This window comes from Pipistrellus kuhlii, unplaced genomic scaffold (assembly GCF_014108245.1).
Source record: "Pipistrellus kuhlii isolate mPipKuh1 unplaced genomic scaffold, mPipKuh1.p scaffold_m20_p_5, whole genome shotgun sequence".
Classification (NCBI taxonomy): domain Eukaryota; kingdom Metazoa; phylum Chordata; class Mammalia; order Chiroptera; family Vespertilionidae; genus Pipistrellus; species Pipistrellus kuhlii.
In genome coordinates, this window is record NW_023425551.1 from 5,610,773 (window position 1) to 5,754,951 (window position 144,179).

General features: G+C 45.7%; 2 protein-coding genes and 2 pseudogenes across 2 annotated transcripts in view; 2 read left to right on the forward strand and 2 right to left on the reverse strand.

Annotated features, from left to right (window-relative positions):
* IYD (iodotyrosine deiodinase) overlaps nucleotides 1-1,544 on the reverse strand; it is an 11,989-nt gene extending 10,445 nt beyond the window's left edge. The window contains exon 1 of the mRNA XM_036414950.2: nucleotides 1,315-1,544. Within this exon, the coding sequence (XP_036270843.1) occupies nucleotides 1,315-1,492 (178 nt within the window). The 5' untranslated portion in view covers nucleotides 1,493-1,544. The remainder of the gene's footprint in view (nucleotides 1-1,314) is intronic.
* A 49,483-nt stretch (nucleotides 1,545-51,027) lies between these two features.
* Nucleotides 51,028-113,837, reverse strand: PPP1R14C (protein phosphatase 1 regulatory inhibitor subunit 14C). Its single transcript, XM_036414203.2, has 4 exons — nucleotides 113,523-113,837; nucleotides 70,076-70,159; nucleotides 68,547-68,579; nucleotides 51,028-52,617 (listed from the first exon to the last, which is right to left on the reverse strand). The coding sequence occupies exons 1-4, from the start codon at nucleotides 113,796-113,798 to the stop codon at nucleotides 52,543-52,545; spliced, it is 468 nt and encodes a 155-aa protein (XP_036270096.1). The 5' UTR covers nucleotides 113,799-113,837; the 3' UTR covers nucleotides 51,028-52,542.
* LOC118706171 lies at nucleotides 72,453-85,949 on the forward strand (annotated as a pseudogene).
* On the forward strand, nucleotides 81,362-81,507 carry LOC118706252 (annotated as a pseudogene).
* Nucleotides 113,838-144,179: the final 30,342 nt, after the last annotated feature.

The window sequence follows — 144,179 nt, forward strand, 5'->3', positions numbered from 1 at the left end:
GCCCTCTCGCAGTCTGGGACCCCTCAGGGGATGTCCACCTGCCATCTAACCCACAGTCAGACATCCTTAGTGCTGCCAGAGGCAGGAAAGGCTCCTGCCACCACCACTGCACTCGCAGCCTCAGCTCGGCTTGTGACTGAGCGGAGCTCCCGCTGTGGGAGCGCACTGACCACCAGGGGCAGCTCCTGTGTCGTTTAAGGGGAGCACTTCTCCATTGGGCACAATTGGCACTCCAGGGAGGGCCACAGCCTTCAACATAGGAGAGTGAGAGGACGCAGTGCTCCTGAGAGGCTTGAAGCCTGTGTGATAATTTGGCAGCGATAACTCATAGCACTGCCTGCCAGCGGTGCACCTCACTCCGATCCTGAGATTAGGCCACCTCAGAACACACACACACACACACACACACACACACACACATGCCCACACATGCATACTTCCCGGAGGCCTCTGTTGGAGGATGGGAGCATTGCTAGCCCAGCTGAGAATCACTGAGCCTCTTCCAAATTGAATCCGTCCCACAGGCCAACCTCAGACAAGATTCAAACACAGACTACCCAGGGCTCCTCAAGAACCTCTTCCTTCTCAGGTCAGCCATGACCTGACCCTCCCACCCCACCCCCCACTACCCCACTTCATTTCACTCTTCCTGGATCAGCGCCGTCCTCCCATCTTCTCGGCATCTTTCCCGGGGCTTGCTCTTTCTGCTCCTCTTACATAAGATGCCGCCTAACCCTTGCTAGTCATGCCCTCCTAATTCGACAAGCCTGGTTCATCCTCATGCTAACGCCTCATCACACCCCCAGGCCTTCTCCCAACAGTTTGTGATCAGTTCCACCTGGTTTGTCTCTTTGTTCCACTCTGCTGCCTGTTTATTGCTGTGTCTGCTGAATAAGACATTCAGCTCCGAGGACAGCTGCCACTCCTGTCTCTAAGCCACAGGGCCTGGCACAGTCAAAGGTAGCAAGTCTCTACATGGAGGCCACTTTTTAAATTTCAAAGTCCTTGACCAACACCCGACCACCCACCCCACAGCCGCCCCAGCCTGTGAGGTGCCCTCTCAGGAAGGTTTCACCTGCCACAGCAGGCGGGAGCCAGGAACACGTCAGCCCTCCTGGCTTTTTACTGAGAATCCGGGAATAAAGGAGGGTGGGTGCCAGCAGGCGAAGGCTGGCCACCGAGCAGAACGACCTGTCCCTGTCACCCACGAGCCTGGTAGTAATAGAGGTGGACGAGGAAGCCTACCTGCCATCAGCTAGCACCCATCCCCAAAACGCCCAAGATGTCAGCACACAGCATGGCCCACGGCTTTACCTTCTTCCACCTGCTGGAGGTCAGTGCTGTCCTTCAGGTCTTCATCCACCCAGGGCCGAGCCTGGGACCCGGCTCTCGCCTCCGCCTTCCTTCTCTCCATGCTTCTATCCGCATTTTTAAAGATCCACACAATCAAAACGCAGACAACTGCTATCAAGACCGGAGTGAGGGAAAACATGCTCACAAGTCGGAGAATGGAGTGCTCACCTCCCAGTTAAATGACTCTCTGATATTTAAGTCAACAGAGGGAGGGCAGAATGCCAGGAGAGGGAAAGAAGGGCAGAGGGCGTGCCTGGGGGAACCAAGTGAGCTCCAGCTCTGAGGGCTTGCCAAGGAGCAAAGGTCACAGCTGAGTGGGCTGGGGTTGTTATGGGTTTGGTAATGCCCGGGTGCATTCATCTTTTTGAGTTGTGTACTCAACCAATGCATTCTTAGGCAATGATTGCCAGGATCACACTGATCTCGCCAGTCAGTGTAGAAGGCATTCATTTCCCTCCCGGATGTTTTCTCTGAGAGCCGAGACCTGTGTTCAATGTGCCCGAAACTAGGAATCGCCTGGATAATTCCTTTGTAATAGAACAGATGTCCAGGCACCAGCTCAGGTCTGCTGAGAGAAAATTCCGGGAAGAGGGGCGATCATCTGCATAGCCAAGACGGTAAATTGTATGTTGTATGTATTTTACCACAATTTTTTGTTGAAAATTAAAAAATAAAAGAAATTCCTCTGATCTGAAGAGAAGAGAAAATGAAGAGTTTGTACAGTTGTTTTATTTTAATTTTTTTACCACAGCAGCTGAGTTAGAACAAAGTCCTCAAAGTCACACTCACAGGTTCCAGGTGGACATGCACATATCTTTTGGGGGGACACATTTCAACCCCTAACCCTTAATTTTTCCTATGAGGATACGTTAATTGTGAAACACTAATCAAATCATATATTGTATCCAGGGTTTTGGTCTTCCTGATTGTGAAGTGAGGTGAATAAGAGAAATTCCACGTATTTCTCTCTCTCTCTCCTTGAAGACAATGTGCTCACCCAACCAACTTGTCTGTCATCAGTGTGGAAGGGGAGGGCCTGTCAGTGCTGACCTGTCACCTGGGACTGTGTAATTGCTCAATACAAATGTGTGTCTAGATCCAGCCTTGGAAAGGCCATAGGTTCAAAGGTTACATATTTAATGGTGTTAATTCTACCAATCCATGAACATATATATTCTTCCACTTGTTTATATAATATCTTCCTCTAACTCTCTTTTCAATGTCCTAAAGTTTTCTGAGTATAGGTCTTTTACCTCTGTGGTTAAATTTATTCCTAAGTATCTTAATTTTTTGTTGTTGTTGTTGCAATGATAAATGTGTTTTGGTGCTTGTTGGTTTTTAAGTTTCTCTTTCTGGGGAATCATTATTGGTGTGTAAGACTGCCATCCATTTCTGGGTGTTAATTTTGTATCCTGCTACATTGCCAAATTCATTTATTAAATCTGGTACTTTTGGGTGGAGTCTTTCGGGTTCTCTTTGTACACTATGTCATCTGCAAATAATCACAGTTTTACTTCCTCCTGGCCACTTTGGATGCCTTTTATCCTAGTGCAGGGGTCTGCAACCTTTAAGACATAAAGAGCCACTTGGACCCATTTCCAAAAAAAAAAAAAAACCTGGGAGCCGCAAAACCATTGCGACATTTAAAACAAATATAACACTGCATATATTGTTTCTTACCTTAATGCTATATACCGGATCGTGCAGTTAGCTGTCAATCTGAAGAAAAAAAGGACTTTTTCACTTAACAATGTAAAATATATTTTTGCAAATTAATAGCTAATTAAAATATTTAACTTACCTGGTTAATGGGATTTTTGCTCCTGAACCTCAGTGCACAATGTCTGCACATCAGGGCTGTAAGACGTTACCTTCATTTTCACACAGGCTTGCAAGTTGTCATCTGTGAGGCGTGACCGATGTTTGTTTTTAATATAGTTCATGTTGGAGAAGACCTGCTCACATACATACGTGGAGCCGAAGATTGACAGGACTCCAAATGCATACTTTTTCATGTTTATATAAGTGTTGGGGTTGGCATTCCATGTTTCGAATACAAGTTTGTCCTGATTGGGAAGGTTTTCAATATCACTCTATTTATGATTCTGAGCCAGAATGGCCTTCTGACAGGCAACATCCTCAATAGTAGCGGTCAAATAGTACTGGAAGTACTAGCCATTGCAATTAGACAAGAGGAGGAAATAAAAGGCATCCAAATTGGAAAAGAAGTAGTTATCCTTATTTGCAGATGACATGATATTGTACATAAAAAACCCAAAAGACTCCATTAAAAAACTAATTGACTTAATAAATGAATTTGGCAATGTAGCAGGATACAAAATTAATGCCAAGAAACCCATGGCATTTCTATACACCAACAGCGAAACTACAGAAACAGAGACTAAAAAAGCAATTCCATTTACCATCGCACCAAAAAAATTAAGATACCTAGGAATAAATTTAACTAAGGAAGTAAAGGACCTATATGCAGAAACTACACGACACTGAAAAAAGAGATAGAGGAAGATGTATGGAGATGGAAGAACATACCATGTTCATGGATTGGTAGAATCAACATCATCAAAATGTCCATGCTTCCTAAAGCAATCTATAAGTTCAATGCACTCCCCATTAAAATACCAATGGCATATTTCACTGACCTAGAAAGAACTCTCCAAAAGTTCATTTGGAACAATAAACGACCCCGAATAGCCACAGCAGTCCTGAGAAAGAAGGGTAAAGTAGGAGGGATCTCAATACCAGACTTCAAACTGTATTACAAAGCCACTGTTCTCAAAACAGCCTGGTACTGGCACAAGAACAGACATATAGATCAATGGAATAGAATTGAGAACCCAGATATCAACCCAAATCACTATGCTCAATTAATATTTGACAAAGGAGGCACAAATATACAATGGAGTCAAGACAGTTTCTTCAATAAGTGGTGCTGGGAAAATTGGGCAGACACATGCAAAAGAATGAAACTAGATCACCAACTTACACCATACACAAAAATAAACTCAAAATGGATGCAGGACTTAAACATCAGACGGGAAACCATAAAAATACTAGAAGCAGCCACAGGCAGCAAAATCTCAGACGTATGCCAAAAGAACTTCTTCACTGATACTGCCCCTAGGGCAATGGAAGCTAAAGAGAAAATAAACAAATGGGACTACATCAAAATAAAAAGCTTTTTTACAGCAAAAGAAACTATCAACAAAACAACAAGAAAGCCCACGGTGTGGGAGAATATATTTGCAAATAACACCACTGATAAAGGTTTAATCTCCAACATCTATAGACAGCTGATACAACTAAATAAAAGGAAGGTGAATGATCCAATTAAGAAATGGGCAATGAACCTAAATAGAATATTTTCAAAAGAAGACAGAAGGAAGGCCAAAAGCCACATGAAAACATGCTCAAAGTCACTAATTATCTGAGAGATGCAAATCAAAACAACAATGCGGTACCATCTCACACCTGTCAGAATGGCCAACATCAACAAATCAACAAACGACAAGTGTTGGTGAGGTTGCGAAGAAAAAGGAACCCTCGTGCACTGCTGGTGGGAATGCAGACTGGTGCAACCACTGTGGAGAATAGTGTGGAATTTCCTCAAAAAACTGAAAATGGAACTCCCATTTGATCCAGTAATCCCACTCCTAGGAATATATCCCAAGAAACTAGAAACACCAATCAGAAAGGATATATGCACCCCTTTGTTCATAGCAGCACAATCTACAATAGCTAGAATTTGGAAACAGCCTAGGTGCCCGTCAGCAGATGATTGGATCCAAAAACTATGGTACATCTACACAATGGAATACTATGCTGCCATAAAAAAAGAAGGAATTCTCATCATTTGCAGCAACCTGGATGGAATTGGAGAACATCATGCTGAGTGAAATAAGCCAATCAATGAAAGAGAAACACCACATGACCTCACTCATTTGTGGATAATAAAGATCATTATAAACTGATGAACTAAAAGATAGATATAGAGACAGTAAAGCAACAAGCAGATTGTCAAATTTCAGCGGGGAGGGGAGGAGGATCTGGGGGAGATAATACATCAACCAAAGGACTTGTATACATTCATATAAGTACAACCAATGGACACAAAACTCTGGGGAGGGAGGGGATGTGTGGGCGGGAGGGAGGGGGGCAAAAAAAATCAATAAAATATGTAATAAATAAATAAATAAATGGTTTTAAAAAATAAATAGTGATAGAAATAAAATAAAATAAAATAAATAAAAATACAAATAAGAATTCTAAAAAAAAATAAAAATAAAAAATAAAGAGTAGCGGTCAAGCATTTGAACTTGGACACCCATATATCTTTGTCGGCTATATCAGACAGTTCCATCCAAGATCAGGTTGACTTACACCTGCAAATGCAGTCATATTCAATAGGGATGGATCGATCACCAGGGGAGTGACAGGGAAGGATAATGTGATTTTTTTCCTCTCTGAACTCACAGAATCGTTTCCCAAACGAACTTTGCATTGTGGTAATTACAAACTTCAAATATTCCAAATTTATCGTATCATGACTTTGTTTGGACTCTCTCTAAGAGGGAAAGTGAGACAGTGTACCTCTCTGTAAATCTTTGACAAACACTGTCAACTTGTGCTCGAATGCCAAAACCTCCTCCAGCATGTGCAGAGCTGTGCCTCCTTTCCCCTGAAGGGTTGTATTTAGTGTGTTTAGATGGGTTGTCATGTCTACCATAAAATGTAATTTTTCCAGTCACTCTGGTTGTTCCAGCTCAGCAAAGGTGAGCTCTTTGCTGGCCAGAAAAGTTTTTACTTCTTCCAAACATGCGACAAAGCGTTTTAGCACCTCGCCTCTGGACAGCCACCGGACCTTGTTGTGGAGCAGGAGATCAGAATATATGCTTTCCACCTCATCCAATAGCAAACGGAACTGGCAGTGGTTTAAACCCTCTGCCATTATCTTATTAACAATCTGAATGGCCACATCCATCACTTTTGTGCATTCCGGGGGAAATGTTTGAGCACACAATGCCTCTTGGTGCAGGGTGCAATGAAATGAGAGCAGCGTTCTACCCAGAGCCTTCTGCAGTAGAGCCACAAAGCCCTTCTGTGCACCTCTCATGCTCGGTGCCCCATCAGTAGCCACTGAGACCAGATGGTTGGTGTTTATTTTTTCAGCACTTAAATAGTCCAGGACAGCCTTACAGATATCCTCACCCCTTGTGTGGTCTTTTAGTGGTATCAACTCAATCAATTCTTCCTGTGGCCCAAAAGAGTTCACATATCAGCAGAACAGTGCTATTTGTACAATATCACCTTTATCTTTGGACTCATCACAGTTGATGGAGTATGCCACAGCTGAATTGATGTCTTGAATTTGCTGTTTGTTAATGTTTTCTGCCATTTTTAGGGTTCTGTCTGTGACAGTCTTTGCAGAGAGAGGCATGTCTTTAATTTTCTGCACAATTTCATTCTTGTTTTTGAAGTCCTTGTATAGATGTTCTGAAACCTTAATGAATGCTTCTTTTGTATATTCTCCATCTATGAATGGATTCCCATGCTTGACTATTTCCTGAGCGGCCACAAAACTAGCATATGTTGTGGAATTTGCAGACTTCACCCACTTCTTGAAATTATTTTTGCTCCTATCAACCTTCCTCATAAGTTCTGCAACGGCTTTTCATCTCTCATCTCCATCTGGATATTTTTCAGCAAAGGCTGTGGGTTTATTCTGGAAATGTCTTGCAACATTCAACTTTTTGTTGTTTGCAAATTTCTCACCACATATTAAGCATACTGGTAAACCAGTCTCGTCAGTAGAGAATGCAAATGATTCAGTCCATGTATCATTAAACACTCTGTTTTCTTCAGAAATTTTTCTCTTCTTGCCTTTATCCATGGCTGGCCTACCGGGGGGTTGAAAACAAGGACGTAATAAGAAATCACAAAATTAATCAGGGCCCCAGGGTACCATAAATCATAATTAGTGCCTGATGTAAATAATAATTAATAATGAGGACCCAATGTCATCCTCGTCATTATAAAAATAACTTTTTTGTCTCTTTTTGGTAATAATTTCTTTTCCTGACCCCCTCAAGAAGCCCTCCTCATCATAAAAATATTTTTTCTCACTTTTTTATTATTATTTCTTTTCCAAACCCCTCAGAATTACTCTTCCTCATCATAAAAATGATTTTTGCAACTTTTTATTATTATTATTTCTTTGTTTGACCCCCTCAGAATTACTCCTCCTCATAGAAATAAACGTTAAATTAACAAGTCACCTTTTTAAAAAAAACAAAACACAATTCATCAGGCCCCCAATATTTTGTAAATTAATTAGTGAGCCATGCACGCCATAAAAATAATTCATCAGGCCTCCCAATATTCCGTAAATTAAATAAAATAAATTAAATAAAAAATGTAAATAATAATTTTATTTATTTATTTACTTAAAAAATAATTTTTTTATATAATAGCCACAAATTTCCTACAATGTACACCTTACAAAAGGACCTGTCTCCCATGCTTAACCAACAACAAAAATTAGTATCTGTTAATTTTTTTTTTTTACCTGGCTGCTGTTTTTTCTCTTTCAGGCTCTTGTTCTCCACTTACTATACAGGCCCGACTCCCAGTGACAGTCACACTGCAAGCCCTCTCTTTCTCTTTCTCCAGTCTTCTCTGTCCTCTCAGTCTTCTTTTTCCTCCTCCCTTTTTTCTCTTTATTGCTTTTTTAAAAATTATTTTTCAGTGCCTCCTCTGTCAGCACCTCTCCCATCGCAGCAGTCTCCTCCTCCCCAGCGCAGAGGTGCAAGCTCAGCGTGCCCTCAGTGACATCACATGCTGTGATGTGAGGGAGGAGACTGGGCCAGGACAGGGACGCTGTGGTTGCCTAGCGATGCTAAGTCGCCGGCAACCTGCCACACAGAGTGCTGGGAGCGCCGGAGGTAAGTGATACAGCTCCCCGCCCCCCTCCCTTTGCTATCGGCCCTGCTGTGGGAGCAGCAGCAAAGCTTCAAAAGAGCTGCATGCGGCTCTGGAGCCGTAGAGTGCCGACACCTGTCCTAGTGGAAGACAGAAAGCAAACAAGCAAGCAACCCTACAGTAGCCTCAGGAGCTACTAAGTACCAGGAGGAATATGAAATAGGGGAAGTTGGTAAGCAGGAATGGGGCAGATTCCTGTGGTCAGGGTAGGCCTCTGAGGAGATTTCTTAGAAACTGAGAAAAGAAGCACCAAAGAGGTCAAAGGTCAGGATTAGTAAGTGTTTGGAAAACAGCAAGAAAGCCACTGAGCTGCAGAGCCGTGAGCCAGGGCCAGTGTGGAACGAGTTTAAAGGCCCTGAGAAGGAGTCTGGGTTTCATGTATGTGGGTGAGAAGAAAAGACCCTGGAGGTCTTTGAGCGTGTACTTGAGAGACCTGATCTAATTTCGGCTTTTAAAAGATTATCCTTGCTGCTGGGTGGAAAACAAACTGAAGAGAAATGAGGGTAGATGCAGGGAGGCTGTTCAGAAGATGTCTGCCTTCATCTGGTCGCTTTGCTCAAAATGTGAGTTGCAGCCTCTTGATGGCACGGGTGGTGAAATCAATGGCTGTGAACCACACCCAAAAGTGCAACAGCCGAGGCTAGCCTTGAAAAGAATAAAACAGAATAGGAAGTGGAGTGTGTGACGTTCTGTAGAAGTAAATGTTGTTTCATGATACCTCACGGAGTTAAAAATATTTCTCTATGGGTGTACTGGTTCAAGATCAAAAGCAAACTCCCTGCCGACCTTGGTCAATGAAGTTAGAAAGCCACTGAGCTCATTGATTGACAGTTACAGGTTGGGTCTATTAACCGAGACCAGAAAAGGTGACTTACAAAGGAACTAAGTATAGGCCAGAGCACCCATGGAGTGTGGTGTCCCAGGGTCATCCGTGAGGTCAGAGACACCTGTGAGAGGAGACAGACTGGGCCAAACAGCACTGGTCTAGCCTGATGAAGACCAGGGCAAAGGCGGGATTTCCTACCGGTTTCAGAGGAGCCCGGCCCTGCTGGGGAGGGCACCGAGCAGCTGGAGCGGCTGCTTCCCTTGGGCTTTGAAGGGAATAAATATTGTTTTCCTTTAAGAAACTGAAAGTAAACAAAACTCCTGAGTGTTTCAGTTTCCGCCACAAGATGGCAGGCATGTACTTAGAAAGGGTCAGAGTTTCCCTTTGAGAGAGAAATAGAAGTGTCACACACACACACACACACACACACACACACACACACACCCAGCAGGGGCCTTCCTCACCCCTCACTGAGGAGGCAAGTCCCTTGGTTCTTCAGGAAACTGAAATGGGAAGCAGAGGAGTGAGAGCCTGAAAGACCCGGGAGCCTCGTGGAAGGTAACCTTCCAGGCACCCTGACGGGCTCCGCGGAGGAGAGCATGGGGGACGGGAGGGGGGGCCACAGGCATCATCTTCCATCTAGGTCCCACCGGTCACCAGCTCCCCGTGTTCGCTGCCCAAGCTCTCTGCCCACACACACTGGAGAAAGCTTGGACCCTGTGTCCGTGTCCCTCCCCTGGTGAGGGGGAAATGGTGCCTGCCAAGAAGGTGTGGTGCCGGCCTAACCCTGGGACCTCAGGGTGTGATCTTAGGTTGAAATGGAGCCAGGGTGGATGTAATTAGGTACATTAAAACCACGTCATACCCCTGGTGTCCTTATAAGGCAAGAGATGCTGGCACGGGGATACAGAAAGACAGTCCCGGGCCCTGGGAGGCGGAGGTCAGAGGGAGGGGCCTGCATGCCAGGGCATGCCAGGGCGTGCCAGCACACACGGGGAGCCGGCGGAGGCAGGCAGGCCTCTCCTACAGGTGTCAGAGGGCGCACGGCCCTGCCGACCCCTGGACGCCAGCCTCCAGGCCTCAGACACAGCACCTGCCGCTATGAAGCCCCTGGTTGCGATGCTCTGTTAAAGCGGCCCCTGGGAGCTAAGCCATCACACATCTCCGTCCGTGCCTTCGGAAAACGACACCCCGCTCCTGAGTCCCAGGGGACACAAGCCACCCTGAAGGGCCAAGAAGCCCACGTGTGGTGATGCACTGACCCAGAATATTACTTAAAAGAAACGGTTCTAAAAAAAAAAAATACCTTCTTGTTCCTCTTTATCTTCTCTTCTCAGCCTGGATACTTCACTGGGGCATCATTACTATCCCTGCAGCGGAGACCTCACAGGAGAGGACCCCCCCCCCCCACACACACACACAAAGGGATGGGGCTTATGTCTCCACCTCACGCCCTGAATCTGGGGGAGGGGGCCAGAGAGAGAGAGGTCTAGACCAGAGAGCGTGGCGGAGTGAACAGCTGAGCGAGAACCCAGAGCCGCCGCCCGCCCGGTCCCAGGAGAATAAAATTAAATCAGCGTTAAGTGGTTCAGCAAGCCCCATGGACTCAAACTGTCTTTTAACTAAGAGGCGGCTGGCTCATCGCCCGCTCACTTACTGGAACATCCACATCAATTACCCCGCCCTGCGGGAAGCAAGGCCGGCCAGGGATGCTGATGGCGGGGTTGTCCCCGGAGGAGTGCTGCTGAGCGGAAGGGCAGTAGTGGGGGAGGTGGGGAGGGCAGATCCATTTCCCCACGTGGATTTGAGATGGATTTTCTATGATGTGAAATTATCTCTTTGTTTCTCCCGTGGGGGTTACCATAGAAATTAAGGCGATATTCAGAAAACCACATTTCATTGCTGAGAAAGAAAATGTCCGTTTTGAAGATTAGAAACACTAGCAGAAAAGTCACTGGGGGAAAGAAAAAGAAGAAGAAGAAGAAGAAGAAGAAGAAGAAGAAGAAGAAGAAGAAGAAGAAGAAGAAGAAGAAGAAGAAGAAGAAGAAGAAAAAGTTACTGAAGAGAGACAGGAGTAAAACCCACAACATCCTCCGAGGCTCTCCCACTTCCTCACCCGGCCAATTGGCTCGGTTGGTTGGGGGCAGGGCACTGATCGATATTTCTCTCTTCCATTGATGTCTCTCTCCCCCTCTTTCTCTCTTCCTCTTTCCAAAGTCAGTTCAAAACAAACAAACATATCCTTAGAGGAGGGTTTGAAGAATGGGTTTTCCTAAGGCAGAATTGCGGATAAAGGTTCATTGTTGTTCTGTGAGCCGTAACAGATTCCTGCTTGTAATCAGATGGGCAGCTTGCCAGCTGCTCCCACACGCCTGCCTTGGCATTCAGGCGGCACCCGTTACTTAGATTTGTAACATGTCGAGGGCTTTTGCTGATTCCCCGGCGATTTTTCTTTATCTTTACTTATCGGAAAGAAATGGAACCTCACTGGACAGCGCCCCCCTGTACCCCTCATTTCCAAGCCAGAGAATTACTCTCCAGGGGTCTGTGGGCGAGAATAGTGGATCGCCCACCTCCCACAGCACAGAGAATCACGGAGCTTTGGGGATTCCCACCCCCACCCCCACCCCCGCCCAGTAACCGCAGCTTCTCCCTTCTCAGTTGAGCAGTGGCTTACAAGGGTCACCACTAGTCAGTCCTGAAATACCCACCAGCTCTCCTGAATATCCTCCCAGCCAGCCCTCGGTCCCCCTCAACCACTTACAGGCTGTTTGCTCTTGGGCAAGTCTCTTACCCTCTCTGATCCCTTTTCTTATCTGCAAAACGAGGCCCACAAAGCCTTTTGCCTCTTCCTACTTCGCAGGTGGCTGCTCAAGTGAGACGGGCGAGAAAGGGGTCCTACTGGGCAGGCAACTGTACAAAAGGGAGACTATCGTTCTGACTCCCCCTCCGAGGGCAGGACCTCCCTCCGCTGATGTGAGTGATGACTGGCTGGTAGGGTCCTGGATCCTGACAGGAAGAGGCTAGCCCAAACGCACGGAACTGTAGACGCCTTGGTGTGCAGAGGTAGGCCTGGGCTGGGCAGGGCAGGCTGCTGGGACAACAGGCACATCCGAATTGCTTCCAGAAGGTTTGTACCCAAACCTCCTGCCACAAGATGTGTCATAACCTTCCCTCTCCTATTTCCTCAAGGCCCGGAGGGAAACTCGCAGGCACCCCAGCCCTCACTAGCACCTGCCAAGAGAGAAAGCCGGAAGCAGGAAAGGAGGGCATTTCCGGCATCACTGTTGTTCTGCTGTTTATTCTTCCAGCCAGACTCCCACCTTAACCTGAAAAGGGAAACAAGAATTACTGTAAGGCCAAAAGAGGTTTGGCTCAGGCAAGAGTGTCAGTCTACAGACTGAAGGGTCCCAGGTTTGATTCCGGTCAAGGGCATGTAACTTGGTTTCGGGCACATCCCCAGTGGGTGGTATGCAGGAGGCAGCTGACCGATCGATGATTCTCTCTCATTGATGTTTCTAACTCTCTATCCCTCTCTCTTCCTCTCTGTTAAAAAAAAAAAAATCAATAAAATAAATTTAAAAATAAAGAATTACTGTAAGATCTTAACCACCTTCTTCGGTTTCAGTTTCTGTAATAGTCTCAGTAGTACTTTCCACTTTCAGTTATGCAGTCATAAGGAGGTGCTATTATATCTCCCTCAATCTGAGATTAAATAGACTTAAAAAGGGACGTTGGTGGTGGGCTAGGCTCACCCATCAGCTGAGAGATTTGTTCTACACACGAGCTCTCGGCACACCCCGTTCCTAGCCTCAGCCAGCCTGGAAGTTGCTACACACAGGGGCTTTCAGATCCCTTGCAGATCATTGGGACTCTGAAGGTTACATCGGAGATACAGGTATCTAAAAAATTCATAGTACAGACTACTAGGGTTTCGGTTTCAAAATGAGCCAGAATATATGTACCTGGGATTCCCCTTCCAACCACTAAGAATGTGAGGTAAATTCTGACATAAAATGAGAAATCACTGTCGTGGTTGGAGCCCATACAATCCTCCAACATCCCCATCATTACCAGGAATATAAATGCATTCACTTATCTAGAACGATTCAGGAATCTTCTCCTAGGGAAAATGTAAACAGCCCAAGTAATGTTCTTTGGCCACGTGTTATACTGAAAGGATTTGAGGCAGCTTAAAAAATCAAGATAAGAACAAAGATACAAGATGTTAGCCACTGGGAGAGAAAAAAGACAAGACTGAACCTAAAGTAGTCTGCACTCACTCCCCAGAGCAAAGCAACCTGGCGCCCCTTAGGGAAAAACACTGGGTTGCAGGTTTTCTTATCTGCTTAAGCCATTGGCAAACTCCTTCGTCCACAGAGCCAAATACCAACAGGACAACGATTGAAATTTCTTCTGGGAGCCACATTTTTTAAACTTAATCTTCTTCTAACGCCACTTCTTCAAAATAGACTCGCCCAGGCCGTGGTATTTTGTGGAAGAGCCACACTCAAGGGGCCAAAGAGCTGCATGTGGCTCGAGAGCCGCAGTTTGCCGACCATGGGCTGACGCCAATAGGAAAGCCCACAGAGAAAACGCAAATCTATTTCTAGAGGTCTAGTGTGCACATCCATCACGTTTTTGAGAAGAGGTAGGAGGTGCACGTGACAAAACGTCAAAAAGACAAAAGGTCAGTGAGGAGGGTCCCCTCCCCAAAGACAACCACAGCCAACTGGGTAGCCCAGGGCTCCAGAGGTAGTCCATGGCCACATGAGCACATAAATATAGTGTCCTCCTCGCCCACGTCCTTTTCTCTCTATTTTTTTTTTTTGGGGGGGGGGTGGGAGGGGGTAGCATTTGCAGCCACTGAATCCCAATTAATTTGCAGATTTCACAAACCCTGCTCTGCCTTCCTTGGAACTGGGTCAGTCCAGGGGTCTCCCTGAGGCCAAACCATCGATCCAGCCACTGGTCTCCAAGGCCACACTGAGCCATCCCTCATCTTGCCCACCTGGGACCATGGATCAGCTGGGCCCGAAGCCTCCTTTGACAGCCCCCCAGCCTTTCTGGGACGCAGTCCAAGGCCCAACGGGCTGCTGCTTCCCAGCTGGGAGACTGTCCGAGACCTGACCTGCCTGGCTTCCCAAGGCACTCCCTGGGCTCTGCAGGGAAGCCGGACCCCTCTAGGCAGAGCCCTTAACACCCATCACCCCGCCCTTTTCTCTCATCTCTCTTCCTTTCTAGTTGAAGGAAAGGGGCCTTTCTTTGTCTCGTGACATCTCTCTAAACATTTGGCCTGAGCTCAGAGTCCCCTGCATTCCTCTAAAGTCTTCATAGAAAGCAATCGAAGCCTGGAAGAGTCTTGCCAGGCATTTTCTGCTTTCTGCCTTGTCACATCCCTCTCCTGAGCAATGAGAAGAGATCTCCTAGGCATTTGAAAGGTGTTGGTGACAAGATGTAAGCTGACATGGTCCTTGCATCTGAGGGGGGTAGCAGGGCTGGCCCCCTACCCAAACAGTTTTCCCTGATAATAGTGATTATCAGTAGAATGAAAGTAATTTATGTAGTATGAGAGCAACATTTCATGTCTTGCCAAGAAGTCTGTATTTATCTACTGAAGATTTATTGTACTAAAAATTTGTCCTTTGGCTCTATCTTTCCTTTAGAGCACATGTGTCAAACACAAGGCCCGCGGGCCAAATCCGTCCCGCCAGGCCTTGCAATGTGGCCCGCACTGCGCTGTCATCACTGCACTCCGCTGCGTTTCCATCACAATGACAGTTTATGACTGTTCAGTAAACCATTCGGCCCGCGATTTAGGCTGGATTTTAGATTTTGGCCCCTTCTCTGATTGAGTTCGACACCCCTGCTTTAGAGGTTAAGAGGAACAAAGAAAAACACTCCTCTTAGTGTTAGTGACAGACCTCCTAATTAGTGTCTTATGTATAAAAAGCATCGCACAGTTAATAAACTTGCTACAGTTCCTCGATGACTTGTAGTCTTCCGACCCCGCTTTCCTGTCTTTCTTTCTTTTCTCAATTCCCACCTCCCTACCTCAGCCTGGTTCAACCTGCCAGGCTGGCCCTGGCAGAAAGGGGACAGGAGAGCCCAGTACACTGTCCATTCACTCCCAGCATGTCTCTGAGAGCCCTGCATCCTCCAGCTCTTAACTGCCTCCACTGGTGGGCGGGCATCACCTGCCCCTCCCTGTACGGAAGCCTCACTGATCCTTCCACAGTCCGTGGTACTCAAACCACAGGGTCTTCGCACATGTTGTTTGCTCTGTCTGGAAGACTCTTACCCTCTTCTCTAGTCATTGACCCCATTCACCTTAAATGTCACTTCCTCCGGAGTCTTTCTGGACCTGTATGTCCCTTTTTTAAATATAGTCTTCCTTCCTTCCTTTTCTTTCTTTCCTTCCTTCCTTCCTTCCTTCCTTCCTTCCTTCCTTCCTTCCTTCCTTCCTTCCTTCCTTCCTCTTTCTTTCTTTCTTTCTTTCTTTCTTTCTTTCTTTCTTTCTTTCTTTCTTTCTTTCTTTCTCTTTCTTTCTTTCTTTCTTTCTTCTTTCTTTCTTTCTTTCTTTCTTTCTTTCTTCCTTCCTTCCTTCCTTCCTTCCTTCCTTCCTTCCTTCCTTCCTTCCTTCCTTTCTTTCTTTCTTTTAAATTGATTTCAGAGAGGAAGGGTGAGGAAGAGAAAGATAGAAACATCAATGATGAGAGAATCATTGATTGGCTGCCTCCTGCACACCCCCTACTGGGGATCAAGCCTACAACCTGGGCATGTGCCCTTAATTGGAGTTGAACCCAGGACCCTTCAGGCCATAGGCCAACACTCTATCCACTGAGCCAAACCAGCTAGGTTGGTAGGCACTTTTTAACTGGATCCTTCATATTCATGTACCTACTTCCCCCTCTAGGTTTGTAAGCTCCATAAGCCCAGAGGCAGCCTGGCTTTGATATACTCTTCCCTAAAAGAGAATCTGGCACGCAAATGCTGAAGTGAATGAGCAAATAAATAAATCTAGGAAGGAGCTCAATAAACTCAATAAATAAATGTTGAGTAAATAAATGAGCTACACGACCTCTTTACCACAGCTCTGCTCTTCTCCCCGTTCACTCCTATGATTTAGTTTTTATACCCATCAGCTATCAATGGCACACATCATTTCTACAAAATGCTAAAATAACCTGGATCACATATCTTTAAACCTCCCATCTCAACTTCTCTTCGGTAGTTACACTAGAGGCTTTGTGCTAAATTTTGGCTGTTACCATTGAATTTATTTATGGATGCTGTTACAATTAGCCAACCCCTTTCAAACAACTTCTTTCTTTTCATCACGCTTTTATTTCAAGTATGAATTATGTATCCTCGCCTGAAATCTTGAACACTTTTTGACCTTGCCATCTTAAGGGTCATGGGAATGAGAAATGTGAATTACAAGCAATTTCTCAGCAGAAGAAAACTAACTTGTGAGTTGAGCCTCACAGATCAGGCAGTTAAATGCAATAAATGGCTTCCTTTGTTTCATGACTGGCAGGCCTCTGAGTCACACGAGTGAAATCCACTAGTTCACTTGCCCAACGGGGTGTGCACCTTGTCAAAGTGGTAACCATAGCCACCGGCCAGAAAGTTCTTCAGTCCTTCAACCAGATGTCTCATCCATAAATGCCAGCCCTGTTCAGAGACCAAATTTAACATCAGTGAACTAGAATTTAAGACCTTTGGCTTTACTTCTGGAAGTGGCATTGGGCTGGATATTATAGAGATGGTGGCCTTGCAATTTATATAAGAGTGAGTTAGGGGCAGCAGTAGGGTTGGAGGATGAAGCTTAAAGCTTCTTTTTGATGTCGGGTGTGTGCATTATGCCACGGTGAAGTGGGCTGGTGAAGATTATGAGATGGGAAGCTATGTACTAGTATAGATCCGCCATTCCCCACCTCTGGGCGCCAAGTGGCATGTGACTTCCCGTTGTCTTACTGTTTTTTTCTGTTCTTCACCCCTTCCCTTCCTAGCGGTAACTTCTAAAAATAGTATTGCTGTTTTGAACCTTCAGTGGTAAAATAATCTGCTTAGCCTACTCTACAATTCCTCGCACCAGAACAAAAGGTGCTTAGTAACTATATCTCCATCTTAGAGATATATAGTAATGTACAGTGGTTTTAAGTGAGGTACTATACTTTTTTTTTTCAGATGTATTGCAACAATGCATTACTTTGGGTGCTATTGAATGTTTATTCCTTTCAGAAATAATTATCTTTTTACTAAAAATAGTTTATATTTTATTATGTTTAATAATCCCCTCTCATTCTCACTCTTTCCCTCCCTCTCCCTCTTCTCTCTCTCTCTCTCTCTCTCTCTCTCTCTCTCTCTCTTTCTCTCTCTCTCTTTCTCTCTCTCTCCCTTCCCACCTGCTCCCTCTTTCTCATTATCTTGGTACACCAAACATTTTTCAAACACTCTCCTTTTCAGAAATCAACCCACTAAAATCTTTTAAGCCAAAAGGTAATACTTTTCACAAATTCCAAGTAGCTGAGGGCACAACAGTGATAAGTTGTCAGGGTTCCAAAGTGGGGAGGATATTCCATCCAACAGCAAAGAGAAAACATCTACTAATATTTCATGTTTGCAGATTCAATTTAAAGGAGGTGAGAGGAACTGAGCCTCATATGGCCACTAGGTGGCAGGAGCGGAACAATCAGCAGGGAACCAAGGTCATGGGGTTGCCAGGAAAAGTTGAAATGCACTTTTTATTTTTCCATTCTAGAACTTCTATAAGACAGTTGATTCTATCTGGCCTGATTAGATGCTACTGAACAATGACACTTCATAGCCCTAAGTTTTACAAGAGTCCCAGTTTTACCAAGTGGGACTCTTGTCAGGCTTCCAAACATGAAGCTTGGGAGCCTGACAGAGTGTCCCACTTGGCCCAGTTGGTGGCCTCTCCTCCCAGTTAGACAGGAAACCCTGGGGCAGAACTGTCTTTCTCATCCTGTGTGCCCAATGGCATTGCACCGATGGCACTGAGAGGACTGTGTCTGCCCAGAAAGATGGTCTTTGTCATCACAAGGAACCTTCAAACTCTGACTTGGTCACACCTGACCTCTCCAACATTTCGCTTGGATCTTTCTGAATGGACTGGAGTGGGGGAACCCCTCTAGGCCTTGGAAACGAGGGGGCTCTGGCAGCCTAGGGGAAGCACAGGAACTTGACAGTCAGAGGCCCTGTGAGACGGAAGAGCAGTGTAAGCCGGACCCAATCCCAGTTTCTCTGACTCTCCTACCACTTGCAGCAAGTGCTTCACTAGTTCTGTGGTCTCCCAGGTGAGAAGAAATGCATTCGACCCAACACAAGTCGGTGACTCAGGGCCACACTCCGGTGTCCACAAAGTATAAGAGACCCACACGTTCCTCATTTTATTGGGGCTGGCACCGAGCTTGAGTTCCCACTGCTGACGGCACCTCACTTCCTCACATTGGGGCCATGAGCAAGCACAGCATATCCTCTCACAGGGATGTGGGGAGATTTCCTGCAATCATGAGGTTTTACTACTTATAGACCGTCAACCGCCGAAAAAGTGGAACCACTTTGGCTCTTATAGTTTAGAAAGCAGTTTTGCATTTTGCATCTCATTTGCTCTTTACAGCCATCTTCTGAGCTGGGTAGAACAAGTATAGTCTATTCTCATTATTCCTAGCAATTACGTCCCTATAGTGTCTCAGCAAACGCTGGATTGGTGAAGACTGAAGGCTGCTCCTGGAGGAAACAGTGGCCTGGGCCCTGCCCACTTCTGTTCATGTCATGTACACTCGCCCATTGTCACCTAAACCTGCTTTGTGCACGCTTCTGTTCAAACACTTTACTTCATCTGCACTCTTGGCCAACAGCTCTGACTCTTGCCTGGATGAAGCTTACCTAGGACATATTTTCCTCACAAGCCACACCTAGTTTCTTGCCTTAGGAACACCGAACAGCACCTCGGCACTAGATGTGAGCCATTTAAGTCACCAAAGAACTCACCAAGTTTCACACGCAAAGACGGAGCACAAAGCAAACAGGGAAAGCGTCACCTGTTTCCACCAGGGCAGCAGGAGTGTGTGCATCGGGACTCCAGCTTTTCGCTGCTTTGCATAAGCCCTTCCATGACAACAAGCATGCTGAAGGGATGGTTTGGGGGACACAGATACATGTTAGCAAGTGGGCAAACTCCTAAACGCTGAGCCCGTGAGGAAGGAGGACTGGCTGTGCTGTTACCCCCCTCTCACAGGAGTAAGAACCCACCTGCTTAGTGACTTGCCCAAGGTCGTGTCACAAGTGAGTGGGAAGCCCAGGGTTTGCACTAAGCTTTCCTGTCTCCTGTGCTCCTCTTCTCTGCCCGGGTCAGCGATTTAACTCGAGGAGGTGCCTGAGGAACCACAAATTCAAGCCCCTGACCCAAGCCTCCAGGAACAGACCTCTGCAGTCATCTAAACTCTGTCCATGAGAGATGAGATAAGCCAGAGGGAGCCTCAGATACCACGGCTGGTTTATCTGCTTCCTCTTGGGCTGCCACATAAAATGAAGTTATTACCCATAATCCTGCAAAAAAAAAAAAAAAAAAAAAAAAAGCAGCAATCTGATTTTGTGCTGCTTCTTCTGCTCTTGTGTCCTCTTCACCCAGTTCCTAACACTGCCAGCCGGACAGCAGGAATACTGAATTACTGTATTTTCTGGCGTATAAGACGACCCCCTAATTTTACAGTTAAAACATAGGTTTAGGCCTATATTCGCTGAATAAGACTACCCCCCACTTCCGAGGCAACACCAGTTCTTTTTTTAATAGACCGCCTCTCTGACTCTGGCCAATCTGAGCAGGCTTTTTACTAGAACACAGTGTCATCTTATATGCTGAAAAATACGGTAGATAAAAGAGTTTAAAACAGAAGGAGGGGGACCTCAGAGGGGAGTTCTCCCTCACACTCAGGTTCCATGTGTGTCTGCCCTCAGGTTTTCTCTCTGCCATTTACAAACATTATCCCACGCACATTTAAAATGGGAACAAGCGATTGCCGTGCCCTCTGGCTTACGTCCCACTGCTTGCTTGCTGGCCACACTCAGTCTTGGCTGCAACTCCGGACTTGTCAGCCAGGGCCCTGACCTCTCCACCTCTGACCACCTCTGTGCTTCTCTCCCAGGCCTGCGCTTGCTGTGGTCTCCCCCGGGAGGACTTGATTTAAGTCCTTCTCCTCAGGGAATCGCCTCCTAAGTGTTCTTCCTTCTTCCGCCCTTGTCCTAAATGCAATTAAGAAAGTGCTTATAAGCCGAAACCAGTTTGGCTCAGTGGATAGAGCGTCGGCCTGCGGACTGAAAGGTCCCGGGTTCAATCCCGGTCCAGGGCATGGACCTTGGTTGTGGGCACATCCCCAGTAGGAGGTGTGCAGGAGACAGCTGATCGATGACTCTCTCATCGATGTTTCTAACTATCCATCTCTCTTCCTCTGTAAAAAAAAAATCAATAAGATATATTTAAAAAAAAAAAAAAGAAAAGAAAGAAAGCACTTATAAAAAACAAATCAGCAATGTGAAATACATCTTTTAAAATAAATAAATAAATAAATAAATAAAACAACTGGGGTGTACGCAGACATTGCAAAGGCCCCTCATCAGATGGAACACATAAGTGGAGTAGGTGGTGACCTTGAGACCTCCAGGTGGGGCCTCGGCCAGGGCCTCCTTCCCAGTACCAGGGTCACACAGAGCTTCCTGTCCTTGCCACCACATCTCCCGACGCATCAAGAAGGTGGCAAGAGCAACAGAAAACAAAAACAAAAACAGGTTTCCCTTTCGGGATCAGCCATCACCTCCTGGCCGGACTTGTCAGGGTCTGGGAGATTTCACAAAGCCTGCTGCAGGGTCAGGCAGGGGGGGAGTGGGCCCCCAGGGCCCCCAAGTCAGCCACTTGTCCCTGAGCTTGTCCGCAGGAGGTGTCCACGGGCGGCTTGGGTTTCTGTTGAAAGGGCTGACGCTGCCTTGCTCAGAGCTCCTACCTCTTTCCTTTGATCCTTCTCAGCTGCCTTTCCAGGCCCACACCCATGAGGCTTGTTACATAAGGCACCTGACCAGCTCCGGCCTCATGTTTTACAGAGATGGCTGGCCCAGGAAGTGTCTCATGGCCAGACACGTGTGTCTTTCATCTGTGGATCTCTGACACTGTGCCTGGCCCACGGCAGTGCCAATTCGTGGGTGTTCAATGAAATAACGGCTTAGCACCGAGGAGCCGTGGAGCCTGTAGAGCTGGGCCCTGCCTGCGTGCTACCCACAGGGGCAAGAAAGCTGAGTGGGCAACCCTCAGGAGGCAGAAGAGAGGACATGAGGAGAAATGTTAGAGCAACTTCCTTCTCCCTCTCTGTCTTGTCCCCACGGTTCCCACACAGCAGGGCAACCCCCACCCCCACCCCCACGGGAGACATGGCCAGTGAACCTGACCAAAGAGCCTGTGTTCCCAGTGGCCTGTGCACCGCCGCTGAGTCCCTCAGCTCACAGGAAGCAGAGGCAGTGCCTTCTGTCCCGACGACGCAGGCGCATTGCTTCTGTGCAGCTACATCTGAAACCGGTTTGGCTCAGTGGATAGAGCGTAGGTCTGTGGACTGCAAGGTCCCAGGTTCGATTCCAGTCAAGGGCATGTACCTTGGTTGCGGACACATCCCCAGTGGGGAATGTGCAGGAGGCAACTGATGGATGTTTCTCTCTCACAGATGTTTCTAGCTCTCTATCCCTCTCCCATCCTCTCTGTAAAAACTCAATAAAATATATTTTTAAAAATAAAATAAAATAAAAAAGGTCCCCCATATTTTAAATGATGTGACACATCCCAGGGGCTTGTGACAAAGAGGAACACTTGCGTAAACAGAAGATGCTCCATGTCATGCTGCTGGCCAGGGGCAGGAAGCCCGCAGTGGTCTCGCTTCACGGGGGTTCGCTCTGCAGCCCCCCCGCTGTGCCTAACCGTTCACCAGGCCCAGAGCCCAGTGTGGACGCCGCCAAGGACAGAGGCCACTGTCCCAGGCAGCAGCGTGAGCTGGTGTCAGGCACAGACGTCTGCACTCCCTGCCACACCACGCTGCTGGAAATGTGCACTGACTCTCAGTGTTTGTAGAAAGATGGGCTCCATTCTCACCTAAGGACTCAGTACAATGCAGCAAACTGTCTTAAAACAGAACTGTCTCAAGCACTGACAGAAAGGGGTTTGGTAAAGAATAGGAAGTCCTGGATGCAGACTTTCACTAGCAACACCTTACAGAGATCTGAACCCTTTTACTCTCAGAATTCCACCACCGCGCAGGCCTTCCCCTGGAGCCAGACTCAGTCCGGAGCCCGGGCGGGTTCCGATGAAGACGAGCTGGCTCCGGGCCTGCGGACGCAGATGGCCTCCATCAGTGTTTGACGTGTTTACAGGCTGCCAGGCCCCACGGTCCCTAAAAGGGGTAGCTGTGGACAAGGCACCTGCCCTGTGGTATTTATATCCCAAGGATCGGAGAGACACGTGAGCGAGCATATGGAGCTGTGACAGGGGGTGCGACTCAGATGGGGCAGCCTGGCAGCGAGGCCCAGGGGAGAAAAATTAGCTGACTGGCACAGGAAAGCACCCAGAGCAAAGCTCACCCGGAGAAGCGGCAGCTGGTGATCAGGGCCCTGGGGGCTGGTGCAGGCCCAGCCAGGCAGCGGGGCGAGCCCACCCTGGTCCGCGGGAGGCCTAGGCGCCTGGGTGGGAGCCTGACTGCGTTCTAGAGGGATGGGCGGCCGTGGAGAGAGCTCAGCAGGGAGTTAACAGCCCTGGATTACAGCTTTTAAAGATCATTCTCTTAATCATGGTGTTACACAAACAACACATGCCCTATGGTTGTGCACGTATACACACACACACACACACATACACACACACACAGGCTTGTAAAGCTGATGAAATCCACTCTGTGCATTGCACTCGGGGTACTTCCTGCTTTGCTGTGTCACCACTGGGGGAAACTGGGTGATGAGTCATGGAATCTCCCTGTACGTTGTTTTTTGCAACTTCTATGGATCTAAGTTATTTCAAAGTAAAGAGTTTTAAAGAGAGAGAGAGAAGATCACGTGGCTGCAGAGAGGAGAATGGGTGTCTTCTCAAAGACCACCTTTCCTGGGCTTCAGAAGATTTACACGGGAAGGCAACACGTGCAGTGTGATCAATGCAATACAGCCATCGAATCAGGCTCAAAATGCAGTCCCCGGTGTAGAGTGTGTTTTACCATCACCCCCACGTGGGTGGTGAGATCTTGCAAAGGCGCTGATTTGACTCCCCATAACCCCCTCTCTGCATCCACAGCTTTGCAGTGGATGCAGTGAGGGGGTTGGGGGGACTTGGGCAGAAGAGGAGGAGGAAGGACTGGAAATGTCAGGAGAGGAGCAAGCAGGGCTCCTCAGCAGGTTAGGTGTTGCCAGGGCCGGGAAAGGTGGGCGGGTCAAGTTTAACTCAGAGTTTTCTGGCTTCCACTCCTGGTAATGCTGCTAATACGCTCTCTTTTTTTTCGGGGGGGGGGAGGAGGGGGGACAGGGGTGGGTGTGAACATTGGGGACAAAAGTTCCAACTGGCTTTCGTGCTGTGAAACATGGCCTATTCATATAAAAACGGGGTCTCTTTTTTAGGAAAGGTCAATAGCACAAGAGTATGGGTTCTTCCTAGACACCGACTCTCAGAACGAAGGCTGCTTTCATGTTGTGCCTGGGCTCACTCTGCCTTCCAGGAAGGGCCCATGTGGCTCCCAGTCCTGGAGGAATCAGCGCCTTTGCAAGATCTCACCACCCACGTGGGGGTGATAGTAAAACACACTCTACGCCGGGGACTGCATTTTGAGCCTGATTCGATGGCTGCATTGCATTGATCACACTGCACGTGTTGCCTTCCCGTGTAAATCTTCTGAAGCCCAGGAAAGGTGGTCTTTGAGAAGACACGGCCTCGCAGGGCCCCAGCATGAAATCAACACTCTGTCCAGAGACAGGATGACCCACTTCAGGCCTCCCTCTCCCCCTTCTCAAGGCCTCGCAGGGCCCCAGCATGAAATCAACACTCTGTCCAGAGACAGGATGACCCACTTCAGGCCTCCCTCTCCCCCGTGGAGGGCCTACTGGGTGACGGCATGTGCTTAGGGACTGGGGGTCTTGTGGAGGCCACCTGTCCTGGACAGAGACACCCAGAGAAACCTGGGCCCCGGAGCCCCTTCGCCAGTGAGCAAATCACTTTCAAGGCTCCACATAATGAGATTTTTCCAGGCCTAAGTCTGCGAATGACACCAACAGCTCAGCACGGCCCTCTGGGTGGGAGGCGTCTCTCTCACGCCTGGGAGAAAGGAAACCAGAGCACGTGAAAGAAGCAAACCGGATTCGCACAGCCCAAACTGCACACACACACACACACACACACACACCCGCCACCCCGCCGCCCACACACAAGTTCCCACCCGTCTGTCTCCAGAGCGTCTCAGCTATTCCCCACATGTAACACTTGTCTCCGGCACAAGAGCCTCGGGCACAAGAGCCTCATTCCAGCCAGCCCTCACCACAATCCTATGAGCGAGGGCACATCCTTATCCCCAGGAGGAAATAGAGAGTTGAAGTCACCTGCCCACAGCTAGGAGGCAGCAGAGTACACTCCGGGCTCCAGTCGCTGTGCCTCACCATTGGGCAGCACTGCCCCTCTCCCACAGGGTTGGTGAGCCATGGAGACACAGCCCCCACCTCCAACCGCAACCCAGGAATTGCCCCTTCATACCTCCCTTCCCTCCAACCTTCCTTTCTTCCTCTCCTGCAGGAAGCCACCCATTTCTTTCACTAGCAGAGAGGTGTGGACAAGGAGTCCGGAAGGCTGGTCAACCTTGCGGCTCTGGCAAGGGTCAGAGCCGTACACCCACTGTCTGGTGGAAACAAAGGAAGCTGAAGCAACTTCCACCTTGTAGTCTCCTGTAAATCCTTGTAGTCTCCTGTAAATCCTTGCTGAGAGGCTGTCACTAAGCTATTATTGGAAATGCCTGCCTACAGGCTATGGGTGCGTCCTAAACCTGAATAGAAGGATGGCAAGGCCGGAGCAAAGCAGAGTTCCTCTTTGGGCTTCCACTTGGCCTCCAATTTCCAAATTATCATTTGTCTCGTCTTTTTCATTTGCACTGTGGCCTCCTCCAGAGCCCAAACCCGAACCCTGAGCCACCCCGGACGTGGGTCACTCGCACCCTCCCCCACCTCCACGCCTGGCTTCAGATTAAAACCCCTGCCCACATCCACTGGCCTGGGATGTGTGATCAATGCAATGCAGCCATTTCCAGTTCCTGAAAATGCCTTACTCATTTGCCCCGAGAAGACCATTCTGCAGAAATCCTTTTTATTTAATCATGAATTATGGCTTCCACTCTCACAAACTATTTACTTTACTCCAGACACTCTTCCAGTATTTACAAATGAGCATATGTTTTATGGAGCTTGAGTCAATGTGTTCATGCTTATTTTGAGCTGTAGGTTCTGAGGGTTTTTTGGTGTGTGTTGTTTTAAACTTACATTATTTCAAGTGCCGTATCCACGCTAATCAACATTCTCACACCGCATCCTACTAGCTAGCTCCCATTCCATTATGCTCGGGTGCCATGGTTGGCTAAGTTGACAAGTACTTTTTAATATATATTCTCAGCACGCTTGCTGCATGGTGGGGTGCCTGGGCAGTGACCTGGGGCCGGCCCCGCCAGGCAGCCAACCCTGACATTTCATTTCTCTTGTGTAGTTACTGCCACAGATCTTTTCACAGTAGCTGCCTGCAGCTAAATGCCAGATTGTACTTCAAGAATTCGGAAAAGCTAATTTCCACTCCTGCCACTCACTCATCTCTTTCTGGTAGAGATCAGAGGAGGCGGTATTAGCCCTGGGAAAAGGAAGTCAGGATGCTGGTTGGTGTTTTGTTTTGTGGTTTTTCTATATATATATATATATATATATATATATATATATATATATATATATATTTTTATTGATTTCTTAGAGAGAGGAAGGAAGAGAGATAGAGAGTTAGAAACATTAATGAAAGAGAAACATCAATCAGCTGCCTCCTGCACACCCCCCACTGGAGATGTGCCTGCAACCAAGGCACATGCCCTTGCCAGAATCGAACCCGGGACCTTTCAGTCCACAGGCTGACGCTCTACCCACTGAGCCAAACCAGTTTCGGCGGTGTTTTATTTTTATCCCCACCGGTGTCCTTTTGGGGTAAATGCCGTCTCCAGACCTAAATGTGGGAGGTCATTAAACTCCCAGGATGCTGGAACTCGCCAGCGCTCCGCCACGGTGAATGGATGGAGGCCCCACACACTTACCTTGGCCAGGAAGAGCCATCACCAAAGACCCAGGCCACCGCCATTCCTCACTGACCTCCTCTCAACCCCACTGCGCCATCCAGACCGGGAGCCAGTGCTCCTGGGAGCAGCTAGAGGCACCTCTGAGAGCAGAGACCGCAGAGGCATCGCAGGAAACCTCTACCCCACAATGTCACAGGTTGAGAGCCGCTGCTGTAGAGCCTAAGACCATCGGAAAACACAGATATTTACATTACGATTCACAACAGAAGCAGAATTACAGTTATGAAGTAGCAACGAAAATAATGTTATGGTTGGGGATCACCACAACACGAGGAACTGCATTAAAGGGTCTCGGCGTTAGGAAGGTTGAGAACCACTGGTGTAGAGCAAGCAGCGGCGAGTGCTGTAGTGCAGGTGCTCCTCAGGTGTGAAGGGAACTCTAGCATCTGCCCCTGCCTCTCTTGGCGCCTGGGGACCTGAGTGTTCGTGGCCTCCCTGTCCCCAGCCAGGCAGGTGGGTGAGCTGCCCGGAGGCAGGGAAGCCTGAGTAACCTTTGCTAATTATTGGTATTTCGCATCATCCCGTTGGCCTTAGTGATTGGTTCAAAGATTAGACACATGACCTAAACAGTTAACAAAACAGGAGATGTGCAGGGGCTCCTGGGAAAAATAAAGTCTCTTTTCCTCTTGGAACCACGGGAAGTGACGGAGGGTGGGCGTAATCGCAGGATGCTGGCAGCTGTCTCGTGTCCACTTGTGAACGGGGCCAACATCTAGGGAGGAGAGAGACTGGGAGGAGAGATTTGCCAGCCTGAATCTGGCCAGGCCTACCACTAACTGCACTGCTTGGCTGCATGAGTCAATAAAGGATTATCCAAGTTGGCTCGGTTTGAAACTTCTCTCACTTGTAACGCGGAAATGGAACGTGATCACTGTCTGGCTGGGAGACACAGACAAACAGCCAGCTCTCACATGGTGTGATGGGTGCCAGCCCCACGTGGTTAGAGCCCAGCAGGAGGAAAGATGAGCTGACAGCTCTGACTCACAGGGAGGGGCTCTTCGGGGCCAGTGGCAGGAGGAAGAGCTGGGACACTGTTCCGGGTCAGTAGCTTTTAAGATTATTATTGTAGATTCAAAGAAGAGTTTGTTATCTTTAAATGATCATTATCATAGTCCTTGGTTAAGTCCTAAATCGAGCTTTTCTCTTTATCTAGACTCATTTTCTTTTGTTAAATCACTGATGGAGCCAAAACCGGACTGGCTCTGTGGATAGAGCATCCGCCTGCGGACTGAAAGGTCCCAGGTTCGATTCCGGTCAGGGGCATGTACCTTGGTTGCGGGCATATCCCTAGTAGGGGATGTGCAAGAGGCAGCTGATTGATGACTCTCTCTCATAGATGTTTCTAACTCTCTATCCCTCTCTCTTCTTCTCTGTAAAAAATCAATAAAATGCATTTTAAATAAATAAATAAATAAATAAATCACAGATGGGGCGCCTGGAGACCCCGTCTGGGGAGCAGGTTCGGAGGATCTCATCATACCTCTGGCGGTGCAGCTGAGCCAAGATCTCCGCCACGGGCAGACTCTGAACCAAACACCCTGGATGCTGTCTTCAGGGACAGTCCCAGGGACTTACAGATTCCTAAAAAAGAAAACAAATCTGTAGCTTCATTCATAAATTCCGTGCAGAAGTAGCCAAGCCTTTGGAAGGAGAGGTACGCTTTTCCAATGCTCATGTCACTTTCCATGTAGAGAAGACTCTAATGAGGCTACTTGACATAAAACAAACGTGGAGACAAGCTGGCTCTGACTGCCAGCAGCCCCTGCCTCGCTGGCCCATCCCACCACGTGGAGAGCCTTGTTGCTGGTTCTGGTTCCTCGCACACTGGCTTTGTGTGACGAAGAAAATGAAAACTCTGCCCGCATGCCATTTAATGGAAACTGGCTGCAGAACTTTCATCATCTTGTCTCCAGGGAGTCTCAGAATTGGGAGCTTTCTGCCTCCAATTTCCAGCAGGTTCTGAACGAGAATTCTACTCTTTTCTGTGCTGAACTGTGTAAACAGACAAATGGAAGGGAAACGTAATTATGTTTTCTAAAACCCCTTTTAAAACCAGTATTTCCCCCCATCTTAGAACACATAGAAAGTAAATCCCACTGATGGCAGGTAAAGGCTTCAGTTTTCTAAAAAAGATAAAATGTGCCCAGCCTGCATGGCTCAGTGGTTGAGGAGGTCACAGCTCGATTCCCAATCAGGGCACATGCCCGGGTTTCTGACTCATTCCCTGGTGTGGGATGTTCAGGAGGTGGCCGATCAATGATTCTCTCTCATCATTGATGTTTCTATTTCTTTCTTCCTCTCCTTCCCTCTCTGAAATCAATACAAAATGTATATTTAAAAAAATATAAAATGTACCTTCATCCTTGGCATTCAGAAGGCAGATAATCGTTACACCCTTTCCGTAGGGTGAATTGTTCTGGAAATCTCTGACATCTCTGTAATCAATCTGGTGTGTCCTATGCTAGAAAGAGAAACCTATTTCCATTAATTAAAGTTGAAATTCACTGGGATGGGAATCTTCCAGAACTGACCTGGCTCCCTCTGTGCCATGCTGGTGATGTTATCACACAGTGAAGGGAAAAGTTGGCATCATACGGCTCCAGCTGACTTGCCACCCCCAGCTCAGGGACCTGCTTATTCACCCCCAGCTCAGAGACCTGTCACCCCCAGCTCAGAGATCTGCTTATTCACACCTGCTCTGGGCCCAGAGAGCTAGCTCACAACTCCTGCTATCTTTCCCCCTTGACCTCTGGCCACACTGCTCTTGCATCCTTGGGATACTCCTGGTCAACAATAAAGCCACATGCTAAGTCTGGCACAGCCTTGCTGACACCCAGTGACTGATTTCTGCTAATTTCCTAACCGAAATCAAGCTTTGATCTTAGCTGCTCAAGCCACTGATTTAGGCCACCCTAAACCCCCACCTCCACCACACACACACACACACACACACACACTGCGCTGAAGCAGACATCCCAGGGCTTCAACAGCTGCACACAGAAAGAGTGCAATGAATTGTTGGGCCGCAGGGTCAATAAATGCTAAGACAAATTAGGACCATAGTTTAACACAGATTATCTCAATAATTATCTTGTAAAGGATGTCAGTTTTCGGGTGAGAAGCAAATCTGTTGCCGGGATCTAGGGACAAATGCCAACATCTAAAGCCACTGCCTCGCTGAAGATACCCCCGAGGGGCCCATCAGCCTGGGGCTGCATATCTTTTCTTCTTTCCCTCCTTGTCAAACTCCCCAGGCCCTGACACAGGAACAGCGCAGAGAAGGAAGTGCCGTCATGAATGACTCACTCTTTTAAGTGCTTGGTGCTCTGCAGCCTCTGTCCTCCCAGCTCAGCCTTCAAAAAGCGAGTCACTAATTCCTATGATGCACCATCAAGACTGATTTGACGTGAACACGTCTTCATGCGTTTCTGAAAAGCTGACACTAATATGTTGGTGACGTCTGTCAACTCAGTGTCACCAGGGGATGGTCTGGAGTCCCTGCCACCCACATGAAGGCTTCGAAGACCCGGGGAAGTAAAATTGTGGGTTCTCCTGGCAGAATCAGGGTCTGCTTGGGTGGCCTCGGGTGGCCCTCGGGGAATGGAATAAAGGACACGGGTGCCCTGACCCCAGAGGCCACGGGAGGCTAGTTTCTGGAAGCCTAGTTTCTGGAAGCCCAGGACAACCACACAAAGCCCTGAGCCAGGGCTCTTTGTGCAAATCTTTTTCCTTCAGAAAAGATGTCAGTGCTAGCTGTGTCTTGTGTCACAATGCAGAAGGCACGGGTGCCAGAGGACACGCTGATGGCTTTCCTAATAAACAGTCCCTTCCCTCCTCCTCGCCCTCTGGTCTGCGGATGAAAGGGTATTTCCAGCTGTGGAGCAGCTCCGAGTGTCGAACCCTGCACCTTGCTGGGGAACTGGAATGAGGCAGGCTTTGTCTTCTAAAGCCTTGCCTGCGGCTCTCTAGTGACATAATAGAAAAGAAAAGAAAAAACAGAAAATGTCTGGGCCTCTGGGCAGACGACAGGAGGTTCAGATGTGCCACTCAACTTAGCGGCCTTGAGGATATCAGTTCAACTCTTGGGACCTAGCATTCTTGTAAGATGGTGTTGTTGGACAAGAATCATCCTTAAATTCCATAGGGAAACATTCTGCTAACATTTCAGGCATGTGAATGTTACCCCAGAGTTCACAGATGTATGTCTGATACATGAAAGTTAGAATAGGCTGGAGTTCTAGAAAATGAAAAGCAACCGTTGAATCCAGCTCTTTCCCTCATGAGTAGTTTTCAGTAAACCCTTTCTGGCGGCAGCTTACCCATGGTCCAGCCTCCACTCCACCCCATGGCTAGCTGTGATTGGTGGAGAAGCAGGTTCTTCTCGAGCTCTTATCACTGGTGCTGAAGGTCTTTGCATTATCACTCAACATCCTCTCCATCAGATGCCACACTTCTTGCCCAGGTATGCACTCATGCTTTGAAATGCCATCACTTTGTGTCTAGGAAGACAGCAGCTTTGTGAAGATGCTCTTTGGGATTGCATAACCTAAACTGATCCCATCCTTCTCCTCCCCATCCCCACCCCCCCACCTCCCCAGGCTGCCTGCACTGAACCTGCCTTTCCCTGGACCAATTCACAGCGACTTTCCTCTTCGCTCAGAGCCACCATTACACTGGCCCTTGACAAAAGCTGCAGAGGACACTTCCGTTCAGAAAGTTTTCTGTCAGTATCAAAGCCCCATGATTGCTGCCTCTGGACAACAGCCATAAGAGGAAGCCATCCTGCAACCAGATCTCCAAGCAAGCCCAGGCCAATATATTATCTGTAATCTCGTGAGAGACTGGAGCCAGAATCACCCACATAAACTACTCTTGGATTCCTGGCCTACAGAAAACGATGTGAGATAAGACATGTTTATTGTATCCAGACATTTAGTGGTAGGGTAATTTGTTAGGCAGCAATAGATAACAGATGCACTCGTTCAACGTTTAAGAGACTAGATCTTGGCTCTTGCCTGTTGCCTAAGAATAGTATTGCTAATATTCATTTCTTTAGCAGGGTACGAAATGGTGGGAACCCCTCCACAATATCTATGGATAGCGAATCATCACACTGTACGCTTCAAATATATTGTACTTTAGTTGTCAGTTGTACTTCATGAATCCTAAAACAGATAGAAATCATAATATTATGATGTGAGTATCTGAGACCAAGTTCTAGGCCAATAATATCACCTTGGTGTGCACGGGCTCCTTCAGCTGCCTGATGAAGTACCCGCTACGTCTCCCCGCACATTGGAAATGCTGCTGCTCTTCTGACAGCAAAGTCCTATGACCAGGGCTCGACGGTGGCCTTCCATGTAGTTGGTGCTTGCTCTTCTTCTCTGGAAAAGGACCTGACTGCCCTGAGGTAAGTTTAAAGAATCCATTTTAGTTTTTATAAGGAGATGAGCTGGCTCTTTATAAGCTTCAGTTTTCATACATTTAGACTTGATATTGTCAGCTATTGGAGGAAATATCAGAGAAGTAAGCTTTCCCTAAGTGTTCTTAAAGCTCAAGACTTAGAATGACCAGAGACAGCCTGAGAAAAGCCATGCCCAAACTTGGCAAAATTGACAGCCACACCACCACCACCACCACCACCATTCCTAAAGAAAATAGCACACCAAGTAAACCCCCTATTCTGTCAGAATGAACAAAGATGAGGACGGGGCTCAGTACCCTGAGGCTGGCCTGTGACCCTGGCTTTCTGGGGTGCAAGGGTCCTGGGATGACACTGATCTGCTTTGGGGAGTGAGTGGGACATTTTACTTCTCCTCTAGGTTCATGGCTCAGAAACTAGACCTGCAGATAATGCAGATAAATGCTCACTGGGGGGCGCGGGGAGCAGTGGTAGAGAGTTCAGAACTGGCAAGAGAAAGAAACTATAATTTAAAATCAGAAAAAAGAGACATCTTAAAAAGTAGCTGGGTCACACTACTAGAAATGCAAACTAGAAGGATTAAGCGAGAGCCCCACCAAAAGCGTAGGGTCTCCCATCCAGTCCTGCCATCTCACTCACACAGTTCCAAGTCCGGCGCTTCCTGCAGAGCCCCTGCCCTTTATTTGCTCCTGCGTTGTCAGGAAACGCCCAGCAGTCAGCGATGTCACTTCTCTTCCCAGTCAAGTTCTGCCCTCTCCCCAGTCCCAAAACTCAAAGCTTCAAGGACATGAAAAACGTATCTTCCCTGTAAAACAATCCGGAGAAGTTCTGACCTGACATACACCACACGGTGAACTCCCTTTCCCATGATACTCGAAATGACCAGGGGTGTTCAATCCATTTGACCCTTCCAGTATTCCACCAGCAGAACGCACTGGCTGAGGGCGTAGCCGGCTCCTTCCGTCTACACCAGTGCGCAGGTGCTATGATCCCAACCCTGCCCTTTCACAGCAATGTCTTAGAATGTAATCCCAGTGTTTACTGCTGCGGTTCCAAGCCTTTCTTCTGAGTGTCCCCCTGGCTTTCAACATCCAAACAAAATGGTGTGGTGTGACCAGAAAGGCCAGGGCCAGGCAGCCCACAGGAATATATGCATCTTCGTATTCAACAAAATGAACATTTTTTGAGAACCTGATGTGTAAAAACAAACAAACAAAAAAGGCCTTGATGCTAGTGCCTACAAGTTACATTGAGATTAAAAAGTGGAGCTCCCACCTGGCCGGCGTGGCTCAGTGGTTGAGTATTGACCTATGAACCAGGGGATCATAAGTTCAATTAGCGGTCAGGGCACATGCCTGGTTACCTTGATCCCCAGAGAGGGGCCTGCAGAAGGCAGCCAACAATGTCTCTCTCTCATCATTGAGGTTCCTCTCCCTCTCCCTCTCCCTTCCTCTCTGAAATCAATAAAATAAAATAAAAACTATATTTTTAAAACACAGTTATTAAAGTGGTGGTCCTGTCCACAAGAGCTTTTATAATTCAATGAGTTTTCTTTCACCCTCACCTAAATCTCAGAAGAGCACAATACCATGGATAGATGGGAGTTCATTTTCAGTAAAAGGTTGAGAGTGAGAGGCCTCCAGAGGCAAAGTGACTTCAGACAACCAGGAGTGAATCTTGGGCCGGAAGTCAGTGCCCGAGTCTCTAAAACATCAGGATGGGCTGCAGTAGGAAGAAGCACACAAATTAAGTATTTGCTGTTCTGCAGGCATTGGAACCATGTCACATCCCTTGTCCTAGCTGTCATCTGTCATCACATTTTGCCCAGAGGAGGAATTGGCAAGCCCATAAGTGCAACCAGACACTTCAGTGACATGAGATTTTGCTTCCCGGGACTCAGTTTCCCCATGAGGAAAGGTCCCACTAACCTATGAGGGCTCAAACAAATTACACTGGGTTCCCAATAGTTTCAGATGAAATCAAGTGGAAAATGAAAATCTAGGGAAGCGCCGAAACCGGTTTGACTCAGTGGATAGAGAGTCAGCCTGTGGACTGAAAGGCCCCAAGTTTGATTCTGGTCAAGGGCATGTACCTTGGTTGTGGGCACATCCCCAGTAGGGGGTGTGCAAGAGGCAGCTGATCGATGATTCTCTCTCATTGATGTTTCTAACTCTCTATCCCTCTCTCTTCCTCTCTGAAAAAAAAAAAAAAAGTCTAGGGAAGGAACAAAAAATAAAATGAAAAAGGATAAGGCATCTCATCATGCTCTTGACAGGGGTGCTGGAGAGACAGGAAGACTCCACTGTTGCCAGGCAACTCCCCTCCCTCTCTGAGCTTCAGTCAGTTGGGGCCCTGACTGTGGGAACAACTTCCTTTGTCCTCACGGGTGCGCCTCCCTGGCTGCCAAAATGTCCTCCGTCAGCTGCAATCACGTCCTGTGTGAGAACGGAATCTCTATCCTGATTTGTGCTACCCCGGGAAATGTTTATTTCTGAGCCTCTTTTTCCCCCAGGAACCCAAAGTCCTGTATGTCATGGATGCCATATCATCTATATGCAGACAGCATATATGAACATATTACACATGCAAACCGAGTCAGCTTCTTGAAGGTTCTCTGTTCCTTGCCAGCTGGCAGGCTTGGTAGGCCGGCTGACACCCAGCCAGGCCTTTTATTCATTATTGCACAAAACCAGAGTTTGGCTCCTCTCCTCCTAAGAATCACGGAATACAAAGGCCGGGAAGAGCGGGGAATCCCTCAGCTCAGCCTAACAGCTCTGTCCCTTTCCTGGGGCCTTTACTAGGCATTTGGCCTGGCTATTGTAAACCTGTCTTCCTTGTGATGGAGCACTTGCCACTTTATTCTTTGGGCAGCACTGAGACCGGTCTCAATAACAGCTGGGTGGTTGTGAGAAGGGGCAGTCTGAGCCTCTGGGGCGAATGTCCATCAGGTTTCTATGTAGCAGGAATGCATGTGGCATAAAGACTCAGGTAAACTGTACAGAAACAGTTTATACTCTGCTTCTTTTGGGCAAGATTACAAAACGGAGTTTTATTTTAAAAGAAGAACCTCCGTCCATCTGCTGTGTGTTGCTGGCCAATACTGTGTCCTTTCTCACATCAGTTTCTTAGACTATAAGCTCCTTAAAGAAGCAGGAAATGAAGAAAGGCAGAAAGTTGATAAAGGGAATCCATGTAGAATCAGTAGAAGTAAAATGAACTTCGAATTAGAGCCACGTAGGCCTAGGTCTTTATGGCTGTGTGATCTTGAGCAAGTTGCTTTACCTCTCTGGGTCTCTAGTCATCTGACCTTCAGGGAAGGTACAGGCAATGATCCCGCAGAGTTGTAGAGTTAAATATCACATGTATGAAACATCTAACATGGTGCTGACCACATTTGTTCAGCAATAATAACTATTATGATGATTACTAGTATATATCAGTTTCTAAAACTACACTCCTTTTTTGAGAGTTTTTTTTTTAAAGTCTCAACCAAAGGGAAGACTAATACCCAGAGAGGATGACCTTCCTCCTGCTGTTCATTCAATACCAACTACAAATACTGATGGAGTCCTTAGTCTAAATTGAACATGGGTTCTACACTCGAGTAGCATTCCAGCTGCACCAGCGAGTCAGCCCTGTCTCCTTCCCAAGGAGCTCTAAGGAGAATGAAACGGGTCCTGGGGGATGCCTTCCTTCGACCATCCCCAGGGATGGTCCCACCAAGTCTCCATCCTGGAGGTGTCAGGTCACCCTTGCTGACAGGGGAGTGGCTCTTCATTCTGTAAACATTTACAAAACAGCTTCTAAATTGCAACTAAGCAGGTGACTCTGAACGGGTTGCAGGGACATGAAGACTAACAGGCAGTGCCCTGGAGAGGGTGATGGTCCTGTGGAGGAAAAAACAGGGAGAATGGATCCTGACAGCCAACTGAGAGGTCCCTCAGGATGTAGGTTGAGGCTGTGGGGGCACATAGACTCTGCCTGGAGATCAGGGAAGGCTTCCGGGAGGCAATGCCTTAAAGGCTGAGCAATATTTTACCAGATGAACAGTAATGAATTCGTAGGGGCTCAATATATAACATCCATTTATTTTTCCCTTCCTCAAGTGTGGAATCAATAGAGAGATACGAGACAAGGGATAGACAAATGGAGGTCAAAATGTCAGCTTTGTTGTTGAGAAAGCCAACCGGGGAGCATGGTTCTTTTGTGGTTAAAAGAGCATTGTCCCCTCCCACACCCCAAATAACTTTACGTGGAGAAACTGACAGACTATGTCTTAGCCAGGTGATCAAGGTCAACAACAGTCATAAATCATGTTGACAGCAAGTGGACCCTTGTGGTCTTGCTCCCCAAAACCATAACCCCAGTCTAAACATGAAAAATTTCAGCCAAATGCCATCTGATAGACTTTCTACAAAATATGTAGTCAGTACTTCTCACAACTGTCATGTTCATCAGAATCAAGGGAAATCTGTGAAGCTGCCACAGGGAAGAGAAGCCTAAGGAGACCTGAAACAATAGGATCTGGGAGCTGAAATAGGACATTAGGTGAAAGTGAAGGCAAAGAAGAGCAGGCAAAAGCTTCCGGCACTGCTCTGACCTGAAGCTCTCCCATCTCAGCACCTTCCCCCTTTCCTGTTTTCTAAGTTCACTTCCTCCGGCCCTGACCCTGTTTCCTGGATGCGTCTGGCCTGTTAGCCATGAGAAGAAAAGCAGGGGGGAGGATCCTAGTGGAGAGAAGGAATGCGAAGGAAAGTGGACTGTCCTGGGGTGACTGTTTCGCCATCATCCTGGTACCTTTAGGTCTCTCTCATCAAAAGACCTGAGAAGGCAATTCATTTCGGAACTTTTGGGGGCCACCTACAGAGCTTGAGGAGGAAGAATGGACGTGTGGTTTTCCCCTGAAAGTATCATTTGAAAACTAATTTGCCTTGTTGAGCTACTGGAACATGACTAAAAGATATTTAACTCAAACCCAACCCAAACCCCAGCTGCTGTGATGGTTGGTTACTCAGCCCAGGCGTCTGCCAGGTTGGCCGTCTGCCCTCACCCACACAGGATCAGAGGCGGCCTGGCCTATGGGGAGCCCTCGGAAGAATGTTCCTGGGCAGCAATGCCACAGGCACTCCTTTGCCAGGGCAAGAGCTGCAGCAGGCTGGACAGACGTGGCCCGGCCTGTCACGTTCCATTGGGGACGGGGAAGGCAAAGCCATGTGCTAACTTTCTGTGGCTTCCGTGGCAGAATCAGCACCTATCAGGGAGCTCTCTAGAGACGCTGCCTGCGTAGCGCAGCTTTTGCCCACACACTTTGTTCGAAAGCAGGAAGCCCTTGTTAATTCAGTGCACCCCCTCACACCCCCAGACGCCTACCAGGCCCTTGGCAGGTCTACCAAGCAATTCCTTTGTTGTCTGAAGAAGGCTGTGGTCCTCTCACACCGGCAAGGCCGGTCTTCTCATGTACTAGGGTCTCTGACCTCACGGGCTGTGCTCATAGTAATCCTCAGACCTCGGGTGTCTGTCTTTGCCCATCAGAATCGGACTCCTCCTCTTCACTTTCTCTGAATTCCGGCAGCACTGCGGGCCACCCCCACAGTTTCATGCTCAGTCTTCCTCCTGTGGGGCCTGGATGCTTGCTGACTGTCACCCTTCTGCGAGTCCTTAGAAACCAGGGGCTGTGCACTAAGCAGGTGACAGCTGCTAGGTCAGTCACTGAGTAAATCGTGACTGGTGAATAGATTAGTAGTACACCTGCTTAGTCACCTGGCCCTCACCCTTGAAATAGGAGTTCAAGGAAGAGGCGGGGATTGTTGAATGGAGATGAGACCACCCAAGAGGCAGAGACCCCTACCCGGGAAATAACTCCAACTAGCCAATTGCGGAGTCTAATTACAAATTTTATTGCAGATTCGAATCTGGGCTGCCGCCGTGGCAATGGCGCGGCCAGAAGCAGCAGCAGCAGTTACAAAGCGGTCTCTCTCTTTTTAAGCATTCTTCAAACAAGCACATTCCAAACAAGGGGGGGTGGGGGGTGGTCTTAACCTTGTGATTGCATGCATCAGCCAGATGGCCTAATCTCCCTCCTTGGTTTGTTCTGTTCTTTTAGCCTTGACTATCCCAGACTGCTGATTTGGCCTTCAGGTCCAGGAGGGGGAGGGAGTAGTAACTTTCTACCCTCCAGGCAAGGTCAGTAATTTTCCACTCCTCAGGGATCAGTTTAAGAGTGAAGAGAAGACATGACAAGGCAGAGGAAATGGATGGCAATGAATAAGAAATTAAATGAAAAAGGAAACACTTTGTTCTCCGGCTAGACAATACATTCCAGTCTCCAGCTGGTGGCATTTCTATCCAGATGGTACCAGTTTGACTTTGGAAGGGCCCATTCAGGTGATATGAGCCACTGGATTTTTCAATGCCCACATGAATGTGTCAACAGAGTTCAAGTTTCCCAGGATGCCTCCAAATTAAAAACCCTCCCTGCACTCGCATTTCCCAGCAGCTGGGGTTGTGCAAATCACTGGATACATTTCTTATCAATCCTGAGCCTGAGTTTTCTTATCTGTAAAAGGGATAGCTTTAGTACGTAGCAGCCTCACAGGAATGTTGTGATGATTAAATGAAGTTACTCGTGGGAAGTGTGTAGAGCTGGCTCAGGGGAAGTCCTCGGAAGAAAGGAAGCTCCCACCCTCATTCACCGTTGAACTCAAGCACCCAGCACACTTTCCAAAAAATGAGAGGCTCTTGATTAGTCTGGGATGACACACTCTGACTCATTTCTAGCTGGCAGCCGTGTCTGTGCCTTACAGCCTCTCAGGGAATCCTTCTAGAACCCGGCCAGCATGAGTTCCCTCCAGGCAGGCGCAGTGGAAAGGAAAAGCATCTGATCTTGTCTGAAGGGAGGTGATGACAGGATAGATGTTTATGGAAGGCTGTGGAGTGCCTGGAGCAGAAAACAGAGAGCTATTTCCAACAGGTGGTTTCTTTAGTGACCAGCTTGACCTTCAGTTAACAGCAAGACTGTCTTCTTCAATCAGGCAATGGATTTGTGGCCAATCACTTTCAAAAGGAGGAGACCTCAGGACAACTCATTACCGAGGATTTGATTTCCACTTCAAGGATAAAGAGTACCACGTGGAATGAATGGACACTGGGCAATTTTGTCTTTTGCTATCATGAAGGGTTTTCCTGTCTTTCTGAGAGCCTTGGAACCACTGCTTTGGGTTGTCTGGGCTCGGCAGTGTACAGACATAAAAGGGTTGTATTGTTCTCCTAACAAGGTCTCTGCCTGAGCTTAGGCCCCCACTACTCTCTCTATGTCAGTTACTGCACCTAGAAGTAGGGAGCATCACCCTCCCTCTATAGATTGGGTGACAGCTTGTTACATGACATCTACAGGTATTATTTAACCATTATTGATGAGGAGATGCTAGTGAAATGCTTGGGAGAGAATGCAGCATGTCACATGTACCGGGTGGTGGGCTTACACAGAGGGATTCAGCCTGAAGATCTTGTGTAATCCAACCTAATTTTTACATAGAAATAAGTGTAACGTGGGGGAAAAATAACTTCCCACAGCATGCAAATCAACAGCCATGCAGTCATGCTTTTTAAAAATTATTTAGTGTCATCTTTAATATTTCAGCAAGCTCACTCGCTTCTGAAGTTAATAGCATGGTGCATCCTGGTGCTGGGCCTTCCTGCTAGCTTTTTATATCTCAAGTTCATCCCAACCCATCTTTCAGCACGAGCACCGCCAACTAAATGAGCGTTGATGGCGAGGTATACAATATAACAACAGTGTATGTGAAAATATAACAGCAATGCACCTTACAATAATGGCACCATGGCCCTAACTTCACCCTGGCTGGGTTCCTCTGCACATGCCACAGTGTAGTTTGGAACTGGGTATTTAGTCATCAGCTCTTTATGCGTCTGCCTCAGGGCCAGAGCATAAGCACATTTTACAATTCACTGGGCCCAGAATGAAAGCTGTCTATTATGGGTTCACCTGTTCCTTCCACCAAAAGATATTGAAATCCTAGCCCCAGTACCTGAGTATTGTACCTTGTTTGGAGATAGGGTTTTCATTAATGATCAAATTAAGATGAGGTCCTTAGGGTAGACTCCAACATACCATGACAGGTGTCCTCATAAGAAAGAGACAGACACACATGGAAAAAAGACAGTGACAACGTGAAGACACAGGGAGAAGATAGCCATCTACAAGCCAAGGAACTCCCAAGGCTCAGCTACGGAAGCAGGAGAGAGGCATGGAGCCGGTTCTCCCTTACAGTCCTCAGAAGAAACCAGCCCTGCCAACACCTCGATCTTGGACATCTAGCCTCCTGAACTCTGAGAGAATACGTTCCTATTTAAACCACCCTGCATGTGGTATTTTGCTATGGCAGCCCTAGCCAACTAATATACTAGGCCCATGGTCAGCAAATTGCAGCTCGTGAGCCACATGTGGCTCTTTGGCCCCTTGAGTGTGGCTCTTCCACAAAATACCACTGCCTGGGCGAGTCTATTTTGAAAAAGTGGCGTTAGAAGAAGTTTAAAAAATGTGGCTCTCAAAAGATATTTCAATCGTTATACTGTTGATATTTGGCTCTGTTGACTAATGAGTTTGCCGACGACTGTACTAGGCTATTCTTAATTATTTCAGCTTGGAGAGGTTCTCTTCCATAAGGTAATATTCTATCAATTACTTAACCATCGTGCTTCTGGGGTGCACATTAGCTGTAGAATAGTGGGAAATGTTTGGGAGAGAAGAATTGGTGGAACCCTGGATATCCTACAAGTGAAGAATGCAGGGCTCAAAGCAAAAGATTTTAGGACAGATGTGTAAATAATAATACAAATTGCAGCTCATGTGGATTGGGTGTCGCCATGTGCCAGGAACTGAGTTGAGCCATTTAGAGGAATTAACTCATTTAATTTGCAGAGCAACCCCAAGTAAGTGTTACAATCATCACCCCAGCTTTCAAGTGAGGAAAACGGGTCAGAGTGACCTGCCTAAGGTGGCTCAACTTGTAGGTTGTTCGATCCTTGGCAGCCAGACTTCAGAGCACTCCTCTCCTGGCTAGAAAGACCTAGAAGCCATTAGTTTTATAAGATTAATTCCAAGATCAGCATCTCTGAGATAACAAGAAGGACTTACATGTATTCCTTCCACACGTATCTACGGATGACCTATTATGGCCAGGCGTTGCTCTGGGGTCCAAAGTTGAACTCGATGCAGACCCTGCCTGCAGAGGACACGTTGTCTGTGGAATAAGAACCACTACAATGGTCTTCAGTTTCATTTTTGTTCCTCTGTGCTGGTGCTTACATCTGCCCACTAAAAAAACCGGGACTTATCCTCGGAGGATTTCTAAAATACAGTCGTGATGGTTAGTGTTGTGTGCCAACATGGCTAGGCTTCAGTAACCCAGTTAAACAGAAATCTAGATGTTGCTGAGAAGGTATTTTGCAAATGTGCATAACTTCTACAATCAGTTGGCAGTAAATAGAGAGTAACCGTGGCAATGTGGGTCAGCCTCATGCAATCCATTCCAGATCCTGCGAGAAGAGAATTCTGCCTCTAACCTGCAGCATTAGCTCTTACCCAAGTCCCCAGCCTGCTGGTCTGCGCAACACACTTTGAACATACCAACCCCTACAATCACATAGCCAATTCTACAAGACAATAGCAATTCCTTATTGATATGCATTCTTCATATAACAAACAATATATAAACATTTATATATTGTATACATATAAAGTTATGCAATTTCTTAAATAATATGTTATATATGCTTATATGCATATATGTATACATATATGTATGCACACATATGTATTTGTATAGGTATATGCATATGTGTATGTGCATGTGCATGTCCTATTGGTTCTGTTTTTCTGGAGAATCCTGACCTAAACAACAGTCTAGTTGAAAAACACAGTATTTTTGCAGAACTAAAGATTTGGGTCAAGTCCCAGATCCATCATGTACCAACTCTGAGAACTTGAGAAAATTCTGAAAGGCCAAAAATTCTCTTCAAGCTTTAAATTTCTCAAGTATAACATGGCAATAAAAACACTCTGAATGATAACATTTGCCTCACCTACTGCATAGAATTGATTTGAGTATCAAATGATATGGGTGAAAACACTTGTTAATAAAATGTCACTACTACCAGTTATTATATCCAAAGGGAATGCATTTTTATAAATAATAGGCAACTATTTCTCTCTCAGACTTTGCAACAGGACCTGCAAGTGAAACAATGAAAAGGGGGTGCTTGGTTCGGACAGAAGGAGTGAAGCCGGAGCGCTTGAGGTCACAGTGAGTGACTTCCAGGGGTAATTGATACACTGCCGAGGACTGTCCTTGCTGGGCTGGAAGAGGAGAAAGGAGGACAGCCACAGCCTACAAGCTCACTATTGCCATGGCAACAGAAGGGAGGGAGGCCTTTTCTACCAGTCCTGCGACCTCCCTAGGAGATGCATGACCAGGACAGCGGACAGGCGTGTGAGCTGCCATGCCTGTCGCGGTGTGGCTGCTCCTCAGCCCTGCGGTGGGTGGAGTTGTGTCCTGGGCCACACAGAGCTTGTGTCGGGTGTCCCTGAGCACTGAGCAAGCCTCCGTGTAACCTGAGAGGCAGGGAGGGAGCCGCCAGACCTACCGCCGGGCAGAAATGGACTTCAGGGGTACGCCTGCTGTTTTCTGCATTAGGAGGTGTCAGCTGCGAGGAGTGCCACCTCGCTGGTGTCCCTGGGTCAGCAGGCACGAAAGAAGTGAGAGAAAGATGTGGCGTACAGGATTCGGATGTAGCCACATAGAGTGTGGGCCTGGGAGCGTGACGCCCCAGGCGTGCTCTCGGGGGTGCAGGGTGGAAGGGTGTGAATAAGGCAGCTGCCAGACTGCCCACAGCCTCCCTCTCTGCGCTGACTGGGACTCGCTGCGGGTGTCTCTGTTTACATAACTCTGAGCCAAACGGCCGCTTTTGCTGAGTTTCCCTGAAGCCTTGTGGGACTGCCCACCAGGAGCTCCTCGCCCACCAGGCGCTTCAGGCAGCTGTGACCCCAGCCCATCTCTTTAGTAGCTTTAGCAGAGCCCAGTGCCACCCTGCCTGCGGGCAGGGCCACTCTCGTATTTCCCTGGGCCTCCATGGTGCCACGTGTCACCCAGGCCAGCAAACCGATTCTGAGAACAAAATGCTCTCTTCTCAGTTCCCGCAGACAGCCCACTCCTCCAGGATTATCATTTCCACTGGAAAAGTGTCCGGGGAGGCTGCTGTGAGCTTGTGCCAAGCCCTGCTGCCCAGAGTCTGGGATTGCCCTGTTTTCTTAAAGCCCCTTGTGGTATACTTTTCATGGCAAATGTGACTTCCTGCTCACCGCCCACAAAGACGTGTCATGCTTTCGTATTTTCAAGACGGTTCTGTGTTGGTATTTTCTTCGTCTTCCAGGATTCCCTCCATTTCCCATGTGTTCCCCCTGCACAGTCATAAAAATCAAAAGCCTTCATGAGCACAGTTCAGTGCTTAAACTTCATGACACATAAATAGACGATTGGCAGTTACATTTATATCGACATAGAGAAATATAGATATTTCAATATTACCCCTTAGATGATTTGTGCACCATAAACATTTTATTGTTATGATTTTAAGTTATTGCTAAGTAATCTACACTAAGTAGATGTCCCAGGAAGCAGAAATCTTTTAAAATTAGCAGAGGGATCACATGTAAGAAACTCTATACTTTCTGGTCCCTTTCGAGAGATTAAGTTATCAAGTGATGAAGATGTTAAAAACCAGCTGACTTTTTCGGATCCTGTCAGGGGGAACGTCAGCCGGTCTGAGGGCTCTTCCCCTCTCTTTCCAGAAGTCCTTTCGACGTGGGGTTTTCTGTCTGAAGCGGAAACATCGCCTCCCTAAGCTGCTTTCTGGAATCCGCAGCAGGACATGCAGGTCGTCCTCCTTAAAATACTTTAAGTGGAGACAGATTGGGAGCAGAAGCCGGAGTGGTGGCCTCGGGGTGATGACAGGCGCATGGAGATGGGCGGCCAGCCGGTGGCTTGCGGACAGAGCAGGCTGCGGCCTCAGCGGCCTCAGCAGGCTCACCACAAAGACACTGGGGGAGAGGGATGCAGCCTAAGGAGGGCAAACAAAGGAATCCAGCCAAGGAAGGAGGAATCCTGCCAAGGAAACTTCCCGAGAGAAACGAACCCATTAGAGCTGCCAGAGAACGGTGAGACCTGCAGGCAGAGCTCGGGGGCAGAGGAAGGGCCCTGCTGGGGATCCCATGAGAGGTGAGCACAGCACCAAGCGCCAGAGGGGCTGCTGCAGCTTTAATTAAAGACGCTCAGCCGTCACCTTGTCCTTGATTTAAAAACCTAGGCCCTGAGAAATGCTGGGGAAACGTGTGCCTTGTTGGATGGGTTTCTCCTTCTTTGAACCTACAATGTTGCTGGGTAGCTCAGTTGGGGGTTCGATCCTCAATCAGGGCACATATAAGGACCAACCAATGGAAAAAATAGAAAAGCACAAATAGGTAGGACAACAAATCGATCTCTTTCTCTCTCTCTTTCTCTCTGTCCCCTTCTCTATCTCAAATCAATGAATTTTAAAAATAATAATAATTTGGCCCTCTGGGATAGCTATTGGATATGGGATTTTTGCTCAACTGCGACCTTCGCCCCCAGTCAAATATGACCCCAAGAGAGAGAAATGGCAAAAACACATTCGAAATGAACAAGTAGGGAGTGTAACACAGAGACAACAAAGGCGAAAACCTAAGTGTTTCAGGTCTCCTGAGTCTAACTTGGACTTGGAGAGCGGGGGAATTCTGAGGGCGCAGGGGTCTGCCCCACAGCAGGCGCTCCAGCCTGGCTCTGGCGACACCTCCTAACCCTGGCCTCGCAGTCAGGACGCGCTGTCCCCTCCACTGAGCGTCCTGGTCTCACACGTGCGGCTGAGCAGCATCAGATGAATGATGGCGACAGACCAAGAAGGACGAGGGCGGCCTGCCTGACGGGGCACCCGGCAGCCTGACTTCCTGCCTGGAGGGCCTCTGAGTCCCAGGCCTGGCTCTGTGCCTGTCGTGGGTTGTGAGCCTTGGAGAACAGACCCGCTCCTTCCGAAATGTTCTCGCCTCTGCCGCCCTCCTGTCTCCCTCTTTCTGGCACTCTCTCCTTGGCACAGGGTCTCTCTCGGTGGCTCTGCCTGTGGTTCTGTCTCAATCTGTCCCCTCTCTCCCAGGGTTAGAGGAGGTGAGGACTCTTAAGCTGCCTGAACAGCTGAGAACCCCTGGTTTAAAGATAGAGGCAGGGAGTTCTCTGCTCTAAAAGGAGCACACATGCTTGAAACTGGAATAACATTTAAAGGGGGAAAGAGAAAAGACCACAAACTGTGCTTTTTTTTTGTAACTGCTTGACAAGTTTGACTCATCACCAGCTTCAGAGAGATGCACTTCTCGAAGGCCCTGAAAGTGACAGCAGCCTCCACGTAGTCTGAACCTTGTTCCCCTGTGTTGGGTTGATAGCCGAAAAGTGTGGTGCTGTGCTCAGTGCTATACGATAGTTTTTATTTATTTATTTATTCTTATTTATTTATTTTTTAAATGCGGGGTTAACCACAAGTGGTTTTACAATATCTAGGTGTTTTTTGTTTGTTTGGTTAGGGGTTTTTTTAATGTATTTTATTGATTTTTTTACAGAGAGGAAGGGAGAGAGATAGTTAGAAACATCGATGAGAGAGAGTCATCGATCAGCTGCCTCTTGCACACCCCCCAATGGGGATATGCCCGCAACCAAGGTACATGCCCTTGACCGGACTCGAACCCGGGACCCTTCAGTCCCCAAGCCGACGCTCTATCCATTGAGCCAAACCAGTTTTGGCTATACGATAGTTTTTAAAAGATAAATTATTTATCTCCTTCCCAGGAGCGATCAGAAGGAAGTTGGAGTTCCCCTTTCATAAACCTAATCAGCACCTGTCACCAACAATAGAAAAACCAGATGGTAAATCACTCACAGCAACTTGTAGCCCGCAGGGTATATGGGGTCACCCTTTATATAGATCACTTTTCGACCTAACAAGGACCAATCTGGTAACACCAGATATTCCATGAGCTCAGTGTCTATTCTTGGTTTCAGCTACCACTGGGGTGGACTGTGATACTGCAAATAAATTAGCCTCAAAACTGCTTTTGGAGTTTAATTTAGAAACTTCAAAATAGCAAGTGATAATGTGCCACACGTATTATTTAGGCACATATTTCAAGGGAAAAGATGTGGTGGCAAGAATTGCCATTTGCCTGTCTTCTCCACTTCCCGGGGGTGTCATTTTTCTGTAAATTCGGCGTGTCTCTCTTCTATTGCTCGTTTTCCCCGACCTCCACCAGGCAGCATTCCCTCTTTGCTGCTGACAAGGAGGAGGGGAGAAAGTAATTTCTGTCTACAGAACAACCATTTTTTAGGCACAGATCCCTTTAAAGGAAACATCTGACCCTAATAGTTGAAAATGAGTAGTCTGAGTTAGAGTATAAATATAAGGAGGTATCTCCTAGCCATAAGAATGATACAAGTCATACTTAAAAGAGACCGAGAAGATTGACCGTTGTCAAGACTTGTGCAGGCTATGAAATTGGACCCTACCACAACCTGACAGGTTTGCCTGCGACAGCATCACTGATGCTGCCTATAGAAGACCGAATGATCCTGGGTCAGAAAGAAAGGTGGTTTATTACTCTATCACAGAAATAGCAGTAGCTAGAATAGCAACGTATTTTGGCTCTGATTTATCAAGTCTCAGTTCCCACAGAGGGTTGCAAAGAAGGCTAGGTGACAGCTGCACATGCCGTGGGTTACATTACAGGAGAAAGAACTCTGAACTTAGGGAACCCTCACCTTTTATAATGGGCAGTAAGTTCCTCTGCTCTTTGCTCTAGAGCAGCGTCGCCAACCTTTCAGACCTCACCGACCATCGGTGGTCCGACTACTGCTGTCTAGAGCAATGATTTTCAACCGATATGCCACCAACACGTGCATATTTTTAAAATTATTGGGGCACACTGGTTGAAAATCACTGCTCTAGAGGGAGAAACTATATCTTCCAAGTCTATTTGCTATACTTACATAAAACAATTATTCAGAACTATGGTAGTCTCTGCCCACAAACATGCAGAAACATGAGAGACCCATATGGAATTTTCTCCCAACAATGGTAACACTGAATTAAAAATATAAATATGATCAAGTGTATAGAGTCATGTGTCAACAACAGGGATAGGTCCTGAGAAATGTGTTGTTAGGTGATTTTATAGTCATGCAAACATTATAGACTGCATCTACACAAACCTAGATGGTCTAACCTATTACACACCTAGGCTGTAAGCTATAGCCTATTGCTAGAAAGCAGTACAGCATGTTTTTGTACTGATTCTGTAGGCAATTGTAACAGTATACATATATATAATATATATATATATATAGTAACAGTATATAATATATAGTAACAGTGTGTGAATATATATGTGTGTGTGTGTGTGTGTGTGTATATATATATATATATATATATATATATATATATATAGTTTACTGGTTGCTGTGACACCAGTTCCTCCTGAGTTGAGCAGGTGCTCAACTCAGGAGGAACTGCACCCTGATACATAAACAGGGGGCAGGTGCTCAACTCAGGAGGAACTGCACCCTGGTTGTCAGTATTCTCCCACAACCAGCCTCCAGCCTCCAATGGCCAGCCAACCTCCCATGGTCCCTCCCCTGGCCAGCCAGACCTAGTCACCTCAATCGGGACTGGGCAAGAGGGCCCCAATCAGCCTGGATCTCCGGCCAGGCCCATGGACCCACCTGTGCACGAATTTGTGCACCAGGTCTCTAGTGGTAAATATTTATGTATCTACACATAGACAAGGTTCAGTACAATGTGGTTAAGGTAAAAATGGTACACTTGTACAGGGAGGGCACTTACCATGAGCACAGCTCGCAGGACTCGACTTGCTCTGGGTGAGTCAGTGAGTGAGGATGAGTGAGTGTGAAGGCCTGGAGCATACTGTACACACTGGAGACTTCAGAAACACTATATATAAAGAATTTATCGTTAAAATAACAAATTAACCTTAGCTTACTATGCCATTTTTACCTTATAAACTTATTTTTTAACTTTTAATTCTTTTGTAATAGCATTAAGCTTAAAACACAAACACTTTGTACAGCTATCCAAACATATTTTCTTTATTTATATCCTTATCCTATAAGCTTTTTTCTATTTAAAAATTTTCTATTTTTTTTTTTTAACCTTTAAAACTTTTTTTTTTTAAATGAAGATGCATAAGGAATGACAGACTCAATCCCAGGAGGCTGAGTGTGGAGCATGCCCAGTGCAGAGCTAGGCCAGAGGGCAAGTGTCTGGCTCCCCCTGGCAGCCTCTCCTGCACTGCGAAAGGGAAAGGGTCCTCTCCCACCTGCTTCTCCAGGCGGTAGGCCTAGTGCCTGGGCCGGTCTGGCTCTGTCTTCAGTCAGTGGTAGGGAAGTGGTAGTCATGGCTCAAAATGACCTCAGGTGTCCAACCAGGAAGTCATGACTCAATTCCCAGTCACGGCACATGCCAAGATTTGGGGCTCATCCCCTTTAGGGGGTATATATTATAGAAGGCAGCCAATCAATAATTCTCATTGATGTTTCTGTCTCTCCCTCTCCCTTCCTCTTTCTGAAATAATTTTTTTTTTTTTTAAATAAGACCTCATGTTTCCAACCACTGGATCATCTTGGAAGAGTGAGGTATAACCACATACTCACCTATTGTTGAGAAGCTGATTCTGCACAGTCTTTCGTGGGGACTCCAGGTGGTACAGGAAAATCAGACACCTGCCTGTTACAGGAATTGCAAAGCACTGTACCCTGTGCTTTCTCCCAATGCTGCCTTCTCAGGAGGCTGATGAAAAGACGGTCCATGCACAGCAGCCACGGCCACGTCGGGAGCCTTTTGTTAGGGGGGAAGCAGCACAGAGCTGGCTCAGGAGCAGAGAGCCCCTGGGGTGAGGAAGAAGCGGCAGGTAGCCAGGGACCCTCTCCAATCTCAGAGCACCCCAACCCCCACACATAGGCTTGGGGGCCCAGCTCACATCAGATGCAGCTCATGGCTTTCACTCATGTGAGCGAGGATGAAATTAACCCCCTGTGAGAGGCAGGAAAGCCTCGTGGTCCAGGGGTGTGGATCCAACAGGACTGGGTTTGCATTTCAGCTCTGTAACTGTATGACCTCAGGTTAGCTGCTCAACCTTTCTGAGTTCGTTTTTTCATTTGTAAAACGAGGCTCGTGCAATTTACCTGGTACCAATAATGTTGAGATTAAATGAGATAAGGTATGTAAGCCCTGAGCATAGTGATACATAAACAGGAACCGTTACTATTATTGAGGAGAACAGAGGCCACTCGGTCAAGTTTAACCTCTGATTTTTTCAGTGTTGAAGGGAGCACTGGACTAGAAGCTGGAGATTGCGGAGTCATCCCCCAGTGCTGGGCTTTCATTCCTCTCCAGCAGAAAATAAAATGAGAACTAGTCAGTGTGCTGATGTTGTAGCTGCCACCTGCTGTAACAGCACAGACATGGTGAGCTGAGGTCCAACTCACGCATCAGGCGACACAAGAATGACACAGTGGCCCAGGGGTCGCAGTCCAGGAGCTAGTAAGGACACGTGTCTAAAATCTGCTCCTACAGCTGCTGATGAAAATGGGCAGGAGGAGGGTCTAGGCTTCAGCAGTTCTGAAAGCTTCCCGCATGAAACAAATGTACATTAAGGTCTAAGAACCACTATCCCACCTGGAAAGGAAACAACTGAGTTTTCTTGAAGAACCTTTCATGCTATTTATTCCGTTGGCAAACACATATTGATCCCTTTGATGGACCGACCACAAGAGCAGGTGCTTGAGTTATAAAATCCAGTCCCATCCTCAAGGGTTCTAGTGTAACAGAAGAGACGAACAGGAGAAGTGACAGTAATAATGCTGTGGATACATGCCATGAGGGGTCAACCTGGAAGCTCTTCAGATAGAGCCTGCTGCAGAGAGGAGGCTCCAGACCAAGGCAATAGTTCCTGCAAAGCCCCAGACGAGAAAATATGTCGAACATTCCAGAGATCCCAAAGAATTCAGCTGACTAGCCATCAGTGCAAGGCCAAGAGGTGGGGCGGGAGACCCAGAGACCAATTCCTTGTAAGAAATGTAGCAATGTCTGGATTTTATGTAGGAAGTGGAATGATCAGAGCTGTCTTTCAGAAAGATTATTCTGGCTACTGGGTGGAGAGCAGATCAGAGAGAGGCAAGACTGGACATGGAGAAGCCAACTCCAACGGTGCCAGCCATGAAGGCAAGCGTTCACAAGGGACGGATCAGAGATATGAGGGGAAGACGAGCATAGTGACTGGGCATGTGTTGGGGGCAGGAATGGGAGTCAGATGAGGCCCACGCTAGGGGCTTGAGTGCCCAGGGGACATCAGGTGATGCCAGGCCCTGAGGGAAGGAAGGGGGGGGGGAGGTGGGAGTGTGTTCTGAGGCAGAATCAAAGGCCTTCGGAGGAAAAGCTCAATCTTGCTTTATTTGAAGCCCATAACTTGGGCTGGTCAAGCCTCAGGAAAATTGTACAAATCCTGCATTTTTCTGTACTTACAGGGTGCATGGCATTCTCATGGTAATTGGGATAGCTGATTGGTTTGAAATCTTCCTGAGGATTTATATCAGATGGGCAAAGGGGAGCTTTAATACACGAGGAAGGGGCACGGCCGAGGAGAGGGTTGGAACAGAAGGCAGGCGGGACCAAGTGCCCGGAACTCTCCTTCTGTTTCCTTCTCAACCCTGGAAAGTCCTCTAGCTCTGCTGCTCTCAGCAGGAGAGGCCCGGGCCCCACTGCCTGAGAAAGGACAGATAGACATGGCGGCCTGGCCCCTCCTCTGCAGAGCGCCTGACAGAGTGAAGTCAGCACGTGACCTTTTTTTTTTTTTTGACGAGGCAAATGGTGAGCAGAGTTGTAAGCAGCTCCATTTATTTGAGTAAATAGCTTGTAAAGAAATCATTGGTAAACATTACAAAATTAAATACATTTTCAAAAGCTTGCCAGTATACATAAAGTTCACAAACATAGTTCTTTTAAAAAATAAAATATGTTCAAAGCACCCTTGATAGAAAATGCCTGACCCCTGTGCTCCAACAGGGTCCCCCCAGACATAGCTCACTGCAGGTGGAGCCTCTATGGGGAGGCAGCGGGACCTCCTGGAGGGATGCAAGAGTTTCTACTCTGACCTTTTACTCCACCAGAGTCCATCTGAATTTTGAGCCTCCCCCAAGGAGCTGGTATGTAACTGAGAGGGGCAGGACAGGCGTCCCAGGCCTACCTCCAGGCAAGGGAATCGGGGTGCCTAGAGCCAGAGTCTTCACCATATGCCGCTCTGAGAAACCAGAAACGCACTCTCCACCGAGCTTCCCGACCAGCCAATGCTCCTCCTCCAACTTTCTTGAGAGAAGGAGAGGCTTCCCCACCTCTCCCTCTGCTCACCAGTGAGCGCACACACCCCTCTGGTCTGCTGCTGCCCAGGCACAGAAGTGACCAGAACCTACTTCTAAGAAGGGAGCTGCATAATTTGCTGGCTTCCTTTTGACCTGTTTTCCAAAGGAGAGGATATTACACAGTACTTGGTTTAAAGCAGAGAATTCGTTGCTACCCAGTGCTCCCATTTTCCACAGAAAACACTGCCCAGATAGCGTGGGCTGCTCTCTAGACACCCCAGTAGTTCACCCAACGAAGGATTCATAAAACTTTAGAAAATACCACAAACGAGGCAATAAGCACACGACCTGGCAAAGCATCCCAATGAATGAAATTATATAAAGTCCATAAATTAAGCCCTTGACCAACTCAACACCTTTGTAGTGTAGCTCATTCAAACAACGGGTACACTGGATTCTCTCACTTTGGTGCACGAAGCAGATGTCAGGGGTCAGCAGCACTCACATGAAGAATACCCAGTGGCCTCTGGCCAACGCACGCGCTGTGACCTCCCGTTAAAGGACAACCACACGTTCATTTCATCAATGTGAAACAAAGCGCACATCTACGCTGGAACTCTGTGTGTGTAGATATATACAAGGAGGAGAAATTCGACGTCTGAGTCAAATGCAGAACTTAATTAAAAACAATTACCCAACTAGTTGTAAAAACAACAACAACAACAACAAAACCATCATCCCTGTATAGTTAGGTCAGCAACATCAGATTTCTCGAAGAAAATACTGCCTAGCCCAGCCCATCCTTGGATGGCTGTCTGATTTGACAATCCCTGGTTAGGCTGAAACCAGAGTCATGATATCTTTGCTAATAAAATAGTTCACTAACAAAACCTTTAGAAACCAAAAACGGAACACTCTTGAATAAATGTCTAACAGATCCCCCCGGCCCTAAAGAAGTTGAAGAATAGTCTGAGTGAAGTCCAGTTCCCGGGACCCTGTCTTGGTCTCCCGGCAGCTCCATCCTGTGCAGAATCACACAGCCTTCTTCTGCGGGGGGCTCAGTTTCCTCATGCCTCTTATCCGAGAGAGCAGCTCCTTGATAAATTCCTAATAGAGAGCAGAAGACGTTAATGTGTGGTGGTCACTCTATTAAAATTGTGGGTTGAAAATCTGCTCGAAGTAACGGATGTCAATTGAAGTTAACCTCAGTTGATGAGTTTGTTTGGATGCATTAATCCCAACTGATATAAGGCAGGACATTTTTAAACACATGAAAAGTGCTTACATTTCACACCATAATGCCTTCTAATTGCTATAGAGATGCTCCTCAACCAACGTACAAGGGATTTAGGTTGAAAATGCTGTACGTTGAGCCTGACTGGTGTGGCTCAGTGGTTGAGTGTCAACCTATGAACCAAGAGGTCACGGTTCAGTTCTAGTCAGGGTACATGCCTGGGCTTCAGACTCGATCCCCAGTGGGGGGCATGCTGGAGGCAGCCAGTCAATGATATTCTTCATCATTGATGTTTCTATCTTCCTCTTTCCCTCCCTCTCCCATCCTCTCTGAAATTATAAAAATATATTTGGGGGAAATACTATAAGTTAAAAATGCATTGAATACACCTAACCTATGGAAGATCATAGCTTAGTCTAGCATCCCTTACACAGGCTCAGAACACTAACAGCACTACGATTGGGCAAAGTCATCTCACTGCCGCTGTCCAGCATCATGAGAGAATATTTTACTGCTTATTGCTAGTAGAGAGAATATCAAAATTCCAAGTATGTTTTCTTTTTTTTAATTTTTAAAAAATATGTTTTATTGATTTTACACAGAGAGGAATTGAGAAGGATAGAGAGTTAGAAACGTCGATGAGAGAGATACATCGACCAGCTGCCTCTTGCACACCTCCCACTGGGGATGTGCCTGCAACCAAGGTACATGCCCTTGACTGGAATTGAACCTGGGACCTTTCAGTCCGCAGGCCGATGCTCTATCCACTGAACCAAACCAGTTTCGGCCCAAGTATGTTTTCTACTAAACTATCACTTTTGCACCATCATGAAATAGAAAAATCATAAGCTGAACCATCATTAAGTCAGGGACGAGCTGTGATCTTTATGGAGAAGTCCAGGCTGCCTTCATTCACTGACATTGTCCACATGGCCCCTGAAGGCATATGTGGTTTAGATCAGTGCTTCCAAACCTTTGACAAACCTCTAAACGAGCATACAAATCACCCTTGAAGCCTGTAGATTCTGATTTAGTAGATCCAGGTTGGGGTTTGGGATTTTGCATTCCCAGCTAGCTGGCTGGTGATGCCAGTGTTAGACTCCGGACCACACCCAGGAAGGCAGGGCGAGACCAGCGGTTCTGAATTTGAGTGTGCATCAGAATGGCCAGGGAGCCTTGTTAACCCACAGAGTGCTGGGCCCACCCCCGGAGTGTCTGACTCAGTAGGTCTGGGTGGGCCCGAGAATCCACATCTGTAACACGCTGCCACGTGACACCTATGCTGCTGGTCCTGGGATCTTACTGAAAAGCACCGGTCTATGTCACAAGAAGACTTTTGACTTTTTTTTTTTCCGCCCCTGCAAATCATCATTTTAAAAACACACACACGTTTTCCATTTACAACCCAGGACATATAAACACACCCCTAAAATAAAAATGTAAAGAACTTATACTTACTATGCACAATGAACCCTATAGTTTCTATGTATGCTAATTTCACTTACAAAATAATGCTGGGAGACCCACTGAAGTGATTTCATGATTCATGGCTGAGAACCCAAACACTGAAGAACAATCTAGAATGGTTTCCAATTTACAGCATCAGGAATCATTCATGATTGCCTCATGTTTTAAAATATTTGGTATCAATTGACAGGAAAACTTAATGAGTTAGTAATTACACACATTTTACAATGTTTGTGGTCTCTTTAAGGGCAATTTCAGCAGTTAAAGAACTCGGATGAGAAAAAGAATGTGCACATAGGTTGCCTCGCTTGCAATGAAATAAAACTCAAAGCCTGCGTTCACACAAAAATATGTGGCCACTAAATAGATCAAATTTATTAGATAATGACTTAGCCTTCCTATTTGTGATGGTCAAAGACAAGGAGGACAGCAGTCCGACACGTTCTGGTCAGCAAGTGAGAGCCAGCAATGCAGAACTGAGCAAAAACACGAAGGAACCTTCCTCTGCATTGCACTTCTGCACTGGTTAAGCTCTTGGACTATCTCCGACCCCAATTACAGCTTTTAGTCACCAGCTCCCAGGCTAATGATGCCTGCAACCATTCTCCGGCTCTAAAGCACAATAAGCTTGAATATTTCATCTTCTATTAGACACCCTATTTCCTTTTTTAATAATCTTTTTGCTGTTATAAGAGCAGTATGAGCTTGACCTAGAAAAAGTAGAATATACAAACCAGCAACAATTACTCCTCAGAATGAACCACCATTAACATATTTTCTTCTATGGAAAGTATTTTTTACCTAATTAAGATCAGACTGCATACATATATCCTTTTTTTTCCAGTTAGCATTATGTCAGAACTTTTCCCCACAACATTAAATTGTCTTTCTAAAAAGAAAAGGTTGTATAATCACTAAAATTAATTTTTACAATCTGCTCAATTTCCCCCACCAATGGAGACTTGGTTGGTCCCTGGCTTTTCAAAATGACCAACAATGCCACAGTTAACACCTTTGTGCATCAGTCTTCGCCTACAATTTGGATTATTCCCTTTGGACAGCAATCCCAAAGTGGGTCGAAGTACAAAAACATTTTTATCGCCACCCATTTCTGAACTCGGACAGAATGAAATCCATGTGAATAAAATGAGGCCCTAATTTCAGTTTCTGAACAAAATTTCATCTAATTTTAAGAATTCTCTAGGATAAAATGATGCTCAATTCTCTCACTTATAGTCAGCTTCCATTTTGAAAAGTTAAATGCATTTCCTATTGCCCCTTTTACTGTGTGATTTAAACGATGCAGAGTATGCTGCACATACAATTTCAATTTTGTGGTGTTTTTAATCTGTTAAAAGTTCCAACATTTAAGTGAAGATTTCCTTTCTCTCTCTTTTTTTCAAGCAAAAGTCAGAATTGCAAACCCTATCATTTATCTTGTTAATAAGTCTGGTAACTTTCCTTCACAATTTTAATAATATTTTTCATAAAGATCATTATAAAATAATACTAAAATCATATAAGAAAAGACGTAACCTAAACTACAGACCTTTCTTCTTCAAGACAAGAGTAATTTGGTAATTCAAATCAATTTCAAATTTCCTTAAAACATTGGGTATGATGTATAAAAATCTGAGTGATTAAAAAGTTAAAATGCATAACTCATCTTGTATTTATGACATATTAACATGAATAAAAACCTTATTTAAATTTTATATTAACATAATTTATGTCTATAACTTAATGTACCCTATTGTGCATGTTTTAAACTGTTCATTAAATTTGCATAGTAAGATGCTCAACTCAGATATTCTCCAGATAGAAACTTGACAACACCACTTGCAAAAAAGATTTTGTTGATTAAAGATAATTCACAAAGAAAATTCAAAGATCTCTAATCAAAAATACTGATTGGTAGCTCTTGGTTTCTATTACTCAAGAATATTCTATATAAGTAATAACATATTTCATTTACTTCCAAAACAGATCACTTAGACTTGAGTTAAGGACACTCATTTGGTCACAGAATGGTTAACCCTTTGAGGAAATGACATCTGAGCAAAGCCCTGAATTAACAAAATGAAGCCAGAATGAGGGTCTAGGTCACGGCACACATACAGACGCCTTGCAGAGAAACCAGTGAGAAAGTGGGCATACCTGGCAAAGGAAAGCCAACGTCAGCTGGTAGAAATACTAGGGCCTTGTTGGCCACAGTTAGATGATGAGAGATCATTCTCGGTGCAATGTAAAGTCACCAGCCGCTTTCAAGGACAAGAGCATGATCGGGTTTGGGCTTTTAAAAAATCCCTTTGGCTGCTGTGTGGAGAATGGGTTTTATGAAGACAAGAGGGAAAGAGAGATCAGTGTGGAGCTGTTGTGTGTTCCAAGCAAGGGATGCCAGTCTCTTGGAGTTGGTTGCTGGAAACTGAAATGGAAATCAGTGGATAGATTCAGGATCCACTTCAGAGGCAGAGTCAAAAGACCTTACTGGTGGACTGAATGGGGTAGGGTGCAGGGGGGAGCAGGGACAGGAGAAAAGGAAATTAAGGGCCTCCTCAGAATCACTAGAAGAAAGCAGTGGCATTTGCGGAGACGGAATAACTGAAGGGGGGAAAAGATTTACAGATATGAGATGTCTACTAGACATCTGGGGAAAGACATCAAGAGAATAAACATGACTTTGGGTTTCAGTTCATGGCTGAATACATAAATATGGGCACCACCAGCACTAGATTAGTGGCTTTCAACAAAAAAACAAACTGAAAAACTAAAATACTATGTGTGACCCACACACTGTTATAGCAGCCTAGTAGACAGAGATAAAAGACTAAAACCAACATTTTATAAAAGACAATGCTTTCTATATGTAATACATCTTTATATTTTCATTCTATTTTATTTTGAAAAAACACAGGCCATAACCAGTTAATGGGTTATCACCCATAGTTTATAAACACAATGATTTAGACTGAGGCTATTCAATACAGTAGTCCTTAACGTGTGTCTATTTAAATTCAGATTAATGAAAATAAATAAAATTTAAAACTTAGTTCCTTAGTTACACTAGCCACATTTCAAGTACTCAATAGCCACATGTGACTAGTGGCTACTATAATGGACACTGAGATACAAATTATTTCCATCATCTCAGAAAATTCTACTGGACACAGCAGATGATAATGCTTTGAATCACAGGACTAGATGCAGTAACATTGGAGAAAAGTGTAAGTAGAGAGGAAAAGAAGACTGGAGACCAAGGCCAGAGGCCTCTAACAAGTGAGGTCTGGTAGAGAAGTTAGAGTCAGGAAAAGAGACTGGGGGGAAAAAAAGAGAGAGATGGGGAAACCCATTAGCAAGCATGTCAAACTCATGGCCAGTGGTCCACATACCTCATTTATTTGAACAAGGCATGCGGCCCTGGCCTCGAGTTTGACATGCTTGCTAAAGTATGCTATTAAGTGCTATTAAGAAGGCAAGGGAAGTGATGGCTAGAGGGTTTTCTAGTGTTTCTAGAAGGAAGAGGTGCTCAATGAAGTCAAGAGTTGATAAAGGTTGAGAAAGTCAAAGACAAACAAAGCTATTCAATTGGCAAGATAGGGGCCGTTGTGTATCAACTGGGGTGTGTGGAATTATATACAGGTATCAACTGGCAGCAGCTACTATGGGGGAAGGTTCTAGAGAGTTTCCTTTAAGCCCTGAAATACTAGCCAGCCTGAGGGAAGTTAGGGAAGATGGGAAGCATTTAGGAAAGGGCAGAGTCTAGGATGCATGTGTGTGTGTGTGTGTGTGTGTGTGTGTGTGTGTGTGTGTGTGTACACGTACAAGCGCACACACAAAGCCCTACCTGAGAGACAAAAAAAGCAATAGGAAGAAAATAAACATTTCCAGTAACCTTGGAAACCTGACTTTATATAACATGCAGCCACCCGATTTATTAATACAAGAGACTTCTAAGAAACAAAGAAGCCAAAGCAGGTTTCCAAGGGAACCTGGCAGCCACTGTGAACACAGAAGGTCCTCCGTCACTCTGGAGTTTTAGCCATGTGGTGCTGTCAGAGGGCATGAAATCACAGTGGCCACACTGTACTCTGAGCTCTCAGCCCTTGGTATCCTCCCGGGCCCTGTGGCTCTCCGCTTCGACCTCCTCCCGCCAGCTCCATCCAGTGCAGGAAGTGGCAGATGGACATCGGTTTGGTAATTGTCACAGAGCCAGGCATCTGGGAACCTCCCTAGACACTGAGTGATTCATCTGTTACTCTCATTGAGGATATTGCAATGCCTACGCGAAGATGGCTCCATTGGAAAATAGGAAAAGCAGAAACCACAGCACCAGTTGCAAGTCACTGCTTTGTGCATAATCTGCCTTTATGTCATTCTTGCAGCATTTCAAGTCATTTAAAAAGATAAAGTAAATGGATATTATGTGGTAGCCCTTTGATTAGAAGTATTTTATGAAAAAAAGAAATTTAGAAAGAAATGCTTAAACCATTTGTTGTCACCAAACACGTTAATTATATAGATCATGCCAGCTCCAATAAAATGGGCATAGCAGAACTCTGGATGCTGGACCTGCTTTTCCAAAAAAGTATTCACCCCTTACACAGAGTACAAAGTAGAGTGAGGAGAAAGAGCAGGTGAGGCTTCTGAAGGCTGAGATTCAGATTCCCTGTGTTCTGTCTTCTCTTTGTCATCCTAGTGGATGCACCAGTCATTTTCTTAAAAATGCACAGTCACAGGAACCATCTGCTCCTGGTCTGAGACTCTCTGCTGGATGACAGCAAATCAAGTCAGCTTGCACTTCTCCCCTTGCCCAACCCCAATATAATTTAGTATTAGTTTCAGGTGTACAGCATAGTGGTTAGAAATTATATACTTTACAAAGCAATCCCTGTGATATTTCCATTACCCACCTGGCACCATACATAGTTATTACTATATTATTTGACTGTATTTCCTATGTTATACTTTATATCCCCATGATTATTTTGCAACTACCAATTTGTACTTCTCAATCCCTTTTTTCACCCAGCCCCCAGCTTGCACATCTACCTGAGATTTCTTCCAAAAATCATGGCATTGAATAGATGACATGAGAGTGAGGTAAGTTGTGATCAGGTGGAGGAAGAGAAGAATATTTTTTTTTAATTTGAGACATAAATGACATATGTTATATTAGTCTCAGGAGTACAACATAATGATTCTACACACACACACACACACACACACACTATTGTTTATGTAGGTAACTAGTTAATACTAATAAAGGAAGGTCAAGATGGCAGCATAGGTAAACACAGTATTCGCTTCCTCTCACAAGCACATCAAGATAACAACTAAACTACAAAACAACCATCATTCAGAACCATCTGAAATCTGGCTGCACGGAAGTCCTACAATTAGGGAATTAAAGAAGAAACCCCATCAAGACTGGGTCAGGTCCTGTACAGCAGCTCTTCCATTGTAGTCACAGTTGGTCCTCTCAGCCAACTGGCCTAAGGGTCAATCCCTCCCAGTGCCGTCAACAGCAATCAAGGCTGAACTACAATAGGACAGTACACAGAGCCCACACAGGGGCACATCTGGACTGCCCAGCTCAGGTAAATGGAGAGGCTAAATTCCTGGGCCCTACAGAATACCTACTACACAAGGCCACTCTACCAAATCCAACAGACTTAGCAACTCTATCTAATCCATAGAAACAGACACAGAGACATAGTCAAAATGCAGGGACAAAGAAACATGTGGCAAATGAAAAAAAGAAGGAGGAGGAGGAAGAAGAGGAGGAGGAGGGGGAGGAGAAGGAGAAAAAAATCCCCAGAAAAAAAAGAACTAAATGAAATGGAAGCAAGCAAACTACCATGGTTATAAGGTTATAAGGATACTCAAGGAACTTAGAACTTCAAGGAACTTTAAGGAACATAAAAAAGGATCAGTCAGAGCCCTAGCCAGTCTGGGTCAGTGGATAGAGCATCAGCCTGCGGACTGTAGAGTCCCAGGTTCAATTCAGGTCAAAGGCACATGCCCAGGTTGTGGGCTCAATCCCCCATAAGGGGCGTGCAGGAAGCAGCCAACCAATGATTCTCTTTCATCATTGATCTCTCTCTCTCTCTCTCTCTCTCTCTCTCTCTCTCTCTCTCTCTCTCTCTCTCTCTCTTCTTTCTTCTCTGAAATCAATAAAAAAATATTTTTTAAAAGGATCAGTCAGAAATGAAGGCTACACTAACTGAAATAAAGAATAATTTATAGGAAAACAACAGTAGAGGATTCTGAGAATCAAGTCAGTGATTTGGAATGTGAGGAAGCAAAACATGCAATCAGAAAAGAAAAAAGAAAAACAAGATGAATGCAAAGAGGCCCACCTCAAGATACATAATTAAAATGCTAAAGGTTAAAGACAAAGAATCTTAAAAGTAGCAAGAGAAAGCAGTTAATTACCTACAAGGGAGCACCCATATGACAGTCAGCTGGTTTCTCAACAGAAACTTTGCAGGCCAGAAGGCAGTGCCAAGAAATATTAAAAGTAATGAAAAGTAAGGACCTAAAATCAAGATTATTGTACCCAGCAAAATTATCATTTAGAATTAAAGGTCAGATAAAGAGCTTCACATATAAGAAAAAGCTAAAGGAGTTCATCACCACCAAACCAATATTCCATGAAATGTCAAAGGATCTTCCAGGAGAAGAAGAAAAAGGAGAAGGAGAAGGAGAAAAAGGAGGAGAAGGAGGAGAAAAAGGAGGAGGAAGAGGAGAAGGAGGAGGAGGAGGAGGAGGAGGAGGAAGAGGAGGAGGAGGAAGAGGAGGAGTAGAAGGAAGAGGAGGAGGAGGAGGAGAAGGAGGAGGAGTAGAAGGAAGAGGAGGAGGAGGAGGAGGAGGAGGAGGAGGAGGAGGAGGAGGAGAGAAGGAGGAGGAGGAGAAGGAGGAGAAGAAGAAGGAGAAGGAGAAGGAGAAGAAGAAGAAGAAGAAGAAGAAGAAGAAGAAGAAGAAGAAGAAGAAGAAGAAGAAGAAGAAATATAAACAATAAAATGCAATAAATAGATAGCTGTCAACAATTGAATCTAAAAACCAAAATACATCATGAACAAGCAGAACAGACACAGACTTGTAGTCACAGAGAACATTTTGACAGTTGCCAGATGGGAGGGGGTTGGAGGATTGGGTGAAGGGATTTAGAAACACAAATTAGTAGTTACAGTGTAGTGATGGGGGTCTAAAGTACAACATAGGGAATACAAGTCAATAATATTCTAATAACTAGGTATGGTATGAGATGGGCATGAGATTTTGGGGGATGATCACTTAACAAATTTTATAATGTCTAATCATTGGAGTGTACACCTGAAACTAATGTAATATTGTGTGTCAACTGTAATTGAAAAATAAAAAGAAACAATTAAAAAATGTTAATAATGGAAGGGAGCAAAGGGAATCAGACATTAAGCATAATGAACTAGGGAACTGAATTGAACACTAAGATGCTTCACCAGGAAGCTGCAGCATTCATAGGCTGTCCACAGGATGGCTGCATCCTCTGCCTCAGCACCTAATTCTCCAAACAGGTGGAAGGATCATTGCTGGTCACTAGCCAGGAAGACTGAGGGGGAAATAACATAAAAAGGGAATCATTTCTTTGCTGGGTGCATGTGTAGCAGGAGCCTAGATGGTGACCATAAAAGGGAGGCGCCTCGCCTTGGAAAAGGGTAGGATTGGATAAAGGACAAAAACCCTGGAAGATCCAGAAAAGGGATTAGTTAGGGGGTGGACCCAGTACAAACCATAAGGAGTGGGAAAGAGATTGGTAAGCTGGAAAGCCTGAGATAATATAATAGAAGCTCAACAATGGCAAGGGCTTTCCACCATTCACTTGTGCATTCTCTTTCCATAGCAGCCATGCGGGCCTAGCAGCTGCGCAGGCCCCAAGCTCAGCCTCGATGGCAGCCAGGCAGGCTCCAAAGCAATGGCACAGAATTTCTAGACTCTGACTCTACTTCTGGGCTAGATGAAGACAAAGCTGGACTTCTTCCACAGTGGGACAGACGGAGATGGGACATCAGGAACCTGGGAACAGTCTTTTATTTCTCTTCCAATAAATCTTACCACTGCATCTCATCCTCCCATACATGGGTCCTCAAATGCTTTTCTTGCAACTCAGTGGAAGGACCTCATTCCCACCAGCAATATCATGACATACTCACAAATTTAATTAACATTCACTACTACAGAGCTATCCTAATTTTTTCTGTGATTAGATCTTTTAAGATCTACTTTCTTAGCAACTTTCAAATATACAATACAGTTTTAGTTCTAGTTATCATACTCTGCAAGATAAATTTCTAGATTTAACAAAGTTTAGGTAAGTGAGGACAATGGAAGGATAATAGGTATCTCTTTTAAAACATGATGGCAACCCTGAAAATGGTTCCAAATGGCAATATATCCTCACCAAAGGAACCAGCGAAGCATTTAAACATCACACTGTAAACTTTTGTTGGCTTAAATATTCATGTCACACAGGAAGCCAAAGGGACAGGCAGCAATTCAGCACTGAGAACACCGCTTCAGTGTCCCCGGCCCCATGTGACATTGGGATTTGCTCCCTGCAGTCACAGGCTTTCAGCACCATCATCACTACCCACTGAGATATTTAATTTCTTTCCTCTCAGAGGAGAGAGTGGATAGTGCTGTTTATCATTGGAGAGGTTCATTTGCTAGCAGGGCACACCAGAACTGATCCTATTTTTCATTATCTGAAAAGAGGCTCATGAATCTGTTATGAGTAAACGTTTGTGCCTACTGTTGTTATAATCACTTCTGCCAACAGAGATTCCTGAAGGTCTTAGGCATCCTGGATGACTCCCCCCAACACACACACACACCCCATCTCCTTTAACTTAAAAACCACTGACACTATTTTTACTATATGCCTTTAAAGATTAATTTGTTCTGCTGATAAGAGCAGTCCCCTTAATCTACTTTAGAGATTGAGACCACTGCTCTTAGGCAAATTTATTTTGTACCCAAATTCTAGCCCTTATTTGTATACAGAACAACAGTTCCTTTGCTCTTACCATATTCAACCTAAGCAGCATTTAGTTCTTCTCTCACTTACTAATAATTTTCTCAAATTCCACACACTTGGAATTCAGACAACATAAAATCCACGTAAATAATCCAACCAATGCAAATAACCAATGGAGTTAATTCAGCAAAATTATAATCTCCCATTTTATAATCACCACAAAAATAACTTCAGCAAAGATCCCATTACCAATAAGGGACATTAGTATTTCCTACAAGAACCTCAATCTCATCTAAATGAAAGAAACCCATTTCCAAACTTTGAAATTTGGTTTTGATAGCAACTCCCTTTGCTAAAAAAAAAAAAAAAAAAAAAAAAAAAAAAAAAAGGCAATCTAAATGGCATGTGTTAAATTGCTCTGAACTCATATTCCTTCTTCTGTCTAGATAAATCTAAACACAAGAAGAGGATGTGGAGCTGTTTTTAAGATAAAGTTGACCAGCTTTTAAAACTCGATCATTCATTGTGAGTTTAATGAAAAAAGGAAAGGCCACAAAATCACAATCAATCACTCAAAAATGTCAACCATTTTAAAGGTCCACTGCCCTTTAAAACCTGTACCCTCTTCCTCCTCCATCTCACTTTATTTTTTTTAAAAATATATATTTTTATTGATTTTTTTACAGAGAGGAAAGGAGAGAGATATAGAGCTAGAAACATCGATGAGAGAGAAACATCGACCAGCTGCCTCCTGCACACCCCCTACTGGGGATGTGCCCGCAACCAAGGCACATGCCCCTGACCGGAATCGAACCCGGGACCCCTAAGTCCGCAGACCGATGCTCTACCACTGAGCCAAGCCGATTTCGGCCTCCATCTCACTTTAAAAAAGCAACAACAAAACAATCATTAATTGCTGGAAGAAAAGTACCCAAAAGCAAAATACGTGTGGCTCTTTCTATCAAGGCCATCTCTTTTTACTTTCCTTATGTTACATCACAATTATTGTTATCACCATCGTTATCGCTATTCTCATGGTCAAACTGCTTCTAAGAGTGTGTATTAAAGCCCAAAAAGATGTCTGGCCTTTGCCCTCAGCTCCTAGGAGGCAAGCTCTAAGCCCTTGGAATGTTCTGCCTGATGTGAGTGTCTTTGTTCACCTGGGGCCTTGGGACATGAAAGACAGTCTAACAATGTGACATAGGGTGGGGGCTTTGGGTCACATGGTATCAGCTCAATGTCCAGAGGGGCTGGTAACTTGAGGTCACTGTGGGCAGTCAACCATGACTATGTGACCAAGTCCCAATAAAAAATATTTGGCTCAGAAGAGCTTCCCTGGATGGCAATACTCTCCACACTGCCACACATCGTAGCTGAGAGTCAATACTGTCTGTGACTCCCGTGGGAGAAGATGGCTGGAGGCTCTGCATTTAGAACTTCCCTGGACTCTGTCCCAAGCATCTCTTCCCTTGGCTGGCTTTCATCTGTAGCCTTAGACTGTGATGAGCCATGACTGTGAGCGTGACAACTTTCAGTGAGTTTGGTGGGTCCTTCTAGCAAAATAGCAAACATGAGTATGGTCTTGCACTTGCCATTGGTGTCAGAAGCGAGAATGGTGTTGTAGATGGTTCCCTAACTTGGCAGAGGATGTGGGATGAAGACCAGGAAGTAAATGCAAAGCTTTGCTCCGTGACTCCGTGTTTTTGGCAAGCTCACCTACTAGTACTGTTTCTGGCTTGATTTTCCTCAATGAAGATCATCTTAATCAGGTTTATAAATAAATATTCCAGAGTGGAGCGTGTGCTCACCCAGTAAGAATTCAGAGAAAGGAGGTGAGAAGTAGATAGAGTACAGTATGTCAACTCAAATGTGGATCCAAACGCCAGCTCCAGCAGGCCTGGCTCTTTTTCCTGGGCCCAGGAGACCTGGTGTGTAAAGAGCCCTATTGTAAGTGTGTGACCAACTGACGTACTGGGACCAATTTTTTTTTTTATTTATTTTTATTTTTTTTTTTTTGCTACTAGGTAAGGTTACTCATGTTTCTGGTTAATAAGTACCACTCTTTTATTACTTACCTGCCTAATTACAGTAAAACATAAGGCTTTTATGGCCGATGGCTACAACCACTAGAATGTTCTTTTCATCTGATCACAGTCTTTCTTTGGAAGCTCCCAGTTCTCTCACTATTCAGAAGCATTGTTCTGAAGGTGGCAGCTTTCAAAGGTTGTATTTCCACTTAATCTAGTATTCAAGCTCTATTCCTCACTCAGCCCCAAACTGCAGTCTTTTTTTTTTTTTTTTTTTTTAGGAAACCCCATGAGAAGCCACATGGAAAGGTTCCCCTGAATATAGACACTCACACCTGTCCAAGTGGAGAGAATGCCCCCTTCCTCAGTTTCTCTAGCAAGTACAGATTCCCATTAAATCATATTCTAGTAAGCAATTTGGTTCCTAACTTAGAGAACCATGGGATAAGCTGACACCCTGGAATTTCTGTCCTGTTATTCCTTCTTTAATATTCTTTCAGCATTTAAATTTTCCCCACAGTGCACTGTGGCCTTATAAGAGATTGTTTTTAAAATGAACATACAGATTCACTGCTTTATCTGAGTCCCTAGATTAGCTATAGACACATAGATGTTGGAAAAACATTTGTTGAGCAGATGAATAAAGAAAATATGGCAAAATGCCAAGCCGCATCTCCTCCGGTCACCCACGTAACCTCTCTGTGTTGTAAATATTCAGTTTATAGTTTCTCTCCCCTGCAATCGGCTCAGTGAACAGGGACTGAGCATATTCCATAAACTCAAGAATATTTCAAACAACAGGTTAAAATGCTACATAGGTAAGAATGATGTGAACAGTATGAGTTGACAATGGCCACCACCAAGGCGAGTCAGAAAAGTGAGACCAAGGCAAAAGCTGGGGATTCTGCCTTCCTGCTGCCTACACAGAAAGGGTTGAACATAAAATGGATCAAGACAGTCTCTTCAACAAATGGTGTTGGGAAAATTGGACAGATACATAAAAAGAAGAAAGAAACTAGACCACCAACTTACACCATACACAAAAATTAACTCAAAATGGATACAGGACTTAAACCTAACATGGGAAACCATAAAAATACTAGAGGAATCCACAGGCAGAGAAATCTCAGACATATGCCAAAGCAATTTCTTCACTGATACCGTTCCTAAGGCAATGGAAGCTAAAGAGAAAATAAATAAATGGACTACATCAAAATAAAAAGCTTTTGCACAGCAAAAGAAACCATCAACAAAACAACAAGAAAGCTCACCGTATTGGAGAACATATTTAATCAATCAGAAAGGATATATGCACCCCTATGTTCATAGCAGGACAATTCACCATAGCTAAGTGTCCATCAGCAGATGAGTGGATTAAAATTCTCCCCATAGTGCACTGGGGGGGGCCTGCTCCCCAAAGCAGGCCTGCTCCCCGAAGGCACTGGTCTACTTCTATTTACAACCACAGCCAGACACTCCTTTCCTGCACCTCATGTGGCCGTGACATTTCCATGACTCGGCAGGTTACTGAGGCCCAGAGATGCTTCTACCACTTACTCTTAGACTTAGTCATCTGCAAAAGCCCCTGACCATATCCACTTACAAGTTTTGATTGCCCAAGCGATGGGAAATACCACAACCTTCGTTTTATGGAAATGAAACAGAAGACATACTTGATGCAAAAAAAAAAAAAAAAAAAAAAAAAAAAAAAAAAAAAAAAAAAAGACAAATCTGTTGTTTACCCAACAACTGCACAGCCACCTTCAGCTAAAAGACGAGATATTTAAAAACCCGTTGATTGGACTGGCAACCACCTTAACAGGTGCTAAGACAGGTGCCCTCAAGCCCATATTAAATGTATTTTCTGTCCACACCCCAATACAATGGGGGTGCTCCTATGTGATCTTAAGATATGAAAATCATGCAAAGTTAGAGTGAGAAATAGAAAAAGCAAGCTCCTCCTAGTACCCCCACCCCTGATTGCTACAATGTCCACTACGCTGTTAACTACGGATTCTCCAAATCCAAGTAATAACCAAACAAAAATACTCCTTTTCTTCTTGCATTAATAAAGACAACCGTTTTCTACATTTCAATCAGCTCTATTTTAATGCCTCTTCAGAAAAAAAAAAAAGAAATGGATGTTCAAATCTCGGGCGGTGACAAATTGATTTAATAACACACTGCTATTTTTTTTTCTTTAGAAACCTAATCTTATATCTGACTTTTGAAATTATGACTATGTATTATATTGATTAAAAAATATTTTTAGCCCAGTTTGGCTCAGTGGATAGAGCATTGGCCTGTGGACTCAAGGGTCCCAGGTTAGATTCCAGTCAAGAGCATGTACCTTGGTTGCGGGCACAGCCCCAGGGGGGTGTACAGGAGGCAACTGATCTGTATTTCTCTCATCGATATTTCTAACTCTCCCTCTCCCTTCCTCTCTAAAAAAAATCAATAAAATATATATATATTTTTTTAAATATTTTTAATAACTAAAGTTAAAAATCTCTGTGACTGCAAGATAAAATCAATATAAAGAACTGGAAATTATAAGAATAATCATAAAACACCCCAACCAAATGATCATAAAACACCCCAGTCATTTAAATCTTACACATTCTTATAAAAGCATGCTTTCCCCTCACTTTGTAATTACGTCACTTCAAAAAGCAGAAATCCTACCATCAAATGGACTCAAAGCATCTGATAAATCTTCCTATTTCTCTGATTTAGCACAGAGATACAGTGAAAGTACTTCTTTTACCAATATTTTCTTAAGTGATCAAACCCCCAATTCCTACATTGTTCTTTTGGTCTTTTGTGTATACATTAAATGATTTGGTCTAACCAAACTAATACCCATAAGTACAGTAGTACTTATTCATTTGGTAAGTATCCAAACAAGTCATAAAATTGCTCCTTCCAAGAAAGGCAGCTGTTCAATTTTTAACGACAGGATTAGCTGTAAGCTTTTTAAGAATACACACCTAGACACCAATAGAATGTATTCTCCAGTTACAGCCTAAAACCCCTACTAAAATGATTCCAAACCTCTCACAATTACACTTGAAGTTTGGCTTTTATATAAAAGCAAGCAACACATGAAAATCAATTCATTTTAAGTCTTCTTTAACTAGGCATATTCAGGCTTACAAGTAATTATGGGGAATAATTGCTACTTAGTATATACTTAATCAAACCCACTTATTGTGGTTGGCTTTAAAAATAGGCAACTTGATTTAATAAAAACCAATTTAAACATAGCATTTAGGAAACATGATTTGTTTACCTCTGTTGGTTTGTAGCAGTCTACGAGAGCTTCCTAGAATGAAATACACAGAAGGTAAGTTTTATTATTTTAAAAATCAGTATTTTAAAGGTGAAATTAAAAATCATTTCTTCTTTATAGTATTATTCTAAACATGGAGAATCAACATTTCATATCGACTATCTAGAATCACACTTTATTTCAATGCCCACTGACCACCTAGAGATATAAAGAGCTGTGCGGGGCCGGTGTGGTTCAGTTGAGCTTTGACCCAGGAACCAAGAGGTCATGCGTTTGATTCTTGGTCAGAGCACAAGCCAGGATTGCAGGCTTGATCCCCAGTAGGGGGTGTGCAGGAGGCAGCCAATCGATAATGTTTCTCTCTCATCGATGGTTCTATATCTCCCTTCCTCTCTCTAAAAATCAATATAAACATATATTTTTTTTTAAATATTAAAGAGTTGTATCCTTTATATGCAGGAATGCCTTACATTTTCCAGAACACATGCACACACAGGCATACAACACATGTTTCGTCTGGGCTGCCAACTTGGATAACAATAAACAGGGTAAAGTTAAATTGAGACAGCCTATGAAAGGCGGTGACAGTCTCACTGGATAATCGCACTGGAGAATCAGGGGCCTGGCTGTGATTCGGCCACAAACCAGCTTGTCAGGGCTCTGCAGGCTTCAGTGCCCTCACCAGGGAGCCAAAGTTCAAGTTCTCAGTGTTAAGAGAACCTGATGCCATCCCATGCTGTATAAATCTGATGCCTGCTTCACTTTTTTTTTTAACTTGCATCTCCTGCTTAAATTTACCAAAAAGAAATAATCATTAAACGGAGGCTGTTCACCACTCAAGGGATGTTAGTAATGATTAACATATTATTATATTAAAATGTGCCCTTTAGTTGCCTTTAGCGGTCCTTTGCCACTGGTAATAACTAACTGCCATTAACAGTAATTATCTGTGTACATTAAAAACATTGGCAGGTCAAAAGTTGACTGGTTTTAGAAACTCCCAAATACAGGTATTTAAGTGATGGATTTGACCTCCTCTGGGAAGGGAAATAAATATTGTATTACTGTGGACCAAGGAAACATGAGACATCTCAGCATGTACCAGGATGCTATCCGGTGAGCATAGTCTAATAAAAGAAACTTCATTAAACGGAATTATGTTGTACATAATCGTATGCAGAAATGAATGTCATGAATGGCATAATCCACAACTGCAAGACCGGAGTCCTGGGTTTAGGCACCCAGGTCTAGCTCAGCCCCTTTCATACAGTTGTGGAGCATCTCTTCCTTCTCTGGCGAATGGGTCTCAGGAGGCAGAGCCAGCTCTCCCTCCTAAGAAGAGGAGGCTGGCAAAACTCACATCATAGGTGCTTCAAGAACTGACTGTTGTCCAGAACTGCTTTACCGTCAGAGAATCAGAGATGAGCTTCGTGAGGGTGATTATCTAGCATCCCACCGCTCTCCCCTCTGCAAGCTCAGGGACCCAAGCAGCGACGACCAGAAGGTTCTGGAGTTTGAAAGCTGCTTACCCGTAACTTTAAAGCTCTCTCTTCTTCACTGTCTGCATCGAGAAGATCATCGATGTCAATCTCTACATCTGGCATTTCTTCTTCCTGGAGGACAAATGAGAAAGGCATTCCATTTAGTGAGAAACTACACCGTGCTAAACCAACTTAGTTGAGTTAAATAAATGACTAGTTCACCAGTTGAAATAAAGGGGGAAGAAGAGTCTAAGAGGAAAAGGAGGGAAAGGAGGGGAAGGACAGGGAAATGGGAGAGAGAAAAAATGGGGGAAGGGAAAAAAAGAAAAAGTAGGGAGAAAAAAAGAGGGAGGGAGGGAGGAGGGGGAACAAAGGAAGGTTAAGGGTCACAAAGCAGTGAAAGGTAAATTTTCAAAAATGACTTTCTGCTCTCGAGCCAAAAACTGCAATGATAAGTACACAATAAGGATTGGTAAATTATAGAAAGAGAAGTGAGAGTTGTGGTTTCCTAGCCAACCACTATCCTTCTCTCGGTGACTACCGACCGGATCTTTGATTCTTTCCAGGGGGTTGAATAACTTTTATGATTCTGGGTCTGAGGCAAACCTGATTTTATTACAGGTTTCTGAGGCGGGGCACTTGGATGAGCCTCGCCTGAGCCCAGCCCCAGTTATGACTCAAGAGAGGACGGGGGAGTCTGGGAGTAGAAGCTCTTCCAACGGACAGGATGCATCCCTCCGCTCTCCCTCCCATCTGACGGAGGGCCGGGGAAGCTCTGCGCCTGAACCTTGGAACCCAGCGTCCTCATGGAACCGGAAGGAGTGGGGCTGACCCCACAAGGGTGGGGTCAGAGAAACAGGGAAAAGGGGCTCTGGAGTCAAACCCCCTCTAAAACCTTCACAAGTAAATCCTGGCTATCATTTCAGCCAGAAGGACCGGAGTTTAACATTCCCAAAACTCAAGACATCCAATCCGGAGAGGAGGGCAAGGAAGTCCGCTGGGATGTGTGAAAGGCCTCACTGATTTGGAACCCGTACTTCCAATCCAAATAGCTCTCTGCTGCCTCTCATTTCCTCTGTTACCTGCTCGTCCCCCATCCCTCTGAGAATGCTGATGTCAAAGCACATCTGAGAAACGCTGTCATTTTGCATTGCACCTTCCCATTAGGAGAACACCTGCACTCCAAGCCCCCACCCACAAGGATGGGCGAGAAGAGACTAAGAAACCTGTGGGGGACACCTGTCATCCCCTCAATGACAACACCACTGGCAGTCCCTGGACTCGGAGTGCTGCTGGGAAGGCACAGTGAGCACAGATCAGCCTCGGGGCCTCCCTGCCCCAGCCTATCTCAGTCTATTTCTCCTCCCCTCCCCAAACCTGTCATTTGGGTGTAGCACTTATATTTGGTTGGAGCAGCAGGTTATATTTATGTGACGGTTCATGAAATCAAGCAGAGAAAGACCGTGTAGGACTTGCTCCAGGAGTCACAGGTACAGGGGCCTCTGTGTCTGCTCTTCTTAAAGAAAATAAGAAGTAAATAAAGCTTGCCCAGAGCAGCCCAGAAGGGTTTTCCTGCAGCTGTTTTTCAGCTTTGATGACTCGCCTAATTTGGTCAAAAGGGCTTTTACTTGTGTCCCAAGATCAAGGTCGCACAGGTAGGAGGCCCGGGCAATTGGGTGTCCTCCACCCAGCTTTGCCTCAGGCCCCACATGACCCATTTTCCCCAGTCCTCAAGATCCAGGCCGTGTTTTGTGTGTTTTTCCTTCTCTGTTGAGTAAGGTATTACATATGTGTCCTTATCCTTCCATTGCCCCCCCCACCCCCCACTCATGCCCTCACCCCCCTGGTGTCTGTGTCCATTGGTTAGGCTTATATGCACACATATAAGTCCTTTGATTGATCTCTCCCCCTTACCCCCACCCTCCCCTACCTTCCCTCTGGGGTTTGATGGTCTGATCCATGCTTCTCTGTAGTGTTTAAATTTAAATTCACTGAAATGAAATCGACAGAGAATTCAATTCTCAGTCACATGAGCCACATTTCAGTGCTCAATTACCACCAGTGGTGAGTGACTACTGCCCTGGACGGTCCCCATAGAGGCTCTCATTCCTCTGGACAGCACTGCGCTGGAGCCCACCCACCCTGGACTAGAGGTGGGAAGCAAAGCTCCCTCCCTGTTCAGAGATCCTCCCTCCCTGTTCAGTAAAGAAAATGCATCACAAGGCCACCGCCATTACCCTAGGCAGGTGGCTGGGAAACCCTGGGTGTGGCTATCCCAGTGGGAAAGCTGATGCAAACTAGTCCCTGAGTCGTTACAATAACAATGAGGCATCGGCATTGGCATTGGCTACCAACCTATGCAGCTACCCACCCTCATCCACGAGACGGTAGGAGGAGCCTGAACCCAGGGGTGTTCCCACCGTCCATGATGCCAAACCAAGGCCCCGATGAGAAGGACATGAAAGCACAGGCCACAGAGGTGGGTGAGGCCTGGGAAGCAAAAGCTGATCTAGTATCAGGTATAGAACCCTGTGTCTATTGGCATTTGATATTTTTAATGAGGAGTGTGGAAACAGTCTACATTCTACTGAAGTTTTCTGTGCCTCTGCCTTCTGTATAAAGCGGTATCACTGAGTGTAACCGTAGTGATAAATCAGGTAATCTCTAAACGAGTGACATGCCATCCTCATGGCCACTTGGGCGTACCAGAGTTCGTTTGGGTGTGGGGATTTCCCCACATTAAAAACCGATCAAACGATCTCTTCAGAGTCGCTGTGGTAAATCATCAGTCACAGGCCCTCCTGTGGGGACCCACAGAACACAGCACCTGATTATTTGGTGCATCGTTCCTACCAGGAAGCCACTGTGTACGAGGCACCATGTGTCTGACGCTGTGAGGGTCTGCCTTAGAGGGGCATGCCATCTAAACTCAGGACAAAACAATGTACAATGGCACCAAAAGAGAGAGACCGCCCCAGTGCCCTGGCAATGAAGGAGAGGGACACTTCCACTGGGCCCGGCCGGGCTGGGAGGTGTCCCAGAGGGGACAGCATGTCAGCCGGCTTGTGGGGCAGCAGGATTTGGACAGGTTTAGAGGGGGAGGGGGAGCATCCACGAGAGGCAAAATGGTACAGAGGAGGCAAGAATACAGGTGTGTTCTAACTACAGAGTGCAGAGAGGCCCCTGTTCTTGAATCAGATAGCAGATATTAAAAGAGGCCACCCAGGAAACAGAGCTGAGAGCTGAGGCAGATAGGGCTTTTTAAGGAGCCTTGGGGAGTGTGGCAAACTGTTGAAAATGAATCCCAAGAAAAGACAGCAGAACGAACACGCCATTCCTGCCTCTCGCAACCTTTTTGAGATGTGCTCAATATTGTTTGTCTCTCGCAATATTAAAAAATAATGTGAGAGACAAACAAAATCCTTCAGCCTGACTGTTTGCCCTCATCCTGTAAGACCAGAGCCACTGAGGGCTCCAGAGCAAGGGAGGGAAACGCGGGGAGGGCAGCCGGCCAGCTGCAGGGCCGGGCGAAGGGAGGAAGGAGCAGGCTGCCGAGAGGCACTTCGCTCCTCAGGGCTTGGAGGCGAGAACAAACATCCCCAAACACTAGTAAAACTCAGTACTTGAAGGAAGTCGAGAACAAACATTTCAGACATGGTAAAACTCAGTGCTTGAAGGCGAGAACAAACATTCCAAACACAGGTAAACCGCAGGGCTTGAACTGCAGTGAGTTGTGGTGAGAAGATTTCAAACAAACACTGGGGGGGAGAGGGAGCAGTGGGGTGAAATGGAGCCAAGCTGAGGAGGTGCTTTCCCAAGTCTGAAGCCCATTTCCCTTCCCCACCCTCCATGAAGGGCGCTCCTTTTCCTCCCCCCATCTCTGCTCTTCTTAAAACCAACATACAGCGACTTATTGAACAAATGAATATTTCTGGAGAGATCATCGTCCTCTCCAGACAAGGATTTTAAAAAAGGACTCATAGTTGGGTAGAAATGCAATAGGGTTATGTGTCCCACCATACATAATGGTCTCAGAGGGTCATGAGGCCACTCTTTTCTGAAATAAAAGGACCTGGGGAAGGGGAGGGTCTGGGTCAACAGGGCACAGAACAGGAACCCAGGGAACAAATCCTCCCAGGCCCCGCTGGCCTGCCTCTCAGCACAGGTGAGACCCTGGGGGTGAGTGGCTCAGTGCACGGAATTCAGAGAGAGCCCGGCCCAGGTTTAACTTCCATCTCATCCCCTCACTACCAGTGTGAGCTGGGCAAGAGAGCTCATCCTCCAACCCTTGCCCCATGCATGTAAAACAGGGGGCAACTATCTAACTCCATGGTCGGCAAACTGCGGCTCTGAAGTCACATGCGGCTCTTTGGCCCCTTGAGTGTGGCTCTTCCACAAAATACTACGGCCTGGGCAAGTCCATTTTGAAGAAGTGGCATTCGAAGAAGTTTAAGTTTAAAAAATTTGGCTCTCAGAAGAAATTTCAATCGTTGTACTGTTGATACTTGGCTCTGTTGACTAAGGAGTTTGCCGACCACTGGCCTAGGCAAACAGCAGGAACTAGAAAGTCAGGGCGCCTCCCCGAGGGACGTGACAGTGCCTCTTACACTGGGCTCCCCTCCTAGCTTTCTCTTCCCCCTCAAAAACACTCCCCATCAGGAACCTCTCCAAGGCCTAAGGAAGGCACGCACGGCTGATAATCCTTGTAGCCCTCTGCGGGCCTTGGAGGACTGAGATTTGAGCCATTGCCCAAGGTCACATGTCTGGAAACCACATGGGTGAAGCAAGTAGCAGACGTTCAAGCCTTCGTCAGGGGTGGGGTGAGGCTAGGCTTGTGTGAAGGGCAGGGAGGGCAGGAAAGAGCATCCCTGCCTTCCTTCCTCAGCCCCGGCAACCCTCATGTCTTCCACAAATGTCACCCTGATTGTGACAAGTTTCACCTTTAAAATAACAGCTTGGTAGCTTAGATCCAGACAAGCAGCGTATAACCCAACTCCAATAACTCCCAAGGCCACGGTTGAGCTATTCTGACTCAGCCATCAAGGTAAGCTTCCAGTGGAAAGCAGCGTGCTGGTATCTCACCGACATCTGTGACTTCTGTTCCTGGAACAGACGTCGTCTTAGATGACAAGTGACAACAGATGGAAGGGAATGGGGATGCCAGGCCTTATCTTTAATTTCAACAAATGATCCAACTGCACTACGCATATATTTTTCAAAGGAAAAAAAAAACACAAAAAACTGAGGGCCAATAACAAGGGGGGGAAATTCCTTACACAAGTGATTTTCCAACCTTTTCCATCTCATGGCACATATACACTACTAAAATTCTGTGGCACAACAAACAATATTTCTATTTTTTGCCAATCTGACCAAAAATTGGGTATAAATTGGATTCATTCACACTGGATGGCTATTGTTGTGTTGGCTGTTGCCTTTTTTTTTCTTCTTCTTTTTTTCTTCGACAATCTAAGGGAAAAGAGGTCAGTGCTCTGCCTTAATAGGTATTTTGAATGTTTTAAAAACACTTGTGGCACACACAAATCACTGCCTTACACTGTTCTATGTTTTTATTCTCAGAAAGAGGTGCTGTATGGTCAAATCTTTCCCCAAAGTTCTATTGAATTTTCTCCTGAGCAGAAAACATGTTAGATTGAAAATGGCATGCTCAAAACAACCTTGCAATTAAAACGAAGAGAGGCCTGGGAACAGAAATTAAGTTCAATAACCTGATGCCTTGCTCCTCCCACTTTGATTGCAATGTATAAATATAGAAATGTAACCCTCCTCCCACTTTGCATAAATGGAGAGCATACAGTGCCTCACCCCGGTGGATACTCCATAATTACCTGTGGAGTGACTGACAGAATGATTTGTTTTGAGTTCCAATGGCTCTCTGACCTGGCTAGTGAACTCCTTGTTAGAAAGGCAGGACTGAAGATTTATGATTGCCCAAGTGTCCGTGACCCGTCCCCCTTCGCCCCCCAATGACCATAAATCCTTGGCAGCCTCTAGCTGTTCCAAGGGGCCCTGAGGGCAGAACAACTGCATATTGTGAGCACTCCCTTCTGAAGGCCCTGGGGGTGCTCTTGCTTAGAAAGAGCGAGTCTCCTAGGACCACAGCTTCAGTCCCTATGACACAGGCCCGGGGAACCCCATTGCCCCCCTCACTGAGATGGGTCCTTCAGCCCAGACGAAGAGCAGGCTGACGGGCCTCAGGCCTTCTCCCCTCCATAGCCAGTGTGCATCTGGAGGTGGGGTGAAGGCCAGGCAGGCCGACCACTGCCCACGATGTGACAGTGATCACACCTGGAGTTCCTGTCCTCTGACCTCCCACAGATCTGTGGCCATTCGCACATTAAATTTCATAGTCACGAACACATTAAAGCCCATTGAGACTTCTGCTGTCTCCACCAGCACACGAAAAGCTCCCTGAGGTCAGGGACAGTGTTTCATTTCCTTTTGTTACCCCCTACATAGTGTGAAAGAAAAGAGCCACATGCTAACCTGACAAGCTCAGGGAAGGCCTGCGTGGCAGTCTTGCAAACCCAGAGACCTAAGATAACCACAAAAGATGGTTTGAAAATTAAATATCTAACAGGTTATAGTAGGTAGTCATGTCCCAGATATTTCACCTGACAAAGATCAACTCTGATCTTTTACTGAACCCATCTGCCTTCCAGCATCTGAGATAACATATCTGTAACTTCCTTTTTACCTGGACTCCTCAGGGCACAACAAATGGCCTCCTCATTGTTATTGTTATCAAGTTAATTGTCAACTGTTAATTACGTTGGAGTATCCTGTATCCATCTCTGTGAAAGAAGCTCATGTCCATCATTTAACCTTTTGTCCTATCCCAGAGGTTTCCCCGCTTTGCACTGTCCCACCTCCCTAATCTATCACCAATGGATTTCATGTAACTCACCTACGTCCCTTTCCTTTGATTGCAATGTATAAATATAGAAATGTAACCCGCCGTTCTCCGGAGCATTAACTCAATCCATTGAGGTTCTGCTTCCCGGCTTATGTCGACAGTTAGGCTCAAATAAGCTCACAAAAAATTCTTTACAGGTTTCAATGGTTTTTTTTGTTAGTAATAGCATGATATCCAACCCACATACATACATGTAAATTTTTTTCTATTGAGCAAGTAAATGGAAGCTCTCTCCCAGATACAATGTTTAAGCCTAAAACTATCACGCAACCTATTTCCTAGAATATTTGAATTAAGAATGAGAGGAACCCACATAATTGCATAGGTGCTTCGTTTTCCCTTGAAATCGACTGAGGACTGGAGATGAGATGGTCACACAGGTTATATAAGAACAGCTATAAACAGCACCTGCCCTAGGTGTGGAAGCAAAGGCAGTCCAAAGGGACCATGGAGCTAAATTCTTTTTCTAACTCGTGCCTTCATTGATTGGTTCATCTCAGACAGAGAGCCTCTTGATCAATTGTTATATTTATAAATTGGCTCAATCTCACCTTTAAATTCCATGTCAATACTAGTAGTCAACGTGTATAAGTACTTGAGCAGACTTCCCGTTTATTTGTTGAGCTGCTTAAAAAAACACACACAAAAAAAAAACAGCAAACATCTACTGCCAAGCAATTTAAATAAATGCATAGGGTCTTAAATTATGGAACAAATTGTAAGAGCAACTTGTATACTTTCCAGCCACCCACGCCAGGCATTTCATCAGGTTCACAGACGACAGGACCATTTGTGCGGAAGGTGACATGAGTCTAGAGGAGCCCGACTCTTTCTGTGCAAAAGGGAGAGTCATTGCAGAGTGAGGAGAAGCTGGCATACTTTAATAAAATGTAAAATATCTTAAACGGAAAGATATTTCATCATTTTTAAGTACCATTCATTCAAAAAACCATCCTAAGATAATAAACCACTGCTTGGTAGACGGTTGAAGAATTCTTTCTTTACAATTAATGGTAAAAGAATGATTGGTACTTGACATACAAATGGCGGTGGAACATTATTTGGTTCTTTTCGCTAAGTTATATACACCATTTAAAATCCTGCATCATTTTGTACACATTTTTTTTTTCATTTTGTACACATTTTTAAACCAGAAAATAAACAGGGGTGTGCAATACAAAGATAAATCTTGGCTCAAGCTGTGTCCAAACCCTCAGAAGGGTTATGAAGTGGCTGAGTAACCATTTGGAGGTGGGAGTAGGGGTAAGGAAAAGGTAACCAAAATAAAAGAGGGATTTGAAAAAGGAAAGGAGATAAGAAAGGCATTCAGTGAACATCTCCTGAGGAATTGGAGGAGAGCCAGGGTGAGGAGGTTTGGGGCACCAGGGCAGGAGTCACGTCACAGAAATGGCAGTTGAAGGGATGGGGCCTGAGCTGTTATCACAAATGGCTGCCTTGGAAGAACAGATTCAAGTGACCCAGAGAGGCTGATGGAGCTAAATTCCACTCATCCCTTCCTCCTCCAGGTCACAGACAACTTCTTCATATATGTCAAGTGTGTATTACTGGGCGTGTTCTCTGGAGATGCTGACTAAGGAGGCCTGGAGTGGATTCTAAAAGCTCCCAGATGTCTCTGATAAGCAACTAGTTCTCAAAACACAGGACTTGGTAACCTCTAAGCTTGCTTCTCTGCGTGAATCAAAGTCTGGACCACATCTGCTAGTGGCAGCCTATATAAATAATTTTTACTTTGTAGTAAATGAGAGATCAAGAAAAGAGACTGCAGAAAAAGGGGACTGACCCCTCGGACTATTCTAGAGTCTTTCTCCATCCCACTAAAAGGCCAACCGAATGCACTGTGCCCATGCCATCCTATGGCAAGCACACTCAAGCATGATGTGAACAATGTGGGCCATGTCTTAGAGACAGGTAAATAACTAGGTCCAAGTCAAGTCCTCAAAATGGGTGAGAAAGGTCAAAAAGGATCAGCCTACTCCTGCAGCCCATCAAATCTCCCGCCTTGAATTTCTACATTGTGAGGACCCTAGGTAAGCATTCAGCACCCCTCCAGTGAGACGCTGCACTTCACAAACAGAAAACTCAGAAGCTAATGAAAATTGCTAAACCAAGTGACTCATTCCTTACATTGAGTGCTCCTGCCTCACGGGCATCCCCACCTGGAGTGCTCTCCCATCCCCACCCACACCTCACATTCCAGCTGTAGACCACTCCCATGCCTGAGACCATTCCTTCCAGAACAGCTGCCAGTGTCAGGTCTCGCTCTGTCTTTTAGTCTCATATCACCCGGGCACTTCATGGTAATAAAAAGGAGGGGCCGTGTGCACGGCTTGTGTCATACTGTGGGGAACACTCCAAGAATATTACACATGTCGATTTATTTTTGTGGCACTCCCAACCCTAAGCACTCTTCTTTGTGCATAGTTATAATAAATAAACACTTTGTGGCCAAAACCGGTTTGGCTCAGTGGTAGAGAGTCGGTCTGCGGACTGAAGGGTCCCGGGTTCGATTCCGGTCAAGGGCATGTACCTGGGTTGCGGGTACATCCCCAGTAGGGGGTGTGCAGGAGGCAGCTGGTCGATGTTTCTCTCTCATCGACATTTCTAGCTCTCTATCTCACTCCCTTCCTCTCTTTAAAAAAATCAATAAAATATATTTAGAAAAAAATAAATAAATCTTGGCCCTCTTGGAACTTAGATAAGCAGAATAGTGTTAGCTGAAGATAAGAGCTGAAAAAAACAATTAAAGCAGGAAAGGGAAATAGAAAGTGTTGAGCGTGTTGCAATCCCAAACAAACAAACAAAAAAGGTGATCCTGAAAGATTCATTGTAGGTAAAGCTCTGAAGGAGGCGAGGGGTGAGCCAAGCAGATATCTTAGGGAAAGAATGTCCCAGGCAGAGAGAACAGCAAGTCACAAAGCCCTGAGGAGGAAACACTGCATCCGGGACGGTTTGGCTCAGTAGATAGAGCTTCGGCCTGTGGACTGAAAGGTCCCAGGTTCGATTCCGGTCACAGGGCATGTACCTTGGTTGCGGGCACATCCCCAGTAGGGGGGTGTGCAAGAGGCAGCTGGTCGAAGATTCTCTCTCATCGATGTTTCTAACTCTCTATCCCTCTCTCTTCCTCTCTGTAAAAAATCAATAAAATATATTAAAAAAGAAAAGAAAAAAAAAAAAAGAAATGAGGAAGCCAGTAGGTAATAGGAAGTAGAGGGAGCAGAGTGAAGAGGAAAGAAGTGGAAGATCAGAGAGTAATGAAGTGGGGGCCATGTAGATAAGTGTAAAGACACCTGCTACGTGCTATTCACTGAGTGGCCAGATTATTATGATCTCTGAATGTATAGAGGCCTGGTGCATGAATTTGTGCATGAGTAGGGTCCGGCCAGCCTGGCCAGGGGGAGGGGACCTGGGAGATTGGCTGGTCGAACTCCAGGTTGAGAGGACAATTTGCATATTAGTCTTTTATTATATAGGATACACGCTGAGTGGCCAGATTATTATTCATTCAGAGATCTTCATAATCTGGCCACTCAGTGTATCATATAAACCTAATATGCAAATTGTCCCCTCAACCAGGAGTTCAGCCAGGGGATGGGGCTGGCCAGACCCCATCTGTGCATGAATTGTGCACTGAGCTTCTAATATATATATATGTAAGTATATAATTTGATTTATATGACTAGTATCACTCTAGCTTCTATGCTGAGAATAAAGTAGTAGGGAATGAAGGAGGAAGAAGGGAGAGCAAGTGGAACTTGCTAAAATAATCCAGGTTCCTTATTAGTGGACCTCAAGCATCACCTTATACATTATTGACGCTCCATTAAATATTTTCTCTTAAAGGAATATTTCTGAAACCTGACATCAGCTTGACCTAATAGTACTTCAGAACAGATTTTAAGCCAAGCAGACTTGGGCTCTGATACCTGCTCTATTTGTGTGACATAACCTCTCTGCACCTCAATTTCCTCATCCAAAAAAAAAGGGAATAAATAAAAATAGAACTCACTTCACTGGGCCTCAAGGATTAGATAGTATGTCTTTGCCTAACACGCTGCCTGCCTTATAGTAAGTGTTTCACCAATGAGAGCTACTGTGAATCTGAGGAAATCAACAGTGGACCTGGGCCAGGGTAAAGATTAGTCTTGATTCAAATTGTTATCAGATCAGGGTGATGCCTTTGTTTACAGAGCTCAGAATGTCAGTTTTATTATGCATTGTTTAGGGAGTGTGGGCCTCTGTCCAGAAGACTGATTAGCAATTAACCTGATCTACACCCTCTAAGAATCAGTAAATCAGTCCCAGAGTGGGGACTTTGATTAATATAAAAAGTCAGTGAGTTGGAGCCCACGTGTTTGTTTGCTTTAAAATATCTGTGTAACCCCATAGCCATGGGCAATGAGACACCTGATTGGTGGTGGTGCTCTTCAATCAATCAGGGGCAAAGCAGATGTACAGTCCTTAATTCATCCTAGCTTGATGCCTATGTCAATGGCCAGAGCTGTTTCATGCCTGGGGCACATAAAAAATAAAAATAAAATAAAATAAAATAAAATAGTAAAATAAAATATCTATGTAAACCACAAACTATCACAACGTACATTCCTAGGTGCGGGGGTCTGAAGCTGCGGGGATCTCCCTTTTCCGCGTCCCGCACGAAAAGAGAGATGAACGAAACGGTTCTAAGTGGAGGTGGCCAGGGATTGAGAAATAATAGAAATAAAGAGAGAAGACACAGAGATAGATTTTAAGCTGGGAGCTTGGGAGGGCCGCAGACCTCCTCTGCTGGAGAGACAGATGACCTCCTGAGCCACGCAACACATCTATTTATACTCCAATCCACAAGGGGGTTTCACAGGAAAACAAGGAGCCTTCCTCCCGGACAAACACAAGCCAAGGAACTAAGAACACATCTCTGTCAACTGACATGACTCTGCCAATATCCGGGGCCCAGTCAACAACAATCTAAAGAATGCCCAAGTGTCTTCCCATTTGGCCCTCTACATCTCACCCTTTCTTTTTTAAAATTTAAACATTAAGAATAAAACTCTAAATTAAAACAATTGCAAACAATGCCAATGCAAAACTAAACTACATACATGTTATCATTTTCAAAACTTGAATATCAAGAGCAAAACTCTGGCTATTCGTATGTAAACTTGCTATCTACTATCTATTGTCTTTTATTTTATTACTTTTTATTTATTTTTATTTTTAAGTAAAAGATTTTAAGATAAAGAATTATTGGCAGTTGCTAAGAAATTCTTTTAATCTTTTTTACTTGGTTACAAGTAGTTTACATGTGGAGGGGGAGGAGGTGCAGATGGTATTCTTAAAGATTCACACCCTTCCACTCCAGGCTGTAAGGTCCTGGCTGCACCCCAGTTAAACATTCTTAAACTCTCCTGTGCTGAATCAAGACCATCACCAATTAAAATAGGAATTTTCTCTGCACTTTCTGCTGAGTATTAGTCACGCAACTGCTTTCTAACCTTTTCCCAAGTTTCATCAACAAACCTTAAGAAAGAAATCAAGAATCTGACTATGCTTAACACATCTTTGAGCTATGAGCATAGTTTAAAGCATTTAGAAGGATTACCCATGTTTTACACCCAGCTAATTCAATTTCACAACAATACCCTCCCTCTACCTTACAGTTCCTTAAATCTGTGGCTCGTGCAATTCTTGGGAGCGATCCCTTGCCTCTTACCTCTTGTTGCCTCTTTCGGCCCACATCGGGCACCAGAATGTGGGGGCCTGAAGCTGCGGGGATCTCCCTTTTCCGTGTCCAGCACGGAAAGAGAGATGAACGAATCGGTTCTAAGTGGAGGTGGCCAGGGATTGAGAAATATTAGAAATAAAGACAGAAGACACAGAGATAGATTTCAAGCTGGGAGGTGGGTGGGCCGCTGACCTCCTCTGTTGGGGAGACAGACTGCTAATCTCCTAAGCAACGCAGCACATCTATTTATACTCCAATCCAACAAGGAGGTTTCCACAGGAAAACAAGAAGCCTGGGAAGGCCCAGTTTCCACCCATTCCTTCCTCCAGCACAAACACAAGCCAGGAACTAAGAACACATCTCCGCACTCCCAGGGCGGGAGTGCAACTGACATGACTCTGCCGCTATCCGGGCCCAGTCAGCAACAATCTAAAGAATGTCCAGGTGTCTTCCCATTTGGCCCTCTACACCTGGGCCTGGTCAAGAAATGCAAATTTTAGTAAGACAGACCTCTTTTATACAAACAATAATAGCTAATATTTATCAGGATCATAGAACCAGACACTGGGTGAATAACTTTTAAAATCAAGAATTTAATTACTTCTCATCTCAACCCAGTACTAGGTGCTATCATTACAAGTGAGAAAAATAAGACTTTGGGAGCTTATGTGATTGATCCTGGGTCAGGCACTTTGGCCTAAAGTCAGATGAGGAATCAAGGCCAGACTAAGAGCTTGGAAGACCTTACTGAACAGTGACTGCCTTGGCTTTGGCCTTCCTGTAGCTTCCTAGAAGTGTTCTGTTTTAGGGGTAGAGATAGCGCTGGGGGATTCATAAGAATTAAGAGGAGGGGCTGGATTCAGTGTAGAACTAGCCCAGGTTAAGATTCCAAACCCTAGTTGTTGGTGTTAAGGTGTCCACAGCTTTCAAACTCTATCCAGAGGCACACTTGATAATAAAACATTCCATATTGGTCTGGAGAAAGGTTTTAAGGGTTCCAAATGGGAGCAGCCCTAGAATGCAAGATCAGGAAATGTTTCCACTGAAAGAAAAGCTAAAACAATCAACATCAACATGAGGAGCTTAGCCATCACCAGAAACCCCTCCAGTGGAAAAGATGCTTCGATGATAAATGACTAATGAGACTCGGGTATTTCCCCAGTCCTCCATAACAAGGCTAGAATGTTGAATTCAATCAGGGACACCGGGAGGGCTTCCTTATCCAATGGAGAGACTTGAGTCTTCTTCAAATCCAATAACTGTGACCATGAAAAATGGGACGAGGGTGTCAATTAAGTCACCAAAGAACATTGCAATCTGCTCTATTGCATTAAGGCCTCTGTCTGAGCTGACACCGTGTCAACAGAAAGAAATATGTTAGGACATGGGAGATGGGGAGTAGACTCAAACATTTTAAATGCAACACTCTTCATCTGACACTTTGGAGGAAAAAGATCACACAGACCCTCCAGGGTTAGATCCACAAAACTAACGCCAAGAAGGGAATTAATGAGTGAACAAAGGGTAAATTAAAATACCTCTGAAGAAGGTGGTGCTCTTTGTTCTGTTCACCAATCAAGCTTCTGATTTCCTGTCTCATTTCCCAATGGCACCCACCCACCAGGACAATGTGTCCTGAGCAAATGACTACTGTCACCTTCCTGCCAGATGTCACACTCAATCACTGGCAAATTCTGTTGATCCTACCTCCAAAGAGCACCCATATCTGCCAACCCTTCCCCATTCCCACCTTCAACACTTTGGTCTGATCTCCCTAACTATCATCTGATCTCCCACACTGCCCACTTGGCCATTCTCCACAGAGTAGCCACACTGTCTTTTCAAAACTCTAACCTGCCTTCAACCACTTAGGAACAAAATTAATAGTTTTTAATGTGTTGTGTAAAGATTTGGCCATCTAATTAAGCTATTACCAAAAGAAGAAAGATTCAAATGGCTTCTAACTAACCATAAAGTTAAACCAGCAAAACCAGCAAAACCCGAAATAGATGAGTGTATTCTGAATTAGAAGCCCTCAATGCTTTAATACATACAAAGTTAAATTTTGACAACAAGTTGTAGTCATTGCCTAATGAAATAAAAAAGTCCTGGTGATAAATCTCTCTCTCTCCACAGTGACTGAATATATGTTAGACTAGAGTATAATATTCTACTTTGATTTTTTTCACATTGTTGAATTTTCTGTGTGAATGAAAAATACTAGACAGGATCAGACTTAAGTGTGGTTATTCAGTTTAAAATATAATTTTAGGTTTAAAATGGAAATATTGTATAGAGAAATTAGTTGTGGAGATATAAGTTAAACCCCAAAAAGCAAGTAGACAATAATGAATAAATCAAATATAACTTAACCAAAAAAAATCAAGAAATTTGTTTTGAGGAAGGTATTTTGGAGCTCACCAAGTAGACACCATGAGCAAAGCTCATTCTTCCAAGAGGAAAAAAATTTGTGGACAAGAAGCTATCATTGAAGTGAAATGATGGTAGACATGTCCAAGGAATACTGGGGAGCTCTGATCCCTTTATGAATCTTGGGACAGATGAATGTGTGAAGATGGCAGGTAGTGGGCAACAGAACAATATTGCAATGGAGGTAATACAAGGTAATAGTACTATCATGTTGGAAGTCTTCGGACCAGCTCACACAATGGCTCTGATCTCCAGAGCACCTGCTTTACTATGACATGAACTAGTGAACTTTGTTGTTAAACAATCTTTTGTATTAGTCATAAAAATAATTCAAATCTGATCAACTCTCTTCCCTGCTTCAATGGCTTCTAACTAAACATAAAGTTATGACTCCCGACTTGGCCCCCAAGCTTCTCATGCTCTCCATACCCCTCCTTTTCCCTTGGTCTAGCTGACTTCTCAACCCCCAGTCCTCACTTAAGAGAGGCCCTCCCCTAACTGATCTCAGGTGGCTTAACCTTCCCTTGTTCTAACACAACACTTCTCTTTCCTTCTCCTTCTTTCAAGCAGCCATCATTTTGTCTATTAACCACTTTACCACATAACTTTACCACATAACCACTTTACCACATGAAATCCCAGCTCCCAGCTCAGTGCTGAGCTCAGAGGGGTTACTCCCCAGAGGCTGGCTTAGCTTCCTGTATGGATTACCAAAGCTGGTTTACTGGACATGCCGCCAATTCATACGATGACAAGTCACATAGGCCTCTGAACCAAAGGCCATGGAGAGGCTCAGCAAAAGCCCAATAAAATAAGTGAGTTTGGCCTGGGTGGGCACTGAGCTATGAACCAGGTTTTCATGGTTCAATTCCCAGTCAGGGAACATGCCCAGGTTGCAGGCTCGATTCCCAGTGTGGGGCATGCAGGAGGCAACTGATCAATGATTCTCTCTCATTGATGTTTCTATCTCTCTCTCCCTCTCCCTTCCTCTCTAAAATCAATAAAAATATATATTTTTAAAAAATAAGTAAGTTCACTGAGGGGTCTTTCACTTGAGGTCTGGCTCTAGATTATGTAGCACATTTGCTCTTTAGACAGTGGACTTCTTTCCTTCAAAGTGGAGAGGAACATTGTTCCTGGGGCTTTGAAAAACCATCAGAAAAGAAAACCCCATTTGCTAAACTTCCAGGGAATGATCTCCTTTGTCCCTGACTAAATAAACTGATTATTTCAAATGAGGGTAGAGACGTGGCAAAGAGCAATCCTTTTGGGGAGTGATGGTAACACTCATCAGCACAATATTCTGGTGGTCCTTCCTGGAACATGGGTAGGTCTGAGCTCCCTCTGAAGACAGACATGGACGCGTGACTTGCTTTGGAATAACCTGGAGGTAGAAGTGATGATACCCTTCCTGCTGGAAGTTTTCGGAGACCATGGGTGCCTCCCATGGCCCGTGACCTGCTTTCATAATCATGTGTCCTGATGAAGCCTCATTGGCCTGGGTCCCTGGGTGACCATTGAAGAACAGAACACCCGTGTCAGCCAACACTGTGTGCATAGCATGGGTGAGAAATACAACTTTGTTGTTTTAAGCCACTGAAATTTTGGGACTTTCTTGACTATAGTCTAACCTAATCTGTCTTGATTGATACACTAAACTGATTATTGTCACTGACTATTTATTGGAATGATGAATGATCACCAGGTTCCTATTATGGACAACGAAGCTGAATTTAGTCAAATTTAGTTTTGGTTTCTTTAATATCATTTACACCTATGCTAATTAGTTATATAGTCTGTGTCAAACTCGGCATTTCCAGAAAAACGAGTTCTTATCCTACCCCCCGTCTTGAACTTCTCACTTCATCAAGCAATTGCTATGGAAAGAGACAAAAGGGATAAACATACTGAAAAGTGTTTACTGCACAACACAGTTTTATTTCAAGTCTCAAGTTAGAGAAGCAATGAAAAAGAAATGTGTCACAGCCCACATAAAAAAAGACATCATCACATTAATGAAAGATCTTAAAGATACACACCAAGTGTGCTGTTTTTCACAAAGGTGACTCACAGCTCCACCCAAACCTCGGTGGCCTGGCTCTCCAGCATGCTGCCATTAGGGCAAAGGAGAAAGCATCTCACTAGATTAGAAAAAAGAAAACTAGGCTCGTATGTGACATTTCTCCTAATTAAGGAATGAGCAGAACAAAATAGAATAAAAAACAAAAAACATTATATGCAAAAAAACATTTTTTTTTTTAATTTGAGAATATAAAACAGGAAATAGCACAACAGTGGAGACAATGCTATTACAGTTGAAAATTGCAACGGCCAAGGACAATGCTATTAACAGTTGAAAATTCAAGGTGAGATTTTAAAAAATGTTCTACTATTCTGTTAGATCTTCTCCTCTTAGGCCTCCGTGAATCCTCCAGTGGGAAGGCAGAGAAAGGCCCACTGTCCTCCCTGAAACACACCCGAATACTCCCTCCTACAGAGGAACAGTCCGAAGTGTTTATACAATATTTCATGAAAGCACCTTCCCAAATCCCACGATGTATAGCTTTCACAACAACCCCTTTATGTGGGTGGAATCATGATCCCCATCTTACAGATGAGGAAGCTGAGGTTCAGAGAGGGAGGTTCAGTTATTTGCCTCGAAGGGGAAGCCAAGGCTTGTACCAGCCTCTACTCTGTCTCAAGCATAGTAACAGCTAACAGTGACTGAGTGCTTACTCTCTACCAGACTGTGTGCTAAATGCTATGTATTAGACGGATCACCTCAGTTACACCTCACATCCCCCCTGTGACCCCAATTGTTTGGGTAAAATCTGGCAGAAACCAAAGAACAAAAAGGCTCAGAAATTTCCCCAATCAATCAGTATAGGGTCAGAATGACTCAGACTCTTTGTCTTACTCATTCTATGCATGACGTTATTTACTCACATCACAACTATACTAAATAATAATAATAAGGTTGTTTCATCTCACAAATAGGACAGCCTCATCATGGATATTATCAACTATTTTTATTAGTCCATGAACCAATGGGGATTCCAAGTCTAATAAAGGGCAAATCGGTAGTTAGTTTCTATATAAAAGACAGGCCTGTGTGTCCAGACCCCAAGTCTAGGCACTGACTGGGACTCTCCTCACCTGGGCTGCCCACTCCCCTCACCCTTTCCTCGCTGGGTCCCCTGGCACGTCTCCCCACGCTGGCTCTAATCTCGGGACAGGCAGAGCCACAGGCCTGCCTTCCACCCGGAGGAAGTGATTTGAGAGAAGGTGAGGAAGTTGAGCAGAACTTTGAGTAGGCCTTCTCTCCTCACAGGAACAGAAAGCTTCTAGAAAGTGGCAAGTGCAGCTGGCTGGCATCCGCGGAGAGCTGGCTTTGCCTGCCCATGCCCATTTTGGGCCAGTCATCCAGGAGGCACCCAGGTCTCATTTTCTCTCCTTCTCTGAGGCTGAGGAAGTCAGCCACCTGTGAAACTGGAAATCGGCCTATCAGAGAGCACACCTAGCTGCCTCCATATCTCCTTAAGCGGGGTCAAGGTATGTGAGACAAAGCGAAACTAGCTTTCTCTTCATCTTAATTAGTCACTTCCACTCAAAGGAACACATCATCAAGAGCAAAAAAAAAAAAAAAAAAAAATCCTCTGTAGTATTTCCGATACGCTATTTTGTAAAACAATGGTAATTTTGAAAGCCAGGCATATTTTATCTTTAATGATTCAAAAAAAAGAAAGAGGAAGCAGCAGTCAAGATAACACATCTGTTACCATGTTTAGGTAATCTCTTGGTTGAGATATGTCCAGTAAGTCTATAAATCAATTGTGTTCACTTTACTTAGATTGAAGAACACAACTTCAAGCACTGGTCCTGCGTGTTAGAACAACAGATATTATCGTGTAATCCCCTTCCCCTCCGATTGCAGCTGGAGTCTCCTATGATTCTCGTGCTGGTCTTGCCCCTCTGTCAACCTACAGATGGCTTCCAGTGTCCTTGGGACCCCATTCCTCTGCCCACACTTGAGGGTTTCCTCCGCCTCCCACCTGGGCTGGGTTATCAGACAGACCAGCTGGACCCTTAGCCAAATCTCCCATCCCAGCTCCCACGTGACCCAGAGACAGGTCAGCGTAAACCTTTCCAGTGTGGTTCCAGCCCCTGATCACAGGACACAGGTGGACTGGGAGGGCACAGAGCCTCCACAAAAGCCCCAGGTGTCTGCAGGTGGGGGTGCAGGGCTCCCTGGGGGGCAGGAGGGACACACACAAAGCCCTCTGGGAGATTATGGTTACAGTTCATAGCCTACTCATGAGTGAGGTAAAACATAAAGCTGATGAGTAGCTAGACAATATTTATACCATTACCCAGGCTAACAGTAGAACAAAGGGGAAAGACACAGGCAACAGAGGGAAGCCCATCGCCCATGCCCAGGGATGAAGTCTGTTTCCTTCTACTGACTGGGAGTCACTGGGCAGAACTGGCCCCGGGGGTTCTGACACAGGTCCACTTGGCCCAGTTAAAGTAACTCACCCCCACCTGCCCTCTGCCTCGCTGCACCACGGAGAAAAGGACAGCAAAGCAGTCTGGAAAGAAGGAAAGAAGTGGCAGCTACAGGGGGAACCACTGCATCTTCACAAAAGCCAAGTCACAGCCCCTTGGCCACTGCACACCGAACCCTGTCTTTACCCTCTTTGCTGTCAACAGACAGGGTCCAGTCCTCAGTCTCATGGGCAAGACTTTTCACTTCTTATCAACCAAGATAGTTCCCTTCCCGATATAAACCCTGGCCTGAAAGCACCTTTAAGCGAGACCCATATATGGGCCCAAACTCTGGCTTCACCTTCCCTCTCTCTCTGCAGGTCCCGTCACAGAGACAACAGGCAGAGGGCTCTGCAACCAGGCGGTTGTCTTGTTTTCTGTTTCAAAGCACCATCTAGGTGTTCCTGAGAGTGCCATGCCCTCTCCGATGGGCAGTGCAGGGAAAGGCCTGCACCCTCCTGCTGAGCATTAAGACAGGCTAAATCCTGTCCAGAGGGCACTGCAGCAGTCAGAAACTCTACAGCAAACCCACCCAGCAAGGCATCTGTCAGGATTGGGTGAAGTTTGCAGGCTGGAAAACACGGATATTAGGATGTCTGGCAAACGGGACATGGAATCAAGAACACAGGAAGCCAGAGGAGGAGAATGACGGGCTAGCTGGCACACAGGGTAAGGCCAGATCACTTGCCCAGTGGACTTGCCTTAACTAACTGGCTATTCCTAGCAGTCTTGCTTCTCACTTTCCTGAGTGGCCTCGTCAATCAGTGTAAACCCACTGTCTCTCCCACAGGTTCCCCCACACGGTGAACCAGATTCTCCTGATTCAGCCACTCCAAGTTCACTGCCAACCCAGACACCAGTAGCAATGGCAGGGACCTGCCCTTACATGGGCCTCACTCCCATTAACAGAGCAAAGGAAAGATCTCACTACTGTGGCCTGAAAGGGATTTGTTAGAATGTGGACTACATGGCCGAAACCGGTTTGGCTCAGTGGTAGAGCGTCGGTCTGCGGGGACTTAAGCACTTGAGGTCTATGGTCAGACTGTGTCAGCCCAAATCCCCCTTCAACCACATACTAGCTGTGTGGGACCATCTATGGCCAGTTATTTAACCCTCTTTGTGCCTCTGTTTCCGAATTGCTCCTCGTAGGTACTGTCCTAAAGACTGAATAAGATGATGGACGTAGGAGCTGGATTTTAGACTGAGGACTGGCTTGCTCTGAAGGCTATCTTCTTCCCACTATACCAGGGGCCTAGACCAGGTATGGGCTGCTGCTTTCACAAGCACACACAGAACTGCAGCTCATAAAAGCACCAATGCCTGCAGTTAGAGAGATCTTCTATAATAGAAAGGTGTCATTGCACTGGCCTGTGGGAATTGCTTATTTCCTACCTAAAATACCTGAATCATCCTACATAAAAAAAGCTTAATATGCTAAGTGTCTGATTGTCCAACAAATCATGCTAATGATATGCTAAGGCCACTCAACGCCTCACTATGACATTCACTGACCACCAGGGGTAGGTAGTCGACCAGTTGACCAGTCGCTATGACGAGCACTGACCACCAGAGGGCAGGCACTCCAACCAGTAGGTTAGCTTGCTGCTGGGGTTCGGTCTATCAGGACTGAGCAAGAAGAGCCAGACATGCCCTGAAGCCCTCCTGCAGTTTCTCCCCAGCTGGCCAACCTCCCATGTCCTTCCCCAACCCAAATTGTGCACTGGTGGGGTCCCTTGGCCTGGCTTGCGCCCTCTTGCAATCCAGGCTGAGGATCCCCCCACCCCTGAGTGCACAATCTCATGCATCAGGCCTCTAGTTAATAATAAATGTCAAAAGTATCATATAATGAATATATATACATATATGTTTTATATATACCTATGAATGAATATATCAGGTAATAAATTACGTAACCTGAAGAGCATAGATAATAGGGAAATGTAATAAAATTATATACAACCTATATAATGAATGTCCTTGATAGATGGTTGAACAATCAGTAAATTCTTTAACAAAAAAATAGGACAGATTTCTTAACATCTATCACATTAGAAGTGGCGATAAGCATGTGTTCATTTTATTTAATGACATGGTTTGGTAGTTTTTATATCAATTTCTAACAATAAAATATCTTGTGCTAAATTATGCAATCAGGAATTGGACTGTTTTCATGAAAATGAAATTAAAGAGCAACAGGAGGAAGAGATTAAATTCCCAGTCCTGGTTTGGAGCTTGAAGAACTTCCCTTAACTCTGAAATGTGTGTGCCAATCATGGATGGGCTCTGTGTGGGGGCGTGAGGAATCTGAGCAGCAGAAGCCCTGGAATATTCAGTCACCAGGCTGTAGATGGAATTAATGTGTCAGTTGGACAGATCATCGCTGTGAGCTCTGGAACTCTTAAGAACTGAGGTTGTTACGCTCGAATAAGATAACAAGGCATCTCTCAGCCATACGGTGTTGGTTATGTGCCACAGTGCACTGGAGCTGGCTTGTAGCAGCTCAGGAGAGATGACTGTTACATTTTCAGGAATTTTACAAACCAGCTGTTCAATACAGTCGTTATTAAAAATTAAACAATGTAAACATACCAATAAACTAATTATAATTAAAATGAAGTTAATAAACACTCAAAACTCATCACTTTCTAACAATTTTATTATATTTCCCTTATGTGTGTTCTTGAGGTTAGTTAGGCCTATTGTGTCCACATGGAGGAAAGTGCTACTGCTCCTTGCCTGGTGGCTTCACAATGGTAGCCTGGAATCAACCATGGTGGGAGTATTTACACCAAGGAAATGGGCAAATGCAATGAGTCAGGGAGGTTTTCTCCTGAGAGCTTATTATTAAACATTTACCAGCAACCAATGATATTTGTGTCCTTCAAAGACAGAGAAAAATGGGAAAGTGTATTGTGATGGAGAAGGGAAGGAGGAGAAGAGAAAGTGAAATGGGGAAGAGAAGGCAGTCCAGGAGATAGTGAGGAAGGGGGAGGAAACGGAGGTAAAGGACAGTGGGGAGGGGAAAGGGACAGGAAAAGAAAGGGCAGAAATCAAAAGGGGACCCATAGTAAGAAAGGAGAGAGAATGGATGACAGAGACTAAAAGGGAGAATTACTGTACCTATTAGTATCCTGAGGAAAACAATGGCTCTATATGAGCAATTTTTTCAGATATCCAACACTTAAAATTCTGTGAACACCTCTCTAAATGTATTACTCACATTCTGAGTCAGAGGCTACCAATACAATTCAGTGTTTTGTCAATGACTCAGGTCAGCCCGGTGAGGCGTCCTACTGCTCTACATCACCCTCCAGGCCGCTGACATGCACTGAGCTCTTTTTCTCTTACTCAAAATGGCTCCACTCCTCTGAGCTTTTTATAGATTCGCTGTCAGCCCTTCACTGTCAGCCAATCAGCTGCCACTTCTAGAGGTTCCCCCCAGGACTTACGTGTAGCAGCCTGGTCTGTTGCTTCTAAATCATGGTGAACTCGGAAGAGAACCAAGCTCGTGAGAACTGTGGCTAAAGGAAGAGCCAACAAACTAAGTGGTACACCTGAAACTAATACAATATTGTATGTCAACTGTAATTGAAAATTTTAAAAAATTGCATGTGAAAAAAGAAAGACTAACGCAATGCCTGTGGATCTCTCTGATAAATAAAGAACAACTCCTTACGTCCTCAAAGGTGCCCACTCTGCTTTCTTCCAGGTTTTTAACTGTGTTCCAAGTAATTGAGGTTGGTGACCTCCGGATAGGTGAGGTATCATTAAATAAAGAAAACATTCCATTCAGACAAACTAAAAAATAAAGCAAATGGAGCCAACTTCACTCACTAAGAAAGTCCTGTTGCGTGAGTGATCACGTCAGAGCAGACACCCTGTGCTGCTGACAGGCTCTTTCCTTTCCCTGAGGCCAGGTGGGGCCCCAAGGCCCAGCTCCCCGGCTGCCTCTCCCCAAGACCACAAAGCCTTCTGAGCAGCTGGAACTGGCGGCCACCAGCATGGGCAGCAGTGGACAAGGAAGCTGGGAGGGACAGCCCCAGCCTAGGTTGTCTGCCCTCACTGCCACTCCTTTTTCACATGCCCAAGAGAGGCAAGGAGCAGAGCGGCCTGTATAACCAGGGCCCTGGTATAACCAGGCCAGATGGCAGCTGGGGAGAAGCCATCGAAGGACAAGTGCCCTGATGGACAGGTTCCCTGATTGGCAGGTGCCAGGACCAACCCAGCACTCAGCACGGGACCCACTTATACTGCATCTGACATAAAACACTGGCCCTCCTGAGCACAGCGCCAGCCTTGGGAAAATACATGTCTCTTTCTCTGAAGGTGGTCTCTGGGCTGGCACTCAATTCTGCAAACAAGGAAAGTACTGAACTGCAACTTGAATTTACCAGATAAAATCAGGTACTTTGCAAAAATAAAAAATCTCCTTTCTCTTGTAAGGTTTTGTTTGTTTTAAAAACATTCTGATAACAACACAGATGCTCTAATTCTTAGGCCTGTTGCCTGTTACCCAGACTGTCATATAAGATTTTTTAAAAATAACTATAACAGAACAACCAAATACACAAGAAATAGAAGAAAATTCTAAAAATTACCCTCTTTGAACTGAGCTTTTAACTTGTAAAGTAACACAAATGTTCTAATATTAAAAATAGAAACTCTAATGTGTGTGTCCCAAGATGGCTGCTCGGGTAGACACCTAACCGCAGCAGCACACAACAATTTCAATGGAATACAACTAAAATGTAGAGTGGACATCGCCCAGAGCTACAGGTAGTCGACTGACTGAAAATTCTACAACAAGAAGGAAAGAGAAAACCAGAAGGAAAATCAGAGGAGCTGAACAAAAGCCTAAGGTACGGAGACATGCTGCGCGCTCGCACGCATGCGCGCGCGGAGAGGTCGCAGCCAGAGAGGAGGAGAGGGCTGGGTGCTGCCTGGCGTTCCCTAGCAGGAAGGAAATAAAACCCCCAGCCTGGGCTGAACCCCCGAACCAGCAGCGCTGACCCCCCCAGTTATGAGTCAGACCCTGGGGACCCAGGCTCCGGCGGGGGAGACGAGCTGTGAGGCGGAATCCCAAGCGAGCAGGGAAAAGCAGGGCCCCCGGAGTCGCGCGCACTTTGCGCGCAGAGGACTGAATGTTGACTCTGATGCTGGATTACCCTAGCTGGAAGAAACAAAGCCTCCAGCGGCGCTGAGCCTCAGTCCAGACTGCTCTGAACCCCAGTCCTGGACCAGACCCTGGGGACCCAGGCTCGGGCAGGGGGAGACGGGGCTGTGAGGTGGAATCCCAGGGGAGTGGCAAAAAGCGGAGCTCCCAGAGTCGTGCGCACTGCGGGCAGAGGACAGTCTGTTGACTCTGATCCTAGACTCCCCTAGCAGGAAGGAGGAAAAAAAAAAAAGCTCCAGACTGGAGGAATGTGACAGGGAGCAGGAGCCCCTGCCGGACACCAGCCAGGACACCAGCCAGCCGGGCGCCGGCAGGAAGCCGGGCGCCAGCAGGAAGCCGGGCAACGGGGCCCCCAGGTGGGGGGGGTACCCCCGAGCCATCGACCTCTGAGCACGGGCAATGGAGCCAAGGCCGGGGGCTGCTTTCTGGGCAGCGCTGACCCCGGCAACAGGCTGGAGCAGCGCAGGAGCCCACGGAGAACAAAGGGGTGCCACAGGCCAACCTGCTGAGCTCCCAGGACAAGGAGGAAGAAACCAAAGTTCTCAATGTGAAGAAATCAAGTGAGAGCAAAAGATAGTAAAATTACTTAAGAAAGAATACAAAGAAGATCTTGAAAAATCAAAGACTAAGTCAGAACTCAACTCACCAGCCAACATTGCAACATAAATGCGTTAAAAAAAAAAAAAAAAAAAAGGACAGAATGTTGGAACAGCGGCGGCCAGGCCTAGAGTGCCCAGGCACAAAGCAATGGCAACCAGGCCCGGAGCAGCAACGGCCAGGCCCCAGAGCAGCAGCAGCCAGAACCAGAGCAACAACAGCCAGCACTGGAGCAGCCAGACCTGAGGCGGAGGCAGCCAAGCCCAGGGTGGCCAGTCCAGGAATACCCAGACCCGGAGTGGCCGGACCCGGAGAAGCCGGGCCCAGAGCAGCCGGGTTGGGAGCACCCAGGTCCAGAAGAGCAGTAGCCAAGCACGGAGCATCCAGGCTAGGAGCGGCCAGACTTGGAGCGGCCGGGCCCGGGGCAGCCGGGCCCAGAGCAGCCGGGTCTGGTGCGGCCAGGCCCAGAGCAGCAGCTGCCAGGCTGGGAGCGGCCAGGCCCGGAGCAGCCGGGTCTGGTGCGGCCAGGCCCGGAGCAGCGGCTGCCAGGCTGGGAGCGGCCAGGCCCGGAGCAGCTGGGTCTGGTGCGGCCAGGCCCAGAGCAGCGGTTGCCAGGCTGGGAGCGGCCAGGCCTGGAGCAGCCGGGTCTTGTGCAGCCAGGCCTGGAGCAGCGGCTGCCAGGCTGGGAGCAGCCAGGCCCGGAGCAGCGGTTGCTAGGCTGAGTGCGGCCAGGCCCGAAGCAGCCGGGTCTGGTGCGGCCAGGCCCGGAGCAGTGGTTGCCAGGCTGGGAGCGGCCAGGCCCGGAGCAGTCAGGTCTGGTGAGGCCAGGCCCGGAGCAGCGGTTGCCAGGCTGGGAGCGGCCAGGCCCGGAGAAGCCGGGTCTGGTGCGGCCAGGCCCGGAGCAGCGGCTGCCAGGCTGGGAGCAGCCAGGCCCAGAGCAGCTGGGTCTGGTGCGGCCAGGCCCGGAGCAGCAGCTGCCAGGCTGGGAGCGGCCAGGCCCGGAGCAGCTGGGCCCAGAGCAGCCAGGTCGGGTGCGGCCAGGCCCGGAGCAGCAGCACCCAGGTCCAGAGCAACTAGGTCGGGAGCAGCGGTGACCAGACCTGGAGCAGCTGGTTGTGGAACAAACCAGAGCAACAGAGGCCAGGCCCGAAACAGCCAGGCCCGAAACAGCTCACTTCTTGCCTGCCCCTGCCCCACGGCGGCCTCTCAGACATGGCTGGAAACTTTCGTGGGAACTTGAGGGTCTGCTGAATCAAGTGATGAAGGCTTAGATCTGGATGTGTTGAGTTAGTATAGGGCTGGAGTGTTGATCTGTGAGTGCCTTGGGTGGGGCCTGGATGAGGCTGGTTGACCTATTTGGAAATGTCTTTTGTGTGAAATGTATCATTGGGCATGTGGTGGTATTATTGATATGAGAAAATGCTAAGTAACAGATTTACTATCTGAAAAGGGATTTACTATCGGGGAAAGGGAGGGAGGAAGAGACTGAACATAAACTGTGCACCTATAAATGAGGACAATGGAGGAGGGGAAGGGGGCGGAGGGTGGGGTGGGAACCTGGTGGAGGGGGGAAGAAATGAGGAACCTTTGTAACAATATGAACAATAAAGATTGATTAAAAAATAAATAAAAAATAAAATAAAAAAATAAAAAAAAATAGAAACTCTAGAAAGAATCCCATTATTCCATAGTTATACTTCATGCTTCGCACAAAGTATGCCCATTACAAATATGTTAGTGTGGCTGGCTGGATGGCTGGATAGATGCACTACTAATGTCAGGGTAGTCTGAAGTTGACGGGCCTTCCCTAGGACTTCAGCGAGCAGAACTTGCCCAACCCATATGTGGACCTGTTAAAACAATGTAACAATATGACTAGTCAGGTAGTCTTCTCTGAAATGAAATCTGAGTATCTTTACTTTGAGCCTGAGCCTAGGTATTTTCCATATATATATATATATATATATATATATATAGAGAGAGAGAGAGAGAGAGAGAGAGAGAGAGAGAGAGAGAGAGAGAGTTGATTTTTATTTATTTATTTTTTTTTTACAGAGAGGAAGGGAGAGGGATAATAGAGAGTTAGAGTTAGAAACATCAATGAGAGAGAAACATTGATCAGCCGCCTCCTGCACACCCCCTACTGGGGATGTGCCCACAACCAAGGTACATGCCCTTGATCAGAATCGAACCTGGGACCCTTCAGCATGCAGGCCAACGCTCTATCCACTGAGCCAAACCAGTTAGGGCCAGCCTAGGTATTTTCAATACTCATGCGTAAAGGCAAGTCCAGACCAGTCCATCAACTAACTAATAATTACTAATCGTTTGTAGCTCACGGGCCATTGTGCCAGGAAAAGAGAGGGAGTATAGTGAGCAAGACGGGAAAGCCCCATCCAACACGCTCACCAGAATCTATAACAGACCCATATGTACAAGGTCCCTGGTTTGTGACTACAGTGCAGTGGGGAGGGCATGATCTTTTCAATGAATGGTGCTGGGTCAACTGGCTATCCTGGTGGGAAAGTAAAGAATCTTTTCTTTTAAATATAATTTTTATTGATTTCAGAGAGAAGGGAGATGGAGAGAGAGAAAAAAACATTAATGATAAGAGAGGATCATTAATCAGCTGTCTCCTATACGCCCCACACTGGGGATCAAGCCCGCAACCTGGGCGTATGCCCTGACCGGGAATTGAACCACGACCTCCAGGTTCATAGATTGACGCTCAACCACTGAGCAATGCTGGCCAGGCAAAAAGTAAAGAATCTTGTTCCCTATATAGTACCATATATAAAAATCAATTTTAAATAGATTTCAGATCTAAATATAAATGATAAATCAATGAAGCATCCAAAAGACAACATAGGAGAACATCTTGACCTTTGCGCAGACAAAAATTTCTTAGACAGGATGCAAAGTACACTAACAACAAAGGAAAAAAACTGATAAAGTAGACAAGATTAAGAACATCTGTTCATCGAAAGACACTAAACATTAACAAAAGTGGAAAAAACAACTCACAAAGAAAGAGAAATTACAACAAACAATCTGACAACAGACTGATATCTGGGATATACGTAAAAAGATTAGTACTCAGGATTTATATAAAAATCAGTAAGAACAAGACAGACAGTACAATCCAAAGTGGGTAGTTGTTGTTTTTTCCCCTTCATGGGGAAAGAGTTGAACAGGCACTTCACAAAAGGGACACCCAAGAGACCAATAAACAAATTAAAAGGGTCTAGTTCTCATTAGTCCCAGTAAGTGCAAATTACAACCACAATGTAATACCACTATATTCCAAACAGATGGTAACATGAGAAAGATAAAATACCAAGTGTTGGTGAAGATGCAAAACAACTGGACTTTTCATTACTTCGTGGGAATGCAAGTCAGTAAATTACTTAAGAAATTTGCCAGGGAATATCTAGGGCAGCTGAACAGACCTTACAGACCAGTAATCTCACCACTATTTGTATAACTCAGGGGTGGGGAACCTTTTTTTCTGCCAAGGGCCATTTGAGTATTTATAATATCATTCACGGGCCATAGAAAATTATCAGCTTAAAAATTAATCTGCTATAGTTAGTCAAACATCTAATTAGTTCATCTTTAATGTCTTGGCAGGGCCAAACCAAGTGATTTCTCGGGCCTTGTATATATAGTTCCCCACCCCTGATATAACCCATAACTCCAATCTAACCAGTTTAATCATGAGAAAAAACATCAGAAAAATCCCATTTGAGGGGCATTCTACAAAAATACCTAAATAGTCCCCCACACAATTTTAGGTCACTAAAAACAAGGAGAGTCTGAGAAACTGGCATAGCCGAGATGATCTGAGAAACATGACAACTACATGTAATGCAGTGCCCGGGATGGAATCTGGGAACAGATAACGGACTCCAGGTAAAAACTAAGGAATCTGAGTAAAGTGTGGATTTTAGTTACTAATAATAATGTGCCAATAATGACTCATTAATTGTGACAGATGTACCATCCTAATTTAAGACGTTACTAATGGGTGAAAATGGTTACATAGTATATGGTAAGGATCTTAAAATTTTCTCGTAACTCTAACAATCTTTAAAAAGTTAATTTTATTTTTTTAAGTGGGCCTGACAGAACGTGGATGGGTATTGGAGGGAGGAACAGATGGACTGCACAGTGGCTCATGGAGGATGGTCAGAGGTTGGGATGGCTGCTGGATGGATAATAGATGGAGTGGATCTGGGAAGCAGGACAGTCGAACATTCTGAGAGCATGAAGATGAGAACTGGGATAGCCACCTGGGACTTAGCAACATGGAGGGCATGATCCTCTCCATAGAGATAAGCAACACAGCAGGGGGCTGACAGGAGAGCAGAAGGGGACAAAGTAGACAAACTGAGGAGAGAGGAAGGACAGTTTTGTGGGAGTGCCCTACTGCTGTATTGAGGTATATCATCCACATCATGAGATGCACAGATCTTAAGTGTGCAGTTCAAGGGCTCCCAAAATGGAGAGGAGGCTGCAGGTGAAGAAGAGGGAAGTTCTGAGCAGATGGAAGGGATGGGCCCCTGAGAGAAGGTCGAGGTGACGCAATCTTCCTTCTAACTTTCCTCTGACCCATGGTGGGCCACCATCCTCACTGGAGATGGTCTTTTTACCCAAAAAGATAACGATGACACCCTAATTTCTAAAAGGGTTATTAGTGCTTATTCTGAAAGTGTAAAGAGCTGAAGATGAACGCAATTGTTGGCTTATTTTTCCTTACTTATTAGTACAATTTACAATTTTTTAAACCCTCGCTGCCTCATAAAGAAGAGAAGGCAAAACACCATGAAAGGTGTTCTTTTTCTTTTCTTTTCTTCTTTAAGAAAGATGGTCTTAACATTGTGACGTTAGATTATTCCTCCTCTAATAAAATGAATACACGTTCATTATTAAAACATAAATTAAATAAACATTGCCCATAATGACACTAATTAATATTTATTACATATCTTTGCAATCTTTGCAATCTATTTTAGTCAATTATAAAAGGTATCTTACGGAAAAGATTATTATCAATTACCACTTAACTCAAATGACAGAATTCTGTTGAATTAAAAAGGTAATTCTCAGCAAGGTATTTTGTTCTGAGATATTGACTAGATTATTCTATATTCATAAAACCTGATGTGTGATCAAAATTTTCAGTCAAGCCCTATACCCCAGCAAAGAAATGATAAAAATGTCTGCTCTCTTTGTGGCCAAAGAACATACCTTTAATTTGAATATATGTATTAATGAGGCAGAATTAATTATGGGGAAAAAGGTCACAGATGTTGTTAATGGGCTTTTATTGGGGAGATTATGATTTTTAACATTGTTGATGCTGAAGACACCCAGGAAAGGGCTCTATCATTTAAAGGGGGGTTAAAGGAAGCCAGGGGAGAAGACGCACAGCCATGTTGTGAATGAAGGCAGGCCAGGAAAGCTCTCTCTCCATCCTCCTGGGTAGACCAAGCCCACACCTGGGAGAAGGAAGGGTCTATCTCAGAGTGTGACTCCTCGAATTCAGACATAAAGATGTAAAAAGAACCACTAATATATAATATATGATTATAATATACATCATAAAAAAGAAAAGAAAAAAAAAGAAAAGAATCCCTGATTACAACCAATAGGGATCGCTGCGATGGGAAAAACTAGTTCCCACAACCGGTAAAAAGCCATCTCTAGGGACTTTTCCACTTATTTTGATTTTGTGAAGTGGGGCTAGGAGGGAGAAAGAGAGGAGCTGAGTTGCTGAGAGAAAGGCAGGCCCACACCCACACCTGGGTCCTACTCAATGCCTTACTGTAGGAAGCAGGAAGTCAGCGTCTTAGTCTCAATGGCTGGACTGAGAACCTGAATTTCATTTTGCTCAATGTTTTATATGAGCTCTAAATCTCACTCTTTGCCTTCCTTCCCTGTTTTAAATTGTTTTATGCCAGGCAATTTATGTAAGGTGTCAATGATCAATAAACTAGTTCCTCCTCTTTTCCTCCTCTGGAGTAATAAGTTAACGCAAGCTTGGGCTCTTACTGAACACAGCCCTCTAGTCCTCCCCAAAGTTGATAATGGCCATATCCCAGAGGTTTGAGACAGTCCGACAGCTCAATGCTGTGAGTCTCAGGCTAGTTCAGGTGATAGTCGGTTTACCTTCAGGCATCTTCAAACTTTTTAAAGTGGGGGCCAGAACACGGTCCCTCAGAGAGCTGGAAGGCCGGACTATATGAACTACTAATTCCTACTGTAACACCTCGGCTGCGCTCACTGCCCAAAAAACCTGGCGGGCCGGATCAGACTCCTCTGCGGGCCGCATGTGGCCCGCGGGCCATAGTTTGAAGACGCCTGAAACATTCTCATTAGCCACCCTTAAACACTGCTCTGGCATGAGATTACTTAATACTGAACCATCGGGGCTTTGATGAAGAAATGAAGAAATGCCCTAGCTGGTTTGGCTCAGTGGATAGAGGATGGGCCTGCGGACTGACGGGTCCTGGGTTCAATTCCAGTCAAGGGCCCATGCTCTGGTTTCGGGCTCGATCCCCAGTACAGAGTATGCAAGAGGCAGCCAATCAATGATTCCCTCTCATCACTGATGTATCTCTCTCTCCCTCTCCCTTCCTCTCTGAAATCAATAAAAAAATATATATATTTTTTAAAAAAAGAATATTTTAACAGAGAGAAAGGGAGAGAGATAGAGAGCTAGAAACGTCGATGAGAGAGAAACATCGACCAGCTGCCTCTTGCACACCCCCTACCGGGGATGTGCCCACAACCAAGGTACATGCCCTTGACCGGAATCGAACCTGGGACCTTTCAGTCCGCAGACCGACGCTCTACCACTGAGCCAAACCGGCTTCTAAAAAAAGAATATTTTAGCTGAACAAAAGGCACTTGTCTACCAGAGATAGTACGTTATTTTGTAATATTTTTGAAGGTGTTTTCATTATAGCAAGTATAATCATGTTTTAACATCAAATCCATGACTCATCTTCTTGTGACCTGTCAGAGTTTCCACATCCCAAGACAAACAGGAGAAAAACCAGTTAACTAATTAGCTTACAAGAGTATTAGCTTACAAGAACTAGGCAGAAAAGACTTTTTTGCCAATCTGAAAACTCAACACCCTAGCTACATCGCTTGAATCAAATTTGATTTTTAATATTAGCAGAAATGAAACAGCGACATCAGCCACACTACTGACATATAAAATATAAAAGATATCAACTGATGACTGGCCACAGTGCACAGAACAAGAGCAGCCTTTAATATAAGCCGAAGAAGTTGTTAAGGATTTTTCACGTTTTATTTAGAAGAAACTCTATTTCTTTACCTCTCCCATGCCAAAGGTAATAACAGCTGGTCCTTTCAAAATACCCACTCTGCATCCTTGGGCTTATTTCAGGTGAGTTTCTAACTTCTCACCTCAACACTCCATCTGAGAGGATAGATGGAGAGCATACGGCTCTAATACTAAGGGCACGTGTAAACCTGGCCATCAATGAAATAAGTAGCATGCTCACGGGAAAATATACTTGAGAACTAATGGGTTTGAATTTTTCTAAAGAAACAGCTTAACCCGATAAATGGTTTCTCTAAGGCCTGTAAATTGTTAACGATGAAGCATATTTGAAAATGTATCACATAAATGAAGCAGAAAAGCCTTGCCCTGTGTTGAGGTCAAACACTAGACTTCACGGAAATGGTGCTCACAGCTGTTTCCCAGTCCGAGTCTCCCTCCTCTTCTTCCTGGCAATCCAAACTTGGGCAGCTACTAAGTCCCTCTGAACCTCAGTTTTCCCATTTACAAAAATGAGAAAACTACTCACATCAAAGAGTTTTTGTGTGGGTTGAATGGGATTATCTGGTGATGTTACAGAGTTCCCGAACAACCAAGCACTGCAGGAGGAGAGTTTGGAGAGACTTACTTTATTCATCGCGCCATGGGCTTAGGGAAAATGAATTCAAATGCTAAGCAAGGCTACAAGCAGAACATCCCTTATGAAAGAGCCAGCCCTGTGTGCACTTAGTGGTTATCTCGATGCTGGCCTTGAAAACAATACAGTTCTATCCAATTAAAAAGTGCACCTGGCATGGCATTGAGATAGTGGGCATATCTAGTCTCTGGCCTACAAGGTCATACAGCTAAGTTTATCTTCATCATTATTTTCATTATTCAAACAGGCTAAAGCAGACTAGAGAGCAAACATTTTTAGAATAAAAGGCCATCTAAGAGCAGAAAATTCCAAACAGCAGTTTGTTTGTTTGTTTTTACAAAATAGCGGTTTTTCCTTCTCAGTGGTGCTTTATGGATTCTATCATGACACAAAATAAATAAATATTACAAAGGGGATAAATTCTGCTTTTCACTTTCCTACCAACACTGCCCATGAGAAATCTACATTTTTTTTTCTATCCTGTCATGTTAGTTCTGAAACCAACTATAAAGGGAAGTTCCAGAAATAAATTCCCCAGTGAAAATTAATTTGTTTAGTGCAGATTTATTTGGCTTCTTATTTAGGCTAATTTGTAGCTTTCACAGTTTTTAAATTTTATTTCCTAAAGCTGCTGTGATTCTACTTCTCAGATGCTCATTTTATACCTCAACACAAATGTTCCTCAAGTTAAAATAAATACCACTATTGGTTAATTATGAGCTGCCAAGCTAAAGGACAAAAAATCAGAACAGGAAAGGCCCTCCGACAGCCAATATTATAAATTATACGCTGCAAGTGTTTAAGTCAAATATGCCAGCTCTTCTCAAAGGTTAACCCAATTAAAGCAAAAAAGCAGATAGGTTAGCTATGAATAACTGTACTTGCCAGATTTCAAATTTAAGTTGGAAGTCTATAGTGGAGAGGGGGTTAGAAGGATTTTCTTTTTTTAATGCTTCTTGATCTGATCCTTCCTAAGTCTCATCACACCAGAGATCATGCCAAGGAAAGGATGGATAAATACATGCTCACTTTAGCTACTAAAATTAACTATGTAAATTGAATGATCCTTTGGTGAACTAGTCTAGCTCTCATCTAGGTTTGCAAGTGAAAGACCTTTCTATTATTGCCTTATTTTTAAATATATATTTTTTATTTATTTCAGAGATGAAAGGAGAGGGAGGGAGAGATAGAAGCATCAATTATTAGAGAGAATCATTGGTCAGCTGCCTCGTGCACACCCCCCATTGGGGATTAAGCCCACAACCCAGGCATGTGTCCTGACTGTGATCAAACCATAACCTCCTGCTTCATAGACTGACACTCCACCACTGAGCCACACCGGCCTGGCTCTATCACTGCTTTAAATAGAACCTTCTCCTGGATAAATCTCATCTTTTCTAATGTGGGGCCAGCTTTATTAAAGAATCTCTAAAGTCTGGAGCTTAAAAGGCCTAGACCTGCTCAGGTTTTTCAGATGGAGAAAGAAAACCTAGGAACAAAAGTCTATCAGAAGCCATTACTTGCCAAGGTCACTGAGCTATAACAGAGTTCCACAACCAGACCCCTGCCTGCACCATCATGCTGGAACAATGGGCATGTTTGGGTTTCACAGATCTCATAGATTCCAACAAGGCCCCACAGCCATAAATACTGTTAATTATTTATCAGCCTGCTCAGGTTTATTAATCCTCAAAGTTCAGCTGGTAAGAGATTACCTTCTCTTAGCCCTGACTTTCCATCGAAATGAAAGATAAAGGGTTTTCAGTTGTTGACATGACAGTGTCAATGAGCTCAGCATACCCTTCCCTGAAAACAGGCTTTGCATAAAGGAAGCACACACGCATAGTTACGCAGGGAATCATTCACTGGGTGCGCTCACACCAGGGACTGCCCTCACAGCGATGCCCACATTCCTCTCCTATGGGAAGGGTCCCTGGACTTTCCAACTTCTAACTTTACACAGTTTACAAAGATGAAGTCTTCTTGTTCCCCTTTCCTCCTATATGTATATATGTGCTAAACGAATGAATGAATGAATGAATGAATGAACGAACGAATGAATGAATGAATACCTCTGCCCTCCATAGCTCCTTCCACAACCAGCCTTCCTGATTCTTCCAGAGGAAAAGCCCTACTTTGATCACTTTTCATCGACCACAAACTGATGCTTTAGACCACATGTGTCAAACACAAGGCCCGCAGGCCAAATCCGTCCCGCCAGGCCTTGCAATGTGGCCCACACCACGCTGTCATCACTGCACTCCGCTGCGTTTCCATCACAATGACAGTTTATGACTGTTCAGTAAACCATTCGGCCCGCGATTTAGGCTGGATTTTAGATTTTGGCCCCTTCTCTGATTGAGTTCGACACCCCTACTTTAGACTCTAAAGTTTAGAGCCTAATCCGCACCCTGGTCTCCTCTTTTTTCTAAGCTTTCACGCAGTGGAACCGATTTCCACAATGCCGGTGCTGACTAAGAGAGTCTGGGGGAGAAGTCATCGCCGGGACTTCTGAGCAGAGGCAGGAATCCTGGCTTTCACTCCTGTTCTCGCAAGACTTCGGGTCTTCTCTGCTGGTGGACAGCGCTCTCCACTCCCAGCGCAGCGAGCATGTCCGCTCCCAAAGAAAGGAACGGTCACTGGGCAAACAAAGCGGTATTCGAGCACATCCCGGAAACCGAAAATGACAGAAGAGAATGGCAGGAACTATGCCATTACTTCCTTGGGAGACTTTCACTGCCCATGCCTCTGTAACAACTTCCTTTCAGTTCACAGGCTCAAATGACTCCATGGACATATCCTATAACCATGAAAAAGGGCCGAAACTTCCAGTCCCAAGGAAAGAGCAGGTTTTTAATACCGGCAGAGCCAAATTACATGAATGCGAAGCACCAGAAAATTTTCCAGCTGCCCGTGAGGCCCTGTTTGTCTCACTCCCTTACCAGCCAGGCACAGGTGCAGCCAGGTGTGCAAGAGGCAGTGGGGCTGCAAAGACCACAAGGTTCTGCCTCCTCAGAGCTGCTGCTGGGGGGACAGGAGTGGGGGGCCCTGGGTGAGGACAGGATTATAGAAAGAGTGCTGAGGTGTAGGAAAAAGCCAGCAAAGGCCTGTTAGCCTGCCGGTGAGGAGCCCTATCAGAGAGGCTGCCTGGAGGAGGCAACACAAGGGTGAGCCTGAAGAACAGGTAACAAGTAGACAGGTAAGGTGGGGAGGGAGGGAGGGGTGAGTCTGGCAGAGGGAGAAGCAAATGTGAAGGGGCTCCTGCCTTCCCTGATTAGATCTCAGTTCATAACTGAAAGGGTGGGGTGGAGACAACGGCAAGAGATGAGACTAGAGAGGTGGGTGGGGCAGTCCCCTGAGCCCTGGTCACGGGCTAAGGTGCTCACACTTTATCCTGAAGGCCAAGGGGAATAGCAAGCTCCAGGCTGGGTTTTAGAGGCGTCCTGGCAGTGTGGAGGGGGCTCTGAAGCATCACAGAGAAGGAGGTGGGGGCTCGGAGGAAGAGGCCCAGCCCGGGAGTCAGAGACAGGACAGGCGGCCATCCTGACTCCGTCACTTCCGGGATGTGGCCTCCTCAGCCGGAACTGAGTTTCTTCACCTACTTCGAAGAGTTCACAAACCACTACAAGGATTTAGTGAAATCTTATGAAGGAGGGGGTATGCAGTAGGAACTTAATAAATGCATCGTGGCTAGGTGACTCTGGAATTAGCATGATCTTACACAAGGGCAAGTAACAACTTCTCTGATCTCAGGGCCTTCCTCTACACCATGAGCAATGAAGACGATACCAGCCACCTCATCGAGGCATTGGAGGTTTGACTGTAGGAGACACGGCGGATAAATCACCTGGCCCTCACGGAGCGGCACTGGTGGCAGAAATAGTAATGATAACAGCAAGCACAGGGGACTGGTAATAGCAGCAGCACTATAGTACTAGCAGTCATTTGGGGGAAAGGAGACCGAAGTGTCCATTGCTATAAGACAGGGGAGAAATTATAAGCTGCTGGGCCAAAGTGGTGGCTGGCAGACAAAGGAATTAGTCTCCGGAGCCATAAGGAGCAAGCACGAACAAGACTTTGTGGCCACTGGGTGTGGCGGGCCAGGGAGAGGCGGGAGGGGAAGACGCCAGCGCAGTCTTTGGCTGGAACATCTGTGGATGGCAACACCTGAGAGAACTGAGGAAGAGGAGCAGGCCTGCAGAGGAAGGTGATGAACTCGTTTTCAGCCGAGTTGAATATGCGGTTGCTGTGGAGCATCTGAGTGGAGTTGTCCATTTCGAAACTCTCTGAATATGTCTGGTGCTCAGAAAACACACCCGGGCTAAAAATGCAGATCGAAGAGTTGTCGGCATATGGACAGCAACTGCAGTCACGGGAATATTCCTCACACCCAGAAAGAACGTGCAGCGGTGAAAAAAACAGAAGAGGCAGACCCTGTGTGACATCAGCACCGAGGAGGCGGGCAGAGAAAGAAAACCAGGAAGGAGTTTGCAAGAGGAGCAAGGGGGCAGCAGGACGAGAAGGCCTTCCAGAGGAAATGGAGACGGGCACCTGATGGCACAGAAGGCCAAGGAAAATAAGACCCAAGCAAGCCCACTGGACTGAGAAACCACAAGGTCCTCAGGGAAGCCATGGTGGGAGCTGACATCAGACTGTGGGTGGAGAAAGATCTGGAAAAATAGATGGTAAGGGAGAGAGAAAGACAGGATGCCAACCAGAGGAGATACAGGATTGAGAAAGGGAAGTGGGTTTGTTTGTGGGGTTTTTTTTGTGACAGAGGGGGTAGTGGTTAACCCAAGTTAAAGACTTCATCTTGTGTATGTGCTGGGAGCAAGAAGTGGGGGAGGGCGGGGTTTCAAAATGCAGCCAAGAGAGGAGGGTAATAAGGGGAAGAAGAGCTGGGAGGGTGCTGCACTGGCTCGAACAGGAGCTGCAAGGACACCTCTGAAGGGAAGAGAGATGGAGCAAAGGTGCCTTGAAGACAGGTGAAGGTTTGGAAGAGCCAAGTGCAAAGATAGGAGACTGCACGGAGTGAACTACAGAATGAAATCATGCACACAGCCCGTGGAGAACAGAACGATTCAGCCTTCATCCTCCCCTTCATCGGGAAAGAGATGGCTTCTTTGAGGAGAGCTACGAGCAAGGCCAGGTGTGCCACAGGCAGCCAGGTTTTTTCAAAGCTGGGAGAAAAACAGAAGACACTGGATGCGAACACACAGAGGTGAGAGCAGCAGGCAGAGATAGTGGGCAGGGGGCCCAGTAGAGGCGAAGGAAAAGAGAGTGGGTGGGGGACTCAGGGAAGGTCACATTTTCAAAGTAATGCTCTCAATCTAAGCTTAAAAATCAATTAGCTGCCACTGCTATTTTTAAATTCCTGCTTGGAGCAAATAAGTTCCAACCATCACACCCGGAGAGTGGGTGAAAGACGGGGCTCACAGAAGAGACCGACCCACTGTCCTCCCTCAGGAAGCAGGATAGTGCAGTGGTTAAGGTGCCCCCTGACTTCCTAGGCACATCCCTGCTTGGCCAAGTCCTATCCGAGGGCCCTGCAGCAACTTCCAGACTTCTCTGTGCCTCCATTTCCACATCCATGAAATGGAATATCAGAGGTTGTTACTTGGATTACACAAATCATTCCTGTTACATAGAAAGCACTCAATAAATGTCAGCTAACTTTATTGCATATGTTTAGACTTTTCCCTTTTTGAAGTAGTATTTTTTTTATCATTGTTTACTTTCAATTACAGTTGACATACATCATTATGTTCGTTTCAGTGGCCAGACATTAAATTAACAAGTGATCAGACCCAACAAATCTGGTACCCATCCAGCACCATGCCTAGTTATTAGAATATCACTGACCATATTCCTTATGCTGTACCTTACAGTATTTTTTAAACTACAGAACACGGTCCAGAAATGTGTTCTGAGATCAATCTAGAGGGTCACAGCCAGCAACTTTGGGAAATGAAATAGAACAGAATATCAGACCTAAGCATGAATGAAGCCACATCTTACATTTCCTTTGTAATTTTCTCTCTAGTGTACAGAGTAACATTAGGGGTGCTTGTGGCTCTGCCCATACATCCACGCGCCTGTGTGTGTGTGTGTGTGTGTGTGTGTGTCAGGCAGCAATTCAAAGGGTATTTCTTTCTATGAGTTACCATTAAAAAAAACTAAAAAAAAACACAAAAAACTGATTTACAGCCAGAGGATAATAGGGAGTCAGGGAGGAAGGAAAGGTGTGATGTGCCAGAGACCACTTCGTAAAATGCAGCCAGCTTCAGCAAAGAGAAAGGCCTTCTAAAGGGACAGTCCACATAACAACTCAGGAAAGCCTCGATGCACAGACCTGTCTATGGTGAGGCATCCCCTGGCATTTTGAAATTAACAGCAGGCTTTTATTTCCAAAGCAAATGGAATTGCACAATTGAGAGTACAGATGTTAGCTATCTAGACGTTGGGAAAGATGGGGAAAAACTAATAGGACTTGCTCAGTAAGTAATCTTGCAATATTGTCCATGTAGATGCTATGCCAGATTTCAAATGCTCTTAAAACCTGACAGGGTTTGGAAGAGATAGGAAAATGTCTTAAACCAGAAAGCCTTCAATGTGGGTATAGGCTTAACCTAACAGCCCCATCATAACCAAATTCCTAGGTGGAAGCTGTATAAGGAGATGGCATGGAAAATAAATGTAAACACAATAACTAAGCATTTTAGAACCTAAAAAAAGCACTTGTCTATGTATCCAAAAAGCTCAGAGACGTGGTGTGATATCATATGCCTTTGACTGGGTGAGGAGGCTGGGCCCGCTCTTGTCACACTCATTTTCCTGAAGAGTTCCTGGAACCCAGTGCACCCAGCCAAAACTGGTTTTAGGCTATGTTCCAGGTCCTCAGGATCCCCTGATCAAACACCGAGCCACTTCCAGGGCTCCTCCGGATCTGTCCTCCCAATGGACACTGAGCCAGAGACATGGTTTAGGGGTGGCAGCGGGTGTGGACAAAGACTGGACATGCACATAGACACTATAACCTTCGCCAGGTGGGACTGCACCGGGGGTGGGAGGCAAAGGGAGGCGGACCCCAGGCCCAGGGAAGATTCTCCCCAACCGCATTCCAGCTCTGAGCTCAGGGAAGCCTGAGAATTCCAAATCCAAACCTGACCTTCCAGGCCATTCTGAAGCCATTGGTGTCAAGGTAGGTAGATAAATGCTCCTTTGTTGACTTAATTTATAACTTTAAAGTATTTAGATGTGTGCTGTGAGGGCCTCCATCTGTTCTCTTGCATGAGATCCTGCCAAGTTTCAGGCAGGCCTGGGTACAGCTCCCGCCCCCACCCTGCCGCTCACCATGTGATCTGGGAAAGCCTCTTAACCTTTCGGTCTCCATTTCCTCATCTGTAAGACAGAAATACTAGCAGCAGCCTCCTCACAGGGTTGCTGTAAAGACTAAGTGAATGCGTGCCTAGAACAGTGCCTGGCACCTAGGAAGCTCTCCTCACATCCCGTCTTTGCATTGTCCTCCATACAAAACTGACTGCAGCGAGAACTTCCCGATAAGACCACAGCCAGGAAGCGCATTTCTTCCTTCCCACCCTGTCTAATTTTAAATCTCATGCTTTATGCTGCTCCCAAAGATCATTATTTCCTACTCCGTGAAGGCCAAGTCATCTCACTGCTGACCTGCCTGGTCAAAGTTCTTCTGAAATTAAAAATGTGTTCAAACCCCTCTTCCCCCAACCCCACCCCCAACTTGGCTGTTAGCTCAGGCATATTGGCTTTCTGTGTCCATATCATGTGATAAATATTTGAAAAACATTACCAACTTTAAGTGTTAAAAAAAAAAAAAAAGGCATTTCCTAACTTTCATGAGATTCAGAGCTTTAAGCCAGGGAAGGTCCTTGAAGCTGTCAGCAAGGAAAGGCTACCAGGCCAGAGAAACGAGGCTAACAGAGAACCCTACCAGTGGAGAACTAGATGGAAGAGGACAATGGCTAATTATTTGCCCATGTGCTTTTGATTATTAAATGAGGCGTGCCATCAAACATACTCATTACAAATTGCCAACAGCCTTCTCAGTGATTTATCTTCCTTCACTCCAAAATGACAGAACAAACAACTGGTAGAGAAGTGCATGCCACATTTTAATGACAGGAGAGTAGCACACAGCAACTTGTATTATTTCACCACAAAACATATCTTCCAAATCAAAGCTGTTTGCTACACGCTGGAGGTCTAAAGTGAGAGAAGACGAAATACAAAAGAAAAGATTCAAGATCATATTTACCCTGTAAAACAGCGGCTCTCAACCTGTAGGTCGAGACCCCTTTGGGGGTCGAATGACCCTTTCACAGGGGTCGCCTAGGACATCCTGCATATCAGATATTTACATTACGATTCATAACAGTAGCAACATTACAGTTATGAAGTAGCAACGAAAGTAATTTTATGGCTGGGGGTCACCACAACATGAGGAACTGTATTAAAGGGTCACGGCATTAGGAAGTTTGAGAACCACTGCTTTAAAAATATATATACCTACATGTTCAATACAGTGAACAATCAATCCTCCAGTTTTCCCCCAATTATTGTGAAGAGTTTTTAAAACATGTGAATTGCCAACCCACTGAGAGTCTGGAATGCTCTCCAGTTGCTTCATCTGTTCAATCTCCATTGTTAATTTCAACAACAGCTTTTCTATGAACCCAAATCTTTCCATTTCAAAATGGAGTATAAAGGCCTGTATGAAACAAATGAAACCAGTAAGTGAAAATCAACTGAATTCTACAGAAGCAAGACACAGTAACCCCACCCAAATCAAGTCTATCGTCCTTTGGAGAGTTTTGCCAACTTCCTATTTAAGAAAAACGCGAACACTTCCGACGTTGGCCAGTTTTTATGCGTGACATTAAAATGGCCTTTTATAAGAGCTGGGCTGGAAAACCAATATATTTTACAAGCCCATGAGTCACATAGTCAAGCCTTATTACACCATAACCCTTCAGCGGTAGTCCACAATGAGAACAGTTTCCTTGTGTGATGAACATGTTAGGGAAGATAGGCATTCACAGGTGGCCACAAAAGGTGTGAACATCTCGTTTCCCCAAACCAATGGGAAAGCCAGTGAGTCCATCTGGCTTCCTTTGTCACCGAAGAGCCTTAACAGCTGTGTGGACACAGACCTGGCTTCAACGTAGACGCCATGTCCCAGATCACTAACCCTCCTCACCCCTCCACCCTTTCCAAGTTCCACTGCCGCAAGAGAAGTAGAGTGCTTCGTTGTAAATTGCTGTCGTTAAAGACTCTGAGGAGGGATCATACTGGCTTTGGTCCGTTCTCTAGCCTACCTTTGTCACCGCTTATTCTAAGTATTCCTCCTGGCATCCGATGTAAACAAGCCAGGCCGAGTGGCCTATGGCCCGTGCCCCTGACCGGCGGGAGGTCACAGCGTCCTGACCCCCGACCTCTGAGCTACCTTCCTGGCACCCAGGCGCCCGCCCTGCGAGGTGGCCCGAGGCTCTCATTCCGCACCGTCCACAGGAGCCTCTGAGCTTGGCCAGGAAGCAAAAAAGCCGCTTCCACTGAGCTCAACGTGTGCAGCTTTGGGCAATGAAAGGATTAATTATGCGGACACGCTTTGGGGGGGGGGGGGCGGGGGGGGGGGGGCTGGGAGAGGAAACGCGTTCCGCTCCTGATGCGGGTGGATGTAGAATTTCAGGGGCAGAGGGAGCCTCTCAGATCCCCAGAACCTCTCCTTTCGGTTCCCTCGCCACAACAATCGGGACTACCAGGATCCGGGGAGCCAGAGCTGTTCTCCCGGGGGGAGGTTAAGCGCAGCTGGGGTGAGCCCCTGGGGACCCAGAAATGCAATATGCTAACCAGACCGAACCCCACACCGTCCCCCGCAGCCAGCAAGGGGGCACCGGCCGCTGAGCCCAGGCGGAGGCGACCCCTCGCGGCTCCCCGGGGCCAAGGGGCACCCTGGATCGGGAACGCGCCGCGCCCGGCCCCGGCGCTGGGTCCCGGGGAGCCGGGATCGGTGCGCGCCCGGCCCTGGCGAATCCCCGGGTGGGCACAGGGCACACGGGGAGCGGGCGGCCCCCACCCGCAGGTACCTCGCAGCCGTACAGCTGTCCCAGCTGCTCCACGATCCACTCCTCCAGCACCAGGCGCTTCCGGAGCTCCTTGCGATCGTATTTCACCGTCACCTTTCCCTGCTGGTGGCGCCGCGGCTGCTGCTGCTGCTGCTGCTGCGGAGCGTGCCCGGCCGCGGGGGCCACGGGCGCCGGGTCCTCCCGGGAGGAGCCCGCGCCGCCCCGGGGGCTCTGGAAGAACACCCGCCCGCCGCCGGCCCCGCCGGCCGCCTCGCCGCTGCCCGCCGCCACCGACATGTTCCCGCGCGGAGCCGAGCGGCCGGAGGAGGGCGGGCGGAGCGCGCGGCTGCTACCCCCGCGGGCCGGGCCGCCGCATGCGGGGCCCCGCACCTGCTCCCGCCGGCGCCCGGGGAGGACGGAGGAGCCGCGGGCGGGGAGGCGGGAGGGCGGGGGCCGCCGCCTTAGAGACGCTGCCGAGGACCCTCTGGCTCCGGCGCGGGAGGCGGATCTGGGGGTCCGGGCGCGGGAGCTGCGCGCGGGAGCGGCGATGGGAGCGCGTAGACGCGCCGCGGCCGCGGTGTAGACGCCGGGAGGACGGGCGGGCGCTGGGCTGGTGCCGGAGACGATCCTCTCTGCGCGGGTCCCGTGGCCTCTTCTCCTGGAGACGAGGATCGCGCGTCCCCCTGCGGTGCCAAGGCGCACGGACCCTCCGCCTCCCTCGGCCTGCGCCCTGGGCGGGGAGCGGGGCGCCGGGAAGGGGACAGGGAGAGGCACCGCGCTCCCCAGGAGGGTTTTCTTCTCTCTGCCTCTCCTCCGAGGGCGGGGAAGTGTCTCCGCCGCTCCTGGCCCCACCCCGCCGCTCCACATGCACACACACACACATTCCTATTCATGCCTAGTCCTCTCTCAGAGGAGGAAAACCCAGGAGGCAATGTGTGTGCAATCAGGCGATCGCCACGCCTGAGAACTCTTCAGACCAGTTTTCGCTCCTGATTAAGCCGCCTGCTTGCTCACAGGCACTAGAATATGTCCAAACCCAAAGGGCAGCAGGCTGCCGTCCCGTGGGCCAAGGGGCTGGGGGCGACCAGACAGCGAGCATTTCTCTAGGAGTCAGGCCCAGTTTGCTGGTCCTGCACGTCTCACTGGTAGTGTGTTCCCTGCAGAGCCAGCTTGCTCCTTTCCCAATGCCATTTCCAAACATCTCTTTTTACCCGGGAAAGCACTGCAGGACTAACCAGGTTAAACACACCATGCAGCCAACTGGCGTTGGGAATGAATGAGCTTATTATTACAAGGTTTGGGGCAAAGAGATGGGGACGGAAGTTATAAACAGAAAACTGCGTGTGTGCATGTGCGTGCGTGCGTGTGTGTGTGTGTGTGTGTGTGTGTGTAAAATTATAGGGAGACACTAAATATATTTCTGTTGTACATAACATTACATTTCTCTTCAGGCAACTGAAAGGAGCCACAAAGATGCTCAAACGCAGTAAGAAGCATTTGTAATTTTTTTTTTAAGTTGGTCAAGGTTCCTGGCAGCTACACAAAGAAGTTTCTCAGAGATAAAACAGGTAAGCCAGTCATTTCACTGTGGACACTTGCTGCTGTGAAGATCCTGTGTGATCCTACACCAACAGCTGTAAAGGCCCAGAAAACAAAAGAAGCTCCCAGCAACTTTCTCCTGGCTCTTCCGGCTCTCCACCAGCAGTGCCCAGGTCTGCTCCTCCCAGGTTTACCATCAGCTCTGAGTCTTCCATTTGGGGTTTTCCAGCAAGAGCTTAGTAGGGAATTTCCCTAATTGTTTCATGCCTGAAGCGCACCATCAAGACAGGACAGGCCTGGCCTGGAACAGTGAAAGGAACGGATCTGGTGAGAATGGTGTGGAATGGGGTGGCGGGTGTGGGTCTTGGGCCCCTGTCATAAGAGAGAGGTCAAGGCTGAAAGATCTCCGCCCCCTAGAAGAGGCCAGCTGTCCCACCCACCCTCTCAGGGACAGGGAAGACGGAACTACGGTGACTGGGCCCTAAAGGTGGATTACCAACCTCCACATCACCTCTGCCCTCTCCTGCCGGAGGCATCTAGATCATTTTAGACCCTGAACACAGCCAACAGGGTGAGTGCCTCAACAAAAAGGGACTCTGTGGGGCAGAAGGAGGTGGTGGAAAGGCCCCCCCGTGATGAACTCTTCCCACACAGGATAAGCTTGTCTCTCTCTGGACATGTGGCAAGTATCCAAGTTAGCTGGAATCAGCTTTCACCAGCTGAACCAACCAGGAGAATGTCTATCGAAACAAAACCAGCCATTGATAGATCCCCTCTTCCTCCAGTTGATGGACAGATGTAAACCCCACCTTCAGCCAGACATACTTGGGCACTGAACCACCAATCAGCACCTGCCAAATACCCTAAACCCCCTCCCCATTCCTAAATACCTAGGTCCCTAATCACCAATCAGCATGTGCTGAGTGCCCTAAGCCCCGTCCCCTATCCTTAAAGGTGCCTGTACCCCGGCCCTCACTCTCTTCCGCCCCTCTCTCTGGAAGCAACTGGCAGGGGTACTCTTCCTTCCAATAAAGCCTGTGTCCTGCCATCCTGGTCTCCAGCCCTTCTCTATTTAATCTATCAGCAATCATTTTAGTTAATGAAGAAGAAACTACATCTATCCCAGAGAAACTTCAAGGAACTTGTCACAATTCACTAAGTTCTTCCTGAGAAATTCTTATGTTAATTTTCTCTCACTACATAGCATACTTCCCCTTTTGTGCTTAAAACTCAGCTCTCACGTAGGACTTCAAAAATGACAGGTACTGAGAGACAGTAAGAAGAAAATTGGGGGTTTAGGCATCTTATAGGAAAATAGCCAGTGAAGATTCAGTCTCTGCACAGGTACATTGATCTCCAGATGCCCAAATGAGTCACCTTGACTGGCAACTAGGAGTGGAAATAACATGAGAGTTCCTCTTTCCATAAATCCACTTGCTCCATCCTGGACACAATTTTCATCTGGAGTGAACTCTGTAGTCTGCACCCCCACCATACACACACACACACACACACACACACACACACACATTTTAATTCTGTTTCAAAATATTTGGGAATAGGGAATTATTCTCAGGCTAGAGACCACTCCATGGATGGCTGTTTAAATTCGGGAAAAACAGCAATATTTTTCATCTACAAGACAGATATAGATATGCAGATATTTGTTCAAGGCTAGCTTTTTTACTTCTAACCTATATAGACAAGTTTTTCAAAATGCTGATTCACCAAAAACAGTGATTTTTTTTTTTTTTTTAGAGAATTGAATGGTCTGAGAATATTCTAGAACACTGGGGATGAGCTTTTACCTTAAGGCAATTACCCGCCAATGTGAGAGCAACCTAAGGAAAGTTCCTTTGTCGATATCCTTTCTGCATAACTTTGTGTTTTCTTAGCTGAATATTTTTACTTGCTCTCTCATTTGGGGAAAGTTTATTTTAGAAATTATACAGGCCCTTCACCTCTGGAAACCATCTTTATGCCCAAAAACATGTTAGCTGCAAATGTTTACACTCAGATGCAAATTTCCTATTCTTTGCACACTAGGTGTTGCAATAATTATGCAACTGTAATCTACTTTGAGACTGTGATAACTACAGCCCCAAGGCCACAAACCTCAAATGGAATTCTTCCCTTGAGTAACAGTATAGGTGATATGGTGCCTACACCCAAATTCCCTCAAAGATTCAATAGAGCAAAAGGACAAATCAAAGGTAATTTTAAATCTGGTTTTCCTCCTAAAAGTAGAAGAAACTTAATCTGCCCTTTGGGATTGATCAGTTACTCAGAGCACTTTGAGTTTTCAGAATATGATCCATTATTTCAATATTCTTTATGGAGTGCTAGCAGCAATGGTGGTTTTCCTGTTTTATCCTCTCTCTTTCTCTTCCTCCTTCTAATTCTGGACTTTTGATTGTATTACTCGCTACAATTTGGAATCCTGCTTCCAAATAAATTTAGCCATTACTTGTATAAACAACCAGAACAACCGCTGTCATTGTCACAGTTGTAAAATTTTGTCTCAGCAATTAAAAGAAATTCTTCCCACTCTGGCTGGTTTTGCTCAGTGGATAGAGCGCCTGCCTGCGGACTGAAGGGTCCCAGGTTCAATTCTGGTCAAGGGCACATGCCTGGGTTGCAGGCTCATTCCCCAATGGGGGCCTTGCAGGAGTCAGCCAATGATTCTCTCTCATCATTGATGTTTCTATCTCTTTCTCTCCCTCTCCCTTCCTCTCTGAAATCAATAAAAATATATTTTTTAAAAGGAAAGAAAGGGAGAAAGAAAGGGAGAAAGAAAGAAAGAAAGAAAGAAAGAAAGGAAGAAAGAAAGAAAGAAAGGAAGGAAGGAAGGAAGGAAGGAAGGAAGGAAGAAATAAATGGGGGATAGAAATGAAGCTTTATGTCATTTCTCCTAAGAAAGATTAAATATCCCTGGGCCTGCCTGTAAACTCAGCTTGTGTAATATTGTTTTTTTCTATAAACTAGGGTCAAATTTGTTTTGAGAGGAGTTATCCCTGTCTAGCCAATAGCCTCATGCCTTCCCCCTACACTGCCAAACGTTTGGGAAGAGTTGCCTATTGGCCCATGTTTCTGTCTTTCCCTTTTAGCACTCGACTTTCTGCATCCAGCTACCACCATTACAACCAAGGTCACCACCAAACTTCATGTTGCGCACTCCGAAGGTGCTTTCCAGCTCTTATCTAACTTAACCTCCTGTCACCTTTGACCATCTTGAACCTCTCCCTCCTCTTCAGTTTCTCTCCTCTCTTGGCTCCCATGCCAATGCCCACCTCTTTATTTCTTCCATTGCAGCAAGTTGCGTGTACTCCTTTCCTACATCCCTGCCTTAAAGGTAGATGGTTCCCACGCAGCTAGTGTGGCTCAGCAATTGAGCGTGGACCCAAGAACCAAGATGTCGCTGGTTTGATTCCCCAGACAGGGCACATGCCCAGGTTGCAGGCTCAATCCCCAGTTGAGGAGATAGGGATGCAGGAGTCAGCTGATCAATGGTTTTGTTTCATCATTAATGTTTCTATCTCTCTATCCCTCTCCCTTCCTCTCTCTAAGAATCAAAAAAATATATATTTTTTTTATAAAAAAGCTAGGTGGTTCCCTCAGTTCCTCCTTTGCTCATGCACAGGCTCTCCCCATCTCCCCAGTGATTTTGTCTCCTGCTGAAGAGCCCGCTTTGACCCCCTACCACCATCTACCTGCCACAAACTCCCCAAATCAAAGCGGATTTCTGGTCTGAGTCCACAGGTAGATTGCATTTAGTGCCAATACACTATGCAAATGTGTTTCTATGGGAAGTACTCTAAAATTAAACTTGATCAACTCAATAGAGAACAAAATAGTAGAGTGAATATATTTTTGGCCATGGATGGTCAGTACAGTAAAGGATGCTCTAGCTTAGTATCTTTTAAACTTTTTTTTTTTACCCCAAGCCACAGTAAGAAATATATTTTATGTCATGACCCAAATATATATATCCACACACATAGCTTACCCAAATTACATGTGATACCCTCTGACACATGCTATTCTATTCTGTTGTGTTTCATTCTTTTTAAGGAATGCTGCTCACAGTCTACTAAATTGATTTCCAGCCCACTAAAGGGTTGCAACCCAGAACTTGAAAAGTGCTGCAGTCAGCCAGAACAGTGCCCTCAGGTGCCAGCACTGGCTCTCCTCAGTCTTAATGGCACATTCCAGGCTGGTTATCTACTTGCCTGGCACCCTCTTTTTGTTATTATTAAGTTACTAAGTGTTCATGTAAACAATGTTGGCCCAAAATGGCTGGCATAGGGCACGCATGTGACTCTCCTGCAGGTGCCACACAAAAAAAAAAAAAAAAAAAAAAAAAAAAAAAAAAAAAAAAAAAAAAAAAAAAAAAAAAAAAAAAACATCCTGAAGAAGAAAAATGTTGGACATTACGATGCACCTCCACTGACCTCCACACTCCCTCGGGAAATGGCCGAGTGCCTGAGGATAAGATCAGAAGGCCATTAGCGGTTGGTAGAGCCAACCTGAGGACAGGTATGGGTTCCAGCACAAACCTGAGATCCCAACCTCGTGCATGGAGTCTGGAATCTCTCCCACTTGGGCACCGTGTGACTTTTGTAAGTTACTTAACCTCTCTGTGCCTCCACTTCTCCATCTGTAAAATGACCAGGAGTGCTTGTGTCACAGGCTGTCCGGAGGGAAAATGAGTTCCTGGGAATACAGCATCTAGAATGGTGCCTGCTGCTATGTTATGTATGAAGGAATCATGACTATAGCAGAGAAGACTGACTCACCATTGTTCCAACAATGTCCCCGAGAGTCTGTGGCCACACCATATCCCGACTTCAGGGATGTGAGGAGGACAGTGAGAACACATCTCCATAGGGATCCTGCTCCCACTCACCACACAACACGGTCCAGCTATTGTTCCCATTGACAAGTCCCAATAAGTGGAGGTGAACACCTACATCCAACTGCTTACCCAGTTGACACCTGCCCCTGGATGCCTTGCAGTCACTGCAAGTTACAAATTCAAACTGAAGTCACCTCCTTCTCCGGGTGAACCTGCTTCACTTCCTATCTTCCTATTGCTGGGACTGTGTAGTCCTATCCCCTTCTTTGTCCAATCTAGAAATTTTGTCCACTGTACCCAATCAATAAGCAAATCCCAATGATCCCACATTTATCTGGATCTCAGATCTGTCCCCTTCTATCTGTCCCCATGCTCCCTCCCATATTTCTCCTGTGCTTTCTTAGCTTGTTCCCCTGCCCAGCCTCCCACCCACTCTCTGTATTACTAAGCAAATGAGATCATATCACTTCCCTCCCCATTCTCTTCAGGTAAGGTCCAAACAACATAGCATTGCACAGGAGCCTATTTTTGCTCTGGCCCTTGCTTTCTGCTCCAGCATCTGTGCAGACAGCCTCCACCCCACCCCATCACACACACAGGCCATGCTGCCCAATATGTCACTCAGCTTGGAGTTCCCAAACTCTCTCTATTTCTGCCTGTGCCCACAAACTCCCAACTAAGCTCTTCTCTATTTCCTAGAGAGGTGTCACTCTCAATGTCTGCCCACCATCTGTTTCTCTCTCCTATCACCCATCACATATCATCCATCACACCTTTTAGTGATCAGGTCTCTGCCCACGTGTCACCTCCTCACAAAGGTCTTCTTTTTGCACCACCGCCACCACCCTCTCACCCTCTCTGTCTCGTCCTCATTCTTACGACGACTTTAAAATGTATATGTATTTGTGGACTGCCACGCTCTCCTACCAGAATGGTAACTTCATTTGGGCAGGACGCCGCTATCATTCCTGAAACAGTGTGAGCCTGTTAGTAGCACGAGGCAGCTCCCTGTGACAGAGGAGCCTGTTAGGTCATCTGTCCCTCCCACCAGATGGTACACTCTTGAAGATGAGAACGTGATTAACTAGAATTTGTGTTCTTAGAACCAAGAGCGGCACTAACCACATGGCAGGGGCCCCAAATAGTGAACAAGTGAAACTATCTCCATTTCTGGCTGTATACATTTTTAAAAATATATTTTTATTGGATTCAGAGAGAGAGAGAGGGAGAGAGAGATAGAAACGTAAGTGATGAGAGAGAATCATAGATTGGTTGCCTCCTGTGCAGCCCCTACTGGGGGATCACAACAGCAACCAGGCCACGTGCCCCAACTGAGAATTGAAGGTCAATGCTCAACCAGTGAGCCACGCCAGCCATGCCACTTTTTTTTTTCTTGATTCTCCAATGCAAATATGCAAAAATGCAGATCTGTCTCATCTCCCCTCAATAAGGCCCATTCTAGTGTGTCTATTCCTTTAAATCACAGCAAGTCACAGTTTTCCCCTCTACAGATCCCTGTGTTTTTACTGTTTCCACAGTAACAAAGGGAACAACTGTCACCCAGTTGTCCCAGGGTCCTACACAATCATCTTTTCCTCCATTGTTCACTTCCAGCTTTTCAACACCTTGTTGGTTTGAGGCCATTATGAGAGTGACTAAGAAAATCAGGTACAAGATCAGATTATGAATCTGACCCTCCCCTTATTCGACTAAGCCATCGGCCAACAGTTGCTTTGCATCTGCAAAAGTGGAAATGATTACAATGGCAACTAACCAAGGCCATCTGTGGAGAAGGACCAGCTTTGTTTTATCTCAGATCATTGGAGCAAGGTATGGTCCTACAGTGCACAATTCATCTGCAGCATGTGTCACCTTTGACTCCCCAAGGACATCTGACGACACAAGGAGCTGTCTAAAGCAGCAGTGGCCAGCCTTTCAGACCTCACGGACCACCAGAGGTCCAAGGATCACCTGTTGGCGACTGCTGGTCTAAAGCCTGTCCCCTGATCCCAGTCCATACCATTGGGCCCATGACAATATCAAATGTCTCTGAAACATGGTTAGCCTCTACCTCCCCCAACCCCCATCCAACCTGGCAAAGGGTGAAGAGATTTAGAAGTATAAGATTTAGTAGTTACAAATTAGTCATGGGGATATAAAGTACAGAGTAGGGAGCAGAGTCAATAATACTCTAATAACTAGGTATGGTGCCAGCTGGGTACTAGTCTTATTGGGGCAATCACTCCATTAGTTACATAAACGTCTAATTATTATGCCGTACACCTGAAAGTAATATAATATGTCAACTGCAACAACAACAACAAAAATGTAAATGTCTAAGACTTTCCAAGCATCTACTCTCAAGTTCTGCACTTACATCACCAAAGACCAGAAGCGAGCAGCTCACAGCTGCACCAAGTCAGGGGCACAGTAGGAAAGCTTTGTTAAAAGTAGGGCTGATCCCTAACTGGTTTGGCTCAGTGGGTAGAGTGTCGGCCTGCGAACTCAAGGGTCTCAGGTTTGATTCTGGTCAAGGGCATGTACCTTGGCTGTGGGCGTATCCCCAGCAGGGGGTGTGCAGGAGGCAGCTGATTGATGTTTCTCTCTCATCGATGTTTCTAACTCTCTCTCCCTTTCCCTTCTTCTCTGTAAATATATATAAAATAAATTTAAAAAGTAGGGCTGAATCCAGTGACCCAGAAAGATGGCCACCTCTGCCAAGGCCACGTGGCCATGGCTCTGTCTGCACACCGTGTGCTAGAGAAGGTGGCATGAGAATCCTCCCTTTGTCTATTTCTATACGTGTCTCTCAGGATGCTGGGATAGTTGCACTGTGTTGTGTGTTGTGTTGTGTTGTGTAGCATTGTGTGTTACATTGTGTTGCAACGGCTCCATCCCAGTGGACAAGGGGCTGGGTAACAAAGAAGGGCCTAACATTCCAGTATCAATTATCTGGAAATTTAGAAGGTCCTTCTAGAAGCCAAACTCCTTAGGCACCACTGAGGAAGATAAAAGAAGCCATTTTTCTTCAGCCTCATGCTTAGATTCTGAGATGTCCTCCACTAGAAAGTAGACCCACAGCCATGGCCAACAGGTTCTGAGCTAGTCTTATCTGGAGCAGACGACCCAGGTTTATAACAGTTTGGGTCTAATACTACCAAAATATTACTCATCACTGACACCCGTTATGTGTCAGGGTTTTAACATAAACATTACCTCATTCAATTTCCCCACAACCCTGCAGGGTAAGCTACGTGCAAGGTTGATGATCATGTTGGAAAGATAAAGAAACCAAGCTCTGAGAAGCTAAGTGAGCCCTACTTCCCCCTGAGTTTAAAGTGCAATCATGGTGGTGTTGCTCTTATACCAATCAGGGGCAAAGCAGATGTACAGTCCTTAGTTCATCCTCGCTTGAGGCCTGTGTCAGTGGCCAGAGCTGTTTCATGCCTGAGACACATAAAATTAAAATTAAAAGTGCAATGGAGCTGGAATCTTATTTTTTTAGCTGCTGGCCTAGTCCTTAGTAAAATCTTACTTGAATGTCCCAGCCTTCTCTCAGTCCTATGCAGGGTCTTTAGGGCAGGGCTATGTGTTTAGGGCAGGTGATGGGGTGATAGACATGAAGCAGCCCCTTTCCTTTCTTCCATCTTGGCTTGGTGGAGCCTGGGGTCCTTGTGAGAGAGCCTGGGGTCATGGTGGGGAAACCTAGGGTCATGGTAGGGGAACCTGAGACCACTGTGGGGAAACCCGGGGTCCTTGTGAGGGAGCCACAGGGACAGTTGGCATCCACTCCTCACAAAGACTGCTGCTTTAGTTGCAAATTGGGAGTGGTCCAGTTTTGTTTTGTTGATAAAGGCAGTCTTTCCCTTTCTCTGCTTTGAGAACTGAGAACCTCTGGAATCAATTATCTATTACAAATCTGATGCAAATCCCATGCTGGGCCACCCCACACCAACTCAGTCCAAGTCCCTGGAGGCCAGGCCTGGGCATTGAAGCTGCTGGGTGATTCCTCTGTGCGGCCTGGGTTGAGGACCACTGCCCTCACCTCTCAGGGACTGTCTCACATACAATACCTGGACCCACACACCCTACCCTCTCCTCAGCCATCTCCTATTCTTTCCCACTCTTAACTGCTCTCTCCTCTGTGGCTTTGCTCCACACAGAAATGCGGAATCATCATCATCAGCTCCTCTATAAGTGCGTAATCAAACAGGTCGATTTCTATAGAAAAGCGCGAGTCAGCCACAGTGGGAATTTCATTGTACAATTTGAAACTGGTGAAGCAATTTGAAATATAAAAAGAGTGTACTTTAGGAACAGACAAAAACACCTCATTTATAGAATAATAGAGGAATCAGATGAATTATATCATTGTGTACATCTATCACACCACCAAGAAAGCTAATGACCTAAGTAGGAAAAAAACAAGCATACAAACAAAACACCTTAAGTAGAGAGTGGCATTTCCCCCCAGCTTTCCTAGTTAAAATAACAGAAAGACCAATTGCTCTGGGTTGCATACATAATGTTTGAAATATAGACCAAATGATACCCCTGTTATGTCATGATAGAGCAATAATGCTACAGCCCAGAAAAGGACCCAAGCAGTCAGTGTAGATAATGCCCTCAGTGTAGACAGCAGAGTCACTCGCTCTAGAATAAGTAATAACTAACTTGAACCTCCTCCGCCCCAACTGGCCCAAACCACAGAGAGAGGAAATTATTAAAAATCCCACAGATGCCCTCAGGCTGTCTGACGCCCTAGAAAGAGCTTCTACACAGAACAGCCCTGGAATGCGGGGGTGCATAAATGAAAGAAGAGAAGCCTCGAGGTCCTTCCCTGAGCTGTCACTGTATTCATCTCAGAACTGCCCTTGTCATTGGAGCCATCCTTTCAGAAAATAGAAGTGCTAGCGAACGCATGCTTCTAGAGAACCCAGAAATGTGGAGTGTTCCTGGGACACAGGAAGAATCTAATTTACCTATTGTGCTGCGGAATCAGCCAGGAGGGGAAGGAGCAAGCCAGACTCCACACGCACGCAGGGGGTGAGCTGGGCCATCTGTGATTGCTAATCCTAGAATGCAGTTCTGGTTGGGTTCCAGGCTGGAGCCAAGCTGCGAGCGGGTGATCTGTGTCTATCTTCCTAATCCCCAGGTCCTGTCCCCCCTCGGGTGCAGATTCCAAGTGCTCTGTCCCTCATCACAGCCCTTCGCTGGCAGAGCTCCACAGGAGCCTTTCCCCTCCCACAGGTCTGTCCCCTGCCCCTCTCTCTCCCCAAGGCCCGCCCTCCCTCTCATCCTCCAGGACCAAGGAAGCAGCCATTGACTGGGGTACACCAGCTGTGAGATGACAGTTGGCAAAGGTCCTGCACTGGGTTGAATAGTGTCTCCAACCCCCGCAAAATTCATGTCCTTCCTGGCCACTCAGAATGTGACTTTGTTAGGAAATTAGTGAGGATATGGTCATACTAAGGTAGGGTGGGCCTTTAGTCCAGGAAGACTGGTGTCCTTATAGGAAGAAAAGAGAATGCTTGTCATCACAGAGGCAGAGGTTGGAGGCCAAAATGTTAGAAAGGAATCCTGCAAGAAAAGACCAACTTATAAAAGTTTGAACATTTTAAGATATAAAATAAAAGTGGTTTTAGAAAAATTGTGAGGCTGGAAAAAATTAGTTTTAACCAACAGGGTTAAGATTATAAAATTTCAGGGGGGAAAAAATGATTTGGCTTACTCTATTACCTTGTGCTTAGCTTAGCATGGTATTTGGCAAGCAGTAGATTTAATGAATAAATACATGACTAAATATGTTAATTTTTTAAATATAAAAGATATTTAAATACCAAATGCTATTTGGACATAAAAATGTCATGTTGGTAATCTTACTCTTCTACTTGGCTTATTGTGAAAGAAACATTAAGAATTACTTAACTGTTCTAAAAGTCAATATTCAGGAGAATATTAATACTATTACTATAGCAACAGCAATACTTACATACCTCTACAAAATGCCAGTGATTGTCATACTTGCTTCTCGTACATTTACTAACTATTTAATCCTCACTCATCATTTTGCAGATGAGGCAATGGAAACAGAGAGGTTAAGTAACTTGCCCAAATCACACAGCTAGTAAAGACAGAGCCAGCCAATACAGCCCCTTCCCCCTCTTATTATAAACATCTCCAGCAGATGTTTGAGGTGCCCACTGCACGACAGTAGCACATCTGGCCATCACTCTGTCTCTGAGGGGCAAGCTCTTCCTGAACGCCCACTCACATTCCTCCAAGCCCAAGAGTCTGACACCCCACAGCCTCCTCCAGAAAGAAAGCTCATGTCCAGACTCAGGGGGCTCTCACTCCATTCTCTCCCCCGCCACCTCCACCAGGCAGGTACAAGGAGGCCTTTCTAATGTAACACCCCAAGAGCAAGGTACACATCACTTTGTAATTGGAAGGACCTAGAGTTTTGGCTTGTCTCCCTGAGGAGGAAAGTTAGTGTTTGCAAATAAACTCACTTGCTTCCTTAAAAGCTGAACTCTTTGTTTGCTTAAATAGGGAACTTCCCAGATGTCACATGCCCCCTGGACATGGTTAGAAAGGCCAGAATTAAAAGTGACATTTTTTTAAAAATATACTTTATTGATTTTGTACAGAGAGGAAGGGAGAAAGATAGAGAGTTAGAAACATCCATGAGAGAGAGTCATCGATCAGCTGCCTCTTGCACACCCCCTACTGGGGATGTGCCCGCAACCAACATACATGCCCTTGACCAGAATCGAACCGGGGACCCTTCAGTCCCCAAGCTGACACTCTATCCATTGAGCCAAACCGGTCTCGGCGAAAAAGTGACATTTTTAAACAGACAAACAAGTGGACAGAAGTGATCATTCTATTCACAGCGTCGAGATTGATGACTTCTTTCCTTCAAACCTCTTGAAGGTTCTAGTAAGTTTTCTGAGTGCGCATGAGAAGTTAGAATGGGACTGCGGGAGTTTTTGTTAATGGGGATCATTTACCTGATGTGGTCAAGATAATATGTGAATCCTATTTATTTATTTAATATATTTGTATTGATTTCAGAGAGGAAGGGAGAGGGAGAGAGAGATAGAAACATCAATGATGAGAGAGAATTATTGACTGGCTGCCTCCTTCACATCCCCTACTGGGGATCAAGCCCACAACCCGGGCATATGCCCTGACGGGGAATTGAACCAGTGACCTCTTGGTTCCTGCGTCAGTGCTCAAAGGATGAGCTACACCTGACCAGGCTGGATCATGTTTATTTATGAACTCCTCAAACTGCCCCAGGACACTTCCCAGGCTGTAGCTAGTTAGCTGACCCTATATTGGCGTGAAATGACATTTTGAAACTACTCAGAGAAAACTTTAATCCTTACACTTATTTTTCTGGGAAGTAGTACCACGCATGGAGTTTATGCGGCGCTTATCTCCATCTGGCTCGTGAGCCGCACACTCTGCTTGTGCACCTGCTCGTGTCTTAGAAACATAGCGTGTGCTCATTAGAATAGCTAACCGCTATGGCAAAGACCCAACTATGCAATGGCTGCACTACTACCCAGTGTATTCTGTGCTCATGTATATTTTAATTCTAAGGAGATGAACAGCCCTCCCCCATAGCGGCCCTCCTCCATGCAGTCACTTAGAAAGACAGCCAGACTCATTAAAACTGCTACCTTCCTCTCCTGACAGTCCTAGGCGAGCAGGGAAAGCCTAGATACAGGCGTCTTCAAATTACGGCCCGCGAGCCACATGCGGCCCGCAGAGGAGTCTGATCCGGCCCGCCAGGTTTTTTGGGCAGTGAGCGCAGCCGAGGTGTTACAGTAGGAATTAGTAGTTCATATAGTCCGGCCCTCCAGCTCTCTGAGGGACCGTGATCTGGCCCCCACTTTAAAAAGTTTGAGGACCCCTGGCAGAAGATAGCATAGGGTAGCCTTTCAGAGGCCAGGCCAGGCCAGGAGCCAGCACACATCACATTCTATTGGGTAGGACTCGGTCACGTGGGCCACTCCTAATTGCAAGGGAACCTGGGAAATAGAGTTTAGCTCTGTGCCCAGACAGAAAGGAGAACAAGGTTTTGACGAGCCCATAGCAACCTCTGCCTCATAATGAGTTGTGGGATTATGGGTAAGCCCTGAATCTCATTGCCTACGTTCAGCAAAGATGTTCCATTGTGAACAATGTAAGGTAGAGGGAGACTTTTAAGTTAATATTTTAAAGTTCTGTTTCTGGCTCTTTTCTGTACAACTAAAAACTGATAAAAATCTTAAGGATTTCAGTAATCCACGTTAGGCCCTGGAGTCAGCTAGACCTAGCTTCGAATCTGGGCTCTGTCACTGAGTAGCTGATTGATCTTGGCCAGAGGTTAAATTGTCCTAGCTTCAGTAAAATGGGTACAAGAACATGTACGATGTCACGAGGATGAAATAAGATCATGCACGTAAGACTTTATAGTATAGAGTGATTAACATGGGGCCCGACACAGAGTAAACCCTTGTGAAAGGAGTCAAATCACATTTCACTGAGACCCCCAAACAAATTAAGTGTGAGACTACCGCCTAGGACTGCAAAAAGGAATGGGGAGAAGGGGTCATGCAACTCGCACAACCCTCTCTCGCATTGAGGGAATTCAGAGAAGAGTTGGGGGTTGGTTGTCGCTGGGAGTCCCCCTCACCCACGCACGAGGGGGCAAGCTGAAGGCTCTTGGCTCCTGGGTTCAGATCCTGAGGGGAAGGCTTCAGCAATAGTGCTTGGGAACACGGTCTGGGGAACCTACCTTGAGCCTGGCTGTCTGGCTGCCAGGGCAGCAGAGCAGGAAGAGGTGGTTGCATTAAATCAAGCATGGGCCCTCTGTAACCACCCAGGTCAAATGCCCCTGGAGGCAGGCCTTCAGAAGAGGGCCTGCCCCGCACTGATTTGGTTGAGCTAATGGGGTTAGAGCCCTGTATTTACACTCTATTCCTTTGGAAGAAAAGTAGCAACCCTGAGTAGATCACCTTCCAGAAGCTTCCAAAGCCTGAAAGCCCATGAGAAATTTCAGCTTCAGACACAATTACTCCACACATGGTCCTAGCCAGCCAGGCCTGGCCCACCCATCACCGTGACCTTCTGGTCCATAAGTGATGCTCAACCACTGAGTCACACTGGCTAGGCTGATACAGTTCGTAAAGCAGACAGGTTAACTTCACCCACCTGGAGAGAGAAATAGCTTTCTGGTCATTTATGTGTTACATTGTCCCCACATTCTCCTAGGAACTCGATCGTTAGGTTCCCTAATTTCACTGATTAGCACAGTATCACACAAAATTACTCAAAACCCCAGAGCAGCAGGGCATCCTTCAACGTTTTACATCTTTTTAAAACCACTCTCCAAAAGATCTCCTTGGTGATGTAGGGGGTCTCGCCTTGGTTAAGCTCTGTTGGGCCTGGTTACATAATTTGGGGAGGCCGCATAGTGTAACATGAAACTATTCCAAGATTATCAGTAATTTCAAGACAACATCAGCAGAGCATGAAACCAAGCTTGAGGCCGGCCCTGTGGGACTGCACAGGTCTTTGTTGTAAGCTCCACCCCCACGGCCCCAGAACTGACTTTCCTCGACTCTGAGGAACTTCCTGGGTAATACAGCTTCAGAGTTGCTTAGAAGTGCTGACATCAGCTTCACTGTGAAACCATGTTTATTCAGGTGCAGGTGGATCACTTTTGTCACTTTCTTTTGATTCCAAACATGGGGTTCTGAGCAAAGAATCTCCACTCTAACTTCCCCCGAAACAGCACCAGGCACTAGTTCCCCCGGGGCCCGGTGGTACCTCATCTCCACTGCAAGGCCTTCCCCAGCCTGCAGCCCTGAGCCCCCAAAGGGAGCACCACAGACCTATTTGCACACAAATACAGGTGCATTCTTCATGTCCACCAAGATTGCTCTAGTCAGTGCCCACAGGGCCACCTCTTCAGATTTTCGAGAGAATCCAGAAATACGGATTTTTCATGTGAAATCCCCTCATTTTAAAATGTCGACTAAATAAAAATTTAAGAAAATTGCAAGCAAAACAAAAGATGCCCATGAGCATTATTTAGTTGTGAACTAACTAGTTTTATCCCAGTTGAGGGTTACCTCTGCAGGACCTACACTGCCCCTGGGGGTGGCCCCCACGGCCTGCCCACAATGATGTCCCCACCTTAAGACTGCACCTTCTCCCCCATAGGCTTGGTAACAGAAAGTGTGATTTTACATGTACATACAGAACATCTTGGGATGCCCTGAGCTCCCTCAAAAGCAGAGCAGACTATAGGTGCTGGGGCCTTTTTGTTTATCCCACATTGGGGAGGACCTTCTCAATTATAAGCCAGGGGAGAGGATGAGAAGGTGAAGCTTGGGGTGTCCTAGACAAGGGGAAGTTGGCCTTGGATGAAGCCTGTTGGCCTGGATAGTTGGGAGCCAGTGAAGAGAAGGAAATGCCATGGACTGGGAGTGGTGACAATAAGAGGATTAGAAAACCAGAAAGGATGTCCTGGAGGAGAGAGGCCTCAAAGGAGAGACCCATAAGACAAGTCCATCCACTTCAGAGTTTTGCCCAAGGCTGTCTCTTAGGGTCCAGGCCTCATCAGAGAACTGGCCACAGAAGTGGCCTTTGGCCCTGGGTGGTGGAGTCCACTCCTGGAGAATAGTGCTCCCTTCCAGACATTCCCCTCGGAGCAGCATGAGCACAGCTCGTGACTGACTGAGAGTCGGCTAGCTGGGGACCCTCAAGATCCCACCCTCAAGGACAAGAAGCACAGAGTGCTCTCCTCCCCTAGCAGCTCAGGCGAGGAGCAAAACTTGTAGAATTTGCTCATACTTCTCATCGTGTGTTTCTGTATGATGAATTACAGGAAGTGTCCACAGCCGTTTCAATAACACAATAGCTCTTACTGGGGGGAGAGGGGACGGGGGGGGGGGCAGGAAGACGGGGACCATGACAACTTTGTAAAGCACCTGATTGACACCATGAGTAGAAAAAGGCAGCCAAACACCATTCCTTCCCAGAACTGAGCAGTGTTACCTGGAGCCAGACTATGTGGACCGACCCTGGGGGACCAGGGAAGACAGGGCAGGAGCTGAGGGGCAAACAGCTGCCCCTGCCCCATAGGCAGGCCTGGACTTGACCATGATCCTCAGGGAAGACAGAGCCTCTAGGACAGTGGTCAGCAAACTCATTAATCAAAAGAGCCAAATATCAACAGTACAACGATTGAAATTTTTTTTGAGAGCCACATTTTTTTAACTTAAACTTCTAATGCCACTTCCTCAAAATAGACTCACCTAGGCAGTGGTATTTTGTGGAAGAGCCACGTTCAAGGGGCCAAAGAGCCATATGTGGCTCTCAAGCCGCAGTTTACTGACCACGGCTCTAGGATGCCTAAAAGGACAAGAATCCTCTGTCATCCCAGAGACTCCGGTGCTCAGATAAATGACCAGGATGGCTTCAGACCACCGAAGGGCACTGTCATGGACACTTAGCCACGCTTGAACCATTCAAAGGTATGAGCATCAGTAGATTAAAACCCAAAGTACAGTGGTGCCTCACACAACGAACTTAATTCGTTCCAGGAGCAAGTTTGTTATGCGAAAAGTTCGTTATGTGAAACGCGTTTTCCCATAACAATACATGTTAAAAAAAATAATTCGTCTGTAGCATAAAATATGCTAAGATGACATAAAAAAGATGAATTTTTTGTTATTATTTTTATTTAGATACATCTAAAAACATATTTTTTTTAAAAAAAAAACCACACATTTTTTTAATTTTAAGACAGACTAAGTAGAGTCTACCGAATCTTGCACATCTTCATCCATTTTCTGCTTTTTGGCCGATGGTTTCATGAAAAACCTGTCCAAAGTCGTTTGTTTTTCTCTTTTCTCCAACATCTGCCGGAAATAACGGACAAGAGTATCGGAGTAAAGATCGTTGATCCTGTTTGCTTCAGCTGAATCCGGATAGTGGGCATTGGTAAACTCCTGAACTGCTTTCCATTTGACCAGGATGTTCTTGATGTCAGCAGTTGGGATTGGTTGATTGTTTGATTGTTGCTCCTCGTTATCAGATGACGCTTCCCTTTGAGCATTGTCCTGTTGCTGGACCAGAAGTGCTTGGAGCTCTTCAGTTGTCAGCTCTTCTTCGTGTTCCTCAATAAGCTCCTCTACATCCTCTTCCTCTACCTCTAATTCCAACCTTTGGGCCACTGTGATGATGTCCTTCACCACTTCTGTGTCATCAACTACTGCTTCTTCCTGGGTCCACGAAGGCACAAGCATCTTCCAAGCAGAAATGAGGGTCCTTTGTGACACTTCTTCCCAGGCCTTCTGTATAAGTCGTATTGCCATAAGGACATCAAATTTCTCCTTCCAAAACTTTCGGACAGTCATATTGTCTCCACCAAACTCGCATTCTTCAAACACCTTATTAAAGAGGGCTCTAGTGTAGAGTTTTTTAAAGTTCGCAATAACTTGCTGATCCATTGGCTGAAGAATGGATGTGGTGTTTGGTGGCAAATACTGCACCTTGATAAAAGGATAATTTTCCTGCAATATTTCCTCTAGGTCTTTTGGGTGAGAAGGGGCATTGTCAAGTATCAGAAGGGCTTTGAGCGGCAGTTCTTTTTCCAGCAAGAATTTCTTCACGGCAGGAGCAAAGGTTTCCAGAATCCATTCGTTGAAGATAACTTGGGTCACCCAGGCTTTTTGATTGGACTTCCAATGGATGGGCAGTTTGGACTTAATAACGTTATTTTTCTTGAAAATTCTTGGATTTTCAGAGTGATAAACCAATAGAGGTTTGATCTTGAGGTCTCCGCTGGCATTAGAAGAAAACATAAGGGTAAGTCTGTCCTTCATGGCTTTGTGTCCTGGCAATTTCTTCTCCTCTTTTGTAATGAAGGTTCTGCTCGGCATTCTTTTCCAGAAAAGACCCGTTTCATCGGCATTGAACACTTGTTGTGGGCAGTATCCTTCATCCTTAATACATTTTTGAAAGTTAATAGAGAACTTTTCTGCTTCTTTCTGGTCAGCACTGCCAGCCTCACCATGCATAGTAACGCTGTGGATTCCACACCTTTTCTTAAATCTAAAAAACCACCCCCTGCTGGCTTTGAATTCTTCTTCATTATCTTGATTGCTGCTACTTTCAGGGACGTTTTTCTTTAGATCGTCATAAATTCTCTTGGCTTTGTGACAGATAATATCTTGGGTTGTTACGTCACCTTTCACCTGCCTGTCCTTAATCCAAATCGCTAATAGCCTCTCCATTTCCTCGTGGATTGAAGACCTATGTTTTTCATGAAATCGTTTTGATACTCCTTTGGCTACTTTGGCTGATTTGATTGCATCCTTATTTGTCAAAATGGTGAAAATGGTGGTCTTGCTGAGGCCAAACTCTTTGACGAGGTCACACTGTTTTACCCCACATTCACTCCTTCTAATTATTTCCTGTTTCATTTCAACAGAAATCACCTTCCTGCTTTTTTTAGAAGCCATGATATAAAAAAAATATTGAGTTTAACTTAAAAGGACGACTGCCTTGATACGTGCGTGATTTAATTCGAAATGAAGAACGATTGCCACGATACGTGCTTAAGTTAAGCGCAGTGACTAACGACTGCCTGCAGTGCCTGCGCGGAAGGATGCAATACATAGGCAGCGATCGTGGAAGCTCGGGCGAAGCAGTCGTGGAAGCTCGGGCAAAGCGGTCGTGGAAGCTCGGGCGACTTCGTTGTGTGAAACGAAGTTCGTTGTATGAATCATGAAAGGAAGTTCGTTGTGTGCAGCGTTCGCTTTGCGAGGCGTTCTTTATGCGAGGCACCACTGTAATCTGAAGTGAGCAGTGGCAGATGTTGAATGTATCCTGAAAGCCACAACTACTGACATTAGCTTTCAAATCTGTCTGTGCAATAAGAGCCAAGTGCAAATTTGGCAGCTACAGTATCTTACAGATTTAATCAAACGAGGTGAAGTTGCCAAAACCGCTTTGGCTCAGTGGACAGAGCATCAGCCTACGGACTGAAAGGTTTCAGGTTTAATTCTGGTCAAGGGTATGTACCTTGGTTGCGGGCACATCCTCAGTAGGGAGTGTGCAGGAGGCAACTGATCGATGTTTCTCTTTCATCGATTTTTCTAACTCTCTATCCCTCTCTCTTCCTCTTTGTAAAAAATCAATAAAGTATATATTTTTTTTAAAAGGAGATTAAATATATTTTTGTCTAAATTACCCAATATGGTTTTGAATACTGACTCCATTAACCATGCAGACTTTAACTTCTACTTCTCTCTAAACTGTGTGGATACATAGCAAATATTTAAGTTAGAAATGACTTGTATTTTAAAATTTTTACAGGAAACACTTATACACTTAATGTATTTGCTTCAATTTTTATATTCCTAAAGTAATAAAACTAATCCTTACAGAATTTTATACAAACTTTCTCCATACTCCTTGCTTATAAAGCAATGCAAACTTTCAACTATTAGGTATAGTAATAATTAATGTCGTTTTCTAATACTTTTTTTAAATCGAATTTATTTAAACAATACAACAAAATTTAATCAACAATATAGTTGCCGTTGTTTTCTACTACTTGTGCCCAATGCTCAGGAAGCATTTTAATCCCTCTGTTGTAAAATTCTTGTGATTTTGATGCAAAAAATTCGGTCAATGCATTTTTGAGGCATTCTTCATTATTAAATTTTTTTCCAAGAAGAAAGTTTTGCAAAGAACGAAACAAATGGTAATCGGAAGGGGCAATATCGGGAGAATATGCAGGTTGAGGGAAAACTTCCCATTCCAACTGGCGCAGTTTTTCAGCAGTGATTCTTGCAGTATGCGGTCGTGCATTATCGTGGTGAAGAATTACGCCCTTCCGATTAATCAGCGCGGGTTCTTTTTCTCTTAAAGCTTGGGCTAACCTTTCCAATTGGGCACTATACACTGCACTTGTAATGGTTTGGTTAGATGGTAAAAGTTCATAATGAAGAATTCCTTTAAAATTCCACCAAACACACAACATCACTTTTTTCGCATGCAAGTCAGGTTTTGGCGTGGGCTGCGGAGCCTCATTTTTGTCCAACCATTGAGGCTGCCTTTTCAAATTAACATACAGCACCCATTCTTCATCTCCGGTAACAATTTGCTCTAAAAATGGCAAACGGTTTTGACGAGAGAGGAGCGAACTGCAAATTGTGACTCTTTGATTACGGTTGTTGTCTGTCAACTCATGAGGAACCCATTTTCCAAACTTTTGGACTTTGCCAAGTGCACGCAATTGGTTGGAAATTGTTTTTTGTGAACAATTTAAAGTTGTCGCAAGCTCTTGTTGGGTAATTTGAGGATTTTGCACCAAAAGAGCTTGAAGAGCTTCTTGATCAAAATTGGACACACGGCCTCGACCACTCTTGTCATCTAACGAAAAATTTCCCTCGCGAAATTTCTCAAACCAACGCTGGCATTTTCTGGCGCTAACTGCATCTTGACCAAGAGCACTACAGATGTTTTTTGCAGCCTCACTTGCTTTTCTTCCTAATTGGAACTTGTAAAGCATGCAGTGCCGAATATGCTCTTCATCCGCCATCTTCTTAGCCCTAGTTTTGCAACAAAAACCAAACCAAACACAAACTTTTTCAAGCAAAACTTGTTAATTGCACTTCACACGTTCTGTAGATACCACGTGTTTGAAGGTTATGTCAATACAAGTCAACGCCAAGCAAGATTTTAAACGAATGTTTAAAAACGACATTAATTATTACTAGACACGATAATTAACTAAGTGCCTTAAATGTATTATTTCCTTTTTATGTATATTTTTATTGATTTCAGAGAGGAAGGGAGAGGAAGAGAGAGAAATGTCAATGATGAGAGAGAATCATTGGCTGCCCCCTGCACACCCCCCAACAGGGGATTGAGCCCTCAACCTCCTGTTTCATAGGTTGATGCTCAACCATTGAGCACACCAGCTGGGCTGATATGTAAGGACTGATTTAACTAGAATAATTGTGCCAGTGTGTAGGAGTGTAAAGGAGGAGGGGAGAAGGAGGAAAGGTGGAGGGAGGGAAAGGTGTTACAGACCTCCCCGGGCAGCCAGCAGCACTCCTGAAACAGACAGGAGCTGGCAAGGCCGCCTCTTCCCAGGCAGAGGGGAGCAGCTCATACCTGACAAGCGGCTGTCCCAGGGGTACTCATGGAGGAGTTGCTGCCGTGTCAGAATCCGGGGCCCCGTCTTGTGCAAGGCAGCTCTGATGGCTTCACCTGCTCCTGCAGGGAATGGGTGTCCAGGAGGTCCCTCATGTAGGACCTTCTGTGTCTGGAGCTCCTTTGTCGAAATGAAAAGGGGAACCACTCCCACCCTCTCCCCACCCAGCAGAATGAGGAAGTCACAGTTCTTCCTTTCAGTTGCAAGGAGAAACTGAAAGTGTTGACTTCCGTATTTTGCATTTGTATCAGTTCCTCAGCTTGTTTCTCCTTGTGGGACTGATGAAGAAAATATTTAACAACATTCTTCAGAGTTATGGCATTCCCATCGCCTGGTGGTAGATATAAGGAGTGTGACAGCTGGGGGGGGGGGGGGGGGGGGTTGCCTCTGAGTCCTGAGAGAGGGGTAGCAGAGCCCCCGGGAGAGGGATAAGGGCGGCTGAGAGGAGGGAGCAAAGGGAGTCTGGGGGTGGGTGGAGCAGGTAAGGGGAGCATGACTTGGAACTGTTCCAGGGATTCAGGCCCAATTCAAAGCAGGAAACTGAGGCGATCTCTCTACACTGAGCATTGGACCCTCTTGTTTGTGTACCATTGATTTGTACTTACAGCACACAAAGAGCCATCTCAATATATACTGCCAAAAATATTGTTAGGACTGAAAATGCTAGACTATGGGTTCATAGAGAATCAACCAGTAAAATCAAAGTTCATGTGCCATGTACACTAGTTTTGTATTTCTGCATAGCAAATTACCTCAAAACTTAGCGGCTCAAAACAAATACAAATATATATCATCACAAAGATTCTAAGGGTCAGGATTTGGGGGCAGCTTTGCTGGGCTGATCTAGCTTCAGTCTCTCATGAATTAAAGCTGGGGCTACAATCATCTGAGGGTTTGGCTGCGGCCAGAGCATCTACTTTCAAGATGGTTGTCAAGCTGGTGCCAGCTGTTAGCAGGAGGCCTCAATTCTTTATCACATGCATGTCTCTGTAGGATTGCTCCAGGTCCTCACAACCCTGAGGCTGGCTTCCCCCAGAGCAAGTGATTCAATAGAGCAAGGTGGATCCCACAATGTCTTTAGTAATCCAGTCTTTGAAGCCACACCCTGTCACTTCTGCAGTATCCTACTGTTTACACAAGATTGCTATCCTATTTAGTGTGGGGGGGACAATACAAAAGCAAGAATACCAGAAGGTGAGAATCATTAGAGGCCATGCTGGAGGATGGCTGCCATACCATGGAAAATGCATATATTAGAACACATTTAACACTTATGCATTCTTAGGGGAAATGGTCAACTGAAATCCTCAGAAAATCCCATGGTGTCCAAATTTCAAACCCATCCTGCATTCTTACCAGAAATACCATACTCCATTTTTCTTCCATCTTTCTGTTTATCCCTGAAAGAAAAAGACTAAGGTTTCATGAAATGCTCAAAGGTGAGACTCCCAGGGAAAAAGAGAGGCAGAAACACCATCCTCTTGTCTTTCAAGTCACTGGAACATACATTACCACTTACTTGAAAAGTGCCATCAAGATAAAAGACTGTTCTTAATCAACAAATCAAAGCGAAGCAATAATTGAAGTCCAGTGAAACTCAGTTCTAATATAAAGGCCAAAGGAGCAATTTGCTAACATGGCACAGATGAAATGTGATAGCATCAAACTCGGAGAAATGACAGCCGATAGAGGAGTGAAGGGGAAAAAGGTCTAACGTTAACAAAGTCACTTTCACACAGATTGATTGGGAAATCTAACCCATGGTGGCCACAGTGAGAGGGGATAACAATTCTTATCTTCTGCCAAATGTCAAGGTATTTAAGAAAACCTTCCTTTCAATTAATTGCAATCAACATTTATCAACCAAAGATTGTGTGCAGTGCAGTGTGCTCATAACTTAGAGGAACATCTAAAAATAATGAAAACTTGGTCCCGTTGTTCAGGGAGCTTATACTTTATGGAAAGAGAGGCACACACACAGATATGTCAACTATGAGTGACCAGAGGGAAATACAGGCAAGGTATTATGAGAGTGCTGAATGAAGATGACCCAAGGAAGGCTTCCCGGAAGAGGTGGCTATTGAGTGGGGCATTGCAGGATGCATAGGATGCTGATACATAGGACCAAGGGGCAGGGAAGCAATTCTAATAGAAGAGCTGAGGCAATGCAGCAGAGGTTGGCAAATGCAGGATTTGTCTGGAGAATAGAAACAATTTAGACTGTAGCTAGAGTGAAAGCTTGGAAGTGATCAGTGGTAGATGGTTGTCCTTGATGGGAGAAGAGTCTAAAAGGGTGCACTGAAACTAGGACATGCAGGGTCATTAATGCCATGAGTTTATTTGAAAGCAATGGAAACCATGTTGACAAGGTTCAAATCCCAGCTCTGCCATTTAACAGCTGCATGAGCTTGAACAAGTTACTTAAAGTCTCTGCTCCTCAATTTCTTCATCTGAAAAAGGAGATGGTAAGCCTGGCTGGAATGGCTCAGTGGTTGAGCATCAATCTATGAACCAGGAGATCATGACTCAGTTCCTAGTCAGGGTACATGCCCAGGTTGCAGGCTCGATCCCCAATGTGGGACATGCAGGAGACAGCCAATCAATGATTCTCCCTCATCATTGAAGTTTCTATCTCTCTCGCTCCCTCTCCCTTCCTCTCTAATACGAGTAAAAATATATTTTTTAAAAAGGAGACGGTAACAGTACTTACTTCACAGGCTATGTATGAGATTAAAAGACTTTCTATAAGAACGAAGAACAGTGCCTCGAACAGTGTCCCATCATCATCATTGTCATCAGCATTTGTTCAGGGAGATAACATAGGCAGCTCTGTGAATGGAAAATAGGGGCAGATCTGTGGAACGTTGACCAGTCATATGTGAAATAGGGAGATAACATAGGCAGCTCTGTGAATGGAAAATAGGGGCAGATCTGTGGAACAAAGGTAGAACAGAAAGGACTAGTGACCAGTCATATGTGAAACTGTGAAGTGAGCGGAGTCCAGATACATGGCTAAGTTTACAGTCCCAGGAGAATGAAGAGGATGGAGATTGTACTGGTTGGGATAATATAGTTAGCTGAAGAAACAAATGAATCTCCCAAGTCCCAGGCTTAACAAAATAATGAATTATTTCTCCCCTGGGAGACACACCCTGTGGAAAGTTTGCTCCACTCAGACTCTCAGGGGCCAGATGGAAACCCCACCATCTTGGAGCTATGCCTCTGGAATAGCAGCTTCCTTTTATGACAGGGGATAAGATTGCTGTTGCCCAAGATCATAACTAGTTCATGTCCCCACCCACTAGAAGTAGGCAGGGCTTCTAAGGGTATTTCGTGGCTATTCAGTAAATGCCTCTGTTGCAGAATGAATGAGTTTAGGTAGGGAAAGGAATAAATTTGGTTTGGAATGTTGTATTAATTTGCTAGGGCTACCATAAGAAAATACCATAGATAGGATAGCTTAAACAACAGAAATATATTTTCTCGTAGTTATGGAGGTTAGAAGTTCAAGATCAAAGTATCGGCAGGTTTGGTTTCTCCTGAGGCCTTTCTCCTGGACTTACACATGGACATCTTATGCCCATCCCTGGTGTTTCAATTCCCTCTTCTTACAAGGACATCAGTCACATTGAATTAGGGCCCACCCTAATAGCCTTATTTTAATTTAATCACCTCTTTCAAAGCCCTATCTCCATATACAGTCATACTCTTAGGTTTGGGAATTGGGGCTTCAAAATATGAACGTGGGAAAGAAGGACACAATTCAGTACATGGTGGATGTGTTGAGGTTGACCTAACTGAACGAGTCATCTAAGGTTTGTCTTAAGAATAGGCCATTTTGGGGCGGGGGGGGGGGGGGGTGTGCAGGAGGCAGCTGATCAATGTTTCTAATTCTCTGCCCCTCTCTCTTCCTCTCGGTAAAAAATCAATAAAATATATATTTTTTTAAATAAAAAATAAAAGAATAGACCATTTTTGTTAGATGTTGGCAAGTTTTACCAAAGTCAAATGAGTCCATTTGACCTAAAGAACAGTGATCATGAATGTTATTTCTGTTCAGTATTCGACAGAACCAAGCAGTTAAATGACCTAGCATGAAACAGGAAGAGGATTTCCTCCTGCTTTCCTCCTGCACAAGGAAAAGAGGGCCTCCAGAATACTGCAAACGTTAACCAAGAATGGAACTCATCCGCAGCTGTGAAGTAAGTAATGGGTTTGACCTGGCGTTTATTAAAGAAATTGAAGGCCCAGTGATGATCCTAATTAAAATAAAATTAATCTCGGGCTCATGCAGTAAACACTGACGCAAGGCAACATGTCCGTGATTATTCCCTTACAGCTCTCATTAACCCAGGATTAGATCTCTGTCATTTGCCCTCTCTCAGCTTGCATGCTGCCAACATTTGGAAGAACAGTTTAAAATTCAATCAAGCAAAGAAACAAAAGAAACCAGACAGATGATTGAATGTTTCTCTCTTCACCCACATGTTTCAGCATCACAGAAAAATGGCCAGAAACTAGAATTACTAGAAAAGGTACCTTATGAACTTTCAATGAAACTCTAATTAGATAAAATATTTTCTGGCCATTCTACTCTTCAAAAACCAGACAAACAAAAACATTGACCATGTTGTGAACTACAATCTAAGCATAAGGTGCTTCCTTCTTAGATTTTCCCCCAGTGGCTCTCAGGATGCAGTAACATCCTCTCTGACAGCCTCCATCTGCCCACACCGCTCCGCAAATGGTTCTCTGACCTCCTATTCGTGAAGCACGTGTATAAGTTCCCCCTGCATTTTGAGGGGGAGTATATCTTACCTGTCACGTTTTATGTCTCTCACAATGCCTCCCACCTAGTCCACCCACAAAAAAATCCTTATTACTATAATATTAGGAGATAGTTTACATGCTATAAAGTGCAGGACTATTCCGCTGATTTCAACAATGCTTTCCGACAGTCACTCAATTGAATTCTCCCTCCTCTCCTCAGGGACTTTGATGAAAATCATTTTTCCCCTTTAACCAGCAAGTGGGACAGAAAATCAAGGCCAGGCTAAGGGCTAAGTGACTCTGTTCCCTGGGTTCGCACTCCCCAGGAAAATCCTCATCCGTAAGCCTTTTGTTCAGCCTCTGCTTTCTGCAGAACCCAGGCCAACACACAATGGAAACAAGCAAGGGAAAAAAGAATCCATCAACCTGCTTTTAAATACTCAGCTATGTGGGGGAGGGAGAGAAGATGATATATTCTCTGGAATATGTAGTACCAGCTCATTCTGAAAGCTGCTTTTTATAACTCAGGTTCAATTGCTTCCAGCAGAGTCAATAAACAAAGAGATATGCAACATGGTTTGTCTTAGGTTTTATATCCTAAAATTTGTCATTTCAAGATGTAGAATAGCAGGTCACCAGTTGAATGCATAGTAACCTGTATGGAATTGTAAGGTATCTCGAGTCATTTTCAGGAATTTGCTCATTTAATATTCACTGTTTATTGGTACATAAATACACTCTCTTTTCCCATCACCTTCTATGCTGTTCACAGTAATCATCTATGCTTTATTTTTCTTCCTGTTAATTTCCTCCTTTCTCTGAACTGGTCATACTCTGATCCAGCTTTCACTAAGTCCCTGGAAATAGGTTCAAGATAACCACATATTTGGGGGGCCCCAGTCAAAGCCACCTGTCAGGCTCCATCCCCTGACCCTTTGGGAAAGAAGCAGGTAATGTAGAGACCCAGGAACCAGGGAGATTAATCAACATCCAGTCCTGAACTGGGCCCTGATCTGTCTGAGGAAACACAAGGAGGGCCTCTGGGCAGAGAGAGAGGCGCCAGGACCCTCGTGGCAGAAAGAGCATGTTCTTTCAACAGATGTTTCTTCCGTACCCACTATGTGCTAGGGTACATATCACAGAGCAAGACAGGCAACATGCTGCCTTCATGGATCTTACCATCTAATGAGGCCACAAGATGCTGCTTGCCAGGGCCAGGACCTCTAAGAAGACACAAGACCCAGGGCTGATTGTCCCATGGCTGACTGCAGACTCCAGCTTCTCGCTCTCGGTCCTCAGACCCTGCCCTCCATCTGTTGGTCACACTAGTCAGCTCTCCAAGGCCACTGACCCCTCCCTCGCAGGGCCTGGCTCAGCCCACAGGCAGTGTCCTGGCATGAACCCTGTTTGCCTCACTTGTTGTGCAGCCTCTGTCACCTTGGTGAGCCCTTCACCTGGTCTCCTCTCTTGAAGGTGTTATCTGGGGATGAGAGAGTCCTAGAACCCTGCTTCTGACCACTGCAGAGATCTGGTGTCTGAATTCAGGAAATCATTTAATTCCACAGGTTCTGCCCCATAAAATATATTAGAAATACATTTTCCATAGTGTTAAGGAGACTTGTCATCAGTCTAATTTATGAATTACATTTCAAAGTTATTTCTACAATTTTGCTGCAAAGGAAAAGGCCTCTGGTAGGCCATCCAAAGACCTATTTGTGGTGGGGACACTTTATTTAAAAAAGAAAAGAAAAAGAGGAAGATGGTTCATTGTTAGACTAACAACTAAAAGAAAATAAATGTGTGCCTAAAGATTGCTAGATTTGTGACTGATACTCATTAATAGTCAAAATGGTAAGGAGGTAAGGCTTATACCCTGAAAGTTCATCAGAAAATCACTTTGGTGTTTTACCTGGAATGCTAATTTCTTCCCAGAAGGAGGCTGTGAATTTCATCACACTCAGGATTCTGTCCCAGGTGGAGTTTGGGACAATTTTTCCTTTAGAGTTGCAACTCAGAAAATACTTGCATGTATCACTGAAACGGAAACAGAAGTCCTAATATTCCATTCTTTCCTTCCCAGGCCTAAAGAGTTTGTGTTTTTCTCTTATTTTTGAAACAGACTCACAGATACAGAGAACAGACCGAGGGTAGCTACAGGGGAATAGGGTTAGGGTAGTGGTTGGCAAACTCATCAGTCAACAGAGCCAAATATCAACAGTACAAGGATTGAAATTTCTTTTGAGAGCCAAATTTTTTAAACTTAAACTTCTTCTAACGTCACTTCTTCAAAATAGTTTCGCCCAGGCTGAAAACCGACTTCTGCACATGGGCCACGAAGTTTCAATCGCACTATACGTGAATGCTACATGTGGTATTTTGTGGAAGAACCTCACTCAAGGGGCCAAAGAGCTGCATGTGGCTCGAAAGCCACAGTTTGCCGACTACTGAGTTAGGGAACTGGGTGAAAAAAAGGTGGAAGGATTAAGAAGTACAAATTAGTAATTACAAAATAGTCATGGGGATGTAAAGTACAGCATAGGGAATATACTCAATAATATTGTAATAACTATTGTGGTGCCAGGAGGCTACTTGCAATATCAGGAGGATCACTTTGCAAAGTATATTATTGTCTAACTACTATGCTGTACACCTAAAACTAATACAAAATAAAATTAAATGTAAACTGTAATTGAAATATAAAAAATAAAATTATACTCTTTGCCTGGAACAGATAAAAATACAAAGAGTAAAGAAGCCACAACTAGGGAGAAAGTGTGATTTTCCCAGGGCTGTGTCAGGCTGCCATGAACTTGACTCACAGTTCACGAGTGTGTTCAAGACCGTGGTAGGACTCATACCAACTCTGATGGGTTCCACTGCTCAATGTCAGGATCCTTTCTGAGACCCCAGGTCACTCGCCATTCTTCTTATCTCTTTGTCCTTCAGGCGGTGGAGGCAGCCTGCAGCCTCTCCTGACAGAAAAGCCCCTCAAGGCCATTCCCTCCCTCATCCTCCTTTTGGCTACCCTGGAAGCAAGTACACAAAATCTTTCTTTATAAAGTGTTTTCACAATGGGAAGACGGGCACTCGCTAAGCAAACAGAAGTACAGGAACTCCAGAAGTCCTAAGGCCACTCCTGGTCTCCAGGACTTGGCCTCCATGTTTGAGCTTGGGTTTGGGGCTCACTTCTCCCCTCACCCTCCATACTTCCATGAAGGCCAGTGAGTCCTTTCCTCCACTGCAGGCCCAGTTCCTAAGATGTGAAAGCAGAACAAGTGTG

Excerpts from the sequence above, each read along its gene's own strand:
- PPP1R14C (XM_036414203.2), bottom strand. The coding sequence starts at position 113,798 with ATGTCGGTGGCGGCGGGCAGCGGCGAGGCGGCCGGCGGGGCCGGCGGC. Across the intron at positions 68,580-70,075 it reads AGAGAGCTTTAAAGTTACGG|GAAGCTCTCGTAGACTGCTA; the intron begins GTAAGCAGCTTT and ends ATTTCATTCTAG. Across the intron at positions 52,618-68,546 it reads ACTGCTACAAACCAACAGAG|GAATTTATCAAGGAGCTGCT; the intron begins GTAAACAAATCA and ends GCTCTCTATTAG.